Source organism: Prionailurus bengalensis, chromosome A1, assembly GCF_016509475.1.
Source record: "Prionailurus bengalensis isolate Pbe53 chromosome A1, Fcat_Pben_1.1_paternal_pri, whole genome shotgun sequence".
Taxonomy (NCBI): domain Eukaryota; kingdom Metazoa; phylum Chordata; class Mammalia; order Carnivora; family Felidae; genus Prionailurus; species Prionailurus bengalensis.
In genome coordinates, this window is record NC_057343.1 from 6775541 (window position 1) to 6917737 (window position 142197).

The window sequence follows — 142197 nt, forward strand, 5'->3', positions numbered from 1 at the left end:
GGGGACAGAGAGGGGGAGACAGAGTCCAAAGCAGGCTCCAGGCTCGGACTGTCAGCACAGAGCCGGACGCGGGGCTCGAACCCACGAACTGTGAGATGACTGGAGCTGAAGTCGGATGCTCAACCCACTGGGCCACCCAGGCGCCCCTGGTAACTGGTTTGCACCTGAAGGGAAAAGCTACCAGCGAACAAAAGTTTGTTAAAAAAAAACCCCACACATCCAATCACCACATTCATCATCCCAAACTGTGCAGAGACAGCATGATTTTACTGCTCTGTTTTCTGGGCCTCGCAGCGGATGAAGACCTTGGAACGACATGGCTGAATCGAGCAAAATCAGGATGTCACTTTATATTCTCCTGCAATGTTACTTATAAATGACCCAACATGCGTTTTTCCGCGTGCGCCTGGGGAGCAGCGCGTCCCTCCTGAACAGCGAGGTTAGGGTTCAGGCCACTTTGCATGGGTCTTCTGTTAAGTCGGTCACAATTCCGCAGCCTCTAAAATCCAAAGGACCTGAAGTTTCTTCCGGAGAAAGCATTTGGAGCCGTGGTGGGAAGTGCTGTATTGAGCGGGGAAGCCGGCCCAAGGCCATCCTGCCTGCTCCACCTGGAGGCAAAGGGAGTCTGGAGGCAAATCCGGAGTCTGGTGTTTGTATTCAACCCACCGCGCTCCTCCCAAGTCAGCGACTGGGGACGGGATGCTTCCCATCCCAATGACCTAACCCTAACCCTAACCTAATGACTGAGTCCTAATGACTGTGTGTGGATACAGGGCAAAGTGCGAGCCCTGGGATGCAAACTAGGGCCCCGGGCTCACCCTCCGGCTCCCCGCCCCCTCCGGGAAGAAGAGGACCTTCTCTAGCGCAATCTCCCGGCCAGTCTGAGAGCCCCACCTACAGTCACACGAAGATGAGCGCTTCATTTCTTAGTTGCTCGGTTCCTCACTGCAGCCGAACCACCAGAAGGCGTTCCCTGTACCTGATAGGACCTCTCTGCCCTGCCCACCCTTCCGGCTCAGTTCAGCCACCACAGCAAAACACCCTCCAGGCGGGAACCCTCCCCAGGGTCCCCTCCCCACCCCTCCCCTGAAATCTCCCGTGACCCTTCCTCACGTGATCGGGTTTTTTCGGATAACGCTCCAGGTCAACACTTGATTGGCGATAATAACCGTACAGAGGGACGATCTAGAACGTTCGAGGAGTTCCGCCCCATCGAGTCCCGAACCCAGATGATGAGAGTCTCCCGCGAGCTTGCCAAACCTGGATGTCTCCTCTCCAGTGAATCAAAAATCGCTGCGGGTGGGTCTCAGGAATCTGAACATCTGTACAACTGCCCCAGTGATTCTGCTCAGCACCCAGATATGGGAATGACTCGGCAAATCAATACACAGCGGGACTATTTTTCTTGACCTTAAAGCAGAACGTCGCTTATTTGAAAACAAATTAGGAGGTAGGAAGTTTTAATTAAGTCGTGATGCCAGGGTTTAATTATAGGGCAAATCATTGGCAACAGGTGAGGAAATTTAAGAAAGGAGTCAGTTATTATTATTTAATGATTATTTTTGAGAGAGAGGTCGAGCGAGGGAGGGGCAGAGGGGGACGGAGGTGTAGCAGCGAGCCTTATGCGGGGCTCGAACTCACGAATTGTGAGATCACTAACCCGAGCCGAAGTTGGGACGCTTAACCAACTGAGCTACCCAGGCACCCCAAAAGGAGCTGATTATCAAGGTGGATTATAATAAGAGGCCTAGGACACAGAATAGCATAAGCCTGTTTTCTCAGGAATCGGGTCCATAGTAGCAGCCTGAGTGAGAATTCCCGAGAGTAAGTTAGAGTTTCTCCTTAGGAAAAAGGGGAGCAAAGTATGGGAAGCAGGCTTAGAAATTCTATTACCAAAGAATATTATGAGTGTTTTTCAATTCCTTTTACACTTCGTATCCCCAACCCCTTTGACTGTTTTCGATCCCCAGATCTCTCTGCGAGCCTAGCAATCCACCCGCATCCCGTGGAGGTCAATGATACCTTTCTACCCCATTCTTCTCCACCTGTTCTGTATAGCTGTGTACGTGTTCAGATGCACAGCTGACCTTCCTCACAAGCTACTTCCTGACTCCTCTCTAGGTGGTGGACTCCTCGGAGGCGAAAACTATGCCTTCACCTGTAGGCATAGTAATGGCCTACAGAGAGCGTATTAGTTATTTGTAAACTTTCTGTAATTAGTATTAGCTATCTGTAAAGATCTTTGGATAGTCTCCAACTCTTCCAAAAACTGAAAAGGAGGGATTACTTCCTAACTCATTCTATGAGGCCAGCATTACTGAGACCAAAGCCGGACAAAGGCAATTAAAAACACGTGACCAAAAAGAAAACAAAAAACCACAAAAAACCACTACAAACCAGTATGCCCTATAAACACTCAGGCAAAAATCATCAACGAAGTACGACAAACCGAACTCGGCAGCGTGTTAAAAGGGATCAGACACCAAGACCACATACGATTTACTCCCCAAATGCAAGGACTGTTCAACCTATGAAAATCACTAACACATTCACAAAATGAAGCCACTCTCCCTCCCCCTCGCGACCATCTCAATGATACAGCATTTCACAAAATTCAATACCCCTTCTCGAGACAAACCTTCAAACTAGAGAGAGGAGAGACTAACCTCCTCGACAGGACGAAGGCCATACATGAAAAATGTGCAACGTGGGGCTGACATCGCACTCGATGGTGCCAGGTTGAAAGCTTTTTCTTCCGGGGCGCCTGGGTGGCTTGGTCGGTTAAGCGTCGGATTTCGGCTCAGGTCGTGATCTCACGGTCCGTGAGTTCAAGCCCCGCGTCGGGCTCTGTGCTGACAGCTCAGAGCCTGGAGCCTGTTTCAGATTCTGTGTCTCCCTCTCTCTCTGCCCCTCCCCTGTTCATGCTCTGTCTCTCTCTGTCTCAAAAATAAATAAACGTTAAAAAAAAATTAAAAAAAAAAAAGAAACCTTTTTCTTCTTAGACCAGGAACGAGGCAAGGATGCCAGGTTTCACCACTTTTTATTCAATGCAGTGTTGAAAGCTCTAGCCAGGGCAATGAGGCAAGAGAAAAAGAAATCAAGGGCACACAAATCTGAAAAAGATGAAGGATCTGTTTGCAAATGACAGGATCTTATGGGTAGAAAATCCTAAAGGCTGCCCCCAAAACTGTTAGAATAAACAAATTCAGCAAAGTTGCAAGATATAGAATACACAAAACTCAGCTGCGTTTCTAACTGCACTCACAAATGAACAATCTGAAAAAATTAGGGGAACAATCCATTGACAACAGCATCAAAACCAATACAATACTTAGGAATAAACTTAACCAAGGGTACACTGAAAACTATAAAATATTGCTGAAAGAAATTAAAGACGGGGGCGCCTGGGTGGCTTAGTCAGTTGGGTGCCGGCTCTTGATCTCAGCTCAGGTTATGATCTCACCGACGGTTCATGAGATCAAGTCCTACATCCGGCTTTGCGCTGACAGTGGGGAGCCTGCTTGGGATTTTGCCCCTCCCTCCCCCCCCCAAAATAAATAACCATACAAAAGAAAGAAAAGAAACTAAAGGCAACATAAATTTGAAGACATCTCGTGTTCGTGGACTGGAAGACAGATTCAATGCAATTCCTATCAAAACCTCAACAGCAATTTTTGCATAAGCTTCATTTATTTTTTTAAATTTAAACCCTAAAGTTTGTATGAAATTCATGGGACCCTAAACAGCCAAAACAATCTTTAAAAAGAACAACAGGGGCGCCTGGGTGGCACAGTCGGTTGGGCGTCCGACTTCAGCCAGGTCACGATCTCGCGGTCCGTGAGTTCGAGCCCCGCGTCGGGCTCTGGGCTGACGGCTCGGAGCCTGGAGCCTGTTTCCGATTCTGTGTCTCCCTCTCTCTCTGCCCCTCCCCCGTTCACGCTCTGTCTCTCTCTGTCCCAAAAATAAATAAACGTTGAAAAAAAAATTAAAAAAAAAATCCAATATTTAAAAATACACATCCAATTAAAAAAAAATAGACAAAGACCTTGAATAGACATTTCTCCAAAGAAGTTCTAAAAATGGCCAGTAAACACATGAAATACTGCTCAACATCACTTATCATCGGGGAAATGCAAATCAAAACCACAGTGAGCTATCCCACCACCCCAGCTGGGACGGCCACCACCAAAAAAACCTCGAGAAAAGAACAAATGTTTATACAGAAACCGGAATGCTAGTGCCCTGCGGTGGGGAATGTAAAGCAGGGCAGCCATTGTAGAAAAGCACATGGAAACCAGTTCCTTAAAGAGTTAAGCCTAGAACCACCGTATGACCCAGCAATTTCTCGTATATACCTGGAAGAACTGAAATCAGGGCCTCAAACAGATAGTTGTGTTCATAGTGGCGTCACTCACGATAGCGAAGAAGTCGAAACCACCCAAATGTCCACCAAGAGATGAAGGTCTAAAAATGGGGTGCATTCGGGGCGCCTGGGTGGCGCAGTCGGTTAAGCGTCCGACTTCAGCCAGGTCACGATCTCGCGGTCCGTGAGTTCGAGCCCCGCGTCGGGCTCTGGGCTGATGGCTCAGAGCCTGGGGCCTGTTTCCGATTCTGTGTCTCCCTCTCTCTCTGCCCCTCCCCCGTTCATGCTCTCTCTCTGTCCCAAAAATAAATAAACGTTGAAAAAAAAATTTAAAAAAAAATGGGGTGCATCCATACAATGGACTATTACAGAGTCTTAACAGGGAAGGAGATTCGGACACCTGCTTCAACCTGAGTGAGTCTTGAAACATTAAATGGAAGAAGCCAGATGCAAGGGTACAAACACCGTGTATTTCACTGATAGGAGTTAGCTAGAGCAGTCACACGGATAAAGATAGAGAGTAGAAAAGTGACTAGGGGCTGGGGGTCAGGGAAACGGGGAGTTAGTATTTAATGGGTAGAGTTTGTTTGGGAAGGTGAAAAATCCTAGCGATGGAGAGCGGTGATGGCTGCACAACACGGATGGTGCTTAACGTCACTTAGCTGCCCACTTAAAAATGGCAGAAGCAGGAAACTCCAGGCTATGTGCATCTTCTGCCATAAAAGAGAACCCTTTGATTATGAAACCACAGAGAAGAGCTTGGCAATGAAGGTACACCTATTTGAAATCTGGATCTGCTGTTTTCCGGCTGACGGACTCTGGGACACTCCCTCAACCTCTGGAGAGTTTTAGTTTCTTCTTAACAGTAAGAAAAGGTAAAACGCTGAGTGTAGGGCCTATCATGCCATCAACTAACAAGTGATGGGTTATTTTAGCAGCTCTGGAAATTCTATGTTATCATAGTAAAACATAAATGACAAAAGGTAAAAAGCTCCAGACGAACACGAACACATACTGGGTGACAAGGACACTTGAAAAAAAGGGAGGGAAAGTCTTGGCTTTTCAACAGTTCATGAGAAGCTGTCTTGAATACAGCGAATTTCACTTATTAAAAGTTCAGTATGAAGCATGTGATAGAGATATCTAAAAAAGAGAATGCAGGGGCACCTGGGTGGCTCAGTCGGTTGAGCGTCCGACTTTGGCTCAGGTCACGATCTCACGGTTCGTGGGTTCGAGCCCCGCGTCAGGCTCTGTGCTGACAGCTCAGAGCCTGGAGCCTGCTTCGGATTCTGTGTCTCCCAATCTCTGCCCCCTCCTTGCTTGTGCTCTGTCTCTCAAAAATAAATAAATGTAAAATAGACAGATAGAAAGCAAGCAAGCAATCGTAGGTCCCCACGGGCGGTCTAGTTCACCTGTTACGAAACTTATTCTAAGAACACTGTTCCAGAGAGATGAATAAATCAGAGTGTGACCAGGACAGGTCTCCCAAGAATGAAGAGCGGTGGATTAAATATAGCAGATTAAATATAAATAAAGGCAAGGTATGGAAATTTAAGTTACTGAACAATGGAACGGGATTTCAAGTACTCAAGCACAGGTGAATATTCTCAAGTGACCGATTTTACGGGAGCGAGGACTACACCGCAAGGGCTAAGGGAGCGCTAAAAACAGTAAGATTCTAGGATTCTAAATTTACATTTTTAAACTCGGAATTTTTGGAAAGGCAAGGCTACTACGTAAAGACCAATGCAGGCACGGGATTACGGGTGCCGGTTTACACACACGGAACGCTGTTCTCGGAAAATCTCTTTGGGTAACAAAAGCAGCGAGTGTGCAGCAAGAGCAGTGAAGGCAGTTCCCCAAGTGCATACAGCTGAAGCCGGACCACCACAGGGGTCAGGGGCACCGTGTTTGTGCAGCCAAAAAAATCCAGGTTGAACTTTCAACTCCCCCCAGACTTAACTATTAATAGCCTACTTTTTTTTTTTTTAATCTTGAGAGAGTGAGAGAGACCACGCAAGTGGGGAGGTGCAGAGAGAGAAAGAGAGAGAGAGAGAGAGAGAGAGAGAGAGAGAGAGAGAGAGAGAATCCCAAGCAGGCTCCACACGGTCCATGAACAGCCTGATGCGGGGCTCGTACTCCCAAACCGTGAGATCGTGACCGGAGCCGAAATCGAGAGTCAGGCGCTTAACTGACTGAGCCACCCGGGCGCCCCCCTAATAGCCTACCGTTGGCCTGAAGCCTTACCGATGACAGAAACAGGCGGTTAACACACACTTTGGATACGTGTTACATACCTGCGTTCGTACAATAAAGCTAAATAAAGCGTTCAGAAACTCCCAAGGGGAAATGTGTTCACCGTACTACGATACCGTGTCCAAGGAACAAAACCCGCTTAACAAGTAGGACCCACGCGATTCAAACCCATGTTGTTCAAGGGTCTGCCCTTCCAATTCTCAAAGACGTTTTAGGCAAAACAGGGGGAAAAAAACCACACTTAAAAACCCGCAAGCACAAATAAACCAACTTTAATAGATATTATTTTGTATTTATATAGCGCCTTCTTCAAGAACCTTAGATGCTTTACAGACATTATATCTAATTAATCCCCACAACAACCCTGTGAGGTAGGTATTACTCCCATTTCACAAGACAGGGAGACTGAAGCACAGAGAGGTTAAGTGACTTGCCCAAGGTCACGCAGTTAAATTCACTGAGGAGCCAGGACCTGAGCGCCTTAGCCTCCCGGCTCCCAGTTTAATACCTCATGAGAGAATCTTTAATGAAAAGTATCCTTAAAGAAAGTATCGAGGGGAGTAGGTTACGAAAGTGAGGCCTTTCTGCTGCCACCACGGAAAAGAAAAACCCGATACTGGTCGGTAGGGGCAACGAGACCCATATATTACACCTTTCCTTTTTTCCCTTTTCCTGAAGTCGCACGGCCCCCGTCTTGAGCAATCGTCTACAGGTGAAGTTTCTGGGACAGGAGCCGTACGACTTAGCAGTGAGGCTGAATCTAGCACATTTACTTTCGGTTACGATGACCCGTGGACATTTTCATTCCAATATACAAAATCTGGGACAGCCATCCCAACAAACATGTACATAGTTAGCAACCGGCCGCCATTTGCAACGTAAACCCACCCCCGTTTCAGTCACAGTCGACCGACAACCTCACAGTGCTTTCTCTCTGGGTCCCTTCTCTCGCTGTACCTGCATTTGCCCCCCACCCCAACCCCAACCCCTGTGCTTTTAAAGTCTGCTGCGTTTCGGGCGAGCTTCCAAACATGTTACGCAGACGCGGCTGTACTAAGAGTAAAAAGGAAATTGAGACCCATCACCCCACAGTCCCTCCCCTGACAAATCGTACTATTAAACACGGTGTAGACGTGAACAGTGTGCGACTACCAAGGAGCTCAACGAACATGCTAGAACTTGCTTCGATAGGAAACTTCGCCTTGCCTTTTACTGTGGTTTTTACAATGCAAAACGGAGACACGAACGCAGCGTAGCATCCCAGTGCTGTACCTCTGTGCAAATGACCTCATCTATCTTTCTAACACGTGCCGTGGCCTAACTCAAGTAAACAACGGGACCCGGCCTCACTCGACTTCCTTCTCTGCGCTGAAAGCTACGGAAACACAGCCGTAAATTCCGAGACAATTTGGTTGAAGCCCTCAAAATTAAAAAAAAAAAATGTATCCACCTCCCCCGTCCTGTGCCCTTCCCCTTCCCCTTCCCCTTCCCCGCATTCTCGGTCGTGAGTCTCTGTGCAATGTTGTAACCAGGCGCGCTACGCAACCGCGATCGGTATAAGCCCGTTCCGGCCGGCCATAAGGCTTTAGCGACTGTGTCTGAAAAAGCAAGGTGTCAAAATACGTCGTCATTTTTCTCCCAGCGTATCTGTTTAAACAGCCCCATTGGCCAAGCGACCCTGTTAAAGATCAGTTCACGGAACGAACAGGTGACGTCATTTCCTGAGCTAAAAGATACAGATAATAAAATGTTAATAAATAGCAGCAGACAAAAATTTTTTTTCGTGGTTTTTTTTCATATTCAACAGTATTAGTAAAAGAAGTTTAGAAAATTACAGCAATTAAAAAAAAAAAAATCACTGCCTGAAAAGACTTGAAGAACATCCAAAGCCTGATTGCTATTATTCTGAATATACAGTCAATTATCTTCTGCACGTTACATTCGGCCACCGTCAACTCACTGATGCATGGGGAAGCGTCAACCACAATGGTTCACATACACTTTACGTTACATACATTACTTCTTAAAACCCCCGACAGAATGAAGTCTTGACAAATGCAAAGCTTAGTTTCTGAACACTCTTCCAGTAGATCTGCAAAGATGGGGGGGGGGGGGGCGCGGATGGGGAGAAAAGGACTTGCTTCGCGTTGTTTCTGGTCTGCTTCCTTAAAATTTCATCCTCGCACGGTTTGCAGCTAGGCACCCAGGCTGCTGGGGTTACGACAGGTTCCTTCTTCCCAGGGTAAAGAATGACATTCGAAAAGAACGCTAACTGCCAAGACACGACTTTTCCGAACACGGCTGCAACTTGAAACGTCAGGGTATTTAAGGATTCTGAAGACTGGTGAGCCACCACTGCACCAGAATTTCATCGATCGTTCCAACCGTGACAGGGAATTTTTGATAAGTTTTTTTACTTTACAAAATTAAAGCTGAGTAAAATCAGTGACTTATAAACCATGACAAAAGGACAAATATTTAGTCAGAGATATCAGTTCCTCCTGAAAAAGAGTATTTACCTCCTCTCAGTGTAATTTTTCTTAAGGTATCTTACGATTCAAAATGGTTTAAGATTCACCTTAAAAATAGAAACAAACAAAAGGACGAGTTCAATTGACAAAAACCAATAAAAATAAGCTCAAATTTACTGACAGAATCGTGGGCACTTCATACAATACTTAGACTCTACCAGTTTTAAGTAAAATAAATAAGAAAAAAACTTATAGTTACAAAGCCAGTCTTTCCCCTTGGGGAAACAAAAAGCCACTTTTGACCAGTTGTTCCCTACATATACATATACTGTATATTATTATAAGCTTCTTCAGAGAAGCAAAACATATTTGTCTTCCTGACACCGGATTCTAGTCATCTGTTCGTTTTTACATCAGAAAGGCAACTGCAAGTCTTGGGCCCAAGTGTAGTTCTGGTTTACGCCTGAAAAGACCACCGGGTGTTCCTTCTACGTGTGTGTATTCGACACGGGCAAATTTACGCGGTGCGTTCAGGATCACCTCCCGAAATGATCGCTACAACCTAGCACAGATTCCCACTCTTTCTCCTGCACCCCCAAGGAGTTCAAACCATTACTGGTGCAACGAATAAAGAGAAAATGCATGTCAATTACTGGAAGGCGGTGTCACGAGAGGAGCTGCTATCTCTGATCTCACTTCCTTGTTGTGTGGAACTGCACGGACGGCATGATACCTGAGCAAATAAATCAACTACCATGATAGGAAGAGCGTGTGAATCCATAGTCTTTGCTTTATTGTGTGCAAAGTGTGCTACTGCCCCCTGAGCTTCCTGCATTTCTCTTTTCTTGAAAAATCAGTGCTTGATCCTTTGCAAAATAACCAGAGAAGAAATGAGGCAGAAAGTATCTCTTCATCACGGTCCCCCTCAGTCCCGAGACTGATAGAAAAGGATGTAACCAGACTCAGAGTTCTTTGAGATATCTGATGTCAACCCGTAGAATTCTTCAATCGCTTGTGCATCAATTTTCTGCGGGGCAAAATGTAAACGTTAGTACGAAAGTGAGCTCTTGGAACTGCTTCAATCCAATAAAACCTCCCACGTTTCTTAGAATCGTGTCTTTCATTGGGGCTATAAAACAGCTCTGCACAGTAAGAACAGCTTAAGTTAACAGGGCTGATAATGCCAAGTACTGGTAAGAACATGAAGCAAACAGGACTCTCAGACACGGCTCGTAGCAACGTAAAACGATTCGGAGACTTTGGGCAAATGTGTCACGTTGTCTTCTAAAGCTGAACACACAAACTACCCTTTGATCCAGCAATCCTATGCCTAGGGAACAGAATTTCTACCCGGACTGTAAGAAACCACGAATTCCCAACCATTCGTGACCTACGAAAATGGCAATTTCAGATGGTCCAACCTAACACACCCAAGAAAAGTGAGTGCGCGTGTCTAGCAAAAGACTTACACCGGGGTCATGGAGGCAGTTTTATTTCAGTAATGGGCGAAAAGGCAAGCTTCTAACTTGTTCTGTTCTGACAACGGGCAATTACAATAAAAAAGAAAACCCTACAATGGGCAACACGAATAAACTGCCAGATACGATGATGAGCGGAAAAGGGCAGACACAAAAGAAGGCATATTGACCGAGTCCATTTATATTCAAACAGAGGCAAAACAATAATGAGAATGATAAGCCTCAAAAGAGCCAGGAGCCGGTCAAGGGGATGGTGGGGAGAAGGGAGGAAAGCTGTGAGGACGGACCAGAAAGAGGATAAAGGGGGCTCACTGGGGTGCTGAAAGTGCACTTGATCTTGATAGTGGTTACAGTGTGTGTGTGTGTGTGTGTGTGTGTGTGTGTGTGCGCGCGCGCGCGCATGCAAATACAGGTGCGCGCACGTTCACATAAAAATTCAAGTTGTTGCTTAAGATTTGTGTACTTTATATATATTATAACTCAATAATTTTTTTAACCTCAATTTTTTTTTTTAAACAATGAAAGCATTTTTTTTTTTTTTTTTTAAGCTAGCTCTGTTGTCAAAAGCTTTTGTTTGATCCTAAGCATTTTAAAGGTTACCTGACCATTCAAGCATTGGGATTGCCTGTTGGGGAGTAAGAAGTAGGAATCAGATAATCTGAAGACCTCAACAGTTGCCTAATATTCGTCACCTGTCATATGAATGAGAGGCTGGGAGAAAAAAGAGAAGAGTGAAATACACACCCAACTTTGAAGAAAAATAAGAAATTCAGGAACTACTTACTTCTACAATGTCGTCATCAAACAACAACCAAAAATCATGACTCTTAACTATTGCGATATAATGTCCTCGATTGGGACCACTAAAACAAAGAGAAAGAGAAGTTAATTTCATACAATGTTTATTAACATCATTCTTCTATGCCCGAATTTCACGTTCTATAAAGCAGCATAACTGAAACCGATAAAAATAGTCCTTACCTATCCTTCCCCAAAGTATCAAGCCACATTGATGTGAACTGGCATTCTATTTTAAAATCAAATGATTAGCACTCTACTTTGAAAGATATAATCAGCATTCTATTTATATGAAGTTACACTATTAAAATTATTTGCCTTTTTTAACTTATTATTTTTTTTTTTTTTTTAATTTTTTTTTTTCAACGTTTATTTATTTTTGGGACAGAGAGAGACAGAGCATGAACGGGGGAGGGGCAGAGAGAGAGGGAGACACAGAATCGGAAACAGGCTCCAGGCTCCGAGCCATCCGCCCAGAGCCTGACGCGGGGCTCGAACTCACGGACCGCGAGATCGTGACCTGGCTGAAGTCGGACGCTTAACCGACTGCACCACCCAGGCGCCCCTAACTTATTATTTTTAAAATAATTTTCAAATTTGCTTCTATGAAAAATGTAAATACATTTTTTTCTAGCATTTTGAGGGGGGCGGGGGTGTCACTGTCTGAGTTAAACTACAGAACAACACAAGTAAAAATTTTTTTCTAAGTCTTACTCTCTTCGGAAAAGTTTTTCTCTTGAGGAAAGGTATCGTGTGATAGTTAAACAAGCAAAGATATCAAATCTACAGTTCTGAAATCAATCAAGCTTGACCTTCATAAACTTCTTTAAAAACAAATGACATTTTGTTAGTATTATTAGTGCTATTTTTAAGTACCTTAGCACCATTATTAGAATGGTTTCTGCGTCTCATTTTAAACAAATCTGGAATAAAGAAATCTAGAAACTCATAAAAATGCATGTGGGACTGTTTCTTCAACAACAATAAATCCTTTGCTTTATAAAAGACGTGGTGAAGATTTCAACTTCTCCCCGTTTAAGTAGGATTCATTATAAAAGCTTCTATATAATTCTTCATTAAATTATAATTCCATTGTAATTGTTATAGTATAGAATTTGAGACAATTTTCCACACAAAGTACTGTTAATGTGAACATTATCTTAAGAGTAGCAACATGAGGGGCGCCTGGGTGGCGCAGTCGGTTAAGCGTCCGACTTCGGCCAGGTCACGATCTCGCGGTCTGGGAGTTCGAGCCCCGCGTCAGGCTCTGGGCTGATGGCTCAGAGCCTGGAGCCTGTTTCCGATTCTGTGTCTCCCTCTCTCTCTCTGCCCCTCCCCCGTTCATGCTCTGTCTCTCTCTGTCCCAAAAATAAATAAATGTTGAAAAAAAAATTAAAAAAAAAAAAAAAAAAAAAGAGTAGCAACATGAGATAAAGGAATAAGCAGCCTCTGTGCCTCCTGGTGTCGGCTCCTCTGACCCGGTTGGGGGAGCCGAGTACCCGAGGTGACAAAGCGACACAAACAAGAGGACCGCTCTTTCCCCACAGACGAAAACCCCTCAGAACTATTTTTTTAAGAAGGCTTTTAATTCTAAAATTCTGAAATAAAAGCCAAAATAAACAGATTTTGCCCATTTCTCGGGGGTTCATCTAAAGAATCACGTGTTTATATAAGAGGCTAAGAATTTTATTTTATTTTTTGTTTTGTTTTGTACTTTTTTAAGGTGGTAGAAAGGCAGAGAGAATCACAGAAAGGCTGAGGAACACAGCCTGAGAGGGAGGAGGCAGGTGGGGGACACAAAAGTTAGGCATCGGGCAGCTCGGCTTTTTCCTTCGGCCAACAGGTGGTCTGAAGAACAGACAGAAGTCGGTTACAGAAACTAATAGGAGGAGGAAGGGCTGAGGCTCCTAAACTTACTAGGCGCCCAGGAAGGCCGTTTATTAGGGATTTGCATCCTGAACACAAAACACGCTCACTGCAGTGGGCGTGAGTGCCTAACGTGTGCACGTGAGTGTGTCGCTTTCTGTGGGGATCGGAAAGACACCAACGCTTCCTGCCCGAGGACACGGTCAGTGCAGCAGATAACCCTCCACAAACACATCTCGGGGCAAAACAGAACATAAAAGCGGAGCTGCAGGCGCAGTGGAACGGAGTCCGGCGGGAGAGGAGGTGGGAGGGACAGGGCTGAGGACTCCAGGAAGGTAGGTTCCGGGGGGGCGGGGGCCTGAGACGGGCCGAAAGGGTCACACTTAAGAATTCCGCAAGCACCTGTTAGAAATCTATGCGCCACTGAGGAGGGAGAACGCATAGCTGGACTGGCACGGGCTTGCCGAGGACGAGCGTCCTCGACAGTTGAAGGATGCAGGCAAAGTAAACCATCTACGCTCTCGTGTGAAATCTTACTACAGATAAATCTGATAAAAAATAAAAAAGATTTTTAGGGGCGCCTGGGTGGCTCAGTCGGTTAAGCGTCCGACTTCAGCCAGGTCACGATCTCGCGGTCCGTGAGTTCGAGCCCCGCGTCGGGCTCTGGGCTGATGGCTCGGAGCCTGGAACCTGTTTCCGATTCTGTGTCTCCCTCTCTCTCTGCCCCTCCCCCGTTCATGATCTGTCTCTCTCTGTCCCAAAAATAAATACACGTTGAAAAAAAAAATTAAAAAAATAAAATAAAAAAGATTTTTAAATGCTGTTAATCTGTATTTATTCTGAGAGAGAGAGAGAACGAGCAGGGGAGGGGCGGAGAGAGGGAGCCAGAGGATCCTAAGCAGGCTCTGCGCTGTCAGCACAGAGCCTGATGTGGGGCTTGAACCCACGAACCGTTGAGATGATGACACGAGCTGAAATCAAGAGTCAGACGCTCAACCCACTGAGCCACCCAGGCGTCCTAAATGTTGTCACTCTTTTGTTAACGGACAAATCATTTCCTGTTTTAAGAAGTGCCTGTTCTCATAAGGGAAACATATACAAACTGATAAACAACACAACACAAAGCAGTAAGTTACGGCTAGCGATACACATCTAGTAGCTACGTGAACACAGAGGCGTGGAACCAAATGTAGTAATGTTTCGATGCAGTAATATTTCAGTATACCAAAGTTTAAGGAGGAAATGGTAAACGCACTGTATGTGAAACATCCATCTTGCGATCAACCTATCCTGACACAACAACCTGGAAGCATCAAGAGCCTCGGAAAGATCTACGCCAGGACCATCCTGAACGCCCGCCCCACAGACCAAGAACCTTGCCAGCTCGTCCCTCGGATGCAGTTACCTTCCACAGTGAACCACCACGGCGACGAGGTCGTACATTCTGTCAGGATTGGTTGCGTCGCCAGAGGTGTTAAACAGACGAAGTTCTAAAGGAAAAACTACCCGGTAAGACAGTTTTGTGTATCGATGAAGTTGATCCATGTACTTAAACCTCTTCAGGTGCAGAGCTAGAATCATGGGCAGTTTTTTAACTTTCATCCTATTCAAATAAACACGGAGACAGAATTTCATAAAAGGCATTCACACCATGTCCTTAAAAGAACTATCAAACTTTAGGATCCCATTAACAAACCATTAGTAGCTTTAATAGCCCAGCACTGCCCAGTTTTGCATCCTTCTACCAATTACTTCTATATTGGCAAAGCAACATTCTGGACATCTGAAGACTATCCCACCCCACCCGTCATCGACAAACCACATAAATCTAATTCATACTCAATACGGCTCCAAAATAGATGAACGACATCAGCCCGCTGTTAAGAAACCCTTATTCTGAAATACAGGTCCCTAATGATAAGGCAAACTGCACATGATGCCTATGATTGGTGGAGGAGAACCAGTTCCTGAGAGCTGCTAACTCCTCTGGATGTGAGGGGAGACTGAAATCCATCTGTCCCATCAGTCTATATAATTCAGTAACAGACTGACACGAGAAAAGCACGAAAGACCATTCTGCGAAAGGTGTTTGTCAGAGATAAGAAGTAACTCCGCATTAGGAATAAGGACTACGTGTATCCTCGAAAAGAGAGTAAAATGACCTGCAGATTTAGGGTTGAGTTTTTTACTGTAAAACACCGGCTATCCTCCACACTCTAAATAATCTTTATTACGCCCTTAAATGTCATTTCGCCCCGACACGACTCCGCACTCCTGGCTCCTCCTCATGACAGCCTGTTCTTCTGAAGGCTCAGCTCACACGCTGTCCCCCCCACACAAGTAACCCCGCTCTTCAATCCCCCATCGGCACTTTCTAGATTCACTCTATGCATGTACGGTTTATGACCCCATCAAATGTTTATGATGATTATGGGTCTTTCTCTTCTTCTAGGGTCTAAAATCTTGCCAGGGAGAAACCACTTTTATTTTGTTTTCATTTTCTTTCTCTATCGAGCAACATGCCTGGCACGTGACAGATACCTGACAAGTGTTGCAGCACTGAATTCCGTATGTGTTCCACGAAGCGAAACGCCTCATTAATTAAAAAACGAAATTTACTAAGCCATTGCCCCTAATGAAGTGAAAACAAAAGTCATTCTGTAGCATCTCGCTAAACCTGCATCCTACAGATCTTAAATGCGGTGGGCAGCTTGTTATTCCGGAAACGTTTACTATTCTACCCTGGCCTTTGAAAAACATTAGCGAGAAAAAACAGATACTCATTCCCGGAAAGAAAGCTAACAGTGTAAGAGTCTTTATGGCCTTTGCCTCAGTAATCCCAACTTCTAGAACTTAAATATATCCTCTCAGATACAAGACGTCTGAAAAACATTCACTTCTAGAGTTATTTTAGATCGTGAAAAACTGGGAAAATCCTAGAGACAGGCATGCGACAGAGATATTATGGGTTCAGTTCCAGACCACCACAGTAAAGTCAGCATTGCAATAAAGCCAATGGAATGAAATTTTTGGTCTCCTAGTGCACGTAAGAGTTAGGTTGACATTATACCGTGTCCATTAAATGTGCGCTATTACGTCCAGAAAAAAACAATGCAGATACCTTAATTAAAAAACACTGCATTGTGAAAAACTGCATCACCTAAGCCTTCAGCGAGTCATAACCTCTTTGCTGGGGAAGGGTCCTGGCTCACTGCTGACCGATGGGGGCAGTGATGATGAAGGTCGTTGGGGTGGCTGCGGCATTTCTTAGAAGAAGATCATCAAGTCTGCCACACTGACGGACTCTTCCTCTCGTGACCGATTTCTCTATAGCACGAGATGCTGTCTGAGAGCATTTCACTCACAGAACTTTCCTCAAAATTAGAACCAGTCTTTTCAAACCCTGCCCTGCTTTAACTACCAAGTTTGTGTAGTATTCCAAACCCTTCGTGGACACTTCAACCGGCTTCACAGCATCGTCAGCAGGAGCAGATTCCATCTCGAGAAATCACGTTCTCTGCTCAGCCGTGAGAAGCAGTCCTCACCCCATCGCGTCCTGTCGCGAGATCCCAGCAACGCCGTCCACCTTCAGGGCCCGCTTCTAGTCCTGGTTCTCTCGCTGTGTCCACCACATCCGCCGTGACTGCCTCCACGGCCGTCCCCAACCTCCAAAGTCATCCCCGAGGGTGGGAATCGACTTCTGCCAAACTCTTATAAAGGAGATTTTGACCTCTTCCCGTTGTTCTTAATGGCTTTCCATTTCGGGAGGCATTTAATTTACTTTGCCCAGATCCATCAGAGGAATCACTGTCTGTGGCACCTGCAACTTTATGGAATGTGTTTCTTAAAAAATAAGAAAGTCAGAATGACTCCTGGATCCACGGGCTGTGGAATGGACGCTTGTCAAAAGGCACAAAAACATTCACCTCAGGGCACAATCTCCATCAGAGCTCTCGGGTGACCAGGCAGCACGATCAATGGATGAAGAGCAAAATTTGAAAGGAATCTTTTTTTCTGCTTTTTCCCTGGGCAGAAGGTCTCAACGGTGGGCCTCAAATATTCAGCAAACCGGGGCGCCTGGGTGGCGCAGTCAGTTAAGCGTCCGACTTCAGCCAGGTCACGATCTCGCGGTCCGTGAGTTCAAGCCCCGCGTCAGGCTCTGGGCTGATGGCTCAGAGCCTGGAGCCTGTTTCCAATTCTGTGTCTCCCTCTCTCTCTGCCCCTCCCCCGTTCATGCTCTGTCTCTCTCTGTCCCAAAAATAAATAAAAACGTTGAAAAAAAATTAAAAAAAAAAAAAAAAAAGTAAAAAATATTCAGCAAACCATGTTGTAAACAGACGTGCTGTCACCCAGGCCTTGTTGTTCCATTTATAGAGCAGAGCGGATTTAGCGTAACTCTGGAGGGCCCCAGCATTTTCCGAATGGCCAGTGAGCATCAGTTGCAGGCCACCAGCTGCGTTAGCCCCTAACAAGAGAGCCCTGTCCTTTGACGCTCCGAAGGCAGGCACGGACTTCCCTCTAGGTGTGCAAGTCCTTGATGGCACGCATCGTCTTCCACAGAGGGCTGCTCTGTCTACACCAAGCACCTTCGTGAACGATCTTAGCCAGACCTTCTGGAGAACTTGCTGTAGCTTCTACATTAGCACTGGCTGCTTCGCCTTTACTTTCACGTTACGGAGACGGCTTCTTTCCTCAACCCCCACCCCTGCAGCTTCCAATTTTTCTCTTGCAGCTTCCTCGCCTCTCTCTGCCTTCAGAAAGTTGAAGAGAGTTTTGAGGGCTTGCTCTGGGTCAGACTTTGGCTCAAGGGAATGTTGTGGCCGGTCTGCTCTTCTGTCTAGACCGCTCACACTTTCTCCGTGTCGGAAATAAGACTGCTTCGCTTTCTTGTCACTTGTGCGTTCGCTGGAAAAGCACTCTTCATGTCCTTCACGAACGTTTCCTCGGCACTTGCAACGTGGCTGCAGTTTGGCACAAAGGACCCAGCTTTCAGTCTGTCTCAGCCGTCAACGTGCCCTTCCTCACTAAGCTTCACCATTTCTAGCTTTTGATTCAAAGTGAGAGATGTGGGACTTCTGCTTCCACTGGCGCACGTAGGGGTCACTGCAGGGTTACTAACGGGCCTAGTTTCAATATTGTTGTGTCTCAGAGACTAGAGCAGCCAGAGGACAGGGAAAGGGGGCCGGGGGGGAACGGACGGTAGAGCACTCAGAGGACATACAACTCTCAAGTAAGCTCACCATCTTGTAAGGGAGTGGTTTGTGCCACCCCCAAACATTACACCAGTGACATCGGAGAGCACGGGTCATTATATGAAATGTGATAATAACGAGAAAGCATGAGATTTGGTGGGAATTGCCAAAATATGACAGAGACACAAAGTGAGCAAATGCTGTTGGAAAAAGGGCCTCAATAGACTTGCTCGACGCAAGGATGCCATAAACCTTCAATATGTTAAAAAAAAAAAACGCAGCGAAGTACAACAAAGCAGGGCACAATAAAATGAGGTGTGCCTGTACCTGTCTTACAGAAACTCCTTCTAAAAGAGGGAATGATCACCAACTCATTTCTGAGGCCAGCTGAAAGCCGGTACCAAAACCCGACAACGGTATTACAAGAAAATCCCAGACCAATAATATCCCTCACGGTATCTCAAAGATGTGAAAATCAATAGAACATTAGCAGATTGAATCCGGCAACATATAAACCTCCCTTGGCGATGGTATTATAGTTCTCCTAAATGAAACGCTGATGTTTTTTCCTCAGGTTCTTTGTAAATAAAGACCAGTAACTGCAAAAATGGAAAGATTCCTTTATGTCCCTGAATTAACAAAGTAATCATAAATTTGTACGGAGCATTTTAAAATATTAATAGAGCCCGTTTCTCCTCCGGAAGAAAAGGGTCCTCAGCCCAACTTCAGTTTTCCGGAAATTTTAGATCTCCGCAGAAAGACGATGCTTACCAACGATGTGATTTTGAAAAACAAGCACGTCCCCTTCCAACCTCATCAGAGTATTCTGCACCAGGAATGAGCGGCCTACAGATACTATTTTCTTAGCAAAAATGTACCGCCCTCGTCATACACCAGGTTACAAAGTCAATGCCTACAGCAGCCACCGTCACATGGGGTGGCGGGCACATCTTCTCACCCTGGGGCCCCATGACCCAGCGAGCAGACCCCGACGGAAGAAGTCTTGTGCCCGAGATTTATCAGAGCGCTGCTCTGGGGGCCGAGTGAGGAAAGCCGAGAGGGAAGAGGAGGAAGCCAGCTGAGGGTTCAGTCGCAGGAAAAAGCCCACAGAGAGCAGCTCCAGCTCGGTCCCTCGGGGAAACCCTGCCTGGACTCTGAATCTCGCTGCAGATTTCTCTGGACCGTGGCGAGGTGACTGGGCTTTCACACTCTCTTCTTCACCTGCCGGTCACAGGTCACAGGTTAAAGAAATTCCCAGAAGCTTCCTCCCGCGGTAGCCCCAGCCCCAGAGGAGTCCTCTGAAGAAGAGCCAGCGTGAAAGCGCCCCAAAGGAGTGGGGGTGGCGGAGAATGGGCCCTGAGGCCACTCCCTGACTAGAATACCGGCCACTCTGCTGCAGGCAAAGGGGGGGGGGGGCACGACAAAGGCGAGTTCCATATTCTAGAGCTGTCTGCTGTCTGCAGATTCCCCAAGAATGGCCAGAAACCGTTTTTTAAAGGAAAATTTCCCATTTGTGGAAACGGTGGGAGCCAAGCAAAGAGGTCCACACATACTGCGGGCCAGAGGGCACTAATACGCAAACTCTACCCCGGACAACTTTAACATCCCATCAGCACAAGCACATAAGAACTTAATGGAATTCTGTTGGCAGAGGAGTCTTGACCACGCAGAAGAGTTCGTCATCGTACAGACAGAAAATTCCACCTTCTCGTGGACTGTCATGTCAACGAGGCCTAACTGGGGAAGGTCAGGCTGAGTGTGACAGGGAAACGGAAGTTATGGCTGCACGTGAGGAAGACACCAGACTGAGTGGGAAGCACCGAGAGGAGAGCTGGACCCGACGGAGCCTGACTCCAGTGGGCGTCATCCACGAAGGCAGGTCGGGGGACAGGGCAGATCCAGAGTGCCCCGACCGGGGGTGGGGGGGAAGAGTGCCGATCGCTATCTGGAGATGCTTCCAGGCGCGCATCCGGACAGCATCAACCTGTCAAAAGACAGAAGGACCTAGGCAACCGGACACACGGGTCAGATTCAGGAGGATTCCAAATGGGGGAGGGGGTGCTACGGTCTGAATGCTTGTGTCCCCCCAAAACTCATGTTCAAAACCTAATACCCGACGTGACGGTTCTAGGAGGTGGGGCCTCTGGGAGGTGCTTGCACCACGAGGGTGGAGCCTTCACAGATAGGACTAGTCTCTTCATGAAAGACCCTAGAGAGGTTGTGGGAGTCCTTCCACCAGGCAGGAAGGCACCTGCTGGGGACCACGAAGAGGGCCCTCACCGGAACACGACATGCTGGTGCCTCGATTCTGGACCGCCAGCTTCCAGAATGCGAGCGAATCGACACATTTCTGCTATTTATAATCCGCCCAGTCTATGGGGTTTTGTTACGGCAGTCTCAGCAGACGGAGACAGGGTGTGTGTGAAAGGGCTGACTACTCCCGACGTGATACTAACCGTGACTAGAACCTGCACACGCAGAAAAACGATACGCATCTAGCTAGGGAAACCGAGCAGAAGGGAAGAACTTGGCCTCAGGAACAGGAAGAACCTCAGTTACCACTAGATCAGGGTGGACAGAGAGACAGGCAGCGGCCACAACAACCGGATGCCGAGTCACCTGGGCACTGCGTGAGTCGTCCTCAACGGGACGGCGGTGGGCCTGGAGGCGGGCTCGGCTGAATGTGGCCTAAAGGGAGAGAGAGTAAGGGAGGGGAGCGAGGAGGGGTGTGTGGTGGAGAGCCGGTCAGGCTGCCTCAGCTCCCCACTGCCACTCGTCATCAGATCCCGCTCTCAGGGAGAGGGGAGTGACAGGCGAGTGTTCCTTAAAATCGCAAGCGGCACTCCCAGCCCGGAGGACAGGAAAACAGCACCTAGAACAACCTAGAACAACGCCAGAAGCCACCAAATCCTCTTGCTGCAGTTCCCCGGCTTCGTCACCTTGCTTCTACCCTATGCTTTTATCCTCCCACTGGGTGACAGCTCGGGACTGTCTCATCCACACTTACCAACCTCGTATTTTTCCTGGACTGTGCTATACAGGGGTGCTACGTGAAAGGAGTCAATGTGCGGACGAATTCCGTACGAAAGATAAAAAGATCAACTTCTTCTATTCTGTGGGTCTCCTCAGAGTCCACAATATGAAGCATGAATAAACAACGAAGAGGAAATTTTACTATATAGCAAATTCATTTGATCACGGAATACTTATTTTAGGGCACCATTTCCAGAAATCGTTCTTTGACGTTGTTCCAAGATCGGCTGGTTGCAAAGAAGACACTGTCTTTACGTTAACACAAACACAGATTCCGAATGAAAGCCAAATCACATGCATTTTTCTTTCGTGGTAAAAAACATATGAACTTCACCATCTTCACCCCTTTTATTTTTTTTTTATTTTTTTTTTCAACGTTTATTTATTTTTGGGACAGAGAGAGACAGAGCATGAACGGGGGAGGGGCAGAGAGAGAGGGAGACGCAGAATCGGAAACAGGCTCCAGGCTCCGAGCCATCAGCCCAGAGCCCGACGCGGGGCTCGAACTCACGGACCGCGAGATCGTGACCTGGCTGAGGTCGGACGCTTAACCGACTGCGCCACCCAGGCGCCCCTGGATTCACCTATGTTATATGTGACAAGATTTCCTTCCTTGTCAAGGCTGAGTGATACCCCATTTTCTGTTCATCCCACATTTTCTTTATCCGCTCATCTGCAGATGGACATCTAAGCTGTTTCCTCCTGTTGGTTATTGTGAACGATGTAGCAATAAACACAGGAGTACACACATCTCTTCTGACACCGTTTTCAATCCTTCTGGATATATATCTAGAAGAAGGAACGCGAGATCATAAGGTAGTTCTATTTTCAGTATTTTGAGGAACCTCCTCACTGTTTTCCGCAGGAGCTATGCCAGTTTATAGTCTCACCAATAGTGTACGAGGCTCCAGTTTCTCCACATCGTCGCCACACTTATTTTCTCACTTTCCAATAAAGGCCACCCTAACTGGTGTGAAAGGATACCTCACCGTAGTTCTGATGTGCCTTTTCCTGACGATTAGCTTTAGTTGAGTATCTTCTCATATGCTTGGCGGCCATTTATCTCCTTTGGAGAAATGTTTACTCAAGTTCTTTGCCTGGTTTTTGTTGCTGAGCCGTACGAGTTCTTGGCATATTTTGGGTTATTAACCTCTTGTCACGTATTGGTTTTCAAATATTTTCTCCCATTCATGCCTTTTCACTCCATTTATCGTCTCCCTAGGTTACGCGTACATTTTTAAGCTTGACAAAGTCCCACCTGTCTACTTTTGCCTTTGTTGCTTGTGCTTTTTGGTGTCATATTTGAGAAATCATGGCCATATCCAAGGTCATGAAGACTTTCCGTTATTCTAGGAGTTTTATAGTTTCAGGTCGTATGTTTAGGTCTTTCATCCATTTTGAATTAAGTTTTGTACATGGTATAAGGTAAGGTTTTGCACATGGATATCCAGTGGTCCCAAAACATCGGGTGAAGAGACTGTGTACTTTCCCTATTTTTGTATCGTGCGGCCTTGGCGCACTTGTAGATCATCTGACCATGCGAGTGAGGGTTTAGTTCTGGGCTCTCTACTCTTTTGCATTGATCTATAGGTCTGTCTTTATCCCAGTCCATGCCGTTTTAATTTCTGTAGCTTTGTAATAGGTTTTGAAGTCAGGAAGTGTGAGGCCTCCAGCTTTGTTTTCTTTAAAGATTGTTTTGGCTTTAAGAGTCCTTCGAGATTTCTCCTATGAATCTTGGGTGTTTTTTCCCCTATTTCATCAAAAACTGCTATGGAGATTTTGACAGAGGTTAAACTGAATCTGTAGACTCTTCTAGGTAGTATGACCATTTTAACAGTATTAAGTCTTCCAATCCATAAACGCAAGATATCTTTCCATCTACTTGTACATATCTTCTTTAATTTTTCAGTAATATTTTATAGTTTTCAGGGCACAAGTCTTTAGCCCCCATCATTAAGTCCATTTCTAAGTATTTTAGTCCCTTTGATGCTACTGTAAATGGGATTCTTTTGTTAACTTTCTTTTCGGATTGTTCAGTTAGTGCCCAGAAATGCAACTGATTTTTGCATGTTGATTTCATATCTGCACGTCTGCTGAATTGATTAGTTCTAACAAAGTTTTTTTCTTGTTGTTGTTTCATCTTTAGGGTTTTCTGTCATTAAGATCGTTATCTGTGAACAGAGATAATCTGACTTCTTCCTTTCCCTTTTGGATGCCTTTTATTTTTCTTTTTTTTGCCTAACTGCCCGGGCTACGATTTCTAATACTATGCTGAATAATGGCAAGACTAGGCACCCTTGTCTGGTTCCTGATCCTAGAGAAAAAGCTCTTATTTTTTTAACCACTGGGTCTGATGTTAGCTGTGGGCTTGTTAGAGATGGCCTTTATTATGTTGAGGTATGTTCCTTCTATCCCTAGTTTGCTGAGTGTTTTTATCATGGACGGGTGTTGAATTTTCTCAAATGCTTCTTCTGTGTCCACTGAGATGATCCCATGGTTTTTGTACTTCATCCAGACTGAAACCTTCTAAAGTCAAACTGGTTTTTGTTTCTTTAATAAGAACTATGATCTGTATATCCAACACAATCTTACTCTCTTAGTCTGAGACTAAGAGCTGGTAGATGTCAACTAATGCAAGTGAGACCCAAAAAGATTAAATCAGACTTGCTCAATATTACCACGCAAGTTATCAGAAGGGCTGACGCTAGATCCTAGTAGAAAATAGATAATTTCTGTATTGCTGTCTTTCCGTAAATTAACGCGCAACTTATCCTACAAAAATACTCTAAAAACTGTGTGAAAATGTGTCTGTTGGTGGGCATATACATACAAAATATGCATATTCACCAAAGCAATGTAACAGTAAAAAAAAAAAAGGGGGGGGGGAACAATCTAAGCTATTAGAGTTAGCTGTGAACACAGTTCACAGATTATGGTATATTATGGTACGCCCATACAAAAAGTCTATGGAGCACCTCATCAGAATGATGTAAAAATATACTTTCGGTGACATGCTTGTCATTTATTAAGTGAAAAAAGCTACAAAACTGCATATAAAAATTTGATTCCATTGCAAGAATTACATGTGTGCATACAGACACCCTTCAAAAATCCAGGATACACAAAAATGTTAACGGCGCTTTCATAATGATTCTTAATTGATGTATACTTATCTATATTCTCTAATTTCTTTACAGAGCATATATATACATATTCCCCATGTATATTAACAAAAAAGCTCATATTAAATGATATATTAAAATCTCATGGATGTCTGCAAAACAAACAGCTTGAGTTTGTAAACCATCTTTAATTACTCACGTATACGGCTATTTGTCATTCTGTATGAAGACCAGCCAGGCTCACAGATACGCCTTCCTCCATGTGGCCAAAGAAGTTCGCGAGTCGGATTCCTCTTACTTACATCTAGTCCTTGACTCTGTCTTCCTTAACCAACAGTCTCAGACACCTTCTACACTTTCAGGATTAATCTGATCCGTCCTCTCCCCAACTTTTGTGAGGTACCCACCCCAACCATCTTCACTAACAGAAGGGAACAACGAGTCATCTGCTTTGATTACCTGTGTCCACTACCTAAAAGCCCTTCCTTCCTAATAAATGTATCTGTGTCCAAAAGAAAAACAAAAAGATAATCATTTAAAAACCTAAGTTCTTCTTTTCATGAACATTTCAGTTCACCCGTCAGGTGGGGCCATACTAGGTAGACGGCTGTGCCGTCAGGGGAGAGGGGAAACCCAAGCAGAGCAAAGAGCATGTCTGTATGACATGTGTGCATGGTGGGGGTGGAGGGAGAAGACCGGTCACCTACAGGGCCACTGAACAATTAAAAAAATACAGAAAGATAACGGGAGCCAATTTTTACTTTCAGAGAAGGAAACCACAAATATGAAAAAGGAGAAAACCAGAATGGACCCTATGGTGTTGGCTGAAATTGGGGATTTAATTGTGAATTCATGGTTTTTCAATATGGAAAGATCAACAGGCAAGATACACAGGTAGAGATGTGAAATTGGGAATTTAATTGGGAACTTATGGTTTTTCAATACGGAAAGATCAACAGTCAAGACACACAGATACAGATGTGAAATTGGGAATTTAATTGGGAATTTATGGTTTTTTAATACGGAAAGATCAACGGGCAAGATACACAGGTATAGATGTGAGTATATACCCCCACCCTCCAGCTCTGCTCACCCAGGGGGCTCGAGAACAGACACATCCCGATAGCAGGGAGCACACCTCTATCAAAGTCTTGCTTTCTAAACATCATTCTCCTCCTCAAAGGAACCAGGTCTCTCTGGAGAAATGGCTGGACCAGAGTGGGGGGCAAGGCAAGTACAAAATGAGAAAATGAGCCAGGAGTATCTTGTGGTGCCAGAAAGTAAAGAAACACTCAAGGATGAGGGGACAGGTCATAAAGACACAGGCACCAGCTTGAAGGGGTTCCCGCTGGCCAAATCGGGGATCATTTGCACATAAAAAAAGTGAGAATGGCAACGGATCATAACCCACTGAAAAAAACAAACAAAAAAACCCCTGGAGTCCAAACTGAGATTTGAAAATGAAAAATATTAGAAGTCTGATGAGGAATGGGTGTATTTACAATCTAAAAATAACCTCCACACAAAATACTTATGAATTATACATGAGCAAAAACATGGCGTAAGAGGGAAGAACTCTGGGAGACATCCCCTTAATCAAGTGCTCAAAGATAACAGCACCAGTAATGGGATGTGCAGAAAAGGGTTAACCTAGCGGGCCTCAGACTGTCTTTACAAAGGTCTGCTTGGGGGGCCCCTGGGTGGCTCAGTTGGTTAAGTGTCCCACTCCGGCTCAAGTCATGATCTCGCGGTTTGGGGGTTCGAGCCCCGCGTTGGGCTCTGTGCTGACAGCTCAGAGCCTGCAGCCTGCTTCGGATTCTGTGTCTCCCTCTCTCTCTGCCCCTCCCCTGCTCACACTCTGTCACCCTCCTGTCTCTCAATAATAAACAAATGCTTAAAAAAAACACTTCTTTTAGAAAGGTCTGCTTATAAGGGTGATCCTTGGTTAATATATGAGAATTTGGATTTGAGGAGTGTCCCTAAACGATAAGCGTGTCTCAACACGCCTAAATTGTTTGAACAAACAATATGGCTTATGCTCAACACCTGTTTTCCTTCTGAGAGTCTGGAATTTTGGTACACGCTGGGCAGACGGCACCTAGCCTTCGGTTTAAAACACTGGACACGGAGTCTATAATGAGCCTCCCTAGCAGAAAACACTTTTCCCACGTCACATTCAACACTAGAGGAGTGAAGTACGCCCACGTGACTCCACGGGACTGGACTCCCGGAAGCTCGCCTGGTTTTCTGCTTTGCTGACGTGCTTTGTCACCTTTCCCTGTAACAAGTCTCAGCTGTGAGCATGACTACATACACGGAGTCCTGTGAGTCCTTCTAGTGAGTGTCCGGAGTGGTCTTAGGGACCCCCACACACCATGTGTCACTTAAGAGGATACAACGGGAAGAAGAGAGCATCACTTCTGGGGGACTCCCACCCAGAATACATAACCTGAACCTAATCCTAAGAAAACACGAGACGACCCCAAAGAGGGCGGTCTATAAAATAACGAATCGGTAATCTTCAAAACTCTCAAGACTTTTAAAGTCAGCAAGAGACTAAAGAACTGTTCCAAATGTAGAGACTAAAGAGACACCAATACTAAATGTAATGTATGTTTCTGGACCGGATCCTTTTTTCCATAAAGGACATTACCGGGACATCTGCGCTAATAAAATAAGGTCTACGAGAACAGTGGCGTGTCAGTGTGACTTTCCCCGTGTGGGTGAAATACGGCCATGGGAAAACTTCCTTGTTGGTAGGAAACGGCCACTCAAGTGTCCAGGATCGTGGGACATCACACCAGGACCTTATTTTCAAACGATTTAGGGTAAAATAGCATTCTTGGTACGGTTCATACAGCTTTTCTTTGACTTTGAGACTGTTTCAAAGTAAGAAGTAAGGTAACAAGAATGATGATGACGACTCCATTCCCTGACCCCGAATCCCAAAGAAGAGAAGGTACAACATCCTATGTGGGAAGAGCGGAAACTCGGGTACAGCTCCCCCTACCTCTCCCCACCAAGGAAAAAGCTACACAGGCAGCAAAGCCTCGAAGTCAAATATTTTAAGCGTACTGGTTTAGGATTGTTAAACAAGTGTAGAAAGTGGCCTGAGGGCGGAGAGTGGAATACTGTTGATCTGGTAATAACTTAATGCGTCTTCATTACTCAACGATAACATTCAAAAGTTTTACTCAGTGTAAATTTTCACACATCCCTTTCAGCCAGAAAAGCCCATCGATAACACCCATTGCCAGAGAAATCACTAAAACAGTTTAAAAACTCTAAATTACCGTTTGTGTGCCTCCTGTTTGCTGCGACATTCTTCACAGTAATATTTGTATTCACTGCACAGAGTTTCTGTGTTGCTAAAACCCCTGCGTAAAATTCAAAATAAATTTATTTTGTCTATACCGGAAAACTGTGTGTTTCAAAATATTCTAAACCAAAGACATTCATTAAATTTCACATAAATACATCTACAATTACCTTAAGCAGTGAGTGATCGATGTGTTTTGTTCCACGTCAACAGAAAGGTCTAAAAAATCTTCATCTTTGCTGCTTATCTGGAAAAACAGGGAATTACCTTTGATTTTTTAAAATATCAGTAAATCACTGCTCTGAAATGATAGAATTAAATTCATTCTATTAGTAGTAGGTATATGAAGAATTCTTTTTCCCCCCAAATTCACAAGAAATCTCCTTGATCTGGATTATCCAGCGGGACACTGAGTAAACGACCCTCATCATGTGGACAGGTTAAAGAGCAAAGTACATCTGGGACCGATTCCCTTACTGGCAGAGGCGAGGATGTCAAATCCCATCACTTTCCCGAATCTTGGTATTATCGTCAAGCACGAAACAAACTGCCCATAGACACTGATACTTAAAACACACACGCGCACGCACACACAGGCCAGGACGGAATGAGGACGCTTGGCAAGGGCCTGACGCCCGTGTTGTTTTACCATTCAAGGAAATAATTATAGCCTAAAATGCCAAATTACAATCTTCATCGATGACCTTTTCTAATCCTTCCCTGAAAAACCTAATGTAAGGTTCTGTTTGAATTATGGCTAAATCATCTGATAAAAAAATTAGTGCTTATTGGTTTGAACAGGATTAGGGTGGGACTGCAGACATCACTTTTCCCAGCTCTTTCCTTCGACGACTCTCTGCCCGGGGTGAGTGTGCAACAGAGCTCTGGCGGAGCCTCGCACCCACCACGGCCGTACCCCCGGGGGCCAAGTGCTCTCCTGCTTCAACGGCGCACCTGTTTCAGGAGCTCGGCATCAGTAACTCGTGATACATCGTGTAGCTGGACGGATCTGGAGCCGCATCCACTGTGTCCTTATGCCGACAGGAGTACGTTTTTCCCGTGCGCACAAGGTACAGTGACACCGTGAGGTAAGTGATCTGGGTCACGAAAGATTCAGTGAACGAGAAAGAATAAGGAAGATGGCACAGAGAGAGGAAAGGGAACGGGAGGTGCTTAAGGAAAAAGAATCGGCTCCGTTTTGGAGGAAGGAGAGGAGGGTGGCACGGGATGGCGTGGCAGAGACAGGCTAACACGCGGCTTTACGTGCAGGCCAAAAAGGAGTGAAGATTTAAGAGCCTGGCGTTTGTCAAAACGAGGTCTGCGGGTTCTCAGGCGCTGCCTCGGCGGACTTCATTTTACACTTCCATCTTTATGATATAGAAGGAGGCTCTGGATCATCTGGATATATCTGAGTTACTATGTTTGGGTTCACAAGCGTGCTGGTACCAGGCAACCACCGAGTGGGGCACTATTTAACTTGCAAAAGTGTTTGTAAACACGTCTGCTTGTTGTCGGACTCCCATGCTCTAACGTCAGGTCACACCCAGGATGTGGGAGACCCAGAGAAGCAGTCTAAGCTGGAGACGTGCGTGGGGAGTCATCAGCACAGGCGGTAACGAAAACGGACCGCGACCCTCCCGATGCAGAGTGAGAAGCCGCCCAAAGTGAAAGCCTGGAGGACACCCACATTTAAAGACTAAACAGAAGACAAGGAACGAGGCCAAGAAGAAACCATCAGAAGACAGAGTTGTTACAGGGACCCAGCCTCCTAACCAACTGGGGTATTAACAACCGCGTTACCAACACCTGCCGCACAAACACTGCCTCCTCCAAGAAGCCCACTCCTACGTGGAGAGGTCAGGTCTCCTTGTTCTCTGACTCGCGCGGGCTCTTGTGCTTACCTGAACCGTAACGTGCTGGACTGGAATTGTCTGCCTGTCACCGGCCTGTACTCCTCTACGAGCAGCTGCAGATCTGGATCTCTATGTCTTACTCACCTTCTGCCAACCTCTACCCATCTTCTACCTGGCCCGGCTGGCACTTAAATATTTATGCAAAACTAAAGAAATGATACATATTCACTCTTCAGAAATTCTCAATTTCATCCCTCTAGCTGAGTTTGATAAAGGCCATGGGGTACTGATGACCATTTACTGAATCTGCAAGGTAATGACTGGGATTCTGAGGAAATATTCTCAATTCACACCTTAATTCTTGGGAAACTATCTGCAAATATAGACTGCAGGCCACAGGAGGACCTAGCAAAGAATGGGGGGAAGGATCACTAGCCATCCGTTGCAAATAAAATAAATATTTGAGCAAACATGGATGGGTGACATCACTTTGTCCTTCAAAAACATCTAATCCTCATCCCCCATTGTCCCCAGTCTACAAAATAAGCTTCCAAGGCCTGGCACCACAGCATCCCAAAGACCTCCACAGGGTCCCAAATCTACTCTGCCAGCTTCACCAAAACTACATTTCCCAACGTGCTAAGCAAATTTAACTATCTTCTGTCTTCTTGAAGAGGATGAATCATACAGGTCTCCGAACACAGACCAAATTTCATCACACCAAACACCAACCGACTGCCAAATTCTCTGATTCTACCCACCCTTCCAATTGAAACACCGCTCAGTGTATTTCCTAAAGCTTGGAATTCAGCTGCAACAGAATTTTTCTTTATAAAACCAGTGGAGTTGCTCAGATCGAATAAAGGTGAGTCCTGAGACCAATTCCTGCCATCAAACACTGCCCAGTCCAGCTCTTACTGCAATGGCTACAACAACGAACAGTAATCCTTACTCTAACCCAAAAACACCCACACAGGATGTTAATGCATTCAAGCATTCAGTTAAACCTCTTTCGCTTGATGTGAAAGAGGTTCACCAATAAAAATGGATTCACAAAAGAGAATTTTATTTATTACAACTGTGTCCTTTCATTAACTAAAATTACACCGTTGACAATGATCACCCTGCAGAGCTCTGGTTATAGTTCAAAAGATGAACGCATAATCAACAGTCAACAGTCACTCGTCTTTATTGGTTAGGGTTCCACTGAAAGAGCCTATCTTTTTATTCACGGTTGAATCAAAAGGATCACTATTTGCTTTACGAGAAAGAAACCGCACTACTGTCTACATTAGCACCAAAAACAAAACAAAAGACAAAAGAACAACAACAAAAAACCCCCACACTTAGGTATGCAAAGCTAACAAAGTATGTACAAGATCAACACGAGGACAATGACAAGATGACTTCTTCCATAAGAAAGAAAGATGTAAATAAATGTAGAGTCCATGTAAATGGACAGTAAAGACTCAACACTGTCAAGAAGTCAGTTCTGCCCAACTTGATCAACAGTCAACACAATCCATTCAAAATCACAGCACATTATTTTATGGATAATAAACCAGTTTCTGAATCTTTCATGATTCTACAGTTTACATGGAGACGCAAGAGGCCCAGAGAAGACAAAGCAATAATCATCACAAGTGGGAGGCAACCTAGACGTCCTTCAGTATGTGAATGGATAAACTGTGACATGTCCACACGATGAAACAGAATTCCGTGGTAAAAAGAAACGTGTAGCTGCCAGGCTACAAAAAGACATGGAGACACCTTAGGTACATATTGCTAAGAGAAAGGAGAAATCTGAAAAGGCCTCGCTCATACCTACGATTCCAACTGTACATGTCACCCTGCAAAAGTCAAAACTATGAAGGCAGTAAAATGACCGATGGTTGCCAGGGATTTGGGGAGGAAGGAGGGATGAATCTGTGAAGCACAGAGGATTTTTAGGGCACTGAAAACTACTCTGTATCATACTGTAGTGGAAGACACGGGTCATTATACGTTTGTCAAAATAAACAGAACCACAGAACAGATGATACCAACAGTGAACTAAAATATGGAATACAGAATTAGTTGATAATGTACCCATCAATTACTGGCCCGTCAACTGCAACCAATGCACCTCAGTAGTGCAAGATGTTAATAACAGGGGGAAGTGGAGGAGAGGAGGTATTTGGGAACTTTCTGTACTTTCCACTCAATTCTTCTGAAGTCTATTAATTAAAAAAGAAGAATACAGTTCCTTATTAGCCTCCGCCAGTGTAAGTTCATCTGATCTAGTCAACCAAGGAACTATGGTATTCTTCCAAACATCCATAAAACATCTGATCTTTTCTCGCCGTGGACTCTCTTTTCCCCCGGACGATGCTCCTCTCCTCTTAAAACTAGTAGTACGACCATCATACTGAAGGCTGAGTCAGGCAAAAATCCTCAGTGGATGCTGGATCCTAGGGGAGATTTTGATGAAGAACAAGGTATTTGTGTCTCCCCACAGACTGCCCACTAGTTACAAGGGCATAAAGGCCGGTCATCACCAAGCGGAGAAACTGAACAACAATTTGAATGGGAGATCAAAGTTAATTTCCCCATCAAGAGGCAGGTGGGTACTGTGTGCCCAGACAGGATGCCCTGAGAAGGACACAACACTAACTGACCACTCCAGCCAAGAACGTACCTGCATCTAATTAGAAGGAAGCATCGGGCAAACTCAGTAAGAGCAATGTTCAACTGTTTTTAAAAAGGAGGGCACATCTTCTTTTAAAATGTAAAACAAATGTCATAAAAGACCAAAAACACTATGGGAATGTTCCAGATTAAAGGCGGCTAGAGAAAACATGACAACTATATGAGATGCACACCGCTCGAGCAAACTCTTAACCAGATTCGGTTGCAGGGGAAGAAATGCCGTGAAGGACACTGTTGGCTCAACTGGCAAAACGGAGTAATGGAAGCCTGATTAAACAAGAGTCTGATCTTTCATGCCTCAAGTGAGAAATGAGGTAACAAGGTAACGATATAACAAAAGGACTGCGTTATCCGATCCCACGTGGAATCCAGTGGAATCCATTTTTGGGCTTCCTCCCTACTGCTCCTCTTTACAAAGTACCCAGCAAGCGGGTGCCTTCCCCGCGGAGTATAACAAATACGCTTTAGTTTTTATTCCAACAAGACACATAACTGTAGGGAAAGGAAAAACAGAAGCATGTGCCTCCCTGACCTGTAAGTTTCTTACGGGCTTGCCTGACACACAGACATAGAATTTCCAGAACCCGGCTCTCTGGCCTCTTCTACTGAAACAGAATCAAACACGGTTGATCCTTGAACAATGCAGAGGGGGGTCAGGCGCACCGAACTCCCCAACCCACACCCCTGCTGCGGCTGAAAATCTGGGCGTAACTTTCAACTCCTCAAAAAGCTAACTACTAACGGCCAGCTGTTGACCAGAAAAGCCTTACCGATAACGTAAACACTTGATTAACACACACTTTGTATACGTATCGTGATATCAATAAAGTAAGCTAGAGAAAAGAAAACGTTACGAAGAAAATACATTTACAGTACTGTATCCAAAAAAAAAAAAAAAATCCGCAAACAGGTGGACCCAGGAAGTTCGACCCCTATTGTTCAAGGGTCAACTGTGGTCCCAAACTGCAGAAAGTTACTTTTTCTGTCGTCGCGGGTATTCACTGTTAATAAGCAACATTATGGAAAAAGTGTAGACAGATCCCTTTCAAGTGACAGGTACATCTTCAATCTTCGTGTATCCTACACCTAAGAAATTCCAGCCTCGCGGTCCACTCTCACTCATCCTCCAAAGAACTTTCGCTAAAAAGGAAGTAAATTTGCTCCCTCTAAAATTTTACGATATACTTACGGTTTCACAAGTAAGACATCTGGTTTCATTTGTTAATGTTCCCTGAAAAATCTCATGAACCCACGTTGGGTCTGGTGGGCTGCTGTTATTTTCGCTGTCGATATCACCATTGGGTAAACGGCCATTTTGCTTTTCCTGCTTTCTCTCTTCTTGTAAGATATCAGCAATTGTATTTAGTAGGTAATTTAAGAATTCATGGGCATCTTGTTGCATGTAGTTGTCAAAAAGTTCTAAAACCAAAAATACATTAGGGCATTATTTCAGAATTAGTAACTTCATTAAAACTAGATTTAAAACGAGAATCTCGTGGTCTATCAGAACCAAGCACAAACGTCTGGCATTGTCGGTCATATACAAGAAACAGACGATCTTTCACACACGGAAAGAGGACTAAGTTTGGAGAAAAGACGAAAAGACAGTTGAGATGAGAACTTTCCTTTTAGAGAAACGATACTAACCGATCCATGAGAAAAGGGCAAAACCCGCCTTGAACGTTTACATAACATATGGAAGGGACCAGAAACCGCTGTATTATTCCATGAATATTACGACGTGGCAAGCTGTAAAACCGACACTGGACAACCTCTTGCCAACGGGAAGCCAAATGCTTAAGAACCACACAGAAAGTTTGCTGCAATTCTGAATCACTGGGCTGTGCATCCTCGGGATTCAGTCGGCGGGGGGGTTGGCGGCTGGGACCCGGGACTTTTCAAAGGTCCTCCAGGCGAGTCTGAGCTGCAGTCAGGTCCAGGAAACAGTGGTGTCACCAATGACCTATTCGAGCCAGATGGTCCCTAAGGCCCTTCCAAAGGTGACAGGTCCCCCGCAGCTATACAAATGAGTAAATGCGATGGAAATACTGCTTTACCCTGCGCTTGACCTGACACAACCTGACACTGAAAGGTAAGGACTTTACAGGCGGTGTCCCACTGGATCTTTTGAACACCGCTGCAACATCGTTATGGTTATCCTTCAAATGAGGGAAGGGGATCAGAGAGGAAAAGTCACGCTGCTGGGAAATGCAGGCCCAAGATGCAAGCCAGGCAGTCCCGACTCTAGCAGGTGGGGTGACTTAGCCACGCACGGACAGACGGACGCCTGTGGCTTAGTCAAACACGTGCAGGAAGCACCGGGTCAGGAAAATTTTACCTTGATAGATCCTCGAGGACCATTTAACGAATTCCAGGAAGATTACAGTTAACGTATTTTAAATAAGAGAGTATAAATTAGGAAGAAAACTTTGGGAGAGTCTAAGATAAAATAAAATATTCCATTTTAGAAGAGCTATAGTTATAACTGCATAAAGTTAAATTCTCTGGATTAGAAATCATTGAGAAGGTTTACAAAAAACCATAAAACGTAAAAGTTATTAACATCTTCAACACAGAAAGAGCTTGAGCCAAAGGAAATACAAAGTGTGGAAAGGACTTGGAATCAACAATTTATTTTTATTTTTATTTTTTTTTAACGTTTATTTATTTTTGAGACAGAGAGAGACAGAGCATGAACGGGGGAGGGTCAGAGAGAGAGGGAGACACAGAATCTGAAACAGGCTCCAGGCTCTGAGCCATCAGCCCGGAGCCCGACGCGGGCCTCAAACTCACAAACTGTGAGATCATGACCTGAGCCGAAGTCGGACGCTTAACCGACTGAGCCACCCAGGCGCCCCTTAAAAAAAAATTTTTTTTTTGACGTTGGAATCAACAATTTACAGAAGCTAAATTCAAAAGATTAAGAAACACGCAAAGACGTTCAACCTCATGGTAATCAAAACCGTCTTAATTTTCTGGTCTGTAAAATGGAATACCATCTTCCTTTGCAAAGTTACGGTACAAACAGAATGGGAACAGGTGAGAATGTTCACTGGGGAGGTATACTCAAAGAAAATAAAAGAATGATTTCAATCATGGCGTCAGAAAGACCTTTAAAAAGTATCAGATTGAAGGTGCAGTTGCTACAGGAAGACTGTTGGGATTCCTATGAGGGTCCTACCACTAATCACATGGACGTCATTGGCAATTTACTTAACCTCTCTTGGATTTCAAGTCAAACACAACAATGTGAAGAATGGGGTGAGGGGCGCCTGGGTGGCTCAGTCGGTTGAGCGTCCGACTTCAGCTGAGGTCACGATCTCGCGGTTTGTGGGTTCGGGCCCCGGCCTCGGGCTCTGGGCCGACAGCTCGGAGCCTGGAGCCTGGAGCCTGCTTCGGGTTCTGTGTCTCCCTCTCTCTCTCAGCCCCTCCCCTGCTTGTGCTCTGTCTCTCAATAACAAATAAATGCAAAAACAAAATTAAAAAAAAAAAAAAAAAGGACGTACTAAGAGCCACACAGGAAGTATCCATCTGTTCACGCTTCATTTCTCTGCTGTAAGCTTGCCCTGAGGGACCTGATTAGCCTTAAACAAACCCCTTATGTTCTTTTTCAGAACAGTAACAGCCCTGAGCCCTAAGATACAGTGCACTGGCCTATGTGGACTTAACATCTACTGACATGTAGTTTGGTGTTCCGAGTGTCCAACGGTCTCTGCCCGCGAGGAAGCCAAGCACTGTGACACCATCCCCTTCCCCCGCTCCCAGCAGAAGTTCCACACCACACCCATCACCCTGACAGAGCCCCCTCCACCGCAGACCCCCCTGGCCATCTACTCCATCTCTCAGACCAAGCCAAGTCGCGCTCAGAAACCTTGGATGGTTCTGCCTTTGGACTGGTCTAGGCCGAAGTTGGGAAAACTCTAGTCAATTACCTTTCACCTTGCCTCTCAATGCGATAATCCTCCATCCCTGAAAATACTACTCCGTCCCCCAACCCTCGGCTCCCATCCTCTGTTACTGTCGTTCATTTACTGTCCCTTATTTCCTTCCTCGACCTTGGGATTTTCTACTTTCTCGACCCTTTCTGCTGTTCCCTCCAGGAGCCAGTTTCTGTTCTAAACTCCCCACGTCTTCAACCTTTGGCATTTTTGAGCTCCCTGCTGCCACTTCTAAATCGTCACATGTCATCTGCATATTAAAAACCCTCGCCCTCAGTCAAAAAAGCTATTAAGATCTGGCCTTAAGCCCCATCCTTCTGCGGTCCTCGGCCACCTCCCCCTCCCTCACTGATGGATGGCCTGATTCACGGTGTCTTTGTTCATCCCGACTCCTGCACTAACCCTGACACTTTCAGTGTCCAGGCAGCTTCCTCAAGTGCACTTGACCCCTTAAAGTTCCCTTTTCATCCCTCACTTACTCATCCATCCCCAGGCCACAAATCTAGAGCCGCCCAGGTCCACTAAGATAAGAAACAGAAGTAAATTATGCTAGAGTCACTAAGAGGAAGTAAGTAAAAATATTTTATAGACACTGTAAGGACCTAGCAGAGTGAGGTAGGAACAATCACTATGGTGGGTCTCCATACGCTAGGCTCTATGCTGTCATCTAGTCTCTTTTCCACTAAATCAAGTATTTTTTACAACCGAAGTTTTAAAGAGTACATTTTTGGCCATAAATATTTAAAATAAACTACAGGGGCACCTGGGTGGCTCAGTCGGTTGAGTGACCCCCTCCTTGATCTCAGGATTGTGGGATCGAGCCCCGCACTGAGCTTCACGCTAAGGCCATGGAGCCTGCTTCAGATATTCTCTCTCCCCCTCTCCCTTCCCCCCCTCTCCCTTCCCCTCTGCCCCACTCGCACGCACGCGTGTGCGCGCGCTCTCTCTCAAATTAAAAAACAATTCTTACACTACAAAATTAAAGAATACCTACAAAGATCTAAATGAAAAACTTTCTGGCTAAGAAAAATAATAATGAAGTCTTATTTTTTCCTGTTAAAAATTATTGTAGCATCTATGCATGTTTTTCAGAATAACAATTATTTTTGTAAAGCAAAATGTGCAAATATTTTTGCTTTTTAAACACTTAAAACATCTTTTTTTGGGGTGGGTTTTTTTTTTTTTTTTTAACACAGAACAATGACTTCACACACTGACTCGAATGCTCTGGAACTGAGATGTAAAGTAAACCAGAAAATACTCTTTCAGCATTTTGCTGAAATGTTTAAAATAATGTATAGTCCATTTTCTATAAATACAGTATGCTGTATATGCCAGAATCCTGCCATGCCTAAGAGCACCCAATACGACTTTAGAAACATTAACCAGGACCCCTCCCCCCCAAAAAGAAAAATCAGCTAAATGGCCACAGGATAATCCCTGGAAATTGTATTATATTAAATTCCTAAAATCTTGGTTTCCTTATGGTTTGCTTTCTTCTCTAAGTAGCATAATGGGAAGGGTGGACTTCCAGCTTGTTCTGGCAAATTAAAAACAAATTCACTCATTCAGTCAACCAATATTCAGTAAGAACCTACTATGTGCCAGGAACTGGATTATGTGCTGGGAATACAATGGAGAGCAAAAACAAATGGGTTCCCTCCGTCATGGAACCGACAGTCTAGTGGGAGAGACAGACAATTTCATTATTAAATAAATGTATATGGAAAGTACAAACGACTAAAGTCCTAATATAGCTGCAACATTAATGCAAAAAAAAAAAAAAGAAAACTAAATCAACGCTTAAAAAGGTTACATGTTCTTCCTAATTCAGAAATAGCTAGTAGCTTTTATTACACAGAAAATCTTTTGTGCTCCTTCTGAAGAAAAAGGATTAAAATGAATGTGGGAAATTATTTACTCAAACCTACTTAATAGGTGTGACTTCTAATTATTTCCTCACTTAAGGAAGACCAACACTTAAATATATATAGGGGCGCCTGGGTGGCTCAGTCGGTTAAGCGTCCGACTCCTGGCTTTGGCTCAGGTCACGATATTGCAGTTTGTGAGTTCGAGACCCGCGTTGGGCTCCGCGCTCAGAGTGCACAACTTGCTTGGGATTCTCTCTCTCTGCCCCTCCCTCCCTTGCATGCTCTGTCTCTCACTCTCTCAAAGTAAATAAGCTTTAAAAAATATACATACAAATATGCATGTATATTTGCATTAGTATCTCTCCACATCGCCTGAACCACTGCTATGTTCTTACAGGTCTCTCGAGAATAAAGACCACTTCTACCTATTCACTGCTGTATCCCCAGCACTTAGAACAGTGCCTGCCACGTATCAGATGTGCTTGACATTTTATGAACGAACGAATGAATGAATGAATGAACGAACGAATGAATGAAAAAAAATGGGGGCTGAAACAGCTAAGATGACAGGAGAGGAATAAATCTGGCCCAAAACAACAGTGTGACTATGTAAACTGCTAAGATCCAGCAGGTCTGAGTGCACAGCTACAGGCACCAGCGGATCTGACTTTCAAGCCCAACCTAACTAATCCCCAACTCTTCAGCTGAGTCAATGCTGGCTAGCACAGAATTCGATCACCGGTCTATGTTTCAATTCTTCGAAAATAATAGAGTGCCTACAGGGAGTTAGCGATGTGAAAGAGAGGGCTTCATTTCTTACCCCAGATGACTGCAGTAGCCTCGGGGATGGTCTCCCTGCTCCCACTCAAGCTGCCCCTGCCCACTGACCCACCGCTGCGCCCGCCCCCCAGCAGCCACAGGGATCTCCTTCTAATGCAGATCAAAACCTATCACCCCCTGCTCAGCACCCCCAACGGCTTGCCACGACTTTCAAAATAAAACCCAAGCCCCAGGCCCCTCCCTTTTCTATCTTTATCTTACTCCACTCCAGCCACATTAATTTCCTCGCTGTCCGTCAAGCCCTCAGGGCAACTGCAATTTCTATTCTATCCGGTTGGAACAATTTTGCTCCAGATCTTCCAATGGCTTCTCACTTTAACTCTCTGATCTAACAAAATTTATCAACTCCCTCATCCTCTATCCCCTTTCCCTGTTTTTGTTTTATTTTGTTTTCACAGTGCCAATACATTATATTACATGATTGAGTGCCTTCCCCGTGAGAATGTCAGCTCCTCGTCTCTGGTGCTCTACAGGAGCTAAATACATAATAGTTAACCAATACAAACATTCAGCTAGACTCCCATCATCAAAGGTAACACGGTTATGGAGCGAGTGTTAGCCCTGTATCATACCGTAAAAGCACTAAGTGTCACCACTGTATCTATCACACTATAAAAGCACTATGCCACAGTTCTCATATGCTATGATTAGGCAACGTGAATTAAAATTTTGAAAACAAAAATCCATTACTGAAGTTAAAACAGATTCTTTCCAAGGGATATCAGAATGATTAGTAATATAAAGCAACAGCAATTAGCACAATATTGAGCTGGTATCTACTGAAAATACAAAACCTTAAGTTTACAGCATAACATGGAAGAAAAGGGATTTAAGAACAACAGTCCAGGAGTGCCTGGGTGGCTCAGTCGGGTGAGCATCCAACTCTTGATTTCAGTTCAGGTCTTGAATGCTGTGGGATCAAGCCCCACGTCAGTCTCCCATGCTGCGTGTGGAGCCTGCTTAAGATATTCATATTCATTCATTCTCTCTCTCTCTCTCTCTCTCTCTCTCTCTCTCTCTCTCCCTCCCTCCCTCCTTCCGCCTCTCTCACCCACATGTGCTAAAATAAAATTTTAAAAAAAGGAACAACAGTCCAACAGTGAAAGTTAGTGGTTAATTCTGAAACGGGCAGCATCCAATGTTCCAGAGATTAAAAACAACTAGCAGACATAATCTCAGGAGGGTGTATACAATTAAATCCTCTGTATTTTTTTTAATGTTTACTTTTGAGAGAGAGACAGAGTGGGAGTTGGGAAAGGCCAGAGAGAGAGGGAGACAGAATCCGAAGCTGGCTCCGGGCTCCAAGCTGACTGTCAGCACAGAGCCCGATGCAGGCTCGAACCCACAAACCGTGAGATCACGCCCTGAACCGAAGTCGGACGCTTAACCAACTGAACCACCCAGGTGCGCCTGAATCCTCTTTAATTTGTATGTTCCTCTTCTCCTTTACACAATTATCAGGTAAAGAATCGAAAGGCAAAACTGTATTTCAAAACATACAGAAGCCAGCAACATCGAATAATAAACATGCTTTTCCATTCCATATTGTTCCTCAGGTATAGAAAAATGAAACAAAAGTACGAATAGGTAAGTTTGGAATACTCATTCTGCAATTAGTTTCATTCAACAAAATAAGTCTACGGTGCACCAATTTACTCTGCCTAAACATATAAAAACTTTCAGAAAACACCGAATTATTAAAAAATAATAAACACTCGGGGCGCCTGGGTGGCGCCGTCGGTTAAGCGTCCGACTTCAGCCAGGTCACGATCTCGCGGTCCGTGAGTTCGAGCCCCGCATCAGGCTCTGGGTGGATGGCTCGGAGCCTGGAGCCTGTTTCCGATTCTGTGTCTCCCTCTCTCTCTGCCCCTCCCCCGTTCACGCTCTGTCTCTCTCTGTCCCAAAAAAAAATAAAAATAAAAAAATAATAATAATAATAATAATAATAATAAACACTCTAAAAACATCCCAGCTTTGACAAATACATAAATCCACACACACCTTTCCAAACACAGTAACTTGAGCTCTGCGTTTAGGAGTGAATCTAAACTTAACGAGTCACTGCACACTTAACAATCACGTTAAGGACTGCATGCGTGTGCCCCCACCAAAATTCGTATGTTGAGACCCTAACCCCCAAAGCGATGCTATTTGGAAATGGGGCCTTTGGAAGGACTTTCAGGTCTTGAGGGCTGGGACCAGCACCCTCGTAAGAAGAGAGAGGAGCGAGCTTGCTTCTCTCTCTCCACCGTGTGGGGGCCACAGCAAAAAGGCAGCCACCTACAAACCAGGAAAAGGGCCGACATCACACGGGGAAGCTGCCAGCATGTTACCCTTGAACTTCGCAGCCTCCAGAACGGTGAGAAATAGGTATCTATTGTTTAAGCCACCCAATCCACGGTATTTTTGTTACGGCAGCCCCAGCTAAGAGCACAGAAAATACACTGAACGGTAATGTCAAGAAAAATATACTATTCAGTGAAAAAGAAAAATAACGTGTATTCTGTGTGAGTTTCAGCTTTCTGATGTTGTACGTTTCTAAAATGCTAACAAAATCACTGAAAGGATGGCATGTTCAATTACCATGCACTTGAATTTTCTACCAGGACAAAATTTCTGAAGTTTCATGCCAGTACCGACAAAAAAGACAGAGAGGACTTGAATCACTCAGCCATTCTCTAACGGAGTTGTTTGTGGTGTCCTTAAAAACAGAAGACACTCTACAATTCTGTAATTTGAGAAAGTAAAGACGTTTGGCTTTCATAGGGGAAACACTTAAAAAGATTTATTTTTGTGAGCGACGGTTCCACTGCTCTGTATCTGTATTTGGAGGAAATAAAATCTTTGAACACCTGAATCAGACTCAAGAACAATAAATAGCCTATTGTCACATTATTTCAGCGTCTTCTTGTGTTTTGGGAAACTAGATTTGACGCACGAGGCCTATCTCAATTCATGGGATAATGAATGGTGTCAGCTCAGTTAAGGACAGGATTATTCAGTAGTATGTTTAATAACCAATCTTCAAGACTTCTCAAATCTTATCTCTTATCTTTTGATAAGAAATCAAACTAAAATACCACTCAGTTTTATTTCTACAATGATTTAAATGCCTTTATCAAACAAAACAGAATTCCACATGTTATTTAAGTCCCATTTGAATTCTTTAACAGACCCTGCTAGGCAGAATAAGGGATTTAGACGTCAGGAAGACATATGGGACCCTGACAAGCCACTTTTACTTCTCTGAGCGTCAACCATCTCAGGTCAAGAGAGAGAATAATGTCTAACATAGGGGCTTGCTGTGAAAATTAAGTGAAAAACATTTTAAGAGAGAAGAGGAAAGCGGGGCTTAATCGGTAACTATTTTTATTAAAGGGGTGAGTGGAGTTAAAACCACCTACCCGAAGCCAAAAAGTTGTATTGTTCTGGCTCTTTCCTTTCCCTGGGGTAGGACTCCTGGAAAGGTTCGCTTTTGTCCTTTTCATGGCTAAAATGGGCGAAATAAGAGGCTCTCTGCATCAGGTCATCGTAAGGATAGAATGGGTTAAGGGTTAACGTATGGAAAGCATTACCAAACCAATAACGTGGGGGGGGAAAAACCCCATCATAATACTTCACTCTTGATAGAAAAGTCAGGCAGGCAAAAAAAAAAAAAACAAAAAAAAATCATTTCTATCTCCTGGCATAAAGAAATTTGGTCTCTGTCTAACATACTTCCAAAATGAATCACACCTCGTTTTAATTACTGTGTGGCTGCCTCCTCACTAAAACTCGCGCGTCCTTAAAGACAGGAACATCAGCTTTGGTCTCTTCAATGGCTGACATGTTGCCAGGCATAAAACAGATGCTTGGTCAGTGCTTACTGACTTACAGTGTGCCGTATTTACCCTTCCTGTTATGTAAAGAATATATATTCAGAAGTAGAGGAATTACCGTTTTCCTTCCGTAATCTTGTTATGAACTTCTTAGGAGGAATCACCCCAACCTTCTTCTTCTGAGTGGCTATGCTATGGAAGAGGTCGGCTAGGCAGGTAAGAAGGTTCTCCTTCTTCCTAGGTTGGCTCTTGTAAGCTAGAACTTTTTCCCGAAACGGACGACAAAAATAAAGTGCTTGAAGAACTGAATTACAGTAGCAGGTATTCCCAAACTAGAATAGAAAAAAAAAAAAAAAAAAAAAAATCTTGTTAAATTTGGGGCAACATATTTTCAAGAGAAAGAATTTCCACGTGTACAATTAAGGAAACAGAGACAAGACAGGGAATTCATGACCCTCACAAATTAAAAGGTATCTGAGAGTAGAAATAATTATTCTGATTGCAAATTTGCCTTTTTAACATTAAATGGATGCTCCAGGCATTGGTTGCAGGTTAAAATGGAAGGAAAACAGATGCGATAAATTTGGCCTTTATGAAAACAAATTCAAAAAATTACATAGTTTAAACAAAGTAGTTAAGGTTTAGAATTCTGTGTAATTTTTTCTTTTTCAATTCCCACTATTATTATATGTTGGTTGGACACTAACCAACCATTTATATAGGATACATTTTAAAACACAGCTCTCAAAAATTCTTTAAAACAACACAAAAGTAAAGTTTTCTATCCGATTCTTAAGTGCCATTCAAGAAATAAAAACAAAAAGCAAAGTCAAATGAGATCCTGTGAAATATTACATTGAAAACCATCAGCAGGGCACGTGGGTGGCTCAGTCAGTTAACATCTGACTCTCGATCTCGGCCTGGGTCGTGATCTCACGGGTTGGTGGGACTGAGCTCCGCGTCGGGCTCTGCGCTGACAGCACGGAGCCTGCTTAGGATTCTCTCTTTCTCCCTTTCTCTCTGGCCCTTCCCAGGTCACGCTCCCGCTCTCTCAAAATAAATACACTTAAAAAAAAAAAAAAATCATCAGCGTGCCAGCACAACCACCACTGAAATGCTGAGATGCCGGGTCACATCATTCTGGATATATTACAAATGAGCGTCAGGTGCAGAGTTAAATCCTCAACTTCTTACCGGCCATGGGATCTGGAATGTGTAACTACAGCTCACTGAACTTCAACTTCCTACTCTTTAATAATGGGGAAAACACTCCTACCTTAAGAGAAACTGATACATAGTTTGACAAACATTTGTCGTCTCCCTTTTCCCTTCCCATTAATAGACACTGGCTCCCAAAGTCGGCTGACAAAACACCCAAAAGCCAGGGAGGACCTGGGGGGGTACCTTGAGAGTATAAAAAAGGAAAGAGGGCAATTCTCACAGCACCATCATGCAGTGAAGTCACACGCATACTAACCTAAAAGGCTAGGCAGAGAAGACTTTTAATAACGAGCAAGGTCAAACTCATGTCCTTTGCTTATGCTTAAAACCAGGAAGGATAAATTAAAAGCTAATAAAAATGGTTATTTATAAGGAAAGAAGGAAGAGTGGAGAGAATTCAAAGCACATTTTTAAAAACGTCTGCTTTGCACCCATTTTTTTAAAAAATAAACTAAGAAGTACCCAGAGGGGGGGAAAAAAAAAAAAAGAAATTCCTAAAACTGAAAGGAAATAGAGATCAGTGAAAACTAAACGTTTATTAAGTTGGGGGAGAACTACACAAAAAATTACTTCAAGCAATTTTAAAACACAGAATTTTTATCATACACGCCTACGGAAAAAGTCTAAGAATAAAAGGAAAAAAAGGAATCTTAAATGGCATCCAGCAGTCGCATTGTTAGAATTAGTCTATCGACATTGTTATTCTGAAACCTCTACAGATTTCTGAAGGACAAAGCAAGCAAAGACTTACATTAATATCCTTAGGAACCAAAATCATTAATGCGAAGGAAAAAAGCTACAGTAATAAAGAGTAAAAGCCCTGTAAACTTAAATTGGAACGTGAAGTTATCAATTATAAACTCATGTCTTTCTGTGTGTGTGCGTGTGTTCAACTTCTGTCCACTTCAAGGCCTAGCAGCAGCAGCAAGTTCCCCTGGCACACAGATTATAGTCTTTAAAAACCTTCTACCCGCAAAAAGAAACTAGGATGCCTTGCAGATATGGCTATCTATACAAGGTCTGGGACAGGAAATACACAAATATAGATTAGCCTGGAATATCTTTTTGTGTGGATGCAAGAGCCAACTTTCATCAAAAAGAAATACTGCAATTGACTACATAAAAATTTATGAAAAATGACATTTAAAAAAAAAGAGACCTCTCCATGGGAAGTCGCAAACTAATACATCAAAGGAAAACATCAAAAGTTTTCTCTTGTCTTTCTTGTAAGAACAACATTCCAGAAGGCTCTAAATAGCTGCTGAAAGAAATTCTAGCTTACAGAACAATCCCAGCTAATAAATTCCAAAGAAATGATTGTAAATAATGGACTGGCCAGTGATTATCAGGGGATACTAAAAGCATTAAAGACTGATGGAGAACTTTAAAATGATCTGAACCCTCAGTGCATTCCGGCATCATTAAAAAAGAACCACAACATTTCTATGTCTCCTGGAGAAATACATAGCAGCTCTTATGAAGTGTTCTTTCGTTTTTTAAACAAAACCACTAGGGGCACCTGGGTGGCTCAGTCGGTTGGGCGTCTGACTTTGGCTCAGGTCATGATCTCACAGCTTGTGAGTTTGAGCCCCGCGTCCGGCTCTGTGCCCACAGCTCGGAGCCCTGGAGCCTGCTTCGGATTCTGGGTCTCCCTCTCTCTCTGCCCCTCCCCCACTCATGCTCTGTTTCTCTCTCAAAAAAATAAACATTAAAAAAAATTTAAAAAAAACACTAAATTTATATCTAGCATCTAGACCTATCAATTTACAGATATTCAAACAGAGAAACAAGTTAAACAATACCACAAAAAAGGAACAGAACGTGTGGCCCAATGAGGGTTTTACATTCATACTGTTGGTCAGAGCCAAGAAGTAGTTTCATAAAAACAGATGCTTAAGAGGCTTTCCAAAGAAATACTAAAAGAGGTAGATAACTGGGCGATGCACTGATACCATTGATAAATGTAACCATGGAAACTTTCATAAAGCCTATCCAGGGGCTAAGTACACCTGCAGCAGGACCTACAATATTAAGATTAATGTACCAATTACTCAGTATTCGTCAGTCTAAAGCAATACTAGGATTCATACCATGGTCTAATGACGCTAATGACCAACAAACTATACCTCTGTCAACGGAAGAGAAGATTCCATCTCCATAATTTGGTCATTTTTATTCACGAATAAGCAACAGAGACTCCAATGACTTCCACAGAGTAGGTAGATTAAAAACAAAAGACAGCGACTCACAGTGTATTAGAAAAACGTACGATAGTAAAACTTGACTGACATAAAAAAGCAGCAAATGGCTTCCAAGCTTAGTAAAGAACCCGAGGGAGTCTGTATTCTGTAGAGAATGCTGGAAGGCAGCCCCTTCCTTGCTCATCTCCTGAATGTAAAGCAATACGTAACTTTATAGTCAGTTATTTGATGTCTTCTCTTATGGTCTTGCACTTCTCTTCATCAACTCCAGGAAGGAAAAATGAAAGTGTGAAACTACTACTATTTCTCTAGAATAAACCATCACTTTCAATCTTATTCATAACTCTGAAATTTTTCTTTCAATTTCCTTGATAGCAGCTTTCATTCAAGTTCCTAAGACCTAAAAATGTATCTTTCAAGCGCATAGCTTTCATACAAAAGATGGTCTGGGATGATTTCCTCCACACTCCTGTTTCTGAATGTTCAATTTCTTTTTAAAAATTTTAAAAAACATTTTTTTAATGTTTGTTTATTTTTGAGAGAGAGAGACAGAGCATGAGCGGGGGGAAGGGCAGAGAGAGGAGAGAGGAGAGAGGAGAGAGGAGAGAGGAGAGAGGAGAGAGAAGAGAGAGAAGGAAACACGCAATCCGAAGCAGGCTCCAGACTCCGAGCTGTCAGCACAGAGCCTGACACGGGGCTCGAACCATGAACCGTGAGATCATGAGCTGAGCCGAAGTTGGACGCTTAACCAACTGAGCCACCCAGGTGCCCCCGAATGTTCAATTTCTAAATAAGACATTGCTATAGGGTTGACACCTACCCTATCTTCTCAGCTTATTTTGAAGATCAAAGGTATAATCCGGCTTAAAATCAGGGAAACAAATTTTAAAAGCTGCCACCTCCTCAAGGTCTGATCACTGATTTTTCAATTGCTCGTTGAACACAATGACCTATGCTTGCTTTCCCTAATGCCTTTTTCTCCTAGTTTTAAAATCAATGCCCCCTCCACAAATATTTATCATATCTCCATCATTAAGATCATTTTGAGCACACATCCCTAATAAACACAAATAAAAATTATATATGTGTTACATTCTACACATTAAAATTACTTTTATAAAATATAAAATTTATATACATAAAAACATACATCATATACAGTTGGCCTCTGAACAATGAGGAAGTTAGGGGCGCTGATCCCTCACACGGTCAAAATCTGTGTGTAGGGGCACCTGGGTGGCTCAGTAGGTTAAGTGTCTGACTCTTGACTTCAGCTCAGGTCATAATCTCACGGTTCATGAGATCAAGCCCCACATCGAGCTCTGTGCTGACAGCGCAGGACCTGCTTGGAATTCATTCATTCATTCATTCATATTCATTCATTCTCTCTCTCTCTCTCTCTCTCTCTCTCTCCCCGCCCCCCTTCCTTTCTCTCTGCCCCTCCCCTGCTTATATGCACTCTCAAAATAAAAAAATAAACATTAAAAACAAAAATCTGAGTTGGTGTGCCTGGGTGGCTCAGTGGGTTAAGTGTCCAACTTCAGCTCAGGTCATGATCTCATGGTTCGTGGTTTGAGCCCCGCATCAGGCTCTGTGCTGACAGCTCGGAGCCTGGAGCCTGCTTCAGATTCTGTGTCTCCTCTCTGCTCCTCCCCTGCTCATGCTCTCTCTCAAAAACAAAACAAAACAAAACAAAAACAAAAACAAACAAAAACATTAAAAATTTACAGGGCACCTGGGTGGCTCAGTCAGCTAAGCGTCTGACCTTGGCTCAGGTCATGATCTCGCGGTTCGTGAGTTCAAGCCCCACATCGGGCTCTGTGCTGACGGCTCAGAACCTGGAGCCTGCTTCGGATTCTGTGTCTCCCTCTCTCTCTGCTCCTCCCCCACGCATACTCCCTCTCTCAAAAATAAACATTAAAAAAATGTTTTTTACAAAAATATCTGAGGGCAACTTTTGACTCTGCAAAAACTTAGACTACTGATGACTGGAAGCCTTACCAGTAACAATCGACACATATTTTATATGTCGTATATACTATGTACTGTATTCTTTTACAACAAAGCTAGAGAAAAGAAAATGCTATTAAGATCATAAGGTAGAGAAGAGACATTTACAGTACTGTGTTAAAAAAAAAAAAAAAAAATCCAGGTATAGAGGGACCAGGGCAGCTCAAACCCATGTTGCTCAACGGTCGACTATATAACAAATGTGACTAAGGCCAAGTAGATATTTTAAATTTTTGTCTGACTTACATTAATTTTGTTTTCACTAAAGATTATCAATGCTTCAGTGAGAGCAATAAAATTGAGTATGCCTTCTGGTAAGCTGTGGCTTATACAGTGATTGACAGACTGGGTTTATGCTCAGTATATCCTATGAGCTATCAAAGACTCAGACAGACACACACAGAGAGGTGCAAATGGGAAGTTCTTTTATGGCCTTACTTTACTTTCTAAAATAGGATATTAACTTTTTTTTTTTAAACGTTTATTTATTTTTGAGACAGAGAGAGACAGAGCATGAACGGGGGAGGGTCAGAGAGAAGGAGACACAGAATCGGAAACAGGCTCCAGGCTCTGAGCCGTCAGCACAGAGCCCTACGCAGGGCTTGAACTCACGGACCGCGAGATCCTGACCTGAGCCGAAGTCAGCCGCCTAACCGACTGAGCCACCCAGGCACTCCTGATATTAACTTTTCAATCCTACCACGTCTGTTGGAACTCACCTGAGCGATCACCTGCCTTGCCAGCAGCATGGCATGGTGAGGAAGTCACAAACCCTGAAACTGAACTGCCTTGGGCTCAAGCTGGGTTCCGCTACCTGACCGCGGGAAATCCCTGGGCCACGCCGTTCATCCGTTTCCTCATCTGTGAGTGTGGTTTACAATACAGCCCACACCTCGTAAAACTTTGTAAAGAATTAAATTAGCAACCTGCATGGAGCACTTCCCCAGCACTCCATCACCGCACTGTTATTTCTGAACAATCTTTTTAAGTCATGTGGCCATTTTGAAAACCTAGGTTAACCGAATGAAATTAAATCATGTAATCTCTTAATCTCTGTTCAAATTATAATAGATTGCAACCGCACAAATGAATAAGAGACAATGATACCATCGACTCGCTGGTGTCGAACCTGAGTGTCACAGGACCACTGCACACACGGATAGAGCCTGGAGCCTGCTTCAGATCCTGTGTCTCCCTCTCTCTCTCACTCTCTCTCTGCCCCTCTCCTGCTCACATTCTGTCTCTGTCTCTCAAAAAAGAATAAACGTTAAAAAAATTTTTTTTTAACATTTCAAGATGTTTATTAAATGCTCCATTGTCCCATGCTGGAGGCTGGTGATGATGATGCCTATCCTGTGCACGTCCCCTTCTAAAGGAAGGTCCTCTTCCCCAGCACAGTTCAGAGTGGCCCTGTTTTGTTCATTTGTTGGCTTTATTTACTTGTTTGAGACAGCGTGAGCGGGGAGGGGCAGAGAGAGAGAGAGAGAGAGAGAGAGAGAGAGAGAGAATCCCAAGCAGGCTCTGCACTGTTAGCGACAGCGAGATCACGACCTGAGCTGAAACCAAGAGTTGGACGCTTAACCAACGGAGCCAGGTGCCCTAGGTGGCCCTGTTTTTTAGAGCCCACATTTCCCTATCCACCACTCTCACTACCGTCAAGTAAACCTACTCTAAAAATGGCCTTCCATATGCTAGTGGACAGCCATTCCTTACCCTACACTACCTCACTCTACTGTCCCACCCTTCCTTATAGGAACAGACGTCTCTACATAAATGCCATAGGGTTGTCAATCACAAACCTTTTTACAGACCCTGCCAACAGGGCCATCCACTTGACCCAATCTCAGCAGAATACTTGGGCCAGAGTTCTTTTGTCAGGCCTAATATGAACATGCTCTGGGATCTCTGATAATGCAACCCTCAAGCGGCCTATGGCCAGCAGGTGGAGAGAAACTAAAGGAGAATAAATCAATTTATATCAATAAATATATCAATAAATAAGTTTTCTAAAAGCAAATAGAACCAAGAGACTTTTGCCTAATCAATTTTATGACTTACAAATGGAAAGAAAGTTTCATTTTTATTTGCGTCCTTCACAACGGCCCCTGAATCCAGAATTCCGGCCAATGACTACGGGCAATTCGGGCTTAAAAGCCTCTTGTAAGATGGTCTAGGAACACAGTTGTTATTCATAACAAAGATTTTAGGGAAAAGCACATTCCACTGCAGCCTCACAAATCGATTTAATGAGGCCACCTGTCTCTTGGCAGTTATTAGAAATTAATATAGAACCATATAATAAAATAATGAAAAAAGACTCTTAAAAATGTAGGCTGCACAAGTAGGAAAGAGATACTAACTGAAATCACTCCATTTACTAAAATAAGTATTCATTAGCGACAAGATACAAGGGAAAAAGGCAATCCGGTTCATGAGATTAAAACCATTTGTTTTCAAAGAATTTAGCTGGCCCTATAAACAGCTGACATTTAAGCAGGATATTTTACAACAAGAGAAAGCTTCCAAAAGGCTCCCTTGTCTACACAAGACCATCTCTCAACCCTCACACCACACTAGTATTTCTCCTCTCAGACTTCCAATAACATCAGAAATACGAACGCATTCACAAGAGTTAAACCAGCAGGAAATCCCCACGCTATGTATTATGCAAATTACAGTGGCAGACATCAGAATTATGAAGAGTAAACTGCCATAAAAGTCATCATTTGTGAAAACAGTCTTCCAAGATAAAAAGATCTGCAACCACAAATAATGGAAAATACGTTGTCATTAACAATGTTGGGATCAACCACCACACTGAATTTTCTGTTAATACAACTGTGGTTATTTTTCTTCTCCATTAAAAAAAAAAAAAAAAAAGTCCGGGGGAGCCTGGGTGGCTTTGTTGGTTAAGTGTCTGACTTTGGATCTCAGCCCAGGTTTTGACCGTCCTAGAGCTCAGGCCCCGTGCTGGGCTCCACACTGGGCCTGGAGACTACGTTTCCAAAAAAAGCCCGATTTTCTACCTGTCCAAATACACGTACTATTTCCCAAAGGCAAGTGCTAGTGAGTAAGTATGCCGCTTGCCAATCACAAAAAGGATCCAATCAGGCAGGTCTAACAGGAACTCTTCTCAGTGTAAGCCTTTTCTTAAAAGCTATTACAATGAACCACAGAGGGGCACCTGGGTGGCTCAATCTGTTAAGCATCCAACTCATGGTTTTGGATCAGGTCATGCATGATCTCATGGTTAGTGAGACTGAGCCCCACACCGGGCTCTGCACTATCAGAAATTGGGATTCTTTCTCTCCCCCTCTCTCTGCCCCTTCCCTCCCCTCCCCTTCCCTCCCCTCCCCTCCCCGCGCGCGCGTGTGTCTCTCTCTCTCTCTCTCTCAAAGAAACATTTTTTTAAAAATGAACCTTGGAAACTCACACTTAGCTAAGAACAGATTAATAAAAAGAAAACACATGTGTGTCTCATTTTAACAAAATCCAATTGTTAGAAAAGATAAACCACAGAATTTTTTTTTTTTTAAAACGTTTATTTTTGAGAGAGAGAGAGTGAGCACGAGCAGGGGAGAGGGAGACACAGAATCCAAAGCAGGCTCCAGGCTCTGAGCTGTCAGCACAGAGCCCGACGCGGGACTCCGACTCACAAGCTGTGAGATCATGACCTGAGCCGAAGTTGGACGCTTAACCGAATGAGCCACCCAGGCGCCCCACAGAATTTCCTAAACCACAGAATTTCTTAAAGCAGCTACATTCCAGTGTTGTTTTCAATAGGAGCTACCTGGCAGACAGAGACGGGGGGCGGAGGGGTTAAAATGTTGATCTCTGAATTAACTAAGCTACCCTCCCTTATCCCCCAAAGCTCCACCCTTATTTTTTAGGAACTCCTATAAATAGTGTGATAACTCCATAAATTAAAAAAAAAAAAAAAAGAAAAAAGAAAAAAAGGAGGAGGGGGAGGGGGGAAAGAAACAAGAGTGATATTTTAAGAGCTTGAAAATACAGGGGTGCCTGGGTGGCTCAGTTGGTTAAGCATCCGACCCCACGTCCAGTCTGTGGAGCCTGCTTTGGATTCTTGTCTGTCTGTCTGTCTCTCTCTCTCTCTCTGCCCCCTGCTCATCTGCTCATGCCCCCCCCTCAAAAATAAACATTATTTTTTTAAAAATAGGACTTCTAGAAAAAGGTTGAGACTACAGAACACAGTTTCGAGGGAGCCTGAAAGTTTAAACCATGGAAAAAGTTAATCACTATACTGGTTCTGCTGCATGTACTCTGACCATCAATTACTTTCTCAATATAATTCAAGGTGTTCATCAAGCTTTCAAGGTTGGAGCCCTGGCTACCTCAGGGGAGCTCAATTCTTTGGTGTACTAACTAGGCACAGAGATCAGAAAACTATATTTCCACCCATCAGAAGAGTCTCTGGAGGGGATAAGGACAAAGATTCCCCTAAAATTCTTGTACTAACTTTACTCCCTCCTGCTTCTCTTGGGTTTTACTGAATCTCGGTTAGTCAGCTTCAGGGAAAAGCACCAATACCACCCTCTTAATTTAGATTAATTTAATCTTGATCCACGGGGAGTAATAAAAATAAAACCTTCTAAGAAATCTTTTTTTTTTTTCCTTTAACACAATTGACCCTGGTATTCTGAGAGGTATGTTCAAGTAAAAACATTAACAGCAAGGGGAAAACAGGCCTGCAGAACTCATTTTATAGTAAGATTTTATCTAGGATACTGTTTTCCTTGTTGTGAGGCTATCTGCAAAAAAGGTTACAGTCAGACACAAAATGGAGAGATTGAACTATTCATACTGGAGAAGGCTAAAAGTGAGACAGCCTTCAATATATAAAATACTCCTGTGCTAAAGAAAATGGGTTCTTCTGAGACACTATCGATGAAGACACCCTTACTACAATTCAAGACACATATTAGCTTGAGTGTGAACCAAATAAGGGTGGCAGCCACAGGGAAGCAATAATGAGAGAAGAAACTGGGGTTTGCCCATTCCCAGAAGTTAAATGAGGTTTTTGATCGCTAGACAACTCTGTATGTTGTTGTCTCTCCCCCTCAGGGGAGGGGCAGGGAGAGGGAGACAGAGAATCCGGAGCAGGCTCCCTGCTCAGAGCCTGACATGGGGGCTCGATCCCACAAACTGAGATCACGGCCTGAGCTAAAACCAAGAGTCAGTTGCTTATCCACCCCGGCGCCCCTGGTTTTAAGTCTTTTAAAAGGACCGTTCAGACCCCTACGCACTTCGCCTTTCTCTCAATTGTAGGTTTTAGTCCCCACAGAAGCTGAACAGGAGAGTCTGGTTCAAGAGCCCTTAAGGACAGCAGAGGACCGCATGAGGCACCAAACAGAGGACAGGATTCAAGAAGACCCTGAACGAAGCCAGCCCTAGACACAGACTGAAGAAGTCCCTCAGCACCAGGTAAACAGCCCCAGAGAAAAGGCTCTAGCCACTGAAATGGGGGTGGGGGGCAGTCACCTTGGAGAGAAGCCCTCGGTAGACCAGCTCCACCCTAATACACAGAGCCCCAATCAGCTTCTCAGAATTTCATCTTGATGCAGGAATGAAATCTAAGGAGAGCTTCCATTAGGAAAGAGAGTTTAAAATGGCGGCGGGGGGGGGGGGGGTGGTGTCTCAGAAACAATCCAGTAAGGATAAGAAAACCTCAACAATAAAAACTATAAATAATATCCTGAGAAAAACCACAGAGAAACAAAATCAAAGAACAAAAGTAACACTCTAAGAAATAAAAGGTGCAATGAACAAGATAAAAAAGGGCGAGTAATAATCCAAAATGTAGAATACAAAGCAGATGATCAAAAATGGGAGAAAACGCAGAAAAAAACAGAGAAATCAGTCTGCATTTCAATATGCAACGAAGGGTATATCAAAAAAGACAGAACAAAGAGATTACACTGATAGGAAGGAAATTATCCAAATGCTAGTATCAGAAATGTTCGAGACTTGAGGAAAACGAAAAATGTCTGAATGAGTTGGTACATAGTCAATGCAACATGGGGGGGGGGAGGGGGAGGAACACGAAGACCCATCATGAAATTTCAGAACATTGTGGATAATCATCCACATTCTGAAAGCCTCCTAAAACACTGTTGGGGGGTTGGGAGGAGGGGGCCACACTCAGAAGAGGTGAAAAATCAGAACAGCATCAGCCCTCTTGACATCAACAGACGCCAGAAAGCCACAGAGTAATCCCTTACAAATTCTGAAGGAAGGCTGTGTACCTAGCTTTAGCAAGAACCAAAATGTTTTTAAATACGAGAGCTCAGAGTTCACCTCCCATGCACGCTCCCTAAAGAAGCTACCATAGAACATGTTCCACAAAGCAGGGAAAAATCCAAGGAAGAAGACCAGTTCTAGAAAAGGAGAGCCAGGAAGGAATGTCTAGGGTGAGGGAAAAGAAGTCGATAGACTGTTTTTAATAGCATACAGGCACTTTATTTAGAATGTGGGGGTAGATTCCAGAAACGAGAGCCAGTAGATGAATGAGCAGGCTCCTCTGGGGAGGTGGGCACAGTGGGGTGGAGACTCCCTTTGTTACAAGCTTTACACTCTCAAGGGGACTCCCAGCAGGAGAGGAAATGCCCACATCACTTTACCTACACAAGAAATCTACCTTGAACGTCACGGATTGCGTACTAGTACTCAGTGAGTGACACACGTGTGTTCAGTGGAACTTACTTTGTCCCCTGTATTATCATCTCTTACCTAGAGTTTAAAACATTCACCATGGATCTACGTAACAGGACAGCATAAACTACCACAATTGTAGAACACAGATTTGTGGCACTTGTTGATGAGTCAGAAAAAGAGTTAAAACTTCCAAAGAAAGTTCTTCCAAGATTTCAATGATGTATAATAACTAGAATTATCTTCTCAAGGACTGGGGATGTATTTTTCTTCTATATTTTGCATTTTTATATCTATGCTAGTGGAACATTGCCAGAAGTCAGCTGACAAAGAGTCCACAGACACATGGAGGCACTTGCAAAACTTTATTTATTACACCTGTACATTTGGACCACTTCTATTTGGGCATTTAAATAATTCTCAAAGAAACAAGAGATCATGTAGCATAGGCCACATGAAATTTCGGTTATGAAAAAATTTGATACAAAATAGGAAAAATCTGGCTAACTCCAATCTAAGACCCTTAAGACTTCGAGCAGTCTTGTTTCCCTTCCATTAAAAAGAGTATTTTAGGGGCACCTGGGTGGCTCAGTCGGTTAAGCGTCCGACTTCAGCTCAGGTCATGATCTCACGGTTCGTGGGTTGAAGCCCCGCGTCGGGCTCTGTGCTGATGACGGCTGGGAGCCTGGAGCCGGCTTCCGATTCTGTGTCTCCCTCTCTCTCTGCCCCTCCCCTGCTCGTGCTCACTCGCTCGCTCTCTCAAAAATAAATAAACGTTTAAAAAAAAAAAAAAGAGCATTTTAAAATTCCAAATCAAGTTTCTTGGCTTTAAGCCTACTGATGCAAATGAACAATTTTCCTTTAATAAATTATGAAACACATTCAACACTGTGAAAACGATTTGCAACCATAGTTGTGAAGGCAGAGTACCAACGGATACTTACATTGACTAATCCAAAATAGTGCTCATTGACTGGAAACTGTTCTGGACCAATCTCTTTCTCTAATGCCGAGGCATTGGCGCCCTGTAAAAAAAATTAAAACAAACGAAACAGCACTCTTAGTATTCGTAGTATTTTCGTAACGTTTCGGTTATACGTGCATCACAGAGACATCCCTTAAAAAACTGTGTTCCCTTTCACCACGTAACATTACTGAAAGAAAATAAAGGATGATAGTGAAGAGTGAAGGATTTTAATAGTAAGACTAGTTTGCAAGAACTTTCTCAGGAAAGCAAAGCGCGGATCAAGAAGCTGTACTTACAACTTGTGACTTTTTTTCTAGCTAAAGGATTAAAGCCCCTGCTGTACCCGTGCCCTAACGGGGTATAATTCGACAGCCATCTCAGGGAGCCGAAACCAAACACACATGTAGTAGGTGACCTAACAGTTCCTCCAAGTTTGACCTGATGGATCCCCACCCGGGACCCACAGTGACAAGAACGCCGCGCGGGGCGGCACGGACGACCGCACAGTCAACAAGCAGCCAGTCTATGAAATGTGACGGCCCGCTCCGGAGCAGAGTCGGAATGATCGGAGCTAGGTTTACATACAAAAGCACGCCTAGTTCTCAAAAACATAATGTTAAATATGAAAAAAAGAAAAACTGAGCTTAACGCATACATAAAGACTAGCACCCGGCCAGCGGGCTTAAGAATGGATGTTAAACGTCCTTGAGTGGGTGCTGAAGAGCACTGGGGCATCGCAACTGGGGGTGAAGGATAAAAAAGGGAAAAACCAAAACGAAACCCGACAGAAGAAGGGCCCGGCACAGACCACAATCACGTGCCGTGGTCTCAGGAATACGACCGACTCAACTCCGTCCCTGAAAAAGAGGGGAGGTGGGGGTGCCACTAGGGCCCTGTGTACTGGCACACGCCCCTAAATGGACTCCCAACGTAGCCAGAGAGGGAAAAAAGACAGCAACACTGAAAGCATGATACCTCTAGGTATGTGTACTTAAAACTCCCAAGAAAACATCCCCCCAGACAAAACCCATGCGACATCACTCACAAAATGCCGACGGCCACTCTGCAAAGCTGCAGTAAAACCACACGCACACACTGCCTCCTCCAGGGGCACGGACATGAAATTAACACCACCTCGGTGCTCAGAAGACCTTGCCGTTTCCTGACTGAGCTCCATCCCTGGACTTGGGAAGGCCAACCTTTGTTAGACAACACATCCTCAACTTCCTGATTGTAAGCACTGATTAGAGGGACTGGGTGGATTGGTGGTCAGATTCTACCATAACAACACATTTCCTCTAATGTCCTCCAGCCATCCAGCGCTGGCACATAAACATGACGCTGCCTTCGTTATTTTTTTTTTTTTTTAATTTGGAACTCGTTTTAGGCTTTACACAAAACCTTGACGGAATCGCTAGTTTACAAACACCCTTTACTTCCAGTTTGGCTATGCCCTGTGTTTTGACATCAAATTCAACGATCACAGCAACTTTGAGATCCACTGAACAAATCTGTCTCGGTGGGAATGCTGCAAGCCCCACCCTCCACCCCTGCCAGCTCAAGTACCATGTCAAAGCTTCCTCGCGTATGTCGAAAACTATCAGTAACCCGGATGTTTACCACTTACCATACGAATTCAAAACAATATTCGTTTAAATAAGTATAACCCCTCCCCCACAAAAAAAGAAGAAAGGCTCTATGATCCAAAGTACAACCTCATCACTATTTATGTGGACAGTAAAATGTCAGTGCACCTAACTCCGGAAAGCGTTTCTGGCCCGTGGGAAGAACAGGATAACACGTGAACATTCTCTCTCCAATGTAATAGCAATCACATGCCACAGAGCACGTATTCTCAACCCCCTACCCGTGACACATCATGCATGCACTGCTTAGAAATCCCTCTCCCCGTCCGCATCCTCAAGGTGGTTTGGCTACGGATCAACTTACTAGCTTCTTTGTGCCTCAGTTTCCTAACTGTAAAAGGAAAATGTCACCAACTACTCTATAGGGCGGCTACAAATTAACTGAATTGAAACCTTGGTGAAAGCATCCGCAGTGCCTGGCACAGAAGCAGGTGTCCCATAAATGATGGCTGCCTTCTCCCCCTTCCCTTCAAATTCAAGGGGGGAAGAAAAGCTACTCTCATTAGCCAGTAATGATCACAAATATCTGCTCCAAGCAACAGCTAAGAAATAGCAAGAGAAGGAAACAAAAGGCACAAGAAAAAATGAGATAGCTATCATTAAAAAAAACAACTTTGGCCAACCCCACAAAGCAGCGCAGAGGTATAGTCACTGTACTGTCCAAAAGTCTAACAACAAAGCAAAACCACAATCCAATCGGAGGTCTGGGAGAAAGATGCTAAGTGTGGGAAGGTGGAAACAGCCATAAACCATAGTCATTTAACCTTTCTGGGTTTAAGACGCTTCATTTGCAAGATAAAGGAGTTGGTCTCCACTGATTTTCAAAACCTCCAACTCCTCTACGTCGATCTGTTTGTTGCGTTTCCAAGTAATCCATTACCCAAATCAAGGTTTTCACAGCTAAACATGTTTAGAAAATTAAAAGACAAGGTAATTTCTACAGTCTCTTCTAACTCAACATTCTAACACTACCGATCACTTTTATCAACCCTCCTGAGGACACGTACTAGATCAACACAAAACTCTAGGAAGTCCAAGCCAACCAATAAATGCCAAGCAACACAATTCAACAGGGAGAGATTACAGTGACAGATGGAGTCAGGGTAGCGGATCCAAATGGAAAGTACAAAGAGAGAACGGCATTTACTTTATGACAGTTCTAAATTAAAGCACAGCCTAGTAACATACACCTTACCATGACAAGGACGCTGTATAGCAGATTCTGTGAATGCGCAGGAGATACTCTTATGGCATGAATTCAAGATTTTCTCTGCGGAAGTAATCAGAGTACAACTCTACTCTAACTCCATGCCAACTACAAAGGCAAAGAGTAGACGAAGCAATTCAGTTTCTGATGACTGGTTTTCAACACTAGAGTTAGACACAGCTGGGGAAAAACAGCCACCAAGCCAAAAGTTTGCTGCGTCATTTTTAGTGTCTGTAGAAGAGTTCTCTGTGTCGTCACCCCTTGAAGATTTTGTTGGAAGTTGGCAAACCCTTTTGTGTCAAATAATGGTCAACAAGCACCCCAAGGTTTAAACTGAACCTAGAATAAGTCAATATCCAATAGCAACGGCTCTGAACAATTCTCTATCCCTACGCTTGAGAAATATGATTCTACTACAATTAACAGTGGTTTACTAAATCAGTGATGCTTTACCAGGACAAAAGAAAGAAATGGTGGCATGCTCAAGTAAGAATTTTTGCTCTAACGCTTTCATACGTATAAGTATCAGGATTCATCTGTTTTGTGGGAGTACATGACACACACACACACACACACACACACAGGAAGAAGACGTTCTTTGTGGAGTTTCTAGCTCCGTTTTTGTAACTTACACAAAAGGTTATTTTAGACTCAGTACCTATTAGTACAAAATTCATCATAAGGACGGAATTAGATATCCCTGACTCTCTGATGAAAACAACCAAAAGGTGGATGAATTTTAATATTAAAAGGTAAGAATTTATGGAGCTGGTGAGAAAATAAGGAAGCTGCAGGGAACAAAAAACAAAATGATGGGGGAACCCAGCAGGCTAAGCCAATGCCAAAGAGAGATTTCACGCTGAGGGTTAACTGTCAACACTAGTGACCTTTACATGCTCTTCTGACAGCTGAATGAAACGGAGTGCAGGGAAACCGAAAACTTCGGGAGACAGAAAGGCCAACAGAAGACCTGAGCATGGGCACTGAGATCCCTAAAGGGCTAGATCGTCATGTCAGGGGGAGCAAGAAATAATCCTGTACCGCAGGAGGAGGCAGCAAGGAAATGCGCCCGGCATGTCCTTGGCACTGAGAGTGGAGGGCGTCTTCCGAAAACTCACAACCCCAAGCTGACTTATTTAAGATTGTAACCCAAACTCATGCCAGCTGTATGATCTCACAGCAAAACCACCTGAGCAGAAAATGTAATTCAGAGAGACCCTGAGATGACAGTGCCCTCTTCACCCTACAACCAGCAGAACGACCAAGTTCACCCTGGAAGATAAAGCCAATCCACCCCACAAAAAGTTCCCACAGACAACACTCCAAGAGACCTGAGTTCACAATCAAAACTCATACACATACCCAAAGCCACAGGAAAATAGAGTACTCTATGAATAAAAGCCAGCAGAAGCACAGACGGCAGAATGAGACTCTCAAGACATTTAATATCAGAACTATTTCCGACATGATACGGAGCAAATGCGTAACATGTGCCAAAAAGTAACACTGGCTTGATTTTGAGAACAAAGATGAGATTCTAAAGCCAAAGCAGATTTTTTTTTAAAGAACCAAATAAAACTTTTAAATATAAAAATTATAATAATTGAAAGTAAAAACTAAATGGTGGGGAGCCTGGGTGGCCTAGTCGGTTAAGTGTCTGACTTTCAGCTCAGGTCATGATCTCACTGCTCCAGGGTTCAAGCCCCACGTCGGGCTCTGTGCTGACAGCTCAGAGCCTGAAGCCTGCTTCAGATTCTGTCTCAGTCTCTCTGCCCCTCCCCCGCTTGTGTGCGCTCTCTTTTTCTCTCTCAAATACAAATAAACATTACAAATTTTTTTTTAATTGAAAATGGTAACTAGAGGGACAGCAAAAATATCAGAAGTTGGGGAGAAAGGGATGAAGAGGCAGAGCACAGATTTTTAGGGCAGTGACGATATTTCATGTAATACTACCATGATGAATATGTCACCATACATTTGTTCAGACCCACAGAATGTACCCCAAAAGTAAACAGTAACGCAAACTATGGACTTTACCTGATTATGATGTTTCAACATAGTTCATTAATTATGACAAATGTACTACTCTGGTGGGGGGGGGGGTGTTGGTAATGAGGGAGGCTATGCTCACACTGGGGCAGATCTATATGAGAAATCCATATATCATATGGGAAATCCAAAATCAATTTTGCTGTGAACTAAAACTGCTCTGAAAAACAAACAAACAAAAAGAAAGACAGAAAGACTTAATTAAATCAGAAAAAAAGAAAAACTCAACGGCTGTGCCAGAGAAACAAAGTTAATATTGGATAATATTTTTTTAGTCAAGATTCCTGTCAATATAATGCCAGTAATCCACACTTTTTATTAAAAATAGGGAATGTTTTATGGAAAACTATCTCATGGAAGAAAGGGTCCCTTGTCGAGCTGCTGTAGAGAGCTGCTGCATACTATTAATGACACTGACCCGGACCTGGCAAAGCTAGAGTCCTGGGTCTGGTCCTGGCCATGCCAGCAGCCAGCTGTAACAACTTGAGGCAAAATGCTTCTCTGTCTGGACCCTGGTCGTCTCACGTGTAAGACCTCGATCCCTACAGCACCTCTCATCCCCACCCTCCAGCAACGTGTGGGAATCTGCTGGATCGGTCAATCTCATTAAGACGTTAAGGATACAATGTTGGATAGTCTGTGGAAGGTCAAACATTAAGTTCTGAAAAAAAGTCAGGATGTATTTTCACATCCTCAGAAAGCCATCCGATCCGAGAATGTGCAGGCCATGGAGTAAGCACCTCCGTAAACCTGCCTACTGTGGATTCCTAGAAAGGTGAGCAATGCTTCTTTTTCATGCCCCCCCCAAAAAAAAAACAACAAAACAAAAAACCATCCAAGTGAAAGAAAAGTTGAAGCAATATACACAGCTTTGATCTATCATTTTGAACACACCATCTGCAAACAGGAAAACAAGAAAATAAGCCAGCCAGGGGAAGGCTGCTTCTGATGAAGTCTTTTTCACACGGTCATTTTTACATGGAGCACACGCCTCTCTGACTGCCCTCCATTCTGCCATTACGAGAAAGACGCAAGAGGACGCAATCCATGAGGAAGAAATAAAAAAGCACAGTAAAAGAACGGACATCTAGTACCTAGAAACATACTCATCAAGTACGCCAGCTTTTTTTTCTTACTAGATAGTTAATATCCCAGACAAATTTGTTTAAAACAAGTATAATAAAATGCAATGACATTTCCCCATTCTCATGTTTCAAATCCTATCTTAGAATCCAGTGTTTGCCATTCCAAGTGTAACACCGAAGGGTCACACCAGGTCAGTACCCAAAGGAGAACTGCCAAAACAGGCAGGAAAGGCTTCCCGAAAAGGAGACAATCGAGTGACCTTGGTAAACTAAGAAAAGTTCTGGGGGCACAGGAAGAAGCCACGTGAGGGTACGAACACAACAGAGACAAAGTGAATCTGAGCCGTCAAAGGATGAACCCAAAGTACAGAAGATACACGAAGCAAGTATCTTAAAGGGGAGAACGGAGAACAGGAAGGCTGGAAGCCCCCATTTGCACTTCTGGATGACACTGGGTCCCTGAAACTGTATCAGAGACGACAAACATTTGTATAAAAAAAAAAAAACAAGCCATTTCACACCCTAAGTGTCACGCATCATAAAAATCTTCTGAAAGCAGTAGACCTTCCTAAGAGGTGAAATTCACCAAGTATAGTATCTGCTTTCTACCCAGCCCTGAGCGGAAAGTTGTAGAACGTGACCGTCAGTGTCATTTAGTGAGAAGTGAGACGAATTTGGTGGATCTACCATTTGCTTTTTCAGTAAAACAGAAGACATGATGGCGTATATCTCCCTACTAAGGGTAAATAATGGTCTGTGAGACTTTTTCCAGGAATTAAGTATGTGTCTATCAGGTGTAACTGGGAAACTTATTTCTCATTGTGAGTTTAAATCAAGAGAGTTTTGATATAGAGGGTTACAAAAGATTTAAAAACGGCAAGAAAAAACCGCAAAGTCATAATCCAACTGGGGCGTGTACAGTGAACAATTAGCTTTTCATGATGACCTACAGGCAGAAAATTATTAAAAATAAATGTAAAGTTACAGAGAAGAAAACAGTATCAAACTATGCTAGTATGCAGTTCGTACTCCAGGATATCAGGACAGGAATGACCCCGAGAGCGGAGAATGGGGGACATTTCCATCACGATGTTCCATCACGAGCACACAGAACTAAAAGAGCCCAAGCCTTGAGCTTTTCCCCGCAGGTATTTCCACACAGCTGTACACGCCGGTGAAATGAGAGCCCGGAACACGAGCAGACACTTCGACATTCCAGCCCCAGGCAGTGCGGGGGGCCGAGCGACCTGGCCTGGTTCTAATAGGAGGAGTTCAACCCCAGCGTCACTGCCTCAAATCGCTCTGCCTCGCTTTTCTCATCCGCAAGGTGAGAGAGACCAGACTCACGGCATCGACTGCAAATCTAAAATGCTCTCATTCGAAGATAGTTTAGCAGCAACACAGAATCACAACCAAAGTGTGAACTTTGGGCAAAATATTCCCAGTATTTTGAATTCGTGCTCCAATTTCCTAACCTGCAAAACAGGGCAAACACCCTTATTATGGCCTGTTTTTTAAAAATGTATCGATTTGGGACAATGTCTGCAACAGAAGGCACTAAACACGGTTCCTTTACCTCTTCTTACCCCCCATCCCCCCGCCCTTCAGATCAACCGCCCAAAAGACTGAAATTCCCAAAGTAACCGACAAGGGCGTTGGACGTTCCACGCGGATGTGCAGCCATCCCAAGAACCTCTGCAGTGGCCTCCTCTGGTGCGACCTCTGCCATCGAAGTGAAAACGTAGCCCGCAGAAAAGGGCTCTCAACCCCGAGCCAGACTTCACAGCGGCACCGCGTCCTCGCAGGGTTATCGCAGGGCTGCAGGTGCCGTCTGGGAATCCGGGACGGCACCGAGCAAAGCCCCCCGTGGGAAGACAGCGTATGGTGCAAATGGCACCCACAGAGGAGGGAGGTACGGTCTCCGACACGAAGGGGGAAGTCCGAACGCCCTGCTGCATCCCTGAACTACAACACAACCAGTCATCAAGCTCTGGAAATCACGCTCCTGAAGGGCCCCGGCCTCCGTTCCCATCACGGGCCTTCTGAGAGCCATCTGTGTAAGTTCCGTGGAGAAGGAGAAACCATCAAACTTTATTTCCCACGGCGTATGTGAACATCCCATCCCCCTCCCGTCTTCCATGCTACTCCAAACCTTCAACCCGATCAGGAAGACTTGTGGCAGGTTCTCAACAACACACCTCTTTTCAGGAGAAATTAAAGCAGCTTACTTCCTGCTTCAGCTGCCGCCACAGGAACACACGTGTGGTATGTTACCCACGTAAAATTCCCCATCCAGCAATTAAGGAAAACCCAATTCTACAATTAATCGCCGGCCAAATCACGGCACATTTAAAATTACTCAGGACAGCACTCCCATAATCCTTTTCATCTAACGGCGATATATACACAAACACAGCATGTAAGAAACAAAAGCTAAGTTACATACGTGAATCATAATTCAATGATGAATGACCAGACCAAAAACATCAGGCTGTGATTTGAATCTCCATATCCATCAGAACCTCAATGTTCCTATCAGACATGTTAAAAGCTACAATCTTCATATTATTTGCTCTAACACCTTCAGTGAAGAGTTATATATTCATGGGTAAATGTGTCATTTGTAGAGAATATTGATACGTAGAAAAGAAAAGAAGATTCAGAGTCACTTAAATCTCTTCAAGGAACGGAAAAAGCACAAACATGACTCAGTGCCAACAACAACCACCATGTTTTTGATCCGTAAATATTCATGAGACGAGTTACTGAAAAATCTCTCATTAATTCATCTCTGTCAGGAAGTAATGGTGTATCACCACCATCGCCGGGCTTAGCAAGAATGGCTCTGCCAAGCCTTCACATTTAGCTTAACAATACCGAAAAGAAAATTCTCAAAATAGGACCGAACTCAGCATAATGGGATACGGTACTTAATGTGATCGAGCACAATGAATTCTATAAATCCTACTCATCTCAATACCAAAACACTTTATGAGAAATTTATCAGATACTCTCATGGATAGTTATACTTTTTTTTTTTTTTTAGTTTACTTATTTATTTTGAGAGAGAGAGAGAGAGAGAGAGAGAGAGAGAGAGAACACACCCAAGCAGGCTCCACAGTGTCAGCACAGAGCCCAACGTGGGGGCTTGAACCCACAAACCATGAGACCATGACTGAGCGCAGATCAGGAGTCAGATGCTCACCTGACTGAGCCACCCAGGCACCGCGACAGTTACACATTTAAAGCACAACCATATCTGAACTCCCTCACTGGCACCTTACCTACAACAAAAAAAGGTAAGATTTGGTTTTTACAGCAGCTCGTGGTGAAGGCAACGCACAGATTCACCTACTTTGGTGAACAAATAACCAGAAATGTATCATTATTTTAAGCTCTTTCTGCCATATTCGTTATAGTTTTTATATCCTATTTTATCAGGTGATAGAATTTTGGGCACTATAAAAACAAGGAGCCCCGGACTGGTATTGGCCAACTTCATACACCTGACGTGAGTAACCGATTTGTAAGATAATGCTCGGTTTCTGTATGATAAAAACATGTTCCACTTTCTTGCACTTGTAAAAATATGCACACTTCATCTTCTCAACTCCCGGGTTATAGGATAACGGCCTGTTTGTAAAGTCGTTCACATCCTTGTGAAGAAAACCACTATACAGATACAAGGTGTCACTAAGTTGAAATGAAATCACAATTCCTGAGTTACTCTGTCACTACAACGACAGAGTTCATACTCCAGATTCCAGAGGCGCACTGGACCTGCTCACCCTAATACAAAGTAAAGCTACCACCAAACTTAGTTTTGTCAAACAGAGAAAGGAAGTGCAGCTGGACTATATGCGGTCACATAGTGACGCCGTGGAGCGACGCCGTGGAACGCTGAAGCTCCTGGGTCGGTGCCACCACGAGCCCACCGGGCCGGGAAACCTGTCAGAACCAACCATCTCAGAACACGGACACCAAGCAGGGGGCAGCTGACGAAGGCAGAGAGAGCACGGCGCGTGCCTCGGCCACCAGCCCGTCCCCCGGCCCTGCGGCACTGGCGGGCACAGGGCCCACGTGTGGGGCATGGGCTGGTACTGGGGGGCGGTCGGGGACCCTGCTCTCCTGACACTGGGGCTGTGCACCCCGTCATACTGGAGGCAGCCTGGGGCAACAGCACACATACTTGCGTTTGTTTCCACCCTCTTGCACTGCGTGAACTTCCCTTTCTGGATTTTTTGGGTGGTGGGAGGGGTGACCGAGACATGTGGGTAAATTTCTGTCAGGTCACAAGGTGACACACAAGGTGATAATTAAGAGAAACCACAGTACCCACGCACCACAAAGAATACAGATTTTGCAAAGTTGTTTTGGGAAAGTCACTGCACAAACAGATGACTACAGCCCTCAACAGCAACACTGAGAAAGAGGAGAATCTGATTTCTAGAGTCACCACAATGTACTATTCAAATGGTCCAGTTCTCATTTCAGAACATACAAAGAAACAGAAAACCACAGCACTGTGGGAGGAAAAAAAAAGAATTTGACAAAAACTACCCTGAGGAATGCTAGATGTTAAAATTACTAAGGTGTTAAATCAACGGTCTTAAATATGCTCAAAGAACTAGAGGAGAGCAAGAGCATCTGTATGAATAAATAGGGAATATCAACAAAGAGACTGTAATAAAAAGGAAACTGAACAGAACACCAGGAATTATTAAGTACAACAGCTGACGTAAGAAATTCAGTAGAGAGGGGCGCCTGGGTGGCTCAGGTCACGATCTCACAGCCTGCGAGTTCGAGCCCCGTGATGGGCTCTGGGCTGACAGCTCGGCGCCTGGAGCCTGCTTCGGATTCTGTGCCTCCCTCTCTCTCTGCTCCAACCCACTCGCATTCTGTCTCTGTCTTTCTCAAAAATAAACATTTAAAAAAATGTATTTTTTTTTAAAGAAATTCAGTAGAGGGGTACAATGGCAGATTTGAGCAGAAAGGAGAAAGTATCGGCAAACTTGAAAATGAGGAAATTAAAATTATCCACGCCAAACAGCACAACGGAAAAACAATGCAGAAAAATGAGCTGAGGAACCTATGGGACACCATCAAAATACCAACATCTGCATCAGGAGAATCCCCAATGAAGAGGGAACAAAGAAGCAAGCAGGAAAAAATGTGAAGAAATAATGGCCCCAATTTGATGAAATGCCTGAGTCTACATATCCAAGGATTTCAACGAATTCCAAGCAGGAAAACCTCAGAGGTTCTGACACATTATAGTCAAACTGTCAAAAGACAAAGACAGAATCTTGATATTGGCAAGACAAAAACAACTCATCACATACAAAAGATCCACAGTAAGATTAAGAGCTGATTTTTCATCAGAAATCTGTAGATGCGAGCAGGCACAGGGATAAAAAGTGTCGGGCCACCCGGGTGGCTCAGTCGGCTGAGCGCCCAACTTCGGCTCAGGTCATGATCTCGTGGTTTGTGAGTTCGAGCCCCGCATCGGGCTCTGGGCCGACAGCTCGGAGCCTGGAGCCTGCTTCGGAGTCTGTGTCTCCCTCTCTCTCTGTCCCTCCCCTGCTCGCTTGCACACTCTCTAAGTAAACAAACATTAAATTTTTTTTTTAAAAAAGTGTCAAACAATTCTGTAACTGCAGAACCATCTTTCAGGAATGAACAAAGAGTCAGGACATTCCAAGACAGGCCTAGGGGGATTCACTGCTTTTTATTTGGAGAGCGCAAGAGCTCGTGAGCAGGGCAGGGGCAGAGAAGGGGAAGGGCAGAATCCCCAGCAGGCTCCGAAGCGGGGCTTGAACTCAAACCGTAAGATGGTGACCCGAACCAAGATCAAGACTCAGATGCTTAACCCACGGGGCCGCCCGGGCGTCCCGCCCCACAAGACAGGCCTGATAAGGGGATTCATTACTAGCAGGCCCGCCCTCCAAGAAAAAGCTAAAAGGAATCCTTCAGACTAAGATGAAAAGACACTAGGCAACCACTCAAAGCCATGTAAAGAAACAAAGAAGACAGGTAAATACAACTGCCAGTATTACTGTACTTTTGGCTTTTAACTCCCCTCTTTTTCATATAGGATTTCAAAGACACATCAAACAACAAGTATGAATCTGTGTTAATAGGGGCACAATGTATGGATGTCGTCTGTGACAACAATATAAAGGCGGAGACGAGGGATGTACAGATGCAGAATGTTTGTATACTAACGAAACGGAGGTGGTACTATTCAAACTAAGTTGTTACAAATTTGAGATGCTAATTGTAACACTCAAGAAAACTGCTAAGAAAATAACTTGAAAAAATATACAGAAAAGGGAATCAAAATGGTACATTAAAGGAATCAAGTAAATAACAAAAAGGCACAAACGGAGGGATTAAACAAGGACAAAACTAAAATACACAAACAAATAGAGTAAAACCTTGGATTGCGAGCAACTTGTTCTGCGAGTGTTCCACAAGAGGAGCAAACATTTCTAATCAATTTTAACTTGATAAACGAGCGACGTCTTGCAATACGAGTAGTGCATGACGCCGAACGTCACGCGACCACAACTGAACCAATGGTTCTTCTCTTTCTTGCTGCGGGATTGTGGGGGATCACCTCCCGTGCTTGGAGGCTCGGTCTCAGGCCGTGGCGCTTGGCAGAAATCAGTGATTTTTCAGAACGTCGGAAGGTGCCCACAACTGGCACTAGAGTGTTTTTTGTCACTTCAAAGCACCTGTGGACGGCCCTCTGCTTTTCCAGACAAGAGAAAGCTTAGGGATGCTTTGCTTCACTCTAGGTCAGGCTGCCTGCAGATGTAGACCCTTTCCTCTGTGCCTTATTGCCGATTACATTATATACAGTGTATGACAAGAGTTTATGAATTCTGTACTGTACTCAACATCCATGCGAGCATATACAACGGCCCCATGCAGAAAAAGATTCCAGTGAGCCAACAGAGAGCAAGCAGTGATTCCATTAGTGATAGTTGTCCTACACAATAACCCTCCTCTGGTCTCCCTCATACCAGCCATGAAGGTTTTCAAAGGTAAGTTCAAGTTAATTTATTTTTGTTTATATTTTGCATTTCCTTTATTATTTTGTATTATATGACAGTATTGTAATCATTTTTATATGAATGTTTTTAGGTTGTGGAACGAATTAGCTGAGTTTCCATTATTTATGGGGAAATTCACTTTGACAGACAAGTGTTTGGATTACGAGCATGTGTCGGGCACGAGTGATGCCTGCAAACCGAGGTTTTACTACCTTCTACCAAGGCAGAAGTCCTTCCTTATTAATAATTACTTTCAATGTAAATGGCTTCAACTCTCTAACTGGTAGAGATTTGCTGAACAGACTTAAAAAACATGATCCAAGTATAGGATGTCTACAAGACTCATTTTAGATTAAACAACAACAACAACAACAACAAAACAACAAGCAATTGAAAGTTAAGGAACGTAAAAAGATATCCTGAGGAAACCGTAACTAAGAGAGGGCTGGAGGGGAAGCTATTAATTTCAGACAAGATAGATTTTTAAGTCGATAAAAGTTCTATGTATAACTGAAACCAATGTAACATTGTGTAAAATATACCCCCCCAAATCTTATAAAAATATTGTATTATAGACTTGAAAGATCTAAAAAAGCAGACCTTAAATGTTATCGTGCGACACACACACACACACACACACACACACACAGCAATTATGTGAGGAAATGGAGATGTTAATCAACCTTAAAGTGGGTAATTATTTTGCAACACACATATGTATCAAATCACCACCTTAAACTTGCATATGTTATATGTCAATAATACCTCAGTAAAACTGAGGGGGGGGGTGGTAGATATGAGACATTATATATTAATAAAAGGTTTAATCCATCAAGACAATATAACAATTATAATACGCACCAACCTACAAAACCTCAAACTATATCAATAAAAAATTGAAAAAAGATGGTTGCGTAGGAGAATCCTGACCTCACCTCCTCCCACAGACACAACAAATCTGCAGCTACCTATGCAACAACGGGGAGGGGGCGATGTGCTGAAAATCAGTTAAACATATCCTCCACAACAAAGTCACGTCAACAAGGGAAAGAGAGGAAGGGACGCTATCTTGCCAAAAACCCCACCCCTGGTGCAATGACCCACAATCAGGAGTCAAGAGGAACCTCACTAATAAGGAGCATCCCTTCAAGCACCCGAACCCTCGGGACCTGCACCAGAGAGACAAACCCTCAACACATCTGGCTTCGAAAACCAATGGGACTTACATCGAGGACAAACAGGGCTGTAGGAAACAAAGATTCTGCTCTTGGAGGGCTCGTGTGCAGACTCATTCGTCCAGGACCCAGGGCAAAAGCAGCAGACTGAAACACACCTAGCCCACGTGATGATCCATTTGCAGGCCAGAAAGGAGCGGCATGTATATTCAAAGTGCTGAAAGGAAAAAACTTCCAACCAAGAACTCTATCCAGCAAGGTTATCATTCAGAACTCCAGGAGAGGTAAGAGTTTTCCAGACACGCAATAGCTAAAGGAATCTGTCGCTACTAAATGACCCTGACAAGAAATGTTAACTTCATAGGAACAAGAACACATAGGAAAGTAAAAATCCTACTGGTAAAGTAGTAAAAGCACATACATACATAGTAAAAGTAGTGAAATAATCACTTTATAAAGCTAGTATGAAGGTTAAATGACAGAAGTAGTCAACATAAAACTTCCATAATTAGTTAAATGATACACAAAATAAAAAGATGCAAAACGTGACATTAAAAATATAAAACATAGGGGAGGAGGAGTAAAAATGCAGAGCTTTAGAATGCATCCAAACTTAACTTCCCATTACCTTTATAACAGACTTCTATATAGGCTCTTAAAAGTGAGCCTCATGTAAAACTAAAGTAAAAACCTACAGCAGATACACAAAAGATAATGGGAAAATAAGTATAACACTATAGAAGGTCATCAAATCAAGGGAAGAAAGCAAGAGAAGTAGAAAGGAACAGAGAGGAAGTACAAAACACACACACACACACAAACAATTTACAAAATGGCAAGAAGTACACACCTGTCAGTAATTACTTTAAATGTAAACGGCCTCAAATCTCCAACCAAAAGACAGTGACTGAAAGAATAAACACACAAGAGCCATCTATGTGCTGCCTACAAGAAACTCACGTCGGATGTAAGACACATACAGTCAAAGTGAAAGGATGAATATATATACCATGTAAAATACCACGCAAATAGAATCCAAAAGACAGGTAGGGTAGTTATATCAGACAAAATAGACTTTAACACAAAGGTCGTAATAAAAGATAAAGATGAATATTACATAATAATAAAGAAGTCAATCCAACAAGAAGGTACAACATTTGTAAATAAATATTTATGCACCCAACATAGGAGCACATAAATATACAAAGCAAATATCAACAGACCTAATGGGAGAAACTGACAGCAATAGTGAAGGCCTTTAATATCCCACTTAAATCAATTGATAACCCAGACCAAAAAATCAGAAAAGAAACAACAGCCTTAAACAACACATTAAACTAGATGAACTTAATAAACATATGCAGAACATTCCATCCAAAGCAAAATAGGTATTTTTCAAGTGCACATGGAACATTCTCCAAAACAGATCCTATGTTAGGCCACAAAACAAGTCTTAATAATAATGTAAGAAAAACTGAAACCATATCAAGTATCTTTCCTGACTACAATACGACTAGAAATCACTTACAAGAAAAAAACAGAACCAAAAATCACAAATATGTGGAAATCAAACAGCATGTTACTGAACACCCAGTGGGTGTTCAAAAGGGGAAATCAAAAAATATAGTTCAACAGATTAAAATGGAAACACAACACACCAATATCTACGGGATGCAGCAAAAGCAGTTCTAAGAGGGAAGACTACAGCAACACAGGTCTACCTCAAGAAACAAGAAAAATCTCAAATAAGCAATCTAACTTTAGGTATAACTCTAATAATAGATTTTCTAGTTCCTTTAGGTTTTATATCTAAGGTTATTCTAACTTTAGGTGACTTATACCTAAAGTTAGAATAACCTTAGGTATAAAACCTAAAGGAACTAGAAAAGGAAAAACTAAAACCAAAGTTAGGAGAAAGAAGAAAATACAGATCACAGCAAAAATAAAATAGAGACACTATTCAGAAAAGATCAATGAAACCAAGAGTTTCTTTTCCTTGAAAAGATAGAAAAATTGACAAAGCTTTAGCTAGACTCACTAAGAACAAGAGAGACAGGGCTAAAATAAATAAAATTAGAAATGAAAAAAACGTTACAACTGATACCAAATAAATATAAAGGATCTAAGAGACTATTATGAGCAATTATATGCCAACACATCGGACATCCTAGAAAAAGGGATAAATCCCTGGAAACATACAATCATCCAAGACAGAATCGTGAAGAAACAGAAAGTTTGAAAAGACTGATTACTAGTAAGAAGACTGAATCAGTAATCAAAATCCTCCCAAGAAACAAAAGTCTGGGACCAGAGGGACTTCACTGGTGAATAATTCTATCAAACATTCAAAAAAGATTGAATACCTATTCTCAAACTCATCCCAAAACACCGAAAAGGAGGGAATACTCCCAAAGCCGTTTTACAAAGCCAGCTATTATCCTGATTTCAAACCATATAAGAACACACACACAAAAAAGAAAACTTCAGGTCAGTATCCCTGACGAACACAGATGCAAAACTCAACAAAATGGTAGCAAACTGAATGCAACAACACCCTGAAATGATTGCGCACCAAGATCAAGAATGGTTTCACAACCACAAATCAAGCAACATGAATCTCCACATTAACAAAATGAAGCATAAGAATTGTATCATCTCCATAACCACAGAAAAGGCAATTGACAATATGCAACATCAACACACGATTTAAAAAAACTCTTAACAAAATGGGTCTGGATGGAATGTATTTCATTCAACATAATCATATACAGTATGGAGATTCCTCAAAAAAATTAAAAATAGAACTACCATGTTGACTATAGTCAACAATATTGTATTATATATTTGAAAGTTGCTGAGGGCAGATCTTGAAAGTTCTTACCACAAAAAAACAAAAATTTATGTAATTCTTTAGGAGGATGGATAGTGACTAGACTTATGGTGATGACTGCTTCACAATGACTATCATGTTGTACACTTGAAATTAACGTTACAGGTCAATCATACCTTAATTAAAAAAATAAACGAATTTTAAAAACTGATAAAACTGAAGGGCTAAAGGGACAGCTGTACAATAGTTAGATGATACCCTTTTTCAATAATGGATGAAACACCCAGACAGAAGCTCAATAAGGAAACAGAGGGCTTGAACATCACTAGAAACCAAATAAACCTAACAGACATAAATGGAAGGCTCCAGCCAACAATAAATATACATTCTTCTCCAGTGCAGTTGGAACATTCCCCAGAATACATCACACACGAGACCATAAAACAAGTCTTCATAAATTTAAAACGACTAAAACCATACAAAGCATCTTTTCTGATCACACTGTAATAAAAGTTCAAACTGGTAAAAGAAGGAAGGAAAACTGAAAACCTCACAAATACGTGGAAATTAAACAACATACCCTTTCAACAACCAACAGGTAAAGAAGAAACCAAAGGGAATTAGAAAATACCTTAAGATGAATGAAAACAAAAATACAACATTTGAAAACAAATGGGATACAGCAAAAGCAACGCTTAGAGAGAAATTTACAAGCTGGAAAAAAACCTACATTAAAAATGAAGATCCCATTGCACACCTACAGAAAATTGATTCATTGGGAAGATCAACACATCTGACCTTTAGCTAGATTAACGAAGAAAAAAGAAGACTCAAATTCATAAAATAAGAAAAGAGAGACCATTACTACCAACTTGACAGAAATAAAAAGAAGAAAATATTATAAACTGTATGCCAACAAGTTGGAAAGTCCAGAAGAAATGGACAAATTCCTTAAAATACAAACTACCAACTGACTCAAGAAAAAAATGAAAATTTTGAAGATTTAAAACAAGTAAGGAGATTGAGTCAGTAACTGAAAACCTCCCAACAAAGGAAAGTCCAGGACTAAAATTTAAAAAAACAAAAAAGAAAAAGGAAAAGTCCAGGACTAGATGTCACCACTGATAAATTCTACCAAATATTTAAAAAAGAATTAACACCAATCTTTCTCCAACTCTTCCAAAAAGCTGAAGAGGAGGGAATACTCCCTAATTCATTTTGTGAAGGCCAGCATTAATTACCCTGACAGTGAAACCACACTAAGATACTGTAAGGAAACTACAGACCCATATTCCTTATGAATACAGATGCAAAAATACTCCACAACATACAAGCAAACCAAATTCAGCAACGTATTAAAAGCTTTTTTGGGGGCGCCTGGGTGGCGCAGTCGGTTAAGCGTCCGACTTCAGCCAGGTCACCATCTTGCGGTCCATGAGTTCGAGCCCCGCGTCGGGCTCTGGGCTGATGGCTCAGAGCCTGGAGCCTGTTTCCGAGTCTGTGTCTCCCTCTCTCTCTGCCCCTCGCCCGTTCATGCTCTGTCTCTCTCTGTCCCAAAAATAAATAAAAAACGTTGAAAAAAAATTTAAAAAAAATAAAATAAAAAAAAAAAAGCTTTTTTGGCCATGACTATTAATACCCAGAATACATAAAGAACTTCTAGAACTCAAGAATAAAAAGACCAACTGGCCGGTAGGTACATGAAGAGATGCTTAACATCGTTACTCTTCAGGCAAATGCAAATCAAAATCACAAGGTACCACTTCCATACTCATCAGGACGGCTAGAATTAAAAAAAAAATAGATAAAAATTTATTTTTATAGGACGTAGACAGACTTGGTGGCTCCTCAAGAAGTTAAATACAGGATAACCATTTGGCTCAACAATTTCACTCCTAGGTACATATCCAAAAGATGTGAAAACAGGAAGTCAAACAGATACACGTATATGTCAATGTTCACAGCAGCATTATTCATAATAGCCAGAAGATGGAAACAATTCCAAATGCCCATCAAGAGATGATGGACAAACAAGATGTGAAGTAATTCAACAGACTATTATGAGATATTATTCAGCCATTTAAAAACATGAAGTCCTGGGGCACCTGGACAGCTCAGTAGGTTAAGCGTCCAATCCTGATTTCAGCTCAGGTCGTGATCTCACGGTTGGGGAGTTCGAGGCCCTCATCCAGCTCTGCACTGACAACGTGGAACCTGCGTGGGATTGTCTGTCTCCCTCTCTCTCTGCCTCTCCCCAGCTCGTGCTCCCACTCTCTCTCTCAAAATAAATAAACTAATTAAAAAAAAAAAAAATGAAGTCCTGATTCATGCTACTAATGGATGAACGATGAAAGCATTATGCTAAGTGAAAGAAGCCAGACACAAAAGGCTTCCCTCACATGAAATACCTACAACAGGCAAATTCATAAGACAGAAAATAGAGTCCAGGATAGCAGGGTCTGGACAGAGGGAGGAATGGGAGTTATCACCAAATGGCTTTGAGTTTGTTTGGGATAATGAAAAAGTCTTCAGATAGTGGTGACAGTCACATGACACGGTAAATGTAACTAATGACACTGAAGTGTACCCTTAGAATTAAAATGACACATTTTACATTATATATATTTTACCACAACTAAACACACACACACACACACACACACACACACACACACACACACGATCAAGGATCAAGGGTATTACACACTCTGGCCTCCCAAGGCAAGAGCCAAATACACTTATGTCCCCACTGTTGTTCCCTGGACAGCAAGTCATTTGTTGAAATCCAAAATTTCTTGGGTGAAAATATAACTACAGGGTTCAGATAAGGCCAGATGTTGCTTATTCAGTATCGCAAACCCAAAAAGATAAGTTAATTTTTGAAGTAAACACCATTTAAATTCCACTGCTTTTTGAAATCAACCACAGGGAAGTTTGGAAAACCTCCAAATGCATGGATGTTAAAGAACATCCTACTAAAGAATGAATGGGTCAGGCAGGCAACTGAAGACAAAATTTAAAAAAATATGGAAACAAATGAAAATGAAAACACAACAGTCCAAACCCTTTGGGATGCAGCAAAGGCACTAAGAGGAAAATACATTGCAATCCAGACCTAGCTCAAGAAACAAGAAAAATCCCAAATACAAAATCTAACAGCACACCTAAAGGAATTAGAAGCAGAACAGCAAAGAAACCCCAAGGCCAGCAGAAGGAGGTAAATAATAAAGATTAGAGCAAAAATAAACAATACTGAATCCAAAAAAAAAAAAAAAACCACAAACAGTAGATCAATGACACTAAGAGCTGGTTTTTTTTAAAAAAATAAACAAAATTGATAAACCCCTAGCCAGACTTCTCAAAACCAGAGAGGACCCAAATAGATAAAATTGTGAATGAAAATGAACTTATCACAACCAACCCTCAGAAATACAAACAATTATCAGAGAATACTATGAAAAATTATATGCCAACAAACTGGACGACCTGGAAGAAATGGACAAATTCCTAGAGACCCACACACTACCAAAACTCAAACGGGAAGAAATAGAAAATTTGAACAGAACCATAACCAGCGAAGAAATTGAATCAGTTATCAAAAATCTCCCAACAAATAAGAGTCCAGGACCAGATGGCTTCCCTGGGGAATTCTACCAGCCATTTAAAGCAGAAATAATACCTATCCTTCTCAAGCTGTTCCAAAAATAGAAACGGAAGGAAAGCTCCTGGACTCATTCTATGAAGCCAGCATGACCTTGATTCCCAAACCAGACAGAGGCCCCACAAAAAAGGAGAATTACAGGCCAATATCCCTGATGAACACGGATGCAACGATTCTCAACAAGATACTAGCAGATCAAATTCAACAGCATATAAAAAGAACTATTCACCCTGATCAAGTGGGATTCATTCCTGGGCTGCAGGGCTGGTTCAACATTCGCAAATCAATCAATGTGATACATCATCACATTAATAAAAGAAAGGATAAAAACCATATGATTCTGTCAATAGATGCAGAAAAAGCATGACAGAATACAGCATCCTTTCTTAATAAAAACCGTCAAGGAAGTCGGGATGTAAAGCACATACCTAAACATCATAAAAGCCACATATGAAAAGCCCACAGCTAATATCATCCTCAATGGGGAAAAACTGAGCTTTCCCCCTGAGATCAGGAACACGAGAGGGATGTCCACTCTCACCGCACAGTGTTGGAAGACCTAGCCTCATCAATCGAACAACAAAACGAAATGAAAGGCATACAAATTGGCAAAGAAGAAATCAAACTCACTTTTCACAGGCGACGTGATACTCTACATGGAAAACCTGAAAGACCACCAAAAAGCTGCTGGAACTGATACATGAATTCAGCAAAGTCGCAGGATACAAAATCAATGTACAGAAATTGGTTGCACTCCTATACACCAATAATGAAGCAACGCAAAGAGAAGTCAAGAAATCGATCCCATTTACAACTGTACCAAGAACCATAAAGTACCTAGGGATAAACCTAACCAAAGATGTATAAGATTTGTATGCTGGAAACTACAGAAAGCTTACGAAGGAAACTGAAGAAGACACAAAGAAATGGAAAAACATTCCGTGCTCATGGACTGGAAGAACAAATACTGTTAAAATGTCAATACTACCCAAAGCAATCTACACATTCAATGCAATCCCACTCAAAATTGCACCAGCATTCTTCTCGAAGCTAGAACAAACAATCCTAAAATTTGTATGGAACCACAAAAGACCCTGAATAGCCAAAGTAACGCTGAAAAAGAAAACCAAAGTGAGGGGCACCTGGCTGGCTCAGTCGGTTAAGCATCCGACTTCGGCTCAGGTCATGATCTCAACAGTTCCTGGATTCGGGCCCTGCATTAGGCTCCCTGCCAACAGCTCAGAGCCTGGAACCTGCTTTGGATTCCGTGTCTCCCCCTCTCTCTGCTCCTCCCTCATTCATGCTCTGTCTCTCCCTGTCTCTCAAAACTAAGTAAAAGTTAAAAAAAAAGAAGAAAGCAAGAAAGCAAGCAAGCAAGCAAGCAAGCAAGCAAGAAAGAAAGAAAACCAAAGTGAGAAGTATCACAATCCCAGACTTTAGCCCCTACTACAAAGCTGTAATCATCAAGACAGCATGGTGTTGGCACAAAAACAGACACGCAGGCCAATGGAATAGAGAACCCAGAATTGGACCCACAAATGTATGGCCAACGAATCTCTGACAAAGCAGGAAAGAGTATCCAATGGAAAAAAGACAGTCTCTTTAGCAAATGGTGCTGGGAGAACTGGAGAGCAACATGAAGAAGAATGAAACTAGACCATTTTCTTACACCATTCACAAAAATAAACTCAAAATGGATGGAAGACCTAAATGTGAGACAGGAAACCATCAAAATCCTAGAGAAAACAGGCAACAACCTCTTTGACCTCAGCCACAGCAATTTCTTGCTCGACACATCTCCGAAGGCAAGGGAATTAAAAGCAACAATGAACTATTGGGACCTCATCAAGATAAAAATCTTCTGCACCGCAAAGGAAACAATCAACAGAACTAAAAGGCAACAGACAGAATGGGAAAAGATATTTGCAAATGACATGGCAGATAAAGGGTTAGTCTCCACAATCTATAAAGAACTTAACACACTCAACACCCGAGAAACAAATAATCCAGTGAAGAAATGGGCAGAAGACATGAATAGACCCTTCTCCAAAGAAGACATCCAGATGGCCAACAGGCACATGAAAAGATGCTCAACGTCGCTCCTCATCAGGGAAATACAAATCAAAACCACACTCAGATATCACCTCACGCCGGCCAGAGTGGCTGAAATGAACAAATCAGGAGACTATAGATGCTGACGAGGACGTGGAGAAACGGGAACCCTCTTGCACTGCTGGTGGGAATGCAAACTGGTGCAGCCACTCTGGAAAACAGTGTGGAGGTTCCTCAAAAAATTAAAAATAGATCTACCTTATGACCCAGCAATAGCACTGCTAGGAATTTACCCAAGGGATACAGGAGTGCTGATGCACAGGGGCACTTGTACCCCAATGTTTTTTTTTTTTTAACGTTTTATTTATTTTTGAGACAGGGAGAGACAGAGCATGAACAGGGGAGGATCAGAGAGAGGGAGACACAGAATCTGAAACAGGCTCCAGGCTCTGAGCTGTCAGCACAGAGCCCGACGCAGGGCTCGAACTCACAGACCGCGAGATCACGACCTGAGCCAAAGTCGGACGCTCAACCGACTGAGCCACCCAGGAGCCCCTGTACCCCAATGTTTATAGCAGCACTTTCAACAATAGCCAAATTATGGAAAGAGCCTAAATGTCCATCAACTGATGAATGGATAAAGAAATTGTGGTTTATATACACAATGGAATAATACTTGGCAATGAGAAAGAATGAAATCCTGCCATTTGCAGCAACGTGGATGGAACTGGAGGGTACTACGTTAAGTGAAATAAGTCAGTCAGAGAAAGACAGATACCTTATGTTTTCACTCATATGTGGATCTTGAGAAACTTAACAGAAGACCATGGGGGAGGGGAAGGGGAAAAAAAAATAGTTACAGAGAAGGGAGGGAGGCAAACCACGAGAGACTCTTAAATACAGAGAACTGAGGGTTGACAGGGGCGGAGGGGTGGGGAAGAGGGGAAAATGGGTGATGGGCATCGAGGAGGGCACTTGGGATGAGCACTGGGGATGTCAGCGACGAATCATGGGAATCTACCCCCAAACCAAGAGCACACTGTCTACACTGTATGTTAGCCAACTTGGTAATTAATTATATTACTAAAAAGAAGAAGAAGAAAGAAGAAGAAGAAGAAGAGAAAAATAATTCCACTGCTTTGAATCGGTAAAGCACAACAGTGGCAAACAGGGGTAGGAGGAGTATCTGGAAGGCGTCTCCGACTCTGAGCAGCAGTCAGTGCTGCAGGGGAAGGGATAAGGGCCGTCCAGCTGCTCAAAGAACAGGCGGTGGAAACACACCCGGCGCTCGCGGGCGGCGCTTCTTAGAAACCGCGGTGAAGTTCGTCTTGTAAAATAAACACAGGTTGATGTACTGGAAACACGACTAGAACACAAATTTCAGAATGCGGGAAGAAATCAAGGCCACCGGTGTCGGCACTTGAGTTTGGGTCACGTGACAAAGCAGAAAGGTAGCAACCGGGAAGAGGGACAGCCCGACGTCACGGGACGGGGGGAGCTGAGCAGCAGAACCGCTAGAGAAGTGGGGCGGGCCAGTGCATCCGAAGAGTTGGGGAGCAGGTGCGGTCACCACTTTACAAGCCCTTGTGACCTTGGCGAGTGGCTTCATCAGTCTTAGTTTCCTCCCCCTTATGATACAGGAAAACATCTCCTCTGCCCACCTTGTCGTGGAAATTGTCATGGAAATCAAATCCTGAATGTGAAACATCTCTCTACCGTTAAAGCACTGTGTAAAGGTGTGATTAAAGCATTAGTCACTCAAGTGTTTCTAAGTGGTCGTTACCAAACTGAGCAACACAGTGGAAAATTCCGGTAGAAGACAGTACTCTCTTTAAGTGCACTTTATTTTGATAGCTATTGTGTAGGCAGAAGACAAATATGCCAATCTTCAATCTACTCAAAAATCTGAAATGAGCTCCCGACGGACAGTTATTATGAGGACTAGAACGAGTATCAAATCCCTTCTGTATGCCATGCCTTCTGGATGACTTCAGCACTGCATGCTCACAACACGAAGGCAATGCAAATCGTCAAGGGGGCAGAAACGAAAACCATAAAAGCATTATTTACCACGCGCTCCCTTTACGTTCCTTCTCCAGGGATAACACTGGTAACAGTTCGGTTTTAGTTTTTATGGTGATTACGATCGCTTTCAATGATACATGCCTCAGCCAACAGACTTTACACCTGTGCCACGCAAGAGAAACCGGTGTGTGCACGTACACGTGTACCTACACACACACACGCGCGCGCACATACGCACACACGCACGCGCGCGCGCGCACACACACACACACACACACACACACCCTACCTCCAAACTCCCCTTCCCCAGGTCAGTTCTTAATTTTTATTGTGTATTAATGGCTACAATATTGCTCTCGGGCTTCTAGTAATTCTACATTTAAATCCCTAGCTAGATTTACCAACTTCATATAGTAACTTGAGAAATTCTTGCTATGAAACAAAATTAGCACATTTACCTTTCCTGCTACCTCTCATTTCTTCCACCTCCCAGTTGTTAGTTCCTTATGTATGCAGAGTTTGTGACACATCTGTTTCTATGATTATAACTAAATACGCCATGACTTAGTCAAAAAAAAACAGTAACTAGAGAGAGAGATTACTCAAAGAGTAGCTAATGCATGCTAAGGAGCTTCACTTGTAAAACAGGGGAAGACAAGAGATACTGAGTAACTTAAGACATAAGAAAATGTAATTACATGCCCAAAATTGTAGGGGCACCTAGGTGGCTCAGTCAGTTGGGCGTCCGACTTCGGCTCAGGTCACGATCTCACGGTCCGTGAGTTCGAGCCCCACGTCCGGCTCTGTGCTGACAGCTCGGAGCCTGGAGCCTGCTTTGGAGTCTGCGTCTCCCTCTCTCTCTGCCCTCCCTCCCTTGCTCATGCTCTGTCTCTTCCTCTCTCTCAAAAATAAACAAACATAAAAAAAAATTTTTTAATTGTACAGATAACTAGCAAAAAAATAAAGAAAAAAAATACTATCACTCCAACAAAAAGCAGCACAGGAAAAAAAAAAGGGAGGGGGAGGGAGAAAGGAGGGAGAGGAAGGGAAGAGAGGGAAAAGAGAAGGAACAGAAACGTGGCCCTAGTCATTACACTACTGACACTCAAGGGAGACTCCTTAAGTTTCTTGTTCTCTCTCAAGCTCTTGGTTTTCCTCCAGCGTCTGGAAATCCTCGGTCAGTTGTTCGGATTTGTGAGTGCAAGATGATTAGCAGAAGTACCTGGCATGGGGTCCCCCCCCCACCCGGCTCCCACACTCGTCCGGGGAGCGCCCGCGACAAGTTCCAGAGTGCGAGGAGCAGGCCGGCAGGCTCACAAAGGAAGTGGCACTCGGAGGGACGGGCTGAGCCGTGTCCCCCGCTCCTGCGGTAAAAGCGAACCACCATAAGCCCTCTGGGCTCTCTCCACTCGAGGCCTAGGAGCCTAGGCCATCACCCGCTTCCTGCAAAGACCAGGTGTCTGCTTCATCCTACAGGTAAAATCCTGGCAGGCCAGCTACCCTGAACGGAAAAAGACAGAAGGCTCCAGAGCCAGCTACCGCAAACCAGCTTCTTTAACGGGTCACTATGGTGACTGCATCACAGCCACACCCCAACAAGAGCTACAGATTCCAAATTCAACCTTCCACACGGGCTCTCCTGAGAAGCCTCCTGCCGGTCATTCTCTACGGGTTATTCTCTCTCCTGCCCGAACCCTTCCCACCCGCGACAGTCTCTGTCTTCGCCCTGCTGCTTTTCAATCTGGTCCCTTGGAGCGCCACTTATCCTCGAGCTCTAAGAGATGAATGAACTGAACACAACACACTCCCCACACTCCCATCTTTCTGCCGTTTCCACTGAACTTTTAGAAGTGGAACATGAGGGACGCCTGGGTGGTTCAGTCGGTTAAGCGACCGGCTTCGGCTCAGGTCACGATCTCGCGGTCCGTGGGTTCGAGCCCCGCGTCGGGCTCGGTGCCGACAGCTCGGAGCCTGGAGCCTGCTTCGGATTCTGTGTCTCCCTCTCTCTCTGCCCCTCCCCTGCTCCCACTCTGTGTCTCTGTGTCTCTCAAAAATAAATAAATGTTGAAGTGGTGGATGTGGATGAGCTCAGCCTGGCCTCCAGTTCCCTCTAACATATTTCTTATAAAACGAGAGTTTTTCATTTAACAAGTATATTACTTCAAAGTAGTCAACTCTCCAAAATATAAACGTTGTATAAATCATATCAAAAGCTTTGGCAATTAACAGTACAATCATAGGAGGAATATCTCTGATGCTAAATCAACCTCATCAGAAACTCTCAGCCCATATTAAAGCCCTTTCATTCATGCCAGTAGTCCAAGCAAAAATCTCCAATGTCTTCCTAAATGTTACACAATTATGGATCAATTTCAGAAAATTTTCATCTCTGACTTATCTAAAAATGATTGTTTGCCATACATTGTGATGATGTGTGTCACACTATAAATGAAAAGGACTCAAGCTCTCTTTACAAGGTCACTAAAGATCTGTGAGACAGAACTTGCAGAGAGGCAACATACAGTGAAGTGTTCTGACCAAAAGCAATTCAATTTCTAAAATTTCTATCACTCTTGGCTTGCCACCTAGGCTCACCTTCTGTTATATTCTGAAAAGTGACACAGAAGGGGAGGGTTGGTGTCCCATACTCAATGGGGGTGGGGAGATGAGAGGTCAAAGAGTCCAAGGTGAGAACGCACGTATCATATGCCCAAATATACAGGGAACTTTCTTCCAAATCTCTCAGAATAGAGGGAGTTACCTTCCTCCAGGTCCCCTAAAGTCTGTCACGTTACAAAAAAAAAATACTCTCACAATTACTTCCTTTTGAACAACAAAGGGTTATCCGAGGAAGTCTCCTGGAGCTGAGACCATCTCACTAAACGAGAGTTCCAGATGCCTTTAGGGAAGTAAAGAGCTTAAACACATTTGTTAATTATGCCTGGAGATATGATCTCATCATTGTATAAGATGGATGTTATAATAAATAAGACTTGCAAAATCACTTTTATAAAGGAAAGAATAGGTCAGCAGTCAGTGATCCATTATGTGGGGATTTCAGCAGACAAACCAAAAAAATCAATTGTCAATGTCATAAAAATAGAAATGCTATTATCCCACGCCACAGTATCCACTGACGCCACGGAAAATGAACGTAAACGTGCTGTACGCGGGGGTCCACCTAAATGAAAGCCAAGACGACATGCCACGCTCTAGGTCCCAAAAAATAACCAGAGGTGACTCAAACACTAATCGCTAATGTTAAAGATACCCTGGAGCAATCTGAATGTGAATAGAAATGTATCAAAAAATGGATGAAAACATTTACAATTTACTTTTTATCTCAAATCTCTACGCGTGACAAAATTTATCAATTAAATACAAGTGACCCTTCCCTGTACCATCTGAATCCCTAAACATTTATATTCTGTCCAAACACTTAAATGTTAAGGTCCACAAAGCCTACGAGTCATGAGACACCTGCTATTTTATATGCAGGCACAGAGCCAAATATAAACGTACCGCCAGAAGCCAGCGGGGGAAGGTGGGGAGGGAGCGCAAAGGCAAATGCGCGTCTCTCCACGCGCCACAGTGTCTAAGAGGAGCCTGCCCAAACGCATGAACTCTGTTCCCGCAGGGTCCATTCTGTCTAGAATTCAGGAACCAACAGTCCCCTCGACCACTATCCTCTCCCACTGGAGGCCTCAGCTGTCGCTGAGCCAGGGCTGTTTCCCCAGCACAGGTCAACTGCGAGAAAGCAGGAAGGAAGACTGGACGAGTTCCCCAGTGCTGCAGGACTCTCGGACGATTCCTGCTCGGAGATAAAAAGATTACTGTAAGGGGTGCCTGGGGGGGGAGGGGGACTCAGTCGACTGAGCATCTGACTCGTGACTTTGGCTCAGGTCAGGATCTCACGGTTCGTGGCTTCGAGCCCCGCATCGGGATCTATGCTGACAGCTCGGAGTCTGGAGCCTGCTTGGGATTCTCTCTCCCCCTCTCTTCCTGCCCCTCCCCGGCTCATGCTCTCTCTCTCGCTCTCTAAACAAACGAACAAATTTCCTGAAAAAGGTCACTCTAAGCAGAACCCTCATTTCCTGTCACACTGCTGAGGGTGGCTGAGGTGGGGTGACTTATAATAACCCAAGTCCAAGTCGTACGAACAACTAGAACAAAACAGACCTTGATGAAGACCCTGCAGGTAGTTTAATAAAGTGAAAGTCTTCCATGGAGAGAATAAAGTGGATAACTAACAAAACCTAGGTCAATTAGGAGACCAAACTCAAGCCAGAGAATACAGAACTTCCTGACTTCTAAGCATACACAAGGCACCACTAGAGTAAAGCCATATATGGAATATATTTGGCCCCGAACCTCAGGAAACATACGGTGTAAAAAAGGAGAACCTCGATAAAACACACAAAATGTTACATCGGGGGCTCCTGGGTGGCTCACTCAGTCAAGCGTCTGACTCTTGGTTTCGGCTCAGGTCACGATCTCACAGTTGGCGAGCTCGAGCCCCCCATCAGGCTCTGTGCTGACAGTGCGGAGCCTGCCTGGGATTCTCCTTCTCCCTCTCTCTCTGCCCCTCCCCGGCTTGCAGGCTCTCTCTCTCAAAAATAAATAAACATTAAGAAAATTGTTTTTGTTTAGATTACAATATGCAACTTACATCAAAAGCTATTTACAAAACTCATTTAAAGGTTCCCATCTAATACAATTTAATTTCAAAAATAAGGTAGTTCCTTGAATATGTGCGTTACGTTTGGGGTAAGGCATCATAGAGAAAAAGGAGAGAAAGTAGTGGACTGTCCCCAGAGAAAGAAGATGGCCATAGTCGCTGCGAGAGAACATAAGGGCGGCAGCTTCAGAAGTGCTCGTGACGTTCTTTCTTAACATTGGCACTGGCTACACGTGTGTTTAGTCTGAAAACTCCTTACATTTGTATGTCAAACAAATCAGTTTAAACACACAGAAAATCAAAAGTTCTAGACTGTGAAATCTTGTTTCTACATCAAGGAATATTAATCAAACGAGTCATTTTTAGGGGCACCCGGGTGGCTCAGTAGATTAAGCGTCCAACTGTTGATTTCAGCTCAGGTCATGATCTCACAGTTCATGAGCTCGAGCCCCGCATCAGGTTCCGTGCTGACAGAGCGGAGCCTGCTTGGGATTCTCTCTCTCCCCTCTCTCTGCCCCTACCCTGACTGCACTTTCTCTCTCAAAATAAGTGAGGAAACTGAAAAATTTTTTAAATGAGTAGTTTTTAGAGTATTTTTTAGTGTTTATTAGAATAGTATTAATAGTATGTTCATATTAGTAATAATAGGTCCTACTTATTAAGTAGTATGAAGGCCAAAGACTATGCCAGGTACTTTATATACAGGATCTATTTTATCCTCAGAACAACCCTTTTAAATAGTATCCTCATTTTATAGACAACAAAACCAAGCGTAGCGCTGCGAATCCTTACGAGACTGGAAATTTGATTAATGCTGTTTTTTCTTTATGTGTCAGTCACGCAGTACCTAGATACAAGTTTCATTGTAGAAGTTCGTAACTTGAAATCTAAACAAATTTTAATTGCAAAACATTCATTTGCTCTAACAAGAGATCGGCAGGTTTCACAATTATTTCCCAGTCAGCTGACAGCCAGTAACCACACAGCTGAAACAAGGCACTAAAACTAGTGAGCTTCAGAAATGCCACACGGGAATTTCTCTAGAGCCTTCCGCAGCAATTCCAGTTAAACCTGAAAAAATTAAGGTTCAGAGAAAAAAATCCGCTCTAATGTTAAATCTGACTTGAAAACGTCACCGTGAACTAATTTTTAGCCATTCCCCTGCTGTACGTCCCCCAAAAAAGCCTCAAATCCGTGACACCCCATACCAGTGAGCACACCTAGAACCCGTATCTTGGTTTCTAAACACCATTCTCCGCTAAAAGGAACCAAGATACTTTAGAGAAAAGGGAAAGCAGTGTGAGAAGCACCTAGAATATCTTATGTCAGGAAATTAAGAAGGGTTCAGAGAGTGACAAAGATATGACCAAGGGAAAGAGGAGCCGGCCTAACATCCACCAGCCAGGCCAGGGGCAATTTAAGCATCAAAATGTGTAACAGCGGCTAGAGACAAAAACGGCAGTCCTAAAAGCAGCTAGTGAGATGGGATGGGGAGCAGTATATTTGCTCAGTGTTAAATTTTGTCTCCCCCAAATTAAGTACAAAGTAAATACAGTAACTTGACAATGAGGAAACCTCCTGGAAAACCACAACCAACCAATCGAAACGAACATCGCCAATACCGGAACCAATCACTAACATCATATGCTTCCGGGGTATTCCTGTTAAAGATGCAGAGCCTGACTCCAATCATAAAGAAACATCTGCCAGACCCCAAGTGAGGAATACGATGCAAAAACATATGGCGTGTACTCCTCAAAAGTGTCACGGCCAATAAAGACACACACACCAAATAAGGCTGAGGGACAGTTATTAAAGGGCAGATTACAAGTAGCGAACCAACTACACCGTTAGATCATCTTTAATCTGACACTGGGCATTACTGGGATAACTGGCTAAATTTTAAAATGAACTACGGATTAGGTAACAGTATTGATTTTCTAAGTTATGCTGGTTATGAAAAAGAACACGCTTGTTCTTGGGCAATGCCTGCTGAGGAGCTGAAGAGTAAAGCAGCCCGAGTCTCCAACTTATCCTCAAATGCTCCGGGTAAACTCGCGTGTGTGTGTCCGTCAGCCAAGCAGATTTAGCAACATGTAAACAATCAGCGAACGGCAGTGAGGGCTCTTTGGGAATTCGTTGCACGACTCTTGAAACTCGGCTAGACATCAGCAAGTCACGGTGGCAGCCACTGAGGGGCGCCCCGCAGAATCCACCAGAGTTGGAGCATCAAAGAGGGTAACTGTAAATATTAAAACAACTGTAACAGATTCTAAAACATTCAGAAATCCATCGTGATGCTCAAAGGAGATTAAAAGAATGAAACGTAGGGGAAGACTCAGTCCCAGCACTGGTGGGGAAGGTCATACTGATGATTCCTCATTCTAAAACCTCATCATTGAGGAATTCAACATTCACTCTGCCTTTACAAGAAGTCTACTTCAACGCCAGCTAACGAGAGATGATTCTTTACAGAGGAATACCTGCTAATAAGCACGGAAGGAACAGAGTTAGAAAAATATCATTCTGTAAAGCCCAAAGAGATCATTGAAACTGCCCTAATCGTCAGTGGGTACATAGGGGAACAGGGTATCAGGCAAATGTCAAATACTCCAGCTTACACGGTAATTGCAAAGTGAAATATATCACTTCTGATAAGAGATACGGTGGTTTCTACTTCCATCAGAGTATCAGACAGCATCGCTAATAGATACAACTACCATCAGGTTCCACTTTACGTTATCAAGTACACAACATCACTCATGACATGTTCTTGTCAAAGAATGTTTAACCTCAGTCTAATCAAGCCTTGTGACTGCATTTCTACCTTATGAACAAATTAAGAAATACCGCAAAGAAATGTTCAGACAAATTCAGAAAGGGTCATTACAGGAGACAACCTGTCTGTGTAAAAAGTCCGTGTCATTAAGGAAAAAAAGAACTTGAGGGGCTGTTCTAGATTTAAGACTGAAGAGACAAAGGCAGAGCATGAACCTTGACTGGACTGTTGTTCAAAAAATATATATGTACCATAGACGACACTTTTTTTTTTTAAAGTTTATTTTTGAGACACAAAAAAGACAGAGCATGAGTGGCGGGAGGGGACAGAGAGGGAGACACAGGATCTGAAACCGGCTCCAGGCCCTGAGCTGTCAGCACAGAGCCCGACGCGGGGCTCGAACCCACGAACCACGAGATCATGACCTGAGCCGAAGTCAGAGACTTAACCAACGGAGTCACCCAGGTGCCCCCAAAGAAGACATTTTGAAAATAACTGGGGCGATCAGAACATGGTCTAAATACTAGACAATATTAGAAAATTGCCATTACTTGTCTTGGGTGAGAAAACGGAATTGTCCGCAAGAGAAGTGTGCCATTATTTTTAGATGATCCATCGGGGTCTGCCTACTTAATTATTCCTTCATCGATTCCTTCATCAAAAAGGTCTGCAGTTTTTGGGCTGCCTGGGTGGTTCAGTCAGCTTAAGCTACCGACTCTTGATTTCAGCTCAGGTTATGATCTCACGGTTTTGTGGGTTCAAGCCCTGTGCTGGGCTCAGCATTCGTGCGGCCTGGTTGGGATCACCCCTCTCCTCTCTCTCGGCCCCTCCCCTGCTCCTGCTCGGTCTCTCTCAAAAAACTAAACTTAAAAGAAAAGGTCTATAATTTTTCATCTGAAGGTTAAGTTTCTTCATTGGAGTCTTTATAAGGAAGCGCTAAGTTTAATTCAAGACTACAAAGAAAAGGCGGGAGGCGGGAGGCGGGCCCGGCTGCGTCAGGGTCCCCAATCACTGATTATCCCTGACATCAAGTCACACTGCCGCTGGGCTGATTCAGACTTTTCCCCGTGTCTTCCTTTCCCGTTTCCACCGCCCCGGGAACTGCCCGAAACTGTGAGTGGGGATGGATTTTCACCTGCAAAGAGAAGGTAACGCGTAGACAAGCCAAGAGAGGCACTACGTTATGAAACCTTGCTTTGGCTACCATAGGCAATTCGTGATTTGCGATCACAAGCAGAGCCTGTCAGGAAGATACAGGGTTCCCGGCAGACACCGAAAGAGTCGACGAAGGGAAGAACATCCACTGAATGGGACACCCGATATACGCTATTTACTTACTCCTCCCAACAACCTGGGAAGCCGTACTCTGGGACAGGAAGTTGCGTATGATCACTACTCACTACAGAGACTCTGGATCCAGACTCCAGGGACAGGATTCCCAGCTCCACAGCTGCATTACCGTATGACACTGGGGAAACTCCATAAGCTGTTTCGCGCCTCAGTTTTCTTATCCATAAAAGGCAGCGACAGTAGCAACCTCAGAGCTGTTGTGGGAACTAAGTGTGTTAGTATGGGTAGCGGGCTCAGAAAACCGTCAAGCTGAAAGTAAGGTAACGAACTGTCACACCTATTATTTTTGGCCCATTTTACAGATGAACTCAAGAGTTTAAGGTCATTTGCCCCTGGCTGTAACTAAAAGCAGTAGAGGGAAAGCCTGAAAACAGGTGTGTCAAACGTCGACACCCGCCCCCCCCCCCCATTACACCTACTTCCCTTCCTCCCCAAGTGTCGGGCTCTCCTCCAATCACTATGAAAGTGGAAGATATTTCCCTATGAGGTTCCTTCTTGGAAAAGGACAGGCAGGGGCGCCTGGGTGGCTCAGTCGGTTGAGCATCCGACTTCAGCTCAGGTCACGATCTCGCAGTCCGTGGGTTCGAGCCCCGCGTCGGGCTCTGGGCTGATGGCTCGGAGCCCGGAGCCTGCTTCCGATTCTGAGTCTCCCTCTCTCTCTGCCCCTCCCCCATTCATTTTCTGTCTCTCTCTGTCTCACAAATAAATAAACGTTAAAAAAAAAAAAAAGTAAATAAATAAAAGGACAGGCAGCAAAAGACGTGAAATTCTAAGCTGTGCTTCTCTCCACGTGGCAACAGTAGCCCCTGTGAAAGAAGCCTGTACCATAATGTGGTAAACGGCAGTAACAGTCAGGGCTCGAACACTCCTTGTCCACTTGGCTAAGGAACTGCACTTACTGCTTCCACAGGGAAATGAATAATGAGCTCCAACCACCTGACGTTTAAAGACAATCTTCCGACACCAATCTGTTAGTTGAAGGCTTCCCACATAACCATTTTTTCCCAGCCTTTGTTATGCCAGTTTGGTAGCTTTTCAGAATGAAGGGCAAATTAATAACAAGGTAAAGTAGCTCCCACCTTCGCTACAATCTAAATACTATGTTGCAGGAGGTCATTTCCATCGCTGTGAATATCATGATCCCAGATTTACCCCCCCCCCCCCCCCCCCCCCGCCGTACCTGTTACCATGAAGGGCTAGCTGTCCCAAGATCCCCTGTTAACTCCCAAGCCTACTTGGCACCAAATTTTTGTTGTCAGAAGAGAAAATAAGAAACAATGAAAATAAATATGTCTTGGGCTCCAAGAGGTTACAGAAGAGGAAAAGACAGAAGCCATAAATTTAAAAGTGTCTCATTTGAGAGCACTAGCATTAATAATTAATCCAATTACCCACGGGCCGTTAAAAGGATATGTAACCATACAAATTCTGTTTTAGGGGCGCCTGGGTGGCTCAGTCGGTTGAGCGTCCGACTTCGGCTCAGGTCATGATCTCACAGCTCGTGAGTTCGAGCCCCGCGTCGGGCTCTGTGCTGACAGCTCGGAGCCCTGGAGCCTGCTTCAGATTCTGTGCCTCCCTCTCTCTCTGCCCCTAACCTGCTCACATTCCCTGTCTCTCTCAAACATAAACATTAAAAAAATAAATAAATAAAAAACAAATTGTTTTTAAAATTATATTTGCTAGGCATGAAAAAGACCTAGAGAACAAAAACATGCTGTCAATCACTAGTAATTAATTAATGGGCCATAGGTGACTTTTAGTTTCTTCTTTACACATTCCTGTTCACATATATTCTTTTCATAATCAGCAAAACAATAAAATTTTTTGAGGGGGGGGTAGGGTGACGGGCAGGGGAGGGAGAAAGGGAGAATGAGAATCTTAACAGACTCCACACTCAGCGCAGAGCCCAACGTGGGGCTCGATCCCATGACCCTGGATCATGACCCGAGCTGAAATCAATAGTCAGATGCTAGACGAATTGAGCCACCAGGTGCCCCAAAACAACAAAACTTATTAAGTATCCACGTAATTAATGAAAATATTGCACAGCTGTTAAAAGGCTGGGGGGGGGGGGGGGGGTAGGGATCGAGCAATTACAAAGAGAGGGGGGAAAAAAAGAAAATCAAGCAATTGGTTAACCACTTCCAGATGTCAGCCATTATCAGGTTAATGCAAAGTTTAAGTATAAGCTCCACCGAGGCAAAGCTCCAGTGCTGGCTTGTAAGTGAAGTTAGAGGGACTTAAACTAGTTAGTTTAAAACATACTTAAACTAACCAATTGCCATTCCCCTTAAAAAAGTACAGTTCCGGGGCGCCTGGGTGGCGCAGTCGGTTAAGCGTCCAACTTCAGCCAGGTCACGATCTCGCGGTCCGTGAGTTCGAGCCCCGCGTCAGGCTCTAGGCTGATGGCTCGGAGCCTGGAGCCTGTTTCCGATTCTGTGTCTCCCTCTCTCTCTGCCCCTCCCCCGTTCATGCTCTGTCTCTCTCTGTCCCAAAAATAAATAAACGTTGAAAAAAAAAAATTAAAAAAAAAAAAAGTACAGTTCCTTAAGTTCCTACCTTGTTTCTGAAAGGACTTTAGATGGCAACACTCCTTTTAACTCATCTGTTAGGGGTGGAACGTGTTCCCCAAAAATGTGTTAAAAAGTCTGACCTCCCAGGAGCTCAGGGTGACTTGATTTAGAAATAGGGTCTTTACAGAGATAATCGAGTTGGAATGAGGTCACTGAGGTAATCTCTAATCCGATAGGACTGGTGTCCTTACAAAAAGGGGACATTTAGACACAGACACACACAGAAGGAAAACAATCTGAAGAGCCACAAGGAAGACAGCCATGCGTAAGCTAAGCTGCACCAGAAGCTGGCAGAAGCCCGGAGAGGTCTGTAACAGATGCTTCTCTAGCACCTTCCGAGGGGCCACAACCCTGCTGACACCCAATCTAACTTCTGGCCTCCAAAGCCATCAGACAATACATTTTTCTTGTTCTAAGCACTGTCTGTGGTACTTGTTACAAAGCCCTACGAAACTAACACACCCCCTCTAATAAATTCCATGTGGCCAGTCACCCTCACATCCACTGCCTCTTTAAAGGGCTCGTATGGAAATGTGTCGAACAGATATGCAGTGAAACAAGCACAATATTCATAGTTTTACTTCGTTTTAGTTTGCACGGAATTTCCTTATAAATGCCTTCTGTGACAATGTTTGTAATGAGGATGATAATATATTCTCAACTGAGGCAAAACCATTCTGAATTAATCTAATCGTTCTGACTGACAACACTGATATACTATAACGGAAACGCAACTATAAAGCAGCAATACCGTGAGTTCGAGCCCCGCCTCGGGCTCTGGGCTGCTGGCTCCGAGCCTGGAGCCTGCTTCCGATTCTGTGTCTCCCTCTCTCTCTGCCCCTCCCCCGTTCGTGCTCTGTCTCTCTCTGTCCCCAAAATAAACGTTGATAAAGCAGCAATACTTCCAACTGGAAGGCAGAGGCATTTTACATAAACCAGAATGTAAGAAGATGCAAGTCATAAACACCAAGAGACCACAGGCACTGAAAGTCAAAGTCAAGGAGGAGATCTGGAAAGCGCGAGAGAAAGAGACGTCATCACTTACCATGGAATGCCAGTAAGATTAACAGCTGACTTCTCAGCAGACACAATGGCAACAAGGCGGCAGTGGGGTAACGCGTTCAAGTGCTCAAAGGAAAAAAACCATCAACCAAGAACACTAAATCCAGCAAAGCTCTCAAACTAACTGTGAAATACCTTCTCAGACAGAAAAGGGAAAAAGAAAAAATTGACAATTTTTTGCTAGTGGCCACATCTTACGAGAAGTACTAAAGGAGATTGTTCAGGCCGAAAGCGAGTGAACTCAGACGGTAATTCAAGCCCACACGAACCAAAAAGGAAAAAAAAATGAAAAAAAAATGAAAAAGAAAAAGAAAAAGAAAAAGAAGGACCCGTAATGGTAATTATTTCACTATGAAAGGCAAAATAAACACATTTTTTCTTCCTTTCATCTCTCAACTGATTTTAAAAGCAATTATATTAAAAATGTATATAAAATATTGCTGGGACTAGAATATACTGCATATAAATACACATGTGATATATGTACCAATAACAGCTTCCCATAAGAGGGGAGTAGGAGCAAAGCTGTAAGGGACAACAGGGTTAGGGATCAGAAATTGTAAAGTACTACTTATAACCGTGTGCTTGATGAGTTTATGACATTAACAGATGTAATATGCACACTAATCATGCCAGCAAAGGGGAGAAAGGAAATGGGCCCACGAGGGAGTAATTCCTCTTTTCCACTGGAATTAAGCTATTATAAAGGTGAAGCCGATTCTGAAAATTTACGATGTATATGGCAAAACCTAAAGCAACCACTAAAAGTACACGCACCCGCAAAAAAAAAAAAAAAAAAAAAAAAAATCAATAATGAAACTAAAAGACTACATTAGAAAACATTCACATTATGCAACAGAAAAAAAGTAAAAGGGAATACACGGGAAAAAAGACATGAGCCGGGAAAAAATTTGTAACACCTTGGTAACTGGATTCAAGCAGATTAAAGCAGGCATCTTCAGGTAGGTGTCCTCGTCAGCCCAGGCTGCTGTTAACAGACCCCCCGGACCAGGAGGCTGAAACAACACACATCTATTTCTCACGCTTCTGAGGCTGGAAGTCCCCGGATCGGGAGGCCAGCACAGCTGGTCCCGCCCACAGCCCCCTCCCAAACTGCGCATCGCTAACCTCTGGTGGATCCTCACCCGACCGAGACGCAGACAGACAGCTCTGTCTCCTCTAAGGGGTCTCCTCTAAGGACAGTCCTCCTCCCATTCATGAGTTCCACCCCTGCGGCCTAGTGCCTCCCAAAGGCCCCGCCTCCATCACCTCTACCATTTTCAATATAGGAATGCGGGGGGGTGGGCCTTCAGGTTGCTAATCAACTGACCTTGGGATAGGAGATTATCACATGAGTTACATGTGAGTTACATGTGAGTTACATGTGAGTTACAAGGGTCCTCGTAAATGTGAGACAGGCTGAGAGTGGTGTGGTGGGACAAAGACTGACCAGCCTTCACTGGCTCTGTAAAATGGAGGGGCCACCAGCCCAGGAATGACAGCAGCCTCCAGAAACAGGAAAAGGCAAGGGAAGAGTCTCACCCCTGAAGCTTCCGGAAGGAAACACAGCTCTACTGACACCTCGTTAGCCCAGGGAGACCCATTTCAAACTTCTGGTCTCAAGAACTGCAGAATAATAAAAGTTTAGGTTGTTTTTGGCCACTAAATTGGTGGTAATATGTTACGTAGACACAAATTTCTGGTTCATTTTAAACATTGCAAACAGAAATCAATGCACTCTAATAGCCTAAATTTGAAAATTAAAGTGACTGACCCTGGTTAGTTCATCTAGTTTTTTGTTTTTTTTTTTCAATTTTTAATGTCTATGTATTTTTAAATTTTTTTTTCAATGTTTATTTATTTTTGGGACAGAGAGAGACAGAGCATGAACGGGGGAGGGGCAGAGAGAGAGGGAGACACAGAATCGGAAACAGGCTCCAGGCTCTGAGCCATCAGCCCAGAGCCCGACGCGGGGCTCGAACTCCTGGACCGCGAGATCGTGACCTGGCTGAAGTCGGACGCTTAACCGACTGCGCCACCCAGGCGCCCCAATGTCTATGTATTTTTGAAGGAGAGAGAGAGACAGAGCAAGAGCAGGGAAGGGGCAGAGAGAGAGGGAGGCACAGAATCCAAAGAAGGCTCCAGGCTCCAAGCTGTGAGCACAGAGCCTGATGCCGGGCTTGAACTCGCGAACCTCGAGATCATGACCTGAGCCCAAGTCGGACCCTTAACTGACTGAGCCACCCAGGCGTCCTATTTCATCTACTTTTCTTAATCATATGCTTAAAATTTGAAGTTGCTTTAATAACAGCAAAAGTAAGTGCACGACTTCGAAACAGAACATATTAAAAAGGGGAAAAGAAGAGAAACTACTTTGTCTAGCATTACTGTACAATCACAACTGAGTCTTAATTCAGATGCAAGAATTGTATTAGGATCCCATGTATTTATCCATTTGTAATATCACAAAATTATGTTTACATATGAAAAAATTTAAACTTTGTTTTAAAGCTTACCCTGACTAAATAATTGCTTTGGAGTGCAATTATGAAAATATGCTGCATATGCAAGAAATTCACATCTATACAGCCTTAAACATGATACAGAAAATAGGTCTACGTCCTCTCTAAGCATTTTCTGTATTTCTTTCAAATAAAAAAAACTTACAAAGGCAGTTGAAACTCTATTCTTAACCCCTGATGAAATGCTGGATCCAGGCAATTATTGCAACAGTTGCTAAAAATCATTAGGTGAAAAGCGGCTGGGGAGCTGCATAATAGGAGTCCCACTGACAACACCTGAACCCACGTCAACTTCCCTTGCACGAGAAGACACACGGACCTCCCAGTGTGACGGATACACAAGTACACATCACCTCTGACATGTTCTCTCACCACCACCCACCTACTCACTTGTTCCAGCCCTGCCAAAACAAACAAAACGACGACGACGACTCTGGATCGAGCCTCCAGATGTACCAGTGCACAGAAATACACGGGATCCAGGAAATCCCAACCACCACCAAAAGGATGCAATCAACAAAATGCAGAATACGAGAGAAGCTATGGGACACTTGAATTTCTTCAACTGGTACACTGTTATTTACAAAAAGGTTGAGGGATCCATATTCAAGAGATAAAACATCCAGGGGCGCCTGGGTGGCTCAGTCCGTGAAGCACCTATCGCAATTTCGACACAGGTCCCGATCTCACAGTTCTCAATATGGAGAACACTGAGACTCGCATAGGACTCATGCTGAGCATGAAGCCTGCTTAACATTCTCTCCCCCTCCCTCCCTATCTCCCTTCCCCCTCCACTCCCCCTTCTCTTCCCTCCATCCCTCTCCCCCGCCCCCCCAAAAAAGAGACAGAACATCCAAATGCAACGAATGGACCCAGCTATATAAAACCATTTGAGATAATCGGGCAATTTCAACAATGACTGGATTGAGGGTATTAAGAAACTGGGGGATGAGGGGCGGAGTGGGCAGTAAATGCTACTGTGGTAGTATTGGGGGGGAGGGGGTGCTCTACATTTATACTACCAGTGGTCCAGGGGCAAAAGCACCAGATGGAATCCAGAGAGCTCTCAGGCAGAATTCTAACCTTGAATCACAGCCACACAACTGTAGTCTAAAGTAAGCTCTCTGTCCATTTTCTCATTTGTGAAACAGGATACCACTATCTATTGGCCCATTTCACAGGTTTTACAGTTGCTGAAAAGATAAAGTAATAATAAAGTGGTCTCGAATGTAAACAATGATCTTGGTGAGGCTTCTTCACAGCAGGTATTTGCCATAAAAATATTTTCCGCATAAACTATTTTGACTAATGACTGACCCACAGTAACCAGGTTCTGTTGACTTTTTTAAAACACGTTTTCTACGGAACGAGTCCCTCTGATCCTTTTTCTGCTCGAGTCTTACATACAATAGGCTAAAGAACAGGAGGGGTGCCACAGCTGAAAAGGACGGAGGTTCTCGGACTTGTCTTTCCCTGTCACTCGCTACTGGGGGGACAAGGGGTGGGGTGTCCTTTTTATGAGGTCTCCCACCTTTCTTTACCCGCTGGGTCGAACGTACTTCTTCTCACTAACTCACTGTAGCCCAAAGGAGAACTGGACGCTACAAACGTGATTATTAACCACACACGAACGTCTTTTTCGAAAGTACCAACCTTCACGAGGTTTCCTGCCGAAACCAACACAGCGGAGTCAGTTTAACTCATCTGAGGACAAAGCTGCTGGAACATTCAACCACTTACATACTCTTCTTTGCGAGCTGCCTTCACTCACTCATCCGCTCTCGCTCCCTCCCCCAAACGCTCTCCCCGCCCTCCCTTTCCTTCGAGCTACCTCTCGAATCCCCTCAAGCTCCTTGTCCACCGCTCCCAAGAGCCTCCTCCGGCTTGAACGGCCGGCCTGCCTTCCGGGTAAGCGTCCAGTCCGCGGCACCTTCACCTTGCCACGTGGGAGTCTGGTCTCCCAACTAGACTGCAAGTCCTTTGAGGACAAGGACGGAAAGGGAACGAGCCCTCCTTTCTACATCCCCTGACTCTGTGAACACTCACGGATTCCGACGGCCCCACTGCTCTTAGGGGATGAACGGGACCCCCCTCCCCCCCCCATAAAGGTATCTGTAGTCCTGACCCTCAGGACCTCACAGTGTGACCCTATTTGGATAATCCAGTGAGAGGTCATTAGACTGGTCATTAGAGTGGGCCCTAGCCCAGTGTGACTCGTGTCTTTACAAAAAGGGGAAACGTGACAGAGACAGACAAGAGGGATGGCCATGTGAGACAGGGGCACAGGGGGAAAATGCCAAGCCGAGATGAAGGCAGAGGCCTGGGGGATGCATCTACGCCAAAGACTGCCAACGAGCGCCAACAGCTTTGGGAAGGGCGGAGAGGGCTCTCCCGCAGCCCTCCAAAGACCCAACTCACGGCTGCCTCCTGCATTCTGGACCTCTGGCCTCTACAACCTGGAGACAATACCCTTTGTTATTTGAAGCCACTCGAGTTTGGGCGCTTTTAAGAAACTAATACAAACGGGGGGGGGGGGGGTGCCTGGGTGGCTCAGTCAGTTAGCCACCGACTCTTAATACAGACTCAGGTCATGATGTCCACACTCCCGAGATCAAGTCCCGCACTGGGCTCAGGGCTGATGGCACAGAGCCTGCTTGGGATTCTCTCTCCCCCTCTCTCTCTGCCCCTCCCCTGCTCTCTCTCAAAATAAATAAACATTAAAAAAAAAAAAAAGACCTAATACAAATGGGGTTTAAGAAAATGAAAATGTGGGTTACTGGAGGGATTGTGGGAAGGGGGATGGGCTAAATGGGTAAGGGGCGGGGCGCCTGAGCTCAGGGGCTCAGTCGGTTGAGCGTCCGACTTCGGCTCAGGTCATGATCTCGCACTCCGTGAGTTTGAGCCCTGCGTCGGGCTCTGGGCTGATGGCTCGGAGCCTGGAGCCTGCTTCCGATCCTGTGTCTCCCTCTCTCTGACCCTCCCCCGTTCATGCTCTGTCTCTCTGTGTCAAAAATAAACATTAAAAAAAATTTAAAAAAAAAAAAAGGCCATCTAGTGTGTTGTCACACAAGAAGGTTGCCAGTATCCAAGTGTGGTTACAGGGTTAAGGCTTGATTTTCATAGAGGGGGGGAAAAACCACATCAGAAGTCAAGCCTGCTTCTTCCTCCAACTTTCTCTTTGTCAAGTTGACAAAGTCAAGGCATAGACTTCACCAAGCATGGGAACATGTCAGGTCTGTGTTGAACTGGGTTCCCAGTCTGGGAGATGTAAACCTCCTCAAATTTAAACAATGTAGCGAGTCAAATGAAACTAACTAATAAAGGAAAGAAACTGGTTAAAAAAAAAAAAGTGTCTTTTCAGGAAGTATATGCAAATAATGACAATAAGAATAATAAATTTACCTAGCAGAATCAAGGCACAGTATTTCTGGGTTTTGATCAATTATATCTATTTAGCCTTTGACATTTCAAAATTGTTCCAACTTTTGTTCACCTTTAAATAAATAACCCTGACTACTATCAGTCTGAGAACATCATCAGGGTTACACCCTTAAGTCCATCACATAATGAATGACAAACACTCCATTTCTATTCCTCACCAGTTCCTAGACAAACCATCATTCAAGGCTGTAAGTTGCAAACATTCTAAATATTATACCTTGGAGAACCTGGGTGGCTCAGTCAGTTAAGCATCGGTTATTATTTCAGCCCAGGTCACGATCCACAATTCAGGAGTTCAAGCCTCATATCGGGTCCTGTGTTTACAGTGCAGAGCCTGCTTGGGATTCTCTCTCTCTTTCTCTCTCTCTCTCACTCCCTCTGTCCCTCCCCCACTCTCTCTCTCAAAACAAATAAACTTAAAAAAAAATAAATATATATATATAGTATTTTGTTTTCCAGAAACAAGAACACCCTTCTTCCCCTATTTCAAAACATTTTCCTCATGCAAATTTCAAATTACCAATTGCTATCCCCAAGGTACCACCGTAATCATCCTGCATGTATCTTCATAAAGCAAATTAAATACCAGGGAATCTTTCCAACATCGGCAAAAAACAAAACAAAAACGAACATTGTTGTGGAACAATATTCTAGAAAAAAAGACAGTAGCTTCTTCAAAGTTATGCCTAATCTTTTGAACTGAGATAATCACATACAAATCAGAATAACTGTTTTTGTCTACAGAATCTCATATTACAAACATATTTTCCATTCCAAAGAACAGAAGGCTTTTATTTTATTCTCTCCTTTTGCCCCTAGAACCTCCTGCACTGCTTACTTGATACGTGCCCAGATGGGCTCCTGGTATGATCGTAATTTGAAAGAATTACAAAGTTCTCTCGTCAAGGATCCCTGAAAGACCCACACAGACCAATACTGTAGAAATTAACAAAATTTACTTTCCATAATTTTAGACCTTTAAAAAAATGCCACTAGATGGGAATTACAGGAAATTTGCTGACATCAGAAGTTAACTGCTCTCAGGATGCCTGGGTGGCTCAGTAGGTTGAGCGTCCGACTTCAGCTAAGGTCATGATCGCACAGTTCCTGAGTTCAAGCCCGGCATCAGGTTCGGCATCAGGTTCGCTACTGTCAGGGTGGAGCCCGCTTCGGATCCCCTGTCGCTCTGCCCCACCCCCACTTGCTCTCCCTCCCAAAAATAAATAAACATAAAAAAAAAAAAAGTTAACTGCTCCCTCACAGCACAATTCAGTAAACAATTGTCTGTTAGTAAGAGAGCCAAACCCACAAATACCTTATCAAAGAAAAAACAAAACTCTCTATTAACCATAAATTTACAGAGCCATTAGATTAAAAAACAAATAAATAAATAACCTAAAACTTTGCTTCATCAATCACTTGCGCATCCTAAGGCCAGGATCCGTAAAATACTCACTTTCAAACTTGGACGTGACTACACTCTGTCAAAGCGAACTTGTGAGCCCCGTCTTAACTCCCACAGTTCATGGCACTCGCATCCTCTCCTTATGAGGACAAGAAGTCCTATCAATAATGGTCATATAATGATTTTAGCTTCTATTTATAGCACAAAGGCCTTCCACATGAATCATCTCATTTCACATGCATCCACTCATGGGGTCTAATGGGAATTACTATTCCATTTCACAGCTGAAATCCAAGTACCAATAATTAACGAAGTGGGACTCAAACCTACACACACACACACACACACACACACACACACAGCTTAGAAGTTAGAGACAAAAATTCCCAAATTCTTGTCTAAAAAAGAAGGAGAAACAATTTTGTCCCAACCATGATAGCTTCAACATATTGGCTTGTGGACATCATCACAGACTTGGAAGTCGAGAACTCTGGACCCCATCCCTAGTTGCTGTGGTGGCGACCTGAAGCCTAGGTCTCCAACCTGTGAAAACGAGGTTACTATTACCTGAGCCTTCCTAACCCTAAGTGGATCTTCAAGACGACAGCCAGAGAAAGTATGAAGCTAACAACAACAAAAAAGCCCTAAATAACTTTGAAATGATCCTGAAATATCTCAAAGACCAGTCTATACATAGACTTGGTTTTCTTAGGTATGGCAGCAGTGTTGCATTGTTAGGTATGTCGTCTTTTTGTTTTAGGCAGGCTTCTTGTTTGGCAATATTTTGGCTTTTATCCAATTTCATAGTCCCTTCACCATAATACAGAAAAATTTAATCTACTTAGATTTAATGTAATTAATGCAGGAGGGCTTATTCCACTTCATTTTTGTCTTCTGTTTATCACTTTTTTTTTCCCCCCTTCTTGTTTTTCCCATCTTCCTGCCGTCAGAGTTTGAGTGCTGGTTTACATTTCTGCTGGTTTGGAAGCAAGAAAATTTGTTTCTTGTGTGGACTCGTATTTATCTCTCCTTGAGTTTTAACATGCATATGTAACTTTAAATTTTCTAATACTGGGGCTTGTGGGCCCCGGGGCGGGGGCGGCGGGGGGGGGGGGGGGGGCGGGGAACAAGACCTTTAACAGGTTTTAACTACCCACTGAATAGTTTTCTACCCCATCTTGTTACTGTCATCTTTAAAAAAAAAAAAAAAAGGAACTTTTAATAATCAATTAAATATACTGACACATTTTTATCAATTCCATTGTTTCATGATCCCTACAACTTTCCTCTGAACTTACATTTCCTCAGGCTAAATACACATTTTAGTGATATCTAAAGAGAGTCAATGGTTGTTGGTAAACTCTCTTGGTATTTCGTGGTCTGCCCCTTCCTCCTCTCCAGCCTCCAAGGACTCCTTCCGTGCAAACCAGCTACAGATTCTAAAAGCAGCACATCATCTGTCCCATGACTGCACACCTTTGCTTGCCTCTGGAATCCCCCCCTTTCTTGCCCATGCAATACATGACTTCATTTCAAAAATTCAAATCTCTTCTGTGAAGCTTTTCCCCTGAATTCCTCTTCTCTCTCCCAGAGTGGACCACTTTCTCTTTCGCATGTATGTATCATTACAATTTATGCAAAAACCATCTCCTTACACTCGTCTTTTGTGTCTACCCTCCTTCCCAACCTTTTTCTCATCGTGGTATACACAGACAATAGTAACCGTAGAGCCCACAAAAATATACAGATAAGGCTGTTCTCACCGGGATGTGACTGGTCAAGGATCTCTGGTCAATCCAGATGGCTCCTGGCTGCCCAGTGGCCATGAGGATTACTTTCTCAGCACACCTATAAACCAGTCAGGACACACTCCAGGGGAAGCTCTGTGAGGCCAGGGCTTATCATGGTCATCTCTGTATTCTCAGTACCCACACCCACCCTGATAATCGTGTAGTTCTCCATTCAGACTTCCTGAAAGTACTTACTGAAGAAAAGGCACTCTCTACACACACCCCCAAAAAACCCAAAGAACAAACAAAAAAAGCACGTCACTATCAGCTTAATAACAGTGCCCATTATTCCCCCAAATAGTCCCCATCCTCCCATGGAGAACACTTACTATCAGGCAGAAGACTTATTGGGTCACTAAAACACCAAAATAAAATCAAAGGCAACAGTACACTAACTCGGCTAAAAGATGCTGTGATTTAAACCAGCATTCACGAGCATGAAATGCATGGGTGGTTCCCGCACCTAAAGCATTTCGAGAAGAACATCTGTGAGCCATCACTGAAATAAACATCACTTCTCGGTTTAAATTGGACATAAATTTTTACTGGCACGCAGCCTTCGACATGTGGATTACTACAAACGGGATTACCGGCAAACGTCTACACTCTGTAGCCACTACACCATTTTTTAAAAAACAGCTAACGGTCTTTCTCACAGAGAAGCGACAGAAAAGCCTAAGCCAGAGAACATCTAGGATCATGAAATCGTGAAGAGCTGCAATCAGGTTCTCTGTTAAATATCTTGTACTTGACATTATCACAACGTTCTTCTGGATGGAGCACGTCTGCGAAAGCAAAGACTTAACGACTTTGCTTTTTCCAAAGCAAAGTATACTTGAATGGTCTCCCCTCACCTCCCTCTTTAACACAAAGCCTAAGCGTGGGGCTTTAAACGACCAAACTTTAGTTTTAGGGATTTTCAACAACACCGTGTGTCCGGTTTCAAGTTTTCAGTCCAGCAACCCACACGTAACTCCTCACAAGGTCTAGCATTTACCTTTCTCTTGCGATCCTTAAAGTACTTTACAGATATTAAATAATCCTGTTCCAGCCGTGAGGCGGGGAGAGAAGTTTTAGATAAGATACGAAAGGAGGCTGGGTAACTACACTGCAGGCCAGCAAGAGACGCCGTTCCAGGAGAGGACAGAGGCATGAACAATAGGAAGATATGAAAGGAAATAAGGCCTGAAGCTGACTTTAATGCACACAGCCCGTTCTCACGGGGGCAAAGAGTTGGTGTGCTTTTTCTCTCTAGTGTAAAGAATAAGGTAAGATTTCTCATCGAAAGGTGGCATTCCCCACCTTACCTAAACTTCTAAAACACGGTTGAGAATGTCACAAATTAGACCGTTTTTATTCCCAGACAGAAGGAATAAAATCTTTCTACAACCTATTCAAAACAGGACGACAATCTACATTCTTGGTTTGTAACATCAGACTCTGATCCACCTCAACATAAATCTGCGCTTTCACAGTGTAATATACTACCACTAAGCTATTTCTTGTGGTGCAAATGAACTTCAGGAACTGCACTGCATAAAAGAAATTTCAATTCTGCTTACTAACATTTGTTGAGGCCACGAACACTAATCAGTAGTGCCCCAGGATCCCTTCCATGCCCAGGGGAGCAAATCGCTTTAGAAGGGTAGAGTAACAAGAACCTCCACCGCCATTATGTAAGTGATCACCATGAGCCAGACAGAATTTTGTCTTCTTCTTCCTTTTTTTTTTTAATTTGAGAGAGAGCGAGCAAGGGAGAGCAGGAGAGGAACAGAGGAAGAGAGAGTCCCAATCAGGCCTCACACTCAGCATGGAGCCCAGGGTGGGGCTCCATCCCATGACCCTGGGATCATGACGTGGGCCAAGGTCAAGAGCCGGACCAGGTCAAGAGCCGGACGCTCAAACTACTGAGCCGCCCAGGCTCATTTCATCCCTACTGTACAGATAAGGAAACCATCGCACGCAGAAGTAACTTGTCCAAGGTCACACAACTAAGTACACAAATGTGGAACCTCCGTCAAGGGCAAGAATTCAAAATTCTTTTGAATGATATCAGAAAAGAAGAAAATTTCAAACTTGAGTAAATAGTTACATAGAACAGCCTGCTAATGAATAAAATGGCAATACCACTAACTGCTACTACATGCTTTTCAAGGAAGAAACGTGCATTTGCTTTGGACTGTAACTTTCCATGAACAAAACTGGGAACCTAGGCATAACTCATATTTAACTGTATCTAATTCCACGCTCCTTATATTATCTAAAACAGGATTAGAAGCAACCTACTAAATGGGAGAAGTATTTGCAAATCCTGTATCTGATAAGGGGCTAATATCCAAGCTATATATAGAAAGAACTCATTCACAGAGTCAATAGCAAAAAAAAAAAAAAAAAAAAGATTTTTAAAAAGGGCAGAAGATCTGAACAGACTTTTTTTCAAAAGACATATAGATGGCCAACAGGTCTATGAAAAGATGCTCATCCTTAATCCTCAAAGAAACGCAAATCAAAACCATGACGAGATACAAAACCTCATACCTGTTAGAATGTATCGAAAACACAAGAAGTAAGTGTTGGTGAGAACACGAAGAGGAAACCTTTGTGCACTGCCGATGGGAACATAAACTGGTACGACCACTATGGCAAGCAGAATGGAAGTTCCTCAAAAAAAATGAAAAACAGAACTACCCCATGATCCTGCAATCCCACTTCTGGGTATTTATCTGAAGAAGAGGAAAGCACTGGCTCAAAAAGGTACAGGCAGCCCTATTTACAAGGGCCAAGACGTAGAAGCAACCTAAGTATCCACTGACGGATGCACGAATAAAAGAAATGACGGTATATGCATACAATGGAATGTTACTCGGCCATAAAAAAGAATGAAATCTTGCCACATGTTACACCTTGGATTGATCCGAGGGCATTGTGTTAAGTAAGTCCCACAAAGAAAGACAAATACCATATGAACTCTCATATGTGGAATCTTAAAAACAAAAACAAAAAACCCCCCACCTCATACACCTCACAGACATAAAGAGAACAGACTGGTGGTTGCAGTGGAAGGTGTGGGGGGAGGAAGGTAGTCAAAAAGTAAAAAGAAACAATGAGTACATAAAATATGACTAAAGCTTCCAAAATGATAGTATCAATAATTTATAAACTCTCAAAGATCGGAGTATTGAGTCTTAGATCAAAAAGGAAACATGAGAGATATTTATTAAAGTGTCCCTTATTTTAGAAATGAGAAAATTCAACTGGAACTTTTGAGAGAGACTTTCCCATATATACAGATCTAAATGTCAAAATGTGGACGAGAGGGGCGCCTGGGTGGCTCAGTCAGTTAAGCGCCCGACTTAGGCTCAGGTTGTGATCTCACAGTTCCTGAGCTTGAGCCCCGCTCGGACAGCTCGACAGCTCGGAGCCTGGAACCTGCCTCGGAGCCTGGGTCTCCCTCTCTCTCTGCCCCTCCCCCGCTCACGTTCTGTCTCTCTCAAAAAAAAAAAAAAAATGTGGACTAGAATTTACCTTCTGGTCCAACTGTTTTAATATACCATACTTTAGGATACACAACAAAATACTAGATTACATTTCTGGAATTAAGCTGCTAAAAGAAAATCTGATTTAGACTATAGATTAGACTACCTAAAGCTGAAAAATGAAGGTTTCTGGAAAGGAATTAATGCCGCTAAGTAAACAAATAATAATGTTAAATAATCTTTCCTGAGAGTGGAAAAGTTTCAGGAGAGCTAGAAGAAATAGGACTTCGAAGCCAGGAAGAAAGAAACGTCAAAGGCCTGGCATCAAGCAAGACAACAAGCCAGGCCGTGATCAAGTCTGGCTGAAACTGACCACGTGGGTCATGGTAGGGTAAATCATTAACCTGCTCTGAGACCCAGTATAAAAGGATCAGGCAGAGGAGGAAGGTAAGCAAAACTACAGGATACAAAAGAGAGTCTTTATACACATTCCACACACTTGACTACGGTATTTCAAACCATACTTTGAAAGCATATTAGAAGTTTCAAATCCCAATGGTCTTACCTCCGCTTGTGATAATAAGTACTTGAGATTAGAATAAACCCACCATCGCTCATAAGATTCTATTTCTACTGGCTATATAACTTTATCCTCTAATGATCAATAAATAACCGATCAACAACCTAGTAGCCTATCCCCATACCTTACTGGGTTACCAATCTCGCCATATTGTCATTTTCAATATTAAACTCTCCGTGCTTCCCCTGCCACTGTACAAACGTAAAACCTGGCAAGACAATCAGTCATGGGGAAAACTGAAATGTAAAATTTTATCTGGGGTGTGAGCTCAACTAAGTTCTTTTGAAAACGACAAAATATGCTCTGGCAGGTAAAGGAAGTCATTTTCTTTTCGCTTAAGAGTTTCCAAACTCTTTTTTACAGAATATTTTCCAAATCTTCTGTAAGGAGAATGAGTACTTTTTAATAACGAAAATATATCTTAGCCCAAATCAGAAGACTAGCAGGCTTAGATAAAACTTTCCTAATACTTATTCTAAGCGTTTTCTCCACTAAGCCTCCTCAAACACATGCTCAAGCACTCCTTATCAGTATTTAACCATTTACGTGATAAAAAAAAAAAAACCTCCTTATTTTTGAAATTTTTCTAAAATTAAGTTACGATAAAAACAGCAAAAATTAGTAAAACGGCAACCCACTTTGAATGTTCCATAGAAACACTATTTATACTAATAAAATATTAGTAAAAATTATTTTAATAAAAGATTTACATCCACCCTATTTCCTGAGAAAAAACAAAGAATTTTATTATTTAATATAATACTGTGAGCACATGAAGACACGATCTCTCTCTCTCGCTGACACACACACACACACACACACACACACACACACACACACACGGCGGGGGGGGGGGGGGGGAGGGGCGGCAATCAACATGTCACAGGGTGTGAGAATTTCTCCTTCCTTTCCTTTCCTTCTGGAGTGATGATAAACTGCACTGACCATCCGCACATCTTAAGTCTTACTGAGTGACCTCGACGAGACTCGAAACCATAAGAAAAGACAAATAGCCAGCCTCGCCCGTGACTTTCTTTCAAGAAGTAGTTTAAAGGTTACCACGCGTCGGGTGCTGTGCTAGGGACTGGCGTTCAAGAAGTAAACCCGTCAGACCCAACAAGAGCTAACCTGTGGCCTTGGCCTCACGGACACCACATTGTAATGGCTCTCCCTACTCCCTGCCCCGTGACGGGGAGTGAGCAAGCAGCCAGGCCGGCGTCACCCCCGGATCCACCACCTTCTACTCCTTTATCCAGTGCCCCTCCCCAACAATCGCTTCCCAGCCTTGACTTCTACAACCCAAACAGGAAACAATAGTGGTCAGCTGATGCTACCATGTATGAGAGAGTCCCCACTCTGTGCTAAGAACACCTGCCTCCGTGTAACGGCCAGGACCCACACTATAACTTCCTAGTCCTGTCCTAGGCCACCCAAAACTGCTCTACCAACTTCCACCTCAATTTTCAACCCTTTATATGTATCCAGTCACTTTTCCCATCATTTCACAATTATCGCATACACGCTATTAGGTAGCTACTCTGTGAAATCTGAAGCCGGCAAAATAAACGTATACTATTTTTTTTTTGAAGTCTGAGAAAAAGAGAGAGACAGAGAGAGAGAGAGAGAGCACACACATGCAAACGGGGAAGGGGGAAGAGGCAAGAGAGAGGGAGAGAGAGAATCCCACCCAAGCAGGCTCCCCTGTCGGCACAGAACCCAGAGTGGGATTTGAACCCACGCACCGTGAGATCGCGACCTGAGCCGAAATCAAGAGCCAAAGGCTTCACCAACTGAGCCAGCCAGGCACTCCTGAAAATGTATTCTTTCATGGACAAATAATAGCATGAGGTATTTCTAGAGATATGTTTGCAAATTTATTATTCACTGCAATCTAAACGTAATCACTCATGTAAGCCAGGCTATAACACTAACTTAAGAAAAACTGATTTTCACATGTTAGCAGAACAATGGCGATCCAGGGTAAGACGTATCGAAAAGATTTGTTTTTAACAGCTACTTAATCCAAGGAAGGTATTGCCAATTTGCCCAGAGACCTTACGTTGACAAATGAAAAAAATTAGGTAAACTTTATTTTCTAGAACAAAATTCCAACTCATCATAAATATCGCCAGAGACGCTGATTCTCTGAGTAGTAAGCATCCTTCTCCCGCGGTCCAACTCCTCTTCCGTCTAACACTCCATACACACCCTCAACCTCATCCAGGCCAACCAAACTCACTTCCGCCAGACATGGGTAGGAGAAATGCAGGGCTCTGGGAAGCTGTTCTATTGTATGCAAAAGTTAGCCCTACACCAAACTGCAGAAATAAATGAGAGTCCTTCCCTGCAAGGCCTTCACAGTCTAATAAAGAGACAACAGAAAAATTTTCAGTACAGTAGGATTAATGCCACTGAGATTACAAAAATTCTGTGAAATTATACGAGGGGGAGAGGGTGAGGAGGGACAGGGGCAGGATTAGGATAAGGCTACCAGCTTGAGAGACAGGTATGCCCTCACCAGACAAGAGGTGAGAGTGTTCGAAGCTTAGCAAAACAGCACCTACAAAGGCATAAAGGTAAATATCTTTGCTTTTCTTGACTGTCAATTTTGTAACTCTCAGAAGATGGGTTGCAGCCTTCCCTCAAGAGATTATAGATTACTGTGGGGTGCTTGAGCGGCTCAGTCATCTGAGCGTCCGACTTTGGCTCGGGTCACGATTTCACAGTTCGTGAGTTCGAGCCCCACGTCGGGCTCTGTGCTGACAGCATGGAGTCTGGAGCCTGCTTCGGATTCTGTGTCTCCCTCTCAGTCTGCTCCTCCCCTGCTCCTGCTCCTGCTCTATCTCTCTCTCTCTGTCTATCTCTCTCTCTCTCTCTCTCTCTCAAAAACAAATAAACATTAAGAAAAAAAAAATTTCTTTAAAGATTACAGATTACTTTGAGATATTTAGAATTCTTTTGGGAGTGCATCAGAATTTATTCAAATATGAAGACAGACACATCCAATTCTAACACTAGTTTTTGGAACAATCTTATTTGACCAGGCACTGATATTTCCCTATTCACCAGTAAGACGCACAAATACATGTATTAAATGCACTTGAGTGAAAGCCCTAGAAAGAGCTTAAGAGTCTAACATTCTTCGGGTCAGATGGCATGGCTTAGTGTTTGACTTGGCAAACCTCTTCCTCATTCTCCTAATCTAATTAAAGCATATATATTTATTTTTATGTTAACCTGAATATTGTTTGTGTCCCTCAACTAGAATATATACACTATGAAAAGCAGGGACCGCCCTGATCACGACTGTTCCCCCCAGCACTCAGCCAGTCTTGGCACTTAGCAGGTGCTAAGCATGTATCTGATATACTTGAGTGAACAAATGGTCAGTAAAAAGGAAACACATCGCTCCTGAAGCAATAGACTCTGACAGTGAACTATGACCAGACAATCTGTATAGCTCAGCAATCTGGCAAGATTATCACTTTCAAAGACTTAATTATCACATTCCTTCTGAAACAAGATAATTGGCACACCTAAAAATAATGAATCCAAAAGATCCTGGGGAATCGTTTTAATCTAGTCCCTTTAACATCACTGCTTTCCTAAACTGTATATTTATGAGAAAGAACAAACATCCACTTGGGGAAATGGATTCTTCAACGGTTCACTCTTCAATGATTTAATACTGTGCGATTTTAATCCCACCTGACTTCAGCCATTTTTTGTGCTGTTTCCCAGCGCGCAGTAGAGATTCTGCTTCTAAAGCATCTTTCCAATCTGAATCGCCGCTCCTTATAGAAAGGCATATACAATGTACTACTCTTAAGCCGAAGATTGCTTGGGGAGCTCCTGTATGCGATCAGGTGCACAAAAAGCGCCCGCAAGACACAAAACAGAAGGAAAGATTTCAGGAGTCTTTAATAACACAATCACTAGGCCCACGTTGCAAAGAGTAACTTTCTTTCCGTGAGGGCTCCCAATTATGATCCCTAGATGGTGGCTCATGTGCAGCTAATGGAACGAATTTGCCCCATCGCGTGGAAAACTGTGGCCCTTCTGGCCAATCACAAAAACAAGATTCAAACGCCCCCACGTTTTGCTTTAATGAATTCGGGACTTTGCAACAGGCATTAGCACTGGTCCCTTAAAGTCCATTTCAAAGCCCCCAACGAAACCCCAACAACGAGCCTGTACAGAAATACTTCCAGCCACACGCAGATGTGTCTGGTGTTATTAAAGTAAACAATCGACGGGAGAGCTTAAGCTGTTTTCAAGATTAACGTGGGTTCGCAAAGACGAGACTGCCACCTGGACACATGGCTGGAAAACGGAGAGCTCGTTGCTCAGCAAGAGCAGAAAATAGGAAAATTTTCAACAGCACTTATTTAAAGTTTCCACCTTCACACACACCCCCTTCCCCTGAAGCACCGGGTGGGGGCCGCGGCCTCGCCAGAGGCGCGGGGAGGAAATCTGCACTTGACTTCCGTCCTCTCCCGGCAGGAATGAGACCCTGCCTTCCTGCCCCGCGGACCCCCCACCCCCGCCCGGGGCCACCTCCCCGCTCCGCGCACCGCCAGACGGAAACGGAGAGGCGTCCTTCCACCTCCGACCCCGGCCGGGGGCCGCGCGCCCACAGCCCGGGGTGCGCCTCGCCGCTCCGCCCCGGCGCCGCGGGAAGACTTGAGCAGTTGAGCCCGGGGGCGCCGACGACCGGTGCCCGCGCCCCGCCACGTCCGGCACGGTCGCCCCCGCGCCGGCCACCCTCGCGCCGCCCCGGCTCGCCGGGCGCCTCCCCGCTTCCCGGGGGGCAGCTGAGCCCCCGCGCTCCCCGCCCGCCGCCGTCCAACCGCCCCCGCCCGGGCCGCGGGCCCCCGGCCCCCGCGCTAGGCCCCGCGGGCCGCCCGGGCGAGGGGCGGGAGACAAGGGCCGCGGCCGCCCGGCCGCCCGGCCGCCCGCGGGGGTCCCGGGCCGCCCCCGCCGCCCTCCCGCCGCACCTACCATGGTACAGATGGAGGCGAATTTGGAGACTGTCATTAGGATTTCCATCCGCCCAACGCCATCTTCCACCCAATCACAGCGGCGGCGGCGGGCGGGGGAGGAGAGGAGCCGGGCCGCCCGCTTGCACCGCAGCCCGCGGGCGGACCCCCAGCCGCCGAGGACCCACGCACCGAGCCTGCTCTGCCGCCGCTGCCGTCGTCGCCGCCGGCGCTCCGGCACTCCCCGCCTCGGGCCCCAGTCCCCGCCCGCCCGCCCCCGGCTCCTCCCCGGCGCAGGGCGCAGCCGCTGCCTCGGGGCCCGCGCCTGCCCGCGAAGCCGCCCGCCGTACACCCCGCCCTGCGCGCTGGGGAGCCTGCTCCGCGGCGGCCCTAAAGCCCGGCCAGCCCGACAGCTGCGCGGCCCAGCGGCGCGCCCCGCCCTCCCGCCGCGCGCTCCGACCGCCCCGCGCGGCCCCGCCCTCCCGCCGCGCGCTCCGACCGCCCCGCGCGGCCCCGCCCTCCCGCCGCGCGCTCCGACCGCCCCGCGCGGCCCCGCCCTCCCGCCGCGCGCGGCCCCGCCCTCCCGCCGTGCGCTCCGACCGCCCCGCGCGGCCCCGCCCACCCCGCCGCGCGCCCCGACCGCCCCGCGCGGCCCCGCCCACCCCGCCGCGCTCGCCTCTTCGGCTCCGGAGCGCGCGAGCCGGGGAACTCCGGCGCGGCCCCACCCCGCGCACGGCCGGACCCCGCCTCCCGCCCGCGTCCCGCGCGGTCCTAGAGCCCGCGCGCCGGCGGAGCTCGGGCGGCGAGAGCGGCGCGCGGGGAGCGTCCGCCCGCCGCTGCTTGGGCGGCGGCGGCCTGAGTAAGTCCCGGAAGGGACTGACCCGCCGCCTCTGCCGAGAGCGAGGGGACAGCCGGCCCTCACTGCCCAAACAGAAAACGGAGCTGATGGTCTGGATAATTCTGGGTGGCGTGGGAGGAAACGTGCTTCTGTACGGCTAAAATAACCCGATAAGCATCCCTACGTCCCAGGCACTTAACAAAATGTAAGGTGGTCTGTTTGTTTGACATATGTTGGGTCAAAACACCGTGACTTCGCGAAAGACAAATTAGTAAGATAAAAATGAAACTGTATATTTCGCTCCGTGAATTAAGAAATAAATAATGAGGAAAGGGAGCCAAGCCGCCTTCTCCCCTCCCCTGCTGGCCATAAATTTAGAGTATGTTTATAAATACAGTACCTAAATATATTTGTTCTGAAAGTTGAGTTCCAAAGCAGGGAAGATCTCAACCCAGCCGTGGTGATGACGTTACCATAGACAAGTCTCGCAAGTGAGAAAAATGTCGTGTGAGAGCTACTTAAGCCGTGGCAGCTAAGGGTACAGTTCCTCTTTTGTACTTTGATAAAATACTCCGCGCATCCTGTTCCTCGTGTCAGGCAGCTCAGCTTTATTTCTTCCTACTTAAGAAAGTAGTTCAAGCTAGTAGGGTGACTTTATTATGTTAGAAAGGTTGCAACATTTCCCGATTGGTGAGCCGCCGTGATGGGGTGCTTTTGGGGGTTCCCCCATTTCAGTGTGGCCGAGGGCCTGAATTCAGATGAAGCTCAAAAATCAGATATGCCTTATCTAATGGTTCAAAGCATTCAAAACACAGCAAACAAAATTGAGGTCCAAAACAGATTTCTGGTACATGAATGCTGTTTCCATAGTGATTTCCTTTATAAGCTTGCCTGGGGAGAAAAAATTGCGAAGAGAATATAGCGAAGTCCCCATAGTAGCTGGCCTGGTTCTCCAGGCACCTACTTCCACGGAAGCTGGGGCCCTCCCTCTTTGCCCTGATACCCAAGCCAGGGGCGAGGACCCTACTTTACGCCACCGCACACTCAGGTTTGCGGTGCTTGTCTCCCTGTCTCCCTGCCCAGACTCGGAAGAATCACCCACCCGAATTCTTTGTGTTCTGTTCTGCTTAGACCCCCAGGACCTGCCGCTGTCACCAGGCTCCCAGACCCCGCCTTGTCTCTGTGGGTAAATGCCTGTCTATAACTCCTGTCCTCCTCAATTCCTATTCTGTTCCAGGAAACAGGTTTAATGTGCCAGAATTTGAGCCCACCAATACGCTTCTTCGTCCATGAATCCTAAAACGTCACAGGAACGAAGGCCACCAGCTTTACACATCATGTTACATGAGAACTGGCCTTTTTAAAGATAGATTCCTGATAGAATTGTCAAGAGTTGTGTCTAGGTGATGTTATAGAAGTCTAAATTCATGAGGGATGTCATAGATCCTAAGAGCAGAACTTCGCAATGCCTTAGCCTCAGGTCGACTGGAGAGGTACGGATATAAAAAGAGATTCTTCTATGTGCTAGGCACTGCCCTGGGGTATTTCTTACCATATACGATACAGTTAAGATTTGACTGAAACACCACACTATTGTACCCAGAGCTTAGAAGGAGTCGTCTGGGTTTGGAACAGTTTTTACAAAGACCGTTGTACCTAGAGAAACATGAGTATGTGTATAACTGACTTGTTTGGGGGGCCTTCCTGAGTGCGGAAACTGCAAAATTTACCCAGGTAACTTCAAGGACCAAGCAAGTAAACAGCCCAGGGCCAACTTAATCTACTCGGTTTTAAATTTTTGAATATTTTTTTCATTTGAATAGTTTTACACAATCCTGCAAAGACCAGAACCTTGCAAGCTACTTCATATTTTTTGTTACTCATCTCGTGTCTAGTTAACCACGCGTCACCTCGTACAGGCATAGCACGGAGACATCGTGGGCTTGGTTCCAGACCACCGCAAAAAAGCAAATATTGCAATAAAGCAAGTCAAATTAATTTGGGAGTCTCCCAGGACATATAAAAAGTTCCGGTTACACTCGACTACAGTCTTTTAAGTGTGCAATAGCATTGTGTCTAAAAAAACAATGTACCTTAACTTAAAAAAATACGTGTATTACTATTGTTATATATTATATACATATATATGCATATGGCAATTTTGTAAAAGAAAACAATAAAGTTTGCCCCATTGACGGCAATTTCTTTCACAATTTCCCTATAGTGTCTCTTGCTGTTGGATAGAATTTCCCCCGCAGTAGAACCTCCTTCAAAACTGGAGTCCATCCTCTCAAACCCTGCCCTGCTTTCACTTCTAAATCCCGTGTTGTCACGTCAACAAGCTTCACGGCATCTTCAGCAGGAGCAGAGTCCCATCTGGAGAAACCACGTTCTCTGCTCGGCGGCGAGAAGCAGTCCTCACCCCATCGCGTCCTATCACGAGATCGCGGCAACGCCGTCCACCTTCAGGCCCCACTTGGTCTAGTCCTGGTTCTCTCGCTGTTTCCACCACATCCGCCGGGATTGCCTCCACCGACGCCCGGAGCCCCCAGAGTCATCCCCAAGGGTGGGAATCACTTCTGCCAAACGCCAGCAGAGGTTGATATTTTGCCCTCTGCCCGTGCATAGTGGATGTTCTTAATGGCATCCAGAATCTAGAATGTTCTTAATGGCATCTAGAATCCTTTCCAGAAGGTTTTATTTGCTTAGCCCGGATCTATCAGAGGGATCACTACGTATGGCAGCTATGACCTTACAAAACCTACCTATTAAAATATAAGACCTGCGGGGTTTTGTACATAGCAGGGCTCTCGGGTGACCAGGTGTATTGGTCCGTGAGGAGGAATATTTTGAAGGGAATCATTTCTCTTAGCGGTAGTTCTCAACAGTGGGCTTCAAATATTCAGTAAACCGTGCTGTAAACAGACATGCTGTCATTCGGGCTTCGGGTATCGTCTATAAAGCACAGGCAGAGTCGATTCAGCATAATTCTGAAGGGCCCGGGGGTTTTTGGAATGGTCAGTGAGCACTGACTTCACATCACCAGCTGCCTTAGCCCCTGACAAGACAGAAGCTTTGAGGCCGGCCACTGACTTCTCTCTAGCTGTGCAAGTCCTCAGTGGCATCTTCTTCCACTAGAAGGCCATTTCGTCTACACTGAAAACCTGTTGTTCAGTACTACCACCGTCGTTACCATCGTACCTAGACCCGGATACGTGGCCGCAGCTCCACACCGGCATTTGCTGGTTTACCTTGCGATTTTACGGCACAGAGACGGCTTCTTTCCGTAAAGGTCATGAGCCTTCGAACGTTTCTTCTGGCGCTTCCTCACCTCTCTCGGCCTTCACAGAAAGGATTACAGTCGGGTCCTCGCTGTGGATCAGGTTTGGCTCAAGGGAATGTTGTGGCTGTTGTGATCGTCTCTCCGGAACACTCAGAATGCCTCCATATCAGCGATAACACCGTTTCACTTGCGTATCATTTCTAACACAGCACTTTAAACTTCCTTCAAGATTGTTTCCTCTTCATTCCCAGCTTGGCTAGTGTTTTTGCTGCAGAGGCCCAGCTTTTGGCCTATCTTGGCTTTCACCATGCCTTCCGCACTACGCTTAATCACGTCTAGTTTTTTTTTTTTAAAGCAAACTTCTTTTTTTTTAAACGTTTATTCATGTTCGAGAGACAGAGCACAAGCAGGGAAGGGGCAGAGAGAGAGGGAGACACAGAATCGGAAACAGGCGCCAGGCTGTCAGCACAGAGCCTGACGGGGGCTCGAACCCACCAACCGCGAGATCATGACCTGAGCCAGGGTCTGACGCTCAGCCGACAGAGCCACCCAGGCGCCCCTCGTCACTTCTGGTTTTAAGTGAGAGACATGTGGCTTTTTCCTTTCATCTGAGCACTTAGAGGCCATTACAGGGTTACTAATTGGCCTAATTTCAATATCGCTGTGTCCCAGGGAATAGGGAGACCCAAAGAGAGAGAGAGAGAGAGAGGAGGAACAACCTGAGCAGTCAGAACACACACATTTATTGACTAAGTTCATCGTCTTATATGGGTGCCATTTGTGGCACCCCAAAACAATTACAAAGTGATTGCGGGATCACTGATCACAGATCACCACAACAGATACAATAATGCAAAACGTTGATATATCGCAAGAACCAGCAAAATGTGACACAGAGCCCATGAAGTGAGCCAATGATGTGGGAAGAATGGCCCCACCCACAACTGCCACAAACCCTCACAGTAAAACGCACAATGAATGTGAAGAGCAACAACACGAGTTGTGCTTGTGTATTTCTGGCTATTTGTCTTCTCCCTAAAGGCATCTGGATTTGTACCAGCTCACATAAATAAATGGAAGTTTGCTTGGGGGGAGGGGAAGGAAGGGGGGGGAGGTGGAAGGAAGTGGGGGGAGGGGGGAAGGAAGTGGAGGGAGGGGGAAGGAAGTGGGGGGAGGGGGAAGGAAGTGGGGGGAGGAGGGAAGGAAGTGGAGGGGGAAGGAAGTGGGGGGGAGGGGGAAGGAAGTGGGGGGAGGGGGAGGAAGTGGGGGAGAGGAAGGAAGTGGAGGGAGGGGGAAGGAAGTGGGGGGAGGGGGGAAGGAAGTGGAGGGAGGGGAAGGAAGTGGAGGGAGGAGGGAAGGAAGTGGGGGGAGGGGGAAGGAAGTGGGGGGGAGGGGGGAAGGAAGTGGGGGGGAGGGGGGAAGAAAGTGGGGGGAGGAAGTGGGGGAGGGGGAGGAAGTGGGGGGAGGGGAAGGAAGTGGGGGGAGGGGAAGGAAGTGGGGGGGAGGAAGTGGGGGGAGGAAGTGGGGGGAGGGGGGGAAGTGGGGGGAGGAAGTGGGGGGAAGGGGAAGGAAGTGGGGGAGGGGAAGGAAGTGGGGGGAGGGGGAAGGAAGTGGGGGGAGGGGGAAGGGTGGGGCATAAGACATCTATAGTGACAGGTAATGCTTACTGAGGACTTTTCGATGCACCAACTTACCAGATCCTCGTAACAACGCGGTGAGGTAAGTGCTATTACTATGCCCATTTTCGAGGCAGGGAACCTGAGGCACAGAGTTAACGTTCCCTAGATGGCACAGTTGGTAAGCAACGGAACCAGGATTTGAACCCGGCTGCGAAGGCCACATTTGTATCCGCTCTGCTCTCCCAGCTCACGGAGAAGAGCCTCCTTTCAATTCTAGCACAATGAGGCCGAGAGGCACTGATCTAATCTACGTATTACCTATATTACGCCGTATAGAATTCACTACGACCTACCTCCTGAGGCATTTTGCGACCTCCGTGAACGCCTGTACGGTCCTTAAAACAACGCCTGGCACTTCAGGAGCGGATCTTTCCCTTATTCCCCCCTCCTCCTCCGCCCCTCCCCCCCTCCCCCTCCCCGGCTTCGTCTCCGGTCCTCCCCCCTCGGCCACCGTGCTCGTCTCACGCACGCCTCCCCGCCGCGCCTCACACCGCGACGAGCTCGTGCCGCCTGCGCCTGCGGCCGGCCCTCGTCCCTGGAACATCCTCCGTGCCTCGCCCGGTCGCCTCCCGGCCCTTCCCGGACCCCCCCCCCCCCCTCGGCGGGAGCCGCGTGACGACCGGGGCCTCGTCGGCGAGGCGAGCTCCGCCCCCCAAGCCCGCAGGGCAGGCGGGAAGGCCGACCGGACGCGCGCGGCCGCCTGGGAACCGAAGCCGACGCCCGCCACGCCCTTGGCGCCTCCGGCCCCGGGGGCCCCTGAAGACACGGGGATGGCGACCCGCGGAGGGGTTCCGTCCTCCCCCGCCGACGCGACGTATTCGAGGGCTCTGCGGGCGCCTCGCCGACCCTCTCCGGGCCGCCACGTCCCGTTTGCACGTCCCTCTCCCCCCAGTTCCCGCGAGAAGAGCCGCCGGAAAGAAAGACGGAAAGAAGACGGCACGTCCGCGGGGCTCCAGAGGGGCTCGCACGCCCGGGTCGCCGCTCTGGTCTTTCTCGTGGCTTCCGGGCTCCCCCCCCCCTCCCGCGGAGACGGCTTCTCCCGGCGTCAGGCGTCCGCCCCCTCGAGTCTGCAGGGCGGCGTTTTCCGCGCGCTTCGCCAGAGTTCGCCCGCGCGTCTGGAGCTCGTCAGGGCCCGCTTGGGCCGCCGCCCCGCCCCGGGATTTGACTGTCGCCGTTGCCCCTCAGCACGCACCGGGCCTCCTGGCCACGCGGCCTCGGTCGGCCGGGGCGCCTGGCGACGCGTGGCGCGAGATGCTCCCGCCCGGCCGTCGGTTGACAGAACCGGGCGCGACCGCCGCCCCCTCTTTCCGAAGACCACCCTGTCAGGCTCGCCAAGCGGAGCCCCGTGGCCCCGACGCCAGGCTCCCGAAATCTATTTAGCACAAAGGAACTCCTGCCGGGTGCACCAGAGACGGTTCGCGGTCCCGGGGTCCAGGACGCAGGAGCGTCGGGGGGACGAGATGGAAGCGGGAGTTTTTCCTGTGCATATATTTTTTGGATACTTTTGGGGGGTTGAATCACCGAGTGTGTAACTATTCCAAAAATTAGATAGATTGAAGATTTTTAGAGCTTCAGCAATATATTGACGCGACAACATGTATGTTTTTACATGTAAATGTTTATTTACTCTCGAGAGCGAGAAGGACAGAGAGAGGGAGACAGAGGGTCTGAAGAAGGCTCTGTGCTGACAGCAGGACCCCCGAAGGGGGGTCTTGAACTCAGGAACCAGGAGATCATGACCTGAACCGAAGTCCAACACTTACCTACCGAGCCACCCAGGTGCCCTGATGTGACAATATTTTTTTTAATTCCTAGGCACAACCTAAAATTGTTTTCATCTCCGGGCGCCCGGGTGGCTCAGTCGGTTGAGCATCCGACTTCAGCTCAGGTCAGGAGCTTGTGGTTTGTGGGGTCCAGCCCCACGTCGGGCTCTGTGCGGTCGGCTCAGAGCCTGGAGCTGCTTCGCCTTCTGTGTCTCCCTCTCTCTCTGCCCTCCCCCGCTCATGCTCTGTCTCTCTTTCTCTGTCAAAAATAAATAAAACATTAATAAATTTTTTTTTTAATCACCGAGGGCTTGTAGGCAAAACAATGCCAATTTGTTCCCCCATGCTGAGTTCCTTCCTCCCCTGGGCACCGAACACACCGATCACTCCTATTATGTTGGCTTGCCTACAGGTTCACCTCTTCTGCCGCCCGGTCTACTTCTCCAACCGCAGGGGGGGCATGTCTTATCTGTCCTTCCACGGATCTGCCCTCGGGTACCTGCTTCCCTGCCCATCTGCTTCAATACTTCTCCTTCACGGACCTCCCTGGTCCCAGGAGGCACGTTGACTCCTCTTTTCCACCCGTGCTGACCCCTTGGATACAGTGACTCAGCTTTTGGATTGGCCTCTTGCCTTGGCACTTGGCCCCTACACGATTCGGCTTCCTGTATCTGCTCCCTGGCCACTCTCCGTCTGCCAAGCAGCTGAGGTCATTTTCCGCTTGTCACCATGTATGGGAATGGACGGCAAAAGCCGCCATCACCCGGTCTGGAAACTTCGGCATCATCCGTTTCTTCTGCTCCTCACCCCCTGGCCCTCCATGCAAGTTCATTCCACGGCAGCGTTACCTCGAGTATGTCCTTCCTTCTGAACCCACCCTTCCATGCTGCCTGAGATCAGGGGCCCATCCTCCCTTGGTGAGCCGCGGCACCGGCCTCCCGTCTGGCTGCTCTTTCGTCTGCATCCCTCCGGTTCTTTCTCTACATGCCCGGCAGAACTCTTGTCCCCAGATGCAAATCCGGTCACGGTGCTCTCCTGCTGAGAAAGCTCCACAGGTCCCGGATGCCGGCGGACCGAGTCGGAGTTCTTGGCTCACCAGAACAGGTCTCTCACACCGTATCCCTCACCCTTCACTGCAGCCACAGCCCGTCCTCCAACTGCACCACACTCCTCACTCCGACGCACCAGGGTGCTGGCCTTTCCCGGGGTGTTTCTACCTCCTCGCCTTCTCCCGTGTTCCTCCTTCTTCCAGGACTGACCACGTGGCTTGGTTTGCCCAGAACGGTCTCTGCTTACAGGTGTCATTCAGTGTAATTATTAGGAGCCTCCCTTTCACTCTCCAAATGCCCTGGTTTGGTCAACAGATGACGTGGCCCCACTGCAGTTGGTCTGACGCTTCACCTGGAAAATGTCTGCTCATCTTCGAAGATCTGCTCCAAGTGCCGGAAGAAGCGCTGGGAAGCCTCGTGTGAGTTCCCTGGAGGAAGTCGGCTGCTCCTTCCGTGCCCCTCCAGCCTTGTGTGTGTAATTCATGACAGCGTTAACCATGGTCTATTACTAGAGACTTGTTTGTATGTCTGTCTTCCTTGCTAGACTTCTTGAGTCTTGTGTACTTTTGCATCCAGAAGAGTCCCTGACAGGTGGTAGGTGTTCATTTACAGTTTGCTGAAGAGGAATGAGAAAAGGAATTCGCGAAATGTTTATTAAGAACTATGTGCCAGGCACCGTTCTAGGTTCTTTGGCAAGACAGATGAACATCCACATTCTCGCAGAGTTTACACTTAGTCGGAGGAAACAGACCAAGTGGGTTTCTGAACAATCTACTGGTGAGAGTGTAAGTACGGGGTTGGCTGTAACTAAGCAGGTTCACCCCTGGAGCTCAGGGTGGGAGTCAGCTTCCCTCGAGGCACTGGGCTGTCTGAGGGATGGGGGCCCCCCCGGCCGATACAAGGATTCAGTCAGAAGGGAAGAAGCAAAGAACAGATTCAGGTAAACAGTGTCCGTGTGGGGCGGGACTGGCAGAGTAATTCACTTCCACGCCACAGCTGCCTCCGGTAATGTCTCCCTTCAATCCTGTCAGGGTGTCTCTGGGACGGTATGTTTAATCTCATTTGAATATAATCCAGAATGTTATTGTGAAGTCTTGGATGAAAGGCTCCCCTGGCACACACGACATTTAAAGCCTGTTGTTCATCTTTGTTCACGGACAAGATGGGTCAACCTTGTCATGAAAACTTTCCTTGACCACGGCTGCTCCAACTTTTGCATCAATGGTGTTTCTAGTCATCGTAATATCAAATCTGTAGGAAAAAAACATACCCACAGAAACTGTTACCATTCAAATATTAAAGTAAAAATAGATCTACAGGCACGAAAATGACAATACTATCTATTCCATGGACATAGTTCTGATAGAAGCAAGGCACCCAGGGACACTAGCTCCAAGAGAGATCTCTTTAGGGTTAGGCCCCAGCCTGGAGAGCCCTAAATACCTTTCCTCCTGGGTCCATAGTTATGGTCTGAGAAAGTCTCAATCCTACCAAAGGCACATCAAAGAAAATTTCTTCAAATTGTTTGTTTCCTCATGAGATGATGGAGTAACAAGTTTATGGATGAGACTATCAAGTAGACGTGTTGATGATGTTGATAATGAAATCGGTTGGAGAACATGCAAACTAAATCAGAAAATACTGAATGAAAATCCTTCTGGGCTTTTTCCTTTGAATGCCTAGGTCAAAGCCGCCCATGCCGTTTTCTGCAATACTGCACCAGGGTTCCAATGAGGCGAAACCCGCTCAATCCGCGTGATCCGTTATCTGTTGTAACCTGAAAGGTGTCACTCTCACTTGATCCCCTTTTATGCCATACCACAACTTCAATTGAAATAATTGTCCTGCTCCCAATACTGCAGTAGGTTTCTTCCTCTCTTCCCCCCCTTTCTTTCTTTCTTTCTTTCTTCCTCTCTTCCCCCCCTTTCTTTCTTTCTTTCTTTCTTTCTTTCTTTCTTTCTTTCTTTCTTTTCTTTTCTTTCTTTCTTTCTTTCTTTCTTTCTTTCTTTCTTTCTTTCTTTCTTTCTTTCTTTCTTTCTTTCTTTCTACTTTGTATTAGGAAATGTCCAAACATACTTTAGAAAGTAGACAATAGTAAGATGAACCCACCTAAACCATTACCTAGTTTTTCTACATAAAACGTACATATAGTAAAATGCATAAACTTTAAGTGCACAATGTGTTTTGACAAATGTATGTACCTGTTTCACTGCCACTCCCAATCAATATATAAAACATTTCCATCACCGCAGAAAGCTCCTTAGCCATCCCCCAATTTTACCAGGTATTAATACATGACATGCTTGGTTTATCCGTATCCCTCCCCCCCCCCCCACAACTCCCAGGATGATTTTGAAGCAAACCCAGACATCGTATTATTTTACCTGTAAATATTTCCTTATGTTTCTCTAAGACATAACCAAAATATTACTATCACACTTAAATGAACAAACATTTCTTAACATTATCAAATATCCAGCCTGTGTCCACGTCTCAACTCTCTTTTAATAGATTTATAATTGGTTTCTTTACTTTTGATCTATCCCACTGATTTTAAAAAACACCCCAGATGAATATTTCCAAGCTGTTGTCACGATTATCTACTGAGTACTCCTTAGGCTACTAGAACCTGGATTCAATACAGAACTTTCCAATTTCAGTTTCCAATTTTCCTCTTCATGCAGCTTAGCCTTCAGCAAAAGTAGGCTAATTTTTGTATGAAAAAAACAAAACCCTGGCTTCCACGACTCTAGAATTTGATTATGTGTCTCTTCTCTTCACCCTGCATGCAAATGGTCATTAAATAAATCTCTGTTGAACACCTACCAGGCATCAGGGACCGGTTAGTAGCTAGAGAAGCCAGCAGTCAACAAGATAAGTACAAATCCCGCCCTCACGGAGGATTATGGCATCTCTCTCTACTTACTGAAATCGCATTTACTTAAAGGTGAGGTCCAAATGTCGCGTTCTGTGCAAAGTCGGCCCTGATCACTTCAGGCAGAAATACTCTCGCTCCTCTTAAACTCTTGCTTTGTTTCATTTAAACTGCCCCTAGAGTATATACCACATAAGGAATCTGAACCGAAGATATGTAGAGAGAAGTCCTTCATTTTTGTAAGACCTTCAACATCTAATGGGAACATAATGAATGAGTAAATGAACATGTTAAGAACAGTTACCACACACACACACACACACACACACACACACACACACACACTCAGCTCAGCTGACAGTGTGTCAGACTCATCATGTGAAGGCCCTGAGTTCAGTCCTCAGGGAGAACAGCTCTCTCCTTCCTTCTTTAGCAATTGGTCTGGCCTAACATTATGTTGGCAAAAAGAAAGGGTATATCAGGGGCACTAAGAAAAAAACAAAGAAACACATGCACAAAAAAAATCACCCACTGACTGCTGAACCTGAACCAACTGTTTTAAGAAAAGGTATTATTGAGACATTCTTCACTCGGTACAAGGGATTGCACTGCTTTAAGGACACTTCCAGGGGCCCCTGGGTGGCTCAGCTGGCTGAGCTACCTACCGACTTCGGGTCAGGTCACGATCTCACAGCTTGTGAGTTGGAGCCCTGCGTCGGGCTCTGTGCTGACAGCCCGGAGCCTGGAGCCTGCTTCGGATTCTGTATCTCTCTCTCTCTCTCTCCCTGCCCCTCCCCCGCTCATGCTCTGTGTGTGTGTGTATGTCTCTCTCTCTCAATAATAAACATTAAAAAATTTAAAAAAAAATGGACACTTCCGGGGGAAAGTCCACATATAAAAGCAAATGAGAATTGTCCTGGAGATGAAGTGGATACACCTCGAAGTCTTTTCCATCTTTTAGTTATCTCATTCCATTAGGGTATGTTTCTGAACATGGTGCACAGAATTAAAAAGCTGATTTTCTGCAGTCAGAAATCCTGAAAAATCCTTCTCTAAATTTTTGAAAATGTAAAAAGACATAAACAAGAAAATTAGAATTCCCCATAATCCACCAGTCAGACAAAAATCGTTCTTGGGGAGCTTGGGTGGCTCAGTCGGTTAAGCACCCAACTTTGGCTCAGGTCATGGTCTCATGGTCTGTCGAGTTTGAGCCCTGCATCAGGCTCTGTGCTGACAGCTCAGAGCCTGGAGCCTGCTTCGGATTCTGTGTCTCCCTCTCTCTCTGGCCCTCCCCACTTGTGCTCTGTTTCTCTCTCTCTCAAAAAGAAACAAACATTAAAAAAATCGTTCTTAACATTTTGGTGTGTTTCTTTCCAGTCATTTTTGCTGCGAGTAGAAAAACGTTGCTTTTGGGGCGCCTGGGTGGCTCAGTCGGTTAAACGTCCGACTTCAGCTCAGGTCATGATCTCATGGTTCGTGGGTTCGAGCCCCGCGTCGGGCTCTGTGCTGACAGCTCGGAGCCTGGAGCCGGCTTCGGATTCTGTGTCTCCCTCTCTCTCTGCCCCTCCCCCACTCACACTCTGTGTCTCTCCTTTTCAAAAATAAGTAAACATTTTTAAAAAATTAAAAAAAAAAAAAAAGAAAAAGGTTGCTTCGGAGTACTAAATTTCACACTGGTGCTGAGGATGGGTGGGCTTACCCAAGGAAAACGTTTTGTTTTCCATATTAAGCAGGGTGGCCTTTGTTCTGCCTTTCCTCACAGATGACTCTTTTTTCCCCACCTTTTGTTCTCGCCCTTTGCCCACCAAACGCACAGTTCTGATCTGTGACCCTAATTGGAGTCTTTACTCCCATCTCTGGTCCCAACATCGTGTCCCAGATCAGGATCTCAGAGTCCTATCCCCCTTTGTATCCATTCACCTCACTGCCTTGACTCAAAACCAAGTTCCTGGGCCACATCTGATCTTCACTATAATTTGTTTTCATTTATCAGCATTTCCCCCACGACATTAAAGAGCCTTTGTGAATTAAAGTTGAATAGTTGCATATTATTCTCATCTTAAACATTCTCCTCATATTGACCTGATGTTAGTTTCGTTTATGAATTATGAATAACTCCGTAATGAATATGTTTGCAAACAATCTTTACCCATACATCAGATTACTTTCTTTTTGTTAATTTTTTTAAGTTTATTTATTTATTTTGAGAGAGAGAGAACACAAGTGGGTGAAGGGCAGAGAGAAGGAGAGAAAGAATCCCAAGCAGGCTCCACGCCATCAATGCAGGGCCCAATGTCTCGGACTCAGAAACTGTGAGATCATGACCTGAGCTGAGATCAAGAGTCGACTGCTTAACCGAATGCCCTCCCCAATCAGATTACTTTCTTTCTTAAGTCAGACACATAGAAATAAATGTATTGACATAAAATATGGCCTAAAAACACCTGATACATACTGCTAACTTGATTTCTTTTTTTTTAAATTTTTTTTTTCAACGTTTATTTATTTTTGGGACAGAGAGAGACAGAGCATGAACGGGGGAGGGGCAGAGAGAGAGGGAGACACAGAATCGGAAACAGGCTCCAGGCTCTGAGCCATCAGCCCAGAGCCTGACGCGGGGCTCGAACTCACGGACTGCGAGATCGTGACCTGGCTGAAGTCGGACGCTCAACCGACTGCGCCACCCAGGCGCCCCTAACTTGATTTCTAGAGAGCGTGCAAACTTACCCTCCCACAGCAGAGCGTGCTGGGTCTATCTTGTTGACTGTTGCCGACACGGGGTGTTATTGTTAACACAGAGAACAGAAAGGAATTTGGGAATAGAAAAAAGCTCTCGGTGTGGTCAAGAGCATCTATGAAAAATGTACAGCTAGCATCATACTTAACAATGACAGGCCAAATGCTTTTCCCCCAGGATCAGGAACAAAGCAAGGATGTCCACTCCCACCACTTTTATTCAACAGTGTATTATTTTTAATATTTACTAATAGGAGATATTTAAAACCTCTGTACTTTCACATTTGCATCTCTTTGTGAGAGTAGCTTGTTTATTAGCAATTTGCATTTTCTCTTTTGTGAATTATGTATCTGTAGTCTCTGCCCATTGGTATCCTAGGGCTTTTTAAGTTATTTCTGTAGGCTGCCTGTATTTTTGTCTTGAATATTTATTTCTACACATCTTGTTGTTGGCTTTGGTTTGAATGCCATATTTTTGCTTTAGAGAAGTTTATGTCATTTTATTTTATTTTCTGTGAGCACAACTACTGAGTCTGTCTCATTTTATTTTATTTTTTTTTTTTAATTTTTTTTTTCAACGTTTTTTATTTATTTTTGGGACAGAGAGAGACAGAGCATGAACGGGGGAGGGGCAGAGAGAGAGGGAGACACAGAATCGGAAACAGGCTCCAGGCTCTGAGCCATCAGCCCAGAGCCCGACGCGGGGCTCGAACTCACGGACCACAAGATCGTGACCTGGCTGAAGTCGGACGCCCAACCGACTGCGCCACCCAGGCGCCCCAAGTCTGTCTCACTTTAAATTGCATTTATGCTTAACCATTTCTTCTTTCTGTTGTTGTTGTTGTTACATAAATTAACACATTTACTATAGGCCAACCGGGTGTCAAATGGCGGAGCTTCTACTGGTCTGGAAATTCCTTTAGTCTTTTGCTTTTGGAAAATTGTTTTATTTTAGAGAGAGAGCGTGCGAGAGGGGCAGAGGGAGAGAAGCGTAAGCAGTCTCCATGCTCAGCACGAGCCCGATACGGAGCTCGATCCCGTGACCCTGAGATCACAACTTGAGCCAAAATCAAGAGCCAGACACTCAACCGACTGAGCCACCCCGGTGCCCCAGTCTCCGACTTTTTTTAATTTTCAGTAGGCCCCGTTGTCCAACGTGGAGCTTGAACTCATGACCCTGAGATTAAGAGTCACATGCTCTACTGACTGAGCCAACCAGGCGCCCCTCAATTCCTTCAGTCTTTTGATGGCTGCCTTTACAGTGGCGGCAGAAGTGGTGTTGAGGGTCCAGGCACCACCGGCTGCTGTTTTCATGAGGGAACCACAACCCCACAGCTCATCCCTTCAACTTGGTTTTGCCACAGAAGGAGCAAGTGTATTTGGCACGCTGGCTTCTTTCACTTTTCTTCACCATTTTCCCGAGGGAGGCACCATAACAGGGTGAGGGGGATCTTCTATTTACCGATGATTCCTAACTTCTTGGCGTGTTTTACCAAGTTGCTGCAAACCAGGTCCCAGCCCAGAGAGTAACCTTTTTTTTTTTTTTTTTTAAATAGTACTGCATGGTACTACAGTAATTACATTGCTTCTATGTTCAAGAACTAGTAGGTTAGTGGGGCGCCCGGGTGGCTCAGTCGGTTAACCGTCTGACTTCTGCTCAGGTCACGATCTCCCGGTTTATGGTTTCGAGCCCCGCGTCGGGCTCTGTGCTGACGGCTCGGAGCCTGGAGCCTGCTTCGGATTCTGTGTCTCCCCCTCTCTCTGTCCCTCCCATGCTCATGTTCTGTCTCTCTCTGTCTCTCAATAATAAATAAACATTTAAAAAAATTAAAAAAAAAAAAACAACTAGTGGGCTAGTACACAGCCCTGTGATTTCAACAATCAATTTTTGCTATGAAAAGTAGTTCTTGTATCTTGCAATTGGTGTTATTTGTTTCATTAGGGTGCATCAACAGGGGAAAAAATGGCTCAGAGAATCCAATTTGCAATATTGGCTCAAAGTTATAATGTGCAGGGTTTATACTCAGTTCTGGGTCATGTTTTCATCTATAAGACTCCATTAAAAGGATAGCGAGGTTCATATCAAAAATCATATAGTAGCTAAAGAGTATCATTTTATCTTGTCTGAACCAACGCAATAGAGCCAAAATCTTTAAACAATTATATAGGTGCATAAAATTTTATGATAGAACTTCACAGGGAAAAATACTTTAATGTGAATCGAAATTCACCTAACTATTCAAAATGGAAGTGGAGAAGTGTTTCCTCCTATTCGAGAATAGCTACAGAGTAAGGAGAACTAATAAGTTATTTTCGTGTACCACCAATCGATAGAGTCTTCTGAGTGTACGGAGTATTGAATTTTCCAAAGGTTGCTACTCTACAAAGGGATAATTATTTAAATGTTAGTCTGCTTGTAAAAGTGACACTGAAGAATCTTTTATTTTACTTTATTTGTGGCTTAACTCATATAGAGTCCCTCCAGCAACACCTGCCAAATTACTGTATTTTTACCCTACCTCGTATTCTCTTGTTTGATAATGAGTTGGATGTGAGTCACTAAGACAAGATGTACCTCGGAGTAACTATCTTCCAGAATTATTATAAGCATATGATGAATAAGATGTTTATGATACCAAAATTCTCAGCATAAAACAAAGGGAAAGTTCAGATGAAGCAATTTAGAAGAATAATTTAGAGAAAAGTACCAAAAGGAGTCCTGGATTACTGAACTTCAAAAGGAATTCATCAGTCACCATTTCAAAACACATCAGAGGAGACAGAAGAAAATGGCACCAAACAGCACAGCTGCAAGGTGTCCTGGACCTGCAAAGGACCCTGGCTGCTTCGCTGGCTCTGCTTCCCCCGTGTTCGGTACAGTTCAGCCTTTCTAGAATGTGCTTTCTGCACCAGCACAGTGCCCGCTCGTAGCAGGCACTAAGCGGATGATCGCTATGACGAACACCTTTTGGTAGGTCCTTGGGGAACAGAATCCACCTGAAAAAGGTGTACCGAGGGGGTAGGCTCTGGGGCCAGAGTGTCCAGATGCAGATTCCAGATCTGTAATTTACCCACCGTGTGACCTTGAACACGGTTGCCTAACTTCTGAGTGGCAGTTTACTCTCATTGGAAATGAAAAGAATCATATGCTTTGTGTCAAGATTAAATGAGACAAAGCATAAAGAAAGAACTGGTGTACAGGGAGCATTTGGTATACTTGAGCTCTTCACACACAGAGGAAGGAAAAGCATAACCCACTAGATATTTCCTATCTGGATCAGCCTATGCGAGTAAAACAAAGCAAAACGAAGTGTATACAAACACATTCTCAGGGCTATTGAGTCTGTCAGGATTAGGATTTGCTGCATATATATTCAAACCGGCAGTTTAGAAAAATAGAAATTAATTTCCCTCATGCAGAAAATAAACCAGAAAGTAGGACTTTCTACTGAAAAGCCCAGGGCTGGTCTAATGGATTCACCATTAGCTGGACCCAAGTTCCTTTTCTTGCACTGCTTCTGCCTCCTTAGTGAGCCGCCTCTTGGTTCTGGAAGGTAGCTTGACCGCCGTGATCTCCTTGTCCAAGCAGTGGAAAGGAGAAGGGGGGTGGGGGGCCGTTCTGCCCTAACCCTTTAGAACTATTTGCCAGCAGCTGCATCCAACACTTCCACGAACACTCCACTGGCCAGAACTTGGTCTCAGAATCACATCCAGCTATAAGGAAGGCTAGGAACGGGGCACCTGGGCGGCTCAGTTGGTTAAGCGTCCAACGTCAGCTCGGGTCATGATCTCGCAGTTCGTGGGCTCGAGCGTCGCGTCGGCCGGGCTCTGTGCTGACAGCTCAGAGCCTGGAGCCTGCTTTGGATTCTGTCTCCCTCTCTCTCTCTGCCCTCCCCTACTCACACTCTGTCTCTCTCTGACTCCCAACATTGAATACATGTTAAAATAATAATAATAAAAAGGAAGGCTAGGAAGTAGTCTTTACTCTGAGTGGCCTTGTGCCCAGCCAATAATTAGGGGTTCTAGTACAACAAAGGAAAGAATGGACATTAGGGAGGAAAACAGGGTTCCTTACCACAGCCTGGTAGGTAACAAACTGACTCTGAGAGAGAAACAGAATGATGATATTCAAGAGAATAAAGGCAACCCTAAGATTTATGTATTTGCTCCCTCATCTGCTAGGGCACAATTGTCAACGGTTTGTCTTACTGCATTTTATGCTTCGGTCCTAAAACTCATAAAAAAGGATTATGTTCTCAGCCCTCCTAGAAATGCTCACCAGAGTATCCTTCCCATTCTGCTCTCCTTGGCTTAAAAGAGAAGGAAAGCTCTTGGGAGGATTTCAAAGAAAAGCCACCAGAATGACTCACAGCTCCAAACAATAAGACCTAGAACGGACTTTCAGGAACAGCAATGAGTCAGACAGAGAAAGAAATGGCTAGAAGGTGACTACATAATGATGTTCTGCTACAGAAAGGGTTCTGACGCAAAGGAGAAGGAGGGGGGGGGGGGGACAAGGAGGAAGGCCAGCTGTTCACCTCCACCAAGGACTGAGGAAGGAAAAGGGAGGCCGAAGTGACTTCAGGTGACAGGGATTATACAGTGAACTCTCTGAAGGCTGAGATGTGCTCCTCTTGAGGGCAGGGACTGGGGATTGGAGGGGCAGGGCACAGGCAGGGGGCAGGTGGGCGACTTGAACAGCTACAGTTGGCTTCGTTTCCTGTGCCTCAGTTTCCCTCATGGAATACTACGGTTTCGAGTTCAGAAAACAAACGCTACGTTGACTTGAAAGTTAAGCTCTGGTTTCGCATGGGTGCAAAAGAGTAACAACTGTGCGGATGTCAGTGTGCTGCAGAATAATCCTAGGAGGAGAAAGGAATGGATTTTCTGTTTTCAGATAGCGTTTTTTTTAGTTATACCAGGAATGTGATGGCAGTCCAGTCAAGACAGCACCAGAAGATGCATTTCACCCACGGCAAACATTACGTGATGCCAAACAAAATATACAAGGAGAAGAAGAAAGGGGAGGGGGTGCATGATTGAAAAACAAGGTAATCGCTTTCGGCAGGGGGGAGGGGGCGGGGGGGGGGCAGAAACAGAAAAGAACAGGAAGAGCAGAGGGAGGCAGAACCTGGGCCCTGGGTCTCAAAACAGGCAGTGGGAGCTGAGAATCTGGCTGGGGCACAACACCTCCTTCCTCCTCCTCTCCCCCTCCAACCCCCACTCCCCAGGGGTGACTACTTTCCCTTTTGAGCTCTCCTGGTGGCTGCTCAGGAGATGAGGCCCCTCAGCATGGGGGGGGGGGGGAGGGGGCCCTTCCTACCTCTGTCCCCTCCCCCTAGTTCTGTCGGAGTGTGCCATTGTTCTAACACTTTCGCTCTGTGCTGGAACCCTAACCAAGTCTTCTGCACTCTTGATTCAAGTTCGCTGTGAAGGCAAATAATGGGACTGGACCCATAGAAAGTGAAAAGTACCCTATGTCATTACACCTGTGTCATGATTGAATAGAAAGTTTTCTAAATTCTACTTTTGGGTCAGAATCATGTCCTGTTTTAGTTGGCTTCCTATTTGGATCATGGCTTTCTTTTTGGGGGGGGGCAATGTTTATTTTTTTTTTTTGAGAGAGAGAGAGAGACAGAGCACAAGTAGGGGAGGGGCAGAGAGAGAGGGAGGCACAGAATCTGAAGCAGGCTCCAGGCTCTGAGCTGTCAGCACAGAGCCCGACGCGGGGCTCGAACTCATGAACTGCGAGATCACGACCTGAGCCGAAGTCTGGCACTTAACTGGTTGAGCCACTCAGGTGCCCCCGGGTCATGATTTTCTTATAGAGCATTTGTTTCCCTCAAGGGAAGTTTCTTATCTCCGTGTGTGTGTGTGTGTGTGTGTGTTTGTAAGTAGTTATCGAAATGTCTTTATTTTATTGTTGACAACGTCCACGTTCCTCAATACTCAGTGTGGGTAATGACATCTATTTTGTTTTTAAAGTTATTCTTTGCGGAGCCTGTTTACTCCCTCCTTTAATTTGAAAGGACAGCTTTGCAGGCCCAGTCGCACAAATGACCCCCTGCGGTTTCTTTTCAATGATTTCCTGAGCTGCATTTGTGTCTCCCTCTTCTCGGATTCCTTCTCAGCTTGGGAGGAATACATCCTCAATTAATTGGTTTTTTTTTTTCCAGAAAGAGTATATGTAGACATAACCTTTGTGGGTGTTTGCCGTTTTTATCTTATCCTCGCCTTACTTATTTGACCGGATATGGAATTCTTGGTTGAAATAATTTTTCCTTATCAATTCAGAGTCTTCGCTTCACTGCCTTCTAGCAGACAATACTGCTTCAGATATGTCTGGGGCCAATGTGGGACTCATTTCCACCTGAGAAACTTATTTTCTTTCCTTTCTGCAGAATCTTAGTATTTTTCTTTAAGTTGGCATTCTAGGGGCGCCTGCGGGGGGCGGGGGGCAGTTTCAGTCTGTTGACCTTCCGAGTCTTGATTTTGGCTCAGGTCATGATCTCATGTTTCAGGAGATCAAGCCCTGGGTCAGGCTCCGGGCTGACAGTGCTGGTGCCTGCTTGGGATTCATTCTCTCTGTCTCTGTCTCGGTCTCTTTCAAAATAAAATAGACGTTGAAAAAAATAAAGCTGGCATTCTGAATGTTCCCCTGAATACATCTAAACGTTGACTCAGACCGCCCTCTGCCCTCCCCAGAATGGGAGGTGGGCAAGAAGTTTCTTTCAATCCCAACACTACAGTTTTTCTACCACCTCAGGGGAATTATCTGCTGCTATGTCTTTTTTTTTTAACGTTATTTATTTTTGAAAGAGCGACAGAGCGAGTGGGGGAGGGGCAGAGAGAGGGGGAGACACAGAATCCGAAGCAGGCTCCAGGCTCTGGGTTGTCGGCACAGAGCCAGACGCGGGGCTCATGAGCGGGGCTCGAACTCCTGAGCCGTGAGATCATGACCTGAGCTGAAATCAGACGCTCGGCTGACTGAGCCGCTCGGGTGCCCCAACGGCTCTGTCTTTAAAAGCTCGTTCCTCATCCACCATCTCTTCCCGGAGCTCCTCACAGATAGATGTCGACTCCACGTTTAACCTTCCCTCGTTAGGACTCCATAATTTGGAGCACCTCTCTGCCCATCTCTTCCAGATCCACGTTCGATCGTTTGCTTCATTCAGTTCTTTTATTCTCAGTTTTCATTTTGGTGATCCTGCTTTTAATTTCCGAGAGTTTTTCACTTTCTGAGTGTTCTTTTTTCATGGCCATCTGTTTCTATTTTTTTCCTCAATAGATAGTATGTCTTTTTGGAGCTTAGATTAGAAAGTGTTCTCAAGTCCTATTTCTTGCCATTATCTGTCTCCCACTCTCTGAAACGACGTGTTCTGTTTGTGCAAATCGGTCTTTCACAGCATGAATTTCTTCCAAATGCCTCATGATTTTGATGGACATGGCTGACGGACGATGGCTGACGGACGGATGATTGGCTTCTCTGGTCAACACACCTGAGTTTGCTTTGCAGATGGGAAGGCCTGTTTACCCCAAAGGCCTCTCCTTCACCCCACTGCCACCCTCCACCCCCAACAGCCCAGGAGGAGAGCAGGAAGACTCTGGGTAAATGGGTGTGTCCTCCCCACAGACAGGATCCTCAGAATTGCCAGAATAAGGAAGAATCTCCCCCTGAGAGTGGAGTCTCCTGCCTGTGGCTTTCTGTGGAGGCCCTGAGTCTCTCAGCACCTGGCCTGCCTCAGTCCACAGCACCCCCCCCCCATTTTCCCTCACCCCGGTAGCTTCTACTCTGTTGGAGGAGGGGTGCACAGGGGTGCACCTGGGGCAAATGGTGCTACTCCAGATATGTAATGGAGGGGAGGGGCTGATTGAGCCATCCCGTAGATGGTCCTTCAATCCATCACCCCTCCTCTCCCAACCTGCTGACTCCGTATCTTGGAATTTCTGCAGAGTTCTGCCAGGCAAAACAGCCACCACTTCCATGGTGGCTTAGGGTTACCATTTTATTCTGCTATAATCCTATCTACTTTCCTTTTTTTTTTAACGTTTTATTTTTGAGAAAGAGAGCACATGCGCACCCCCAAACTAGCCAGGGGAGGGGCAGAGAGAGGGGGCGGACAGAGGACCGGAAGGACGCTCTGCACTCACAGTAGAGAGCCCAATGTGGGGCGGGAACTCACCAACTGCACGAGATCACGACCTGAGCCAAAGTTGGATGCATAACCAACTGAGCCACCCAGACACCCCCCATCTACTTTCTATGGTCTCTAAACTTCAAAATGTCTTGTCTGTGGATGGGGCTTTCTTGTTTGCAAGGCTCCCACGGTCATTCCACTGGTTTTCTGTCTCCTTTCCCATTTCAGTGGGATCTGCTCAGCTCTGGGATTACAACTGGGAAGAAGGCAGACACAGTCCCTTCTCACATGGAGTTTATGTTCTTGAGCAGTGAGTAGTAGTAAGCAAGCAAGTACAGTTGAACGGACCAATCTGGCATTAACACAGTAAGTCTTGCAGGAGGGCTTCCCTAACCAGATTTACAGGTAAGAAAAGGCCTGGAAAGGAAAGGATGTCCCGGCTGAGATCTGAAGAATGGGCAGGTATTATGGCAAAGGGAACCAGCACCTATACATGGCTTCTGCTGGAGATGCTTCTGCACATTATCTCCCGAATTCTCTCAGTAATCCAGTGAGAGAGGCATTATCGATACCAGTTGAGAAATTGACGATGCGGTTAAGTAACTTGCCCAAATCGCACAGCCAGTAAGTGGTGATGCTGGGATTTTAATCAGTTGGGGTATCTCTAAGAGCTACATGCTTTTCTACATTAGGTGCCAATTTCTTTTCTAGCTTTTAAAAGTTGTAGAAGACACATAATGTGAAATTCACCGTCTTCACCATTTTTAATCTTACAGTTCAGTGGCTGTAAGGACGTTCACACTCTGGTGCGGCTACTACCACCATTCATCTGCAGTACTCTTCATCTTGCAGAACTGAAACTCTATCCAGTAAACAACTCCCCACTCTCCCTCCTTCTAGCCCTGGCATCCACCGTTCTAACTTCCGTCTCTAGGAGTTTGATGACTCTAGGTACCTCATATCACCGGAATTGTGCAGTATTTGTCTTTTTGTGACTGGCTTATTTCACTCAGCATAATACTCTCAAGGTTCATCCATAGATGCCAGTATCTTTTTAATACCCTGTACCTCCTGATAAGCTCTAAAAGGAAGAATGTGTCCCAGCCTGAGCTGAAAAGGGGAGGATTAGGTTGTGATAAAACTCCATTATTATTAGGAATACAGTTGAAGCTATGATGAATCAGCAGAGGACCCTAGAATTTTCAAAACCTCAAATCCTGCACTAAGAAGCGCATACGATCTGTCTCCATTGTATATTAAACAGTCAGAAAGTACATCGTGTCCTGGCAGTATAACTTCAATCAATGTGATCCAGAGAGCTTCCTGTCCAATGACATGACTCCTAAATTCTATGTCTGAGCAAGGGACCCTCCTTTAACATTGGATCAGGGTCCATTTATTCTTTCGCATACAAATGTGCCCTACATCATGTACCAGTATGGTGAATGGTCGCCATGTGCAATTCCAGACCCCATCTCCACCTTTTCCATTCTGCCTTGGGTCCTCCAGGCTGACCCATAGGGATGGATTTCAGTCGGATTTGGCTAATCGGAGGCACTAGCAGGAGATTGGGGAGTGGCTGGCATATTTATTATCCTGGCTCTCTCTCAGCAGCGTTGCTGTGAGTTGGCTGCTCCAAAGGCAACTTTCTGGCACCTGGTATGCAGCTAATGACCTAGAAAATGCTTTCACTACTCCCCTTCTCTATCGGCAAAAATAATTAAAAGTGGTGTGCCTTCCTATGTCAGGGACAACACTATATCTTAACTGTCTTGCCTCAGGGCTAAATCAAATCCTGCTGTCATAATTTAATCTAGAGGGATGTGTTTGTCTTGATGTTCTACAAAACATCACACTGGTCCATTACACTGATGGCATTATACTAATTGGATGCAAGAAGTGGGAGGCGATAAGCACCTTAGGCACATTGATAAAACACATGCATGCCAGGGAGTTGGGAGATAAACCCCCAGAAGTCCAGGGGCTGCTGAATCAGTGAGGTTCGTAGGGGAGCACTGGGGTACCACGTTGTTCCACAAGTGAGGCACAATTGTTGCACCGTGTTCCAAATACTACGCAGGAGACACAATGCTTCTTGGCTTTCTTTGGATTCTAGAGGCAACTTAAACCAGAGTTTGATGTGCTGCTCTGACCTAATTGTTGGGTAGCTTACAACACCCCCAGTTGTGAGTGGGCACAGGGTATGAAGAAGTTCTGCAACAAGTCCAGGCTTCCTTACAGGCAGTCTGACCCGCACACCCAATAGCATGGAAGAACCTGTGGCGAGCAGGGATGCTGTAGGGAGCCCCTGTCAAGACCCACTAAGACCCAAGTGAAGTCAACTGCTGACAACTATTTTCACTTGAAAAGCCAGTCCTGGACTGCCTGAGGTTCCCAATAGAGACTGAATATCTGACCCTGGGTCACAAATGACTATGTGAGCTAAACCGCCCACTGTGACCCGGGCACACTCAGCAGGATTCATCGTAAAGTATAAATGATATATGTGAGACCAATCTCCAAGCAGATCTGGAAACCACAGACTTCCGGACCAGGTGGTTTAGGCTCCCGTGGTGCCTCTTCCTACTGCTGCGCTGCCCCTCTCTCAACACACATCAATGGCCTTATGGGGAGTTCCCTGTAGCCACTTATAGAGGATGAAGAAGTGGGGGCCACGTGTATTAATGGATGTACATGGTATGATGCAACCACACAGAAGTGATAAGTTGCCCAACTCTAGTCCCATTCAGGGATGGCCTGATAGAAAAGAGTGAAAAGCAATCTTCCCAGTGGACAGAGCTTCAGGTATTACACCTGGTTTACTCTGTACGGAAGGAAAGGTAGTCTGAGGAATGACCCATCTGATTCCTGGGCCGTGGTTAACAGGTTCACCAGATTGTTCAGGGAGTTGGAAAAAATAAATTGCCTGTTTGGTGAGATGGCTGGGGCAGAGGTTTGTGGATGGATTTTCGGAATGTGCGTGGAGTATAGAGATAAGTATATCCCATGTAAATGCGCACCGCAGCATCTGCTGTGGAAAGAGTCTCTCAATAATTGTATTAGTCATCTCAGGCTGCTGTGATAGAATTCCAGACTGGGGGGCTTAAACAATAGACATTTTACTTTTTCACAGTTGGGAAAGCTGAAAGTCCAAGATCAAGTTGCCATCAGGGTTGGTTTCTGGTGAGACTTCTCTTCCTGTAGAAGGCTGCCTTTTTTCATGTCCTCACATGGTTTTTTTTCAGTGCGTTCAAGTAGAAAGAGCTCTCCGCTGTCTCTTCCTCTTCGGGTTATTCCATCATTCCATTTATTTGTTTCTTCGTTTATTTCTGTACTTCTTTATAACCTTTCCCCCAGCTTTATTATGATATAATTGACATAGAATCTTCCTCTTTTTATAAGGAGAACAGCCCTGCTGGTTTAGAGCCCCACTCTTATGGCCTCACGTAACCTTATTTCCTCCTTATGGCTCTCTCTCTAAATACAGAAACACTGAGGGCTAGGGTTTCAACATATAAAAAAAACTATAAGACAATTGGAGAAATGTGATCAGTAACTGAATACTGATGGTATTAAGGGATTGTTGTTAATTTTTTTAAGTGTCCTAATGGTATTTGGGTTACGTCCTTTAGAGACGCACATTGAAATATTTATAGATGAAATGAGCTAATGATTGGATTTTCTTCACAACAGTCTAGAAGAGTAGGAAGTGGGTGCTGACATTGATGAAACAAGATTAGCCATGAGTTGGTTAATTATTGATGCTGGGTCAATAGTATATGATGGTTCACTATACTGCACTGTTTTATGTATGTTTGAAGTTTTCTATAATAAAATTTTTTTATCTTTAAGAGTCAGTGTAAAAATATGAAGCATTGAGGCTGAGGTGGGGTTCAAAGGAAAATCATCCTGGGATGGGGGTGAGGATGTTGGAACAGATGGGACAGGATGATTGCTACCTCACACTTTTGCTCAAGGTAAGATCGGAGATTCTGACTTTTCCCACTGGGAGGTGGAATGTCGATTGTTTATTTTTTAAAAGTGAGATATAGTTGACACGACATTAGCCTCAGGTTTACAATTTAAAGATTTGCCATAAGAAATCTAGTTAATGTCTATCACCACACATAGTTACAATTTTTTTTCTTGTGATGGGAACTTTTAAGATTTGCTTTCTTAAGAACTTTCAAATACATGATTTAAGATTTACTCTCTTGGGAACTTTCAAATACAGTATTGTTGACTGTCGTCACCATACTGTGCATTACATCCCCAGGACTTATCTACTTTATAATTGGAAGTGTGTATCTTTTGACCTCCTACACCCGTTTCTCCCACCCCCTACCCCCTACCTCTGGCAACCACCAATCCGTTCTTTGTAACTGTGAGTTTGTTTTTGTTTTTTTAGATTCTACATGTAAGTGAGGTCATATACCATTTGTCTTTCTATGTCTGGCTTATTTCACTTAGCATAATGCCCTCAAGATCCATCCATGTTGTCACAGATGACAGGATTTTCTTCTGTTTTTTGCTGAATTATATATAATATGTTTTCTTTATCCATTCATCCACTGATGGACAGTTAGGCCGTTTTATGTCTTGGTTATTATAAATAATGCCACATTGAACATGGGGTGCACATATTTTTTGAGTTAGGGTTTCATTTCCTTCAAATAAATATTCAGAAGTGAAATTGATGCATCATCTGGTATTTCTTTTCTTTTCTTTTCTTTTCTTTTCTTTTTTGAGGAACCTCCATACTGTTTTCCACAGTGGCTGCACCAATTTATACTCCCACCAACAGTGCACGAGGGTTACCTTTTCTCCACATTCTTGCCAATACTTGTTATTTCTTGTCTTTTCGATACTAGCTATTCTGACTGGTGGTGTAAGGTGATATTTCATTTTGGGTTTGATTGCATTTATCTGATGACGAGTGATGCTGAGCACTTTTCATGTACTTGTTTATGTGATTATTTCTTTATGATCAGATTTACCAAAATGGTGATGTGAGTTGCCTCCAGATTAAAGTGGGAACAAGAATCTTAAAAAGAAAGACCTTTCCCCAGTCTTTCCCCACCCTCTTGATCGAAGATGTAGCAAAATGGCATGCAGAAAGGAAAGCAATCCTGATTTCCCAGAGCTTCTCAAACCTTATGTTGACATCACCTGGGGACTTTGTCAAACTGTAGACCCTGATTCAGTATGTCTGGGCCAGGGCCAAGATTCCAAATTCTAACAACATCCCAGTGATGTTGTCTTTGGACCCCGCTTGGAGTACAGGCGATGGCTCTGTGGTTCACAAAGCTGTTATCGTTTAGAATTACCTGGGAGCTTCTACAAAATACTAATGGCTAAGTCCTTTTAAGAAATACTAATGGCTAAGAACTTTAGAGATTGTGATTCAATTTAACTGGGGCTTGGGTATTATTTTTTTAAAGTCTCCCATATAATCCTAATGATTCCTTAGAGGAATATTTTTAGGACCAAGCGACATAGTCTATTCTTCCCATTTACTAATGATGCATTTTGAATCAACCATTCATTCAATCATCCTTTCATTTATTCAATTTCCAACTCTAATGATTGAATGCTCTATTTTAGAGAAATTACGTCTATGCATTCCTCATTTTTCGAATAGTTTTTAGCATCTTCTAGAAATATCTACATTCTTTCTACTGGATTTTCACTGGGTTACTGCATAATGAAATTAAACTCTGAATAGCATCCTTCCCACAAATTTCACACTAAGCTGCTGCTTTTGGAACTAGACAATGGCACAGGAGAACAATATTAAACAGTCTAGAAAGGAAGAAGAAACACCTATTTTCAGTTGATATTTCATTGGAGGTGACGTGCTAGTCGGATGGTATTTAAAATTATCCGGAATAAAAAAAGAATGAGGAGTTTTATGAACATTTCCTTTGTTCAATCTTAAGCACTTCCTCAAGGAATCATGCAGAATGAGCTTTCTAGGTGACTTCAGCTCTGGGGCAGAGATGCAGACCTCGGCGTTTATCGAATGCTTTCAGAAAGCAAGGTAGAAAGGTGAAGTTTTACTCTTGCTGTGGAATGTCCTTATGGATGTCTCCCTAGGCACACGTGCAAAAGTCATGATGGTATACAGACAGGCAGAACTGCTGGGTTTCAGGGTATGTGAATGTTCAACTACCAAGATATTACCAAATTGTGTAGTATTTATGAAAGTGCTCGTGTATATTTATCATCCCACCAGCAGTATGGTAGAGCTTCTATTCATCTCTGAGACTTGTGATTATGAATTCTTAATTTTAGCCACTTTAGTAGGTTTTGTGTGTTATCTTGTTATAGTCTTTTTTTTAAGTTTATTTTGAGAGACAGAGTGTGTGTGCACAAGTGAGGGAGGAGCAGAGAGAGAATCCCAAGCAGGGTCCATGCTGTCAGCACACAGCCCAATGCGGGGCTCGAACTCAGGAACCCCAAACCCTGTGAGATCATGACTTGAGTCATAATCAATAGTCAGACCCCTAGGGCGCCTGGGTGGCTCAGTCAGTTAACCGTCCCACTCTTGATTTCGGCTCAGGTCATGATCTCTCGGTTCAAGGGATCAAGCCCCACATCAGGCTCTGAGCTGACAGTGTAGAACCTGCTTGAGATTCTCTCTCTCCCTTTCTCTCTGCCCCTCCCCCCACTGTCTCTCTTAAAGAAGTTGAGCAATTTTTCATGTTTATTCTCCTTTTGTGTTTCGTCTTCCTGTGAAACATCTGTTTGGATGGTTTTTCCATCGGTTGTTTGTCTTTTTTTGTTTGTTTCAGAGTATTAATCTCAATACTATCTTCTTTGCCAGCGACAGGGGTTGCAGATATCTTCTCCCAGTTTGTAGACTGTTTTTGCACTTCCTTGTTGGCATCGCTTGATGAACAGAAGTTCTTAACTATAATATAGGCAGACGTAGGGGCACCTGGGTGGCTCAGTCGGTTAAGCCTCTGACTTCAGCCCAGGTCATGATCCCATCCTTTGTGGGTTTGAGCCCTGCATCAGGCTCTGTGCTGACGGCACAGAGCCTGGAGACTGCTTCAGATTCTGTGTCTCCCTCTCTCTCTGCCCCTCCTCCGCTCACATTCTGTCTCTCTTTCCCAAAAAAATAAACAAACGTTAAAAATTTATAACATAGGCAGATACATCAATCTTTCTGATTTGAGCTTTTTGTGTCTTAAGCACTTTTTCCTTACACAAAGATAAGATAGTCTTCTATTTCCAAATGTTTAAAGGTCTTACCTTTATACATTTGCATGTTTAATTATTCTGGAATTAAGTATCAAAAGGCCACCTTTTTTTTTTAAAATGTTTATTTATTTTTGAGAGAGAGAGAGAGAGAGAGAGAGAGAGAGACAGAGTATGAGTGGGGGAGAAGCAGAGAGAGAGAGGGAGACACAGAATCCGAAGCAGGCTCCGGGCTCTGAGCTGTCAGCACAGAGCCTGACGCGGGGCTCAAACTCAGAAACCATTAGTTCATGACCTGAGCCAAAGTCGGACACTTAACCAACTGAGCCACCTAGACATCCCATCAAAAAACCCACTCTTCAGGGCAGATTCACATGTGGAAAAGGTATCCGTAAATTCCTCCCAGGAAAAGTTGCCTGGTGTCTGCTCTATGCTTCTGAGATATTCCCCTTATATGTATTTTCAGCTTGTCACTTGCAGGCCAGGAACAGTCTAGCATGGGGACCCTTACAGTCATAGTTACTTCAGGGTGACCTGGTAGAGCAGATTAATTTCTCAGTTCTCGATCCCAACAGATCTGATAAAGGAAGTAAAATACTTCTGAACATGAAAGGCAATTATAAGGCTACGGGCTGAACAAAATCCCCCCAAAAAGCAGAGTTTTAGACCTCCATATGATGTGACTGCATTTTTGATAACCGTTCAAAAGATCTTCTATGAAAACAACTCTAGTTACTCCTGTACAAACAAGTCAAAGGACACAAAAACAATTAATGATACTGAATTTAAAAACAACAATCACCACCACCACCACCACAGGCCAACCCTGCTATCAAATCCACATCTTAATGGCAGGAACTTGACCAAAAGAGGGAAGCAGGAAGCCAACACCGATACATGACTCTACTCCCAATACGACTGAGCACTTCAGAGACGGCAATACGGAAAAAAGTAAAGCACTTTGCATTCTGAGCTAAATTAAAAATAACAGGACCACCCTAACTGGCTTGGGTCTCCAAGCTCTTAAAATAGTGAACATCCCATAAACCTGGTTTCCAAACAAGAGCAATTCCGCTCCTGATCTTGTTATGTTGGCATCTGAGACTATGACTTGGTCTTTGTGACTATAACGTCACGTGAGGAAGTTGTCTGTTGCCAGCATTAACACACAGATATAAACTTGGAAACCTTGATAACTTTATGGTTTCTTGAATCAAATGCTTACCAGGTTCTCTA

The 142197-nt window shown here is 44.5% G+C and overlaps 1 protein-coding gene across 2 annotated transcripts; it reads right to left on the bottom strand.

Moving 5' to 3' along the window:
- Window positions 1-6875: 6875 nt before the first annotated feature.
- Window positions 6876-111832, bottom strand: USP12 (ubiquitin specific peptidase 12). 2 transcript variants are annotated; one of them, XM_043575697.1, is made up of 9 exons: window positions 111420-111832; window positions 55952-56032; window positions 43025-43238; window positions 33629-33858; window positions 28069-28145; window positions 27873-27956; window positions 14638-14835; window positions 11353-11431; window positions 6876-10117 (listed from the first exon to the last, which is right to left on the bottom strand). In XM_043575697.1, the coding sequence occupies exons 1-9, from the start codon at window positions 111465-111467 to the stop codon at window positions 10016-10018; spliced, it is 1113 nt and encodes a 370-aa protein (XP_043431632.1). In that variant the 5' UTR covers window positions 111468-111832; the 3' UTR covers window positions 6876-10015. The 2 variants fall into 2 exon arrangements, with proteins under 2 accessions (XP_043431632.1, XP_043431642.1); XM_043575707.1 differs by lacking the exons at window positions 43025-43238; window positions 111420-111832.
- Window positions 111833-142197: the final 30365 nt, after the last annotated feature.

Bases quoted from the DNA above. Each gene is read 5' to 3' on its own strand.
- USP12 (XM_043575697.1), bottom strand. From the start codon at position 111,467: ATGGAAATCCTAATGACAGTCTCCAAATTCGCCTCCATCTGTACCATG. The intron at 33,859-43,024 runs GTAATTCCTCTA...TTTTGGTTTTAG, and splicing joins AAGATTACGGAAGGAAAACG to AACTTTTTGACAACTACATG. The intron at 11,432-14,637 runs GTAACTGCATCC...TCTTTGTTTTAG, and splicing joins GTGGTGGTTCACTGTGGAAG to TGGTCCCAATCGAGGACATT.